Here is a 121,896-nt window from a genome sequence, read left to right on the forward strand (position 1 = left end):
GGTGTCCCTGGGCTCTGCCCTCTGCCCAAGGGCTGGGCTGAGCTCCTGCCCCGCTGCCAGGCTCGGCTCAGCGGGGGGAGGAATAATCGGATCAGGGAGCAGGAGAAGGGCTCTTTGTGTGCCCTGCCTGCCCCCCTCACCCCAGCACCGACCCCAGCCCAGCCCTGGCACAGGCACAGCTCCATTCCCTGCTGGCATCCTCGGGATCCAATTCCAGCCCTGAGCTGATCCCAATTCCCTGCCCCACCTTGGGGACACCCTCCCACCAAGGTGTCCCAGAAATCGGAGCTCAGAGCCCGGCAGTGCCTGAGCAGGGATGCTCAGAGGGATGCTCAGGGACATTCCTGCTGGGAACGGGGGCTCTGCACCCCCGGGCTGCTGGCACAGCCCCACCCGGGCAGAGGGAAGACAGGCAGACACTCACAGGCAATAAGCTGATTAAGCATCTGTCACCTCATCTGAGGCTGCCCCAACACTATAAAGCTCATTTTCTGCCTGAGGCATTTTTATCCCGGTTCCTGCTGCCCGGTCCTTGAGTCTGACAGCTGAAATTTCTGCACACACGAGTGCAGGGCTTGGGCAGAGCCTCCCTGGCTCCAGCCAGCCCCGTTGGGATCCCCTGGGCAGGACTCTGGGGCACCCATCAGAGGGGTGACACCAACCCAGTGCTGGCACTCGAGCAGAAATCTGTTAATCCTTGCAGCCTGAGGATGGCTGCAGGGTCCCCACAGCCTGTCCCCAGCAGCTCCCAGCCACAATGCAAGGGACAGGAGATGATTGACGAGGCTAATGAGGAGCTGCCCCGCTAATTAGGGCTGCAGGCCAGCGAGGCAGGGCCCCTGGAAGGTGTTTTGGGGCAGCTCAGAGCAGTCTGGTGGATGTGCTCAGCGTGCAAGGGGAAAATGAACCTGTAGCAACAAGCCAGGTGCTCTCCAACGTGCAGGAGACAATTGCACAGGAGTTAATTGCCAGCGGTGAGGATTGCTCCATCCTGCCCACACCACCTTGAACTCCAGCCCCAAATCTGCCTGAGAGCTGCTGGAGGTTGGGATCAGTGCCCAGGGCAGGGACAGGGGCACAGACACGTCCCCACGCCTGGCACAGCCCCTGGACCGCGCTCCAGCTCAGCCTGAGCGCTCTGAGGCTGAGCAGCTTTTCAGCAGCAGAAATGTTGGCAGGATTTCTGCAGGGAGGAGATTTTTTTCGGCGGTTTGCAGGTTCAGAGCAGTGTTTGTGTACGGGGATGTGCACAGGGATATGTAAATAGTGCGATTTTCTCAGCAGTGCCCGTGTAAACACATCGTCCTGAGCACGAAACCCAGGGAATTAATGATGGAACAGGATCCAAAATTCTGCACATCCTGCCCAAACCAGAGGGAATCAAAGCACAGCCCAGCCCTGGCACTGCTCAGGGCAGGTCCTGCTCCCCACTGATGCACAAGAGACGTTTTAAAGCAACAAATAAAGAGATAAAAGCCCCCAACGGGTCTCGTGGAGCGGCTGGAGGAGCGGGAAGGTGACTCTGTGCTGGCCAAATAAAATTCACCAACCCCCAGGAGGAAGTTTGCTGAAAGTGAATGTTTTTAAAACATTGTCTGGAGCCTCCAACAAAAACAGCCTGGCAGGATGAGAGCAGTGAAAAGGGCTCCTCACCCCAGAGATAAAAATAGCTTTTTCCAAGCCTTCCTCTCACTGCCAGGGTGGGAAGGGAAGGTGACTCCAGAGCCTTCACACCCCCCTCCAGGTGAGAGCCAAGGAGAGATCGTGGGAAATGAACGGATTTGTGCCATGGGATGGCTCAGCAGCATCACCCCTCAGAGGCAGGGAGGGGCTGGAGCTGCTCCAGGCAGCACAGGGAGAGGGGTGAGGGGTCTGGCAGGGCTGACCCCACAGCAGAGCCCAGCCCAGGTTTGCAGGAATATTCAGTAACATGGTGGCAGCGAAATCAAATCTCATTCTCCCCAAATTCTGCCCCCTCAGCAGCACCCACAAGTTGTTTGCCTTCCATGGGCTGCCTGGGCAGAGTTCAGAAAAACACAGACACAAAACCTGGCAGCCAAGGGTTGAAAGGGCTTTGCTTTGTTCCACTGCGCTGAATTCCCTGGGTAATACCACTCAGCTCCCCGGGATTGGCACGGCTTTATTCAGCTGCCAAAAATGAAACTAATGCAAAGCACAAGGTCTCCAGGACACGGCCCTGCTCCCTTTGGTGGGGGAAGAGGCAGCAGAAACAAGGTCCCTTTTCTCTGTCCACACTCCAGACACAGCCAGCCCATAAATCAGCCCATCAGGAAAAGTTTAGAATCACGGAAAAGAATAAAATACCCAGGGCTGGAAGGAGCCCACAAGTGGAAATCCAGCTCCTAAATCCTAAGTTTAAGTCCCACTGGAGCTGGAAGTGGACGTGGCTCAGGCAAAGCTCCCAACACATCCCTGGAAGGGCTCAAAAACCTCAGGATGTGGCACCTGGGACGTGGCTCGGTGGCCCTGGCAGTGCTGAGGGATGGGTTGGTCTCTGAGGGCTTTTCCAACCTTCTCCAGGATTTTGTGGCTCCCTGCAGGGCTGGCACTGCACGGGGACTGTCCATGGGTGACCAGGGGACTCTCCTGCCACTGCCACGCTGCAGGAACAGCTCAGCTCAAAGGAAGTTTTGTGTCTAAATGGGTCAGCCCTGCTCCAGGAGCACCTTCATCATTTTGCTATCAATATTTAATGCCCAGCAAAGCCCAGAGCTGCCTCCTCCATCACAGCTTGTCCTGCCCAGCACCATCAGGAGCAGCCCTGGGGATTTCAAGAGCCAAGTTTCTGTCAAGAAGGAGCCTGGCTGGTAAAATCAGGGAAAAAGCCAGTCCCCATCTAAAGGTTTTTAGTTTCTCCTGGCTGTCATGCCAGAGGATGAGGGGACCCAAGTGTCAGGACAAGAGCTCTGAACACCTTTGTATGGGGGTCTGGGTTTGAAGAGAACTGGGGTGAGGATGCACATGGGGCACAGAGCACCCAGAACACCCAGCAGTGCAGGGCAGGGCCATCCTGGGCTGGGATCCCCCCTGAGGGGCCAGCAGGGTCCCCACAACCCCCCCAGAGCCCTGGCACCGAGGGGCTCAGCCCCAGAGCAGCTGGGAGCTCTGCCTGCCCCGGGCCAAGCACTGAAACCTCAGCCAGGAGCAGGCTGAGCACAGGAGAGCTCAGAGCTCTGGGGAGCAGCACCCAGCCCAGCCGGGCTCTGGGACACCCCTGGCAAGGCAGGAGCTGCTTCCCAGCCCCTCAGCATCCACCTGGCTGCAGGTGCCCATCCCCAGGAGGCCAGGAATGCTCTCCCAGCCCCTCAGCATCCACCTGGCTGCAGGTGCCCATCCCAGGGAGCCCAGGAATGCTCTCCCAGCTCAGAGCCCTCGATGGCAGCGGTGCCACCGTCCCTGGCACGCTCAGAGCCCCAGGCTGGGCTGCAGGAAGGCTCAAGGCAGGGAGCAGAGACAGCAGGGAGCACAGATGGAATTTGGGGTGCCACAGGCTGGCTCCTTCCTCCTCTGCCACACACAGCAAAGCAGCCTCAGCTTCCCCCCTGAACCACCTGAGGAAGAATTGCTCCCATCCCTCTGGGCCTGGAGTGAGGAGCAGAGGCTGTGACACCACAAAAACATCGATTACAGCTGATGGGGAGCAGAGGAGCCCCGGGAATCCTGTCCACCTTTCTGCACCACAACCCAGCTTCAGCTCAGGGTGTTGTCAGGCAAACAGCTCCTCAAACACAGAGCTACTCACACACCACTGCAAACCCATCTTCCGCATGAAAAAACGGCTTTAAAATGAAATGGAGGTTGGGCTGCGAACGGCAATAATCTCATCTGGCAGGAGGAGACAGAGCTGTCTTCGGGGGAAGGAAGAATTGCCAGTCCCTGCTTTCTGCAAAAAGACAATCGGGAGCGAGGGACGGGCAGGAGGGAGCAGAGGAGGTGCCAGCCCGGTCCGGGCTCGGGGCAGAGCCCAGCTGTGCCCCACGCCGGCTCCTGCGGTGAATCAGCAGCACCAAAGGTGGGATCACGTTGGCGGAAGGTGCCAGCAGCCTCCGTCTCCCTCTGTAATTACTCCCCGTGTGTAGGCAGCTGCCTGTAGTGGCAGCATCGGCTCGGGGGCGGCTGACAGCTCCTCCACCAGCTCATTAGCACAGTCACTCCGAGGGTGAGCGCTGCTTCTGGAAAACCATGACAATGGGCTCCCCGAGCAGAACGCCTCGGGAGAGCCGGAGCGGTGCCTGGCACGGGAAATGCCGGGACGGGCACGGGAGGAGCAGAGCCAGGGTCACCGAGCCAGCCTGGCACCCGCGGGCTGGGGCATTGTCCCCTCCCTGGGCATTGTCCCCTCCCGGGGCATCGTCCCCTCCTTGGGCATCGTCCCCTCCTTGGGCACCGTCCCCTCCTGCCCATGGCAGCGTTCAGGCCAGAAAACCAACAGGGATTGAAGCACCGGGACTGGTTTTGGATTCTGAGCCTCCAAAGCTTAAGGAGATCCAGCAGAGCCCAGTCTCCAAGCCCCGGCTGTCCCGCTGGGCTCAGGGTGGCCAAAGTCCCCAAGGGAGCAGGGACACGCCAGGTTCCTGAGGCACCACACACCAAACATCTCCAGAGGCCAAGAACAGCAGTGTTGGCTTCAGGGAGCCTCTGCTCACCACAGGGAACACAACCAGAGCCAGGAGCATCCTCCTGCAGCTCCCAGACTGATTTTGGGAGAACCCACCAGATTGTCCCCAGTTCCATCTTCCCATCCCCTGCAGCTGCTGGCACTGGCAGCTCCCAAGGGACCGAGGTGCTCATGGACTGGGGGACACCTGTGGGCTCCCCCCAAGCCCTGGTGTGGCTGTTGGGGCCAGGGCACCCCCAGCCCCTCTGCCCCGGGGTCAGCAGGAGCTGATGGAGCTCGGGGCCGAGGGCTCTGCTCCGGCTCCAGCCAGGGAACAGCTGGACCAGTGCTCAGCCCTCAGCCCTCGTTTTTTGGGAGGATGGGCCCCACTCCAGAGCACGTGCAGGGACAGCACCGACTGCCCTGCACCCTGCAGGGCTGTGCCCGGGGAGGTGGTGACCTGCTCCCCAAACCCGTCATTAGCCCGTGCTTCCAGGGCTACGCACCTCAAACAACAACTGAGTCACGGCTGCTCCCTGCCCCTGTCCCCAGCAGGGCCAAGGCACAAACACCGGGAACACCCTCGGTGCCAGCTCTGCCTGGCAGGGTGGGAGGGAGCCCAGAGACCACAGCAAAATGTCACCAAGACTCCGAGTAGCCAAGATTTCGGGTGCCACAGCCCTGCCCGAGCAGCTGTTACACACCAGAACCTCCAAAACCAGGACTTGAGAACTTCACAGCCTCGGTACTTTTTGTACTACATTCCTTTTTTTTTTTTTTTTTTCCCTGCTCTGTGCTCCCAGGTAACTCAATCCAAGCCCTTAAATCACAGGAAATCGTGCAAGCTTCCCAGTTTAACAAACGACATCCTGCGTTACACGTTCGGCTACAGCAGTTTCATTAGTCTCGGTCTCAAGACCCAGCAGAGCAGAAACCGCTTCCTTCGGCTGGAAATCAAACCACACCAATTGTTGCATTTTCTCAGGACACCGGGAGCAAAGCAGAAAGGAAACACGGAGAGAGATTCCCGAACTCCGGGGGATGGGGGAGGCTCTGCTGGCTCTGCTGTGTGCAGAGCGGGGCTGCCCCGCTCCGGGGTGATGCGGGGACAGCGCTGCCCACGCCGGGACCGGGCATCCCCGGGGTGCCAGGCGGGGTTCGGGGGAGCCGGCCGAGCCTCGGGGGAGCCGGCCGAGCCTCGGGGGAGCCCCTCACCCCGTGCTGGCCCCGGTCCCGGCTCCAGGAACATCCCCGGAGCGGCCCCGGCCGCGCCCCGCGCCCGCTCTGCCCCCGCGCGTCCCGGGGAGGGGAAATCCAATAATGAAAATAACTCCGAGAGCAGGAAAAGGGCGAGACGCGGCCGCCGGGCACCTGTTGCGGACCCACCTTGTAGACATTCTCGGTGAGGCGGTGCACCTCCTCGGAGCGGGCCATGCCGGGCGGGCCGGGCAGCACCATGGGCGGCGGTGCGGGCGCGGGTGCGGGAGCGGGCGGAGCCGGGCGCGGGGACAGCGCGGAGCGGTGGCAGCGGAGCCTTTTATCAGCTCCCCGAGGCCGTGCCCGCCCCGATCCGCCCCGGCCAGCCCCGCACCGCCCCGGCCAGCCCCGCGAGGAGGAGCCGGCCCGGCCCGGGGCTGGCAGGAACGGGAGGGATGCTCCGCGCTGTGCCTGCCGTGCCACATCCCGTGCCCATTCCCCGTGTCCATTCCCCATATCCATTCTCCATTCCACGGCCCTTCACACTCCGTGCCCCTCCTCCACCCCATTCCTCATCCCACACCCCATAACTCACCCCACACTCCTGCCACACCTCCCCACACTATCCCCAAATTTACCCCATTCCATGTCCCACATCCCTGAGCTGCCCCACACCGCAGCCCCCGCTGTGCCCCCAGCCTGGGCTGTGCTCCATCCCCAGCCTGGGCTGTGCTCCGTCCCCAGCCTGGGCTGTGCTCCGTCCCCAGCCTGGGCTGTGCTCCGTCCCCAGCTGGGCAGTAGGGATGGGTGAGGAGCAGTCGGATAGGGAAGAGCAGCCTGTGGTTTATGGGGTGTTGGGAAAGGGGGTGCACATTGCCCAGGAGAGCAGAGGTGGGGTGAGCCATCACCAGCATGCACAGTTTGGGGTGCTCAGCCCAAGGGACACTGGCTGTGGCCAGCCAGGAGAGCCAGGATTCCCTCGGGGGCTCCTGCCAGAGCTCCCGGCTCTCAGGTCCCTGTGGGACATCCCTGTGCTTCCCTGTCCTTCCCATCCCTCGGGCAGTGACTGTCACCCTGTGCTGAGGGACACGAGGAGCAGGGCCCTGCCCTGGGGCCAGTGGCCCATCCCTGTCCCCTGCCTCGCTGTCCTCCAGAGCTGTGGTTCAATGGAGCCTCGTGGCCAGGCTGAGCCCTCCTCTCCCTCCTCTCTGCTGTGAGAAGCAGTGGAGCCGCTGAGGCTGTTATTTTCCATCACATCCATCAATTCCGAGAACGAGGAGCCCAGGTCAATACTCGGTCCCAAACCTCTCATGGCTGTTCCCTTCCCGCTCTCCCTCCCAGCCCTGGCACCGAGGCCACCCCCAGCAGCCGCTCCCTCCTCCTGCATTTGGGTCCCATTTTGGCTTCTCCCTCAGAGCTTCCACACTCCAAAGAATTTACAACCCCTGGGAAGGATTTTTCTCATGTGTCTGGAGTGACCAGTTAACCCTTTCCCTGCAGCAGCAGTGTGACCAGGGGAGCAGGGCTGTCCTGGAGATGTTCCCAGGGAAATGCTGGGACACCCCAGTGCCACTTTCCTTCTCCATCCCACGTGTCCAGACCACAGGGACACACTCCCCCAGCCAGACACCAGCACCTGGCTGCCTCTCCAGCGCTGGTGGAGGATTCAGGATCGAGCATCCAGGAGTAGAGTGCCTCTCTCTGCATCTCCATCTCCTTATTTTTAGTCACGTTATGTAAGTTCTTCGCTACGTCATGGATGTGGGGGGTTCTTGCATCTAATTCCAGTGTGACAGCCCAGCAATTCAAACAAGCTGTTCCTCTGGTGAGGAAGATAAAAGGATTTGTAATTTCTGATAATAAAAGAGGCCTTTTGGGACGGCCCTCAGAGAATCTCTTCCATCCAGGCCTGCTCGCAGACAGCCGCTCCACTTTCCTCCCGTGTTCTCCTTCTCCTCATCCCCGGAATCTGAGCGCTGAAATCCTTTCTCCCTCCCATCTCCCCGCTCCTGGAGCGGCTCCATGGCTGGAAGCAGCCAGGGGAGTTCATTTCCCCGCAGCCAGAGCCACATGGAGCGAATTATCCTGGTCCTGGCTCCTGCCGTGCCCCAGCTCGGAGCTGCCCGGGTTTGCACCGCGCCCGAGCCCCGCAGCCTCCCGCAGCTCCCTGGGAATTCTCAGCAGGAAAAACCTGCCTCTGCCGCGTGCCGTAGCGTTCGCTTTGATTGCCTTTTATTTATTTTTTTTTTCCTCCCCCCTCCCCGGTTGCTGCTCGCCGCCTTTTTGCCGGGGTGATTCACTCCCCGGGGCTCGGCGGCAGCTGGAGCGTGCCCAGGGTAACCATGGTGCCAGGGCTCCCTGGGGCACCTCAATCCTCCTCCTTGGGAAGGCAGGACCCTCCGGCAGCGTGGGGAGAGCCAGGCTGGAACAGCGGTGGGATGAGCAGGGACAGCCCCGGGGATGGCACAGCCCCGGCCCCGAGCGCGGCCACCCCGGGGTGACACCGCGGCCACCTCCAGCCCCGGGTGGAGCCGAGTTGCTGTGGCAACAATAATTTATGTAATCCACCCCGCTCGGCTGCAGGTGTGGGGAGGAAATTGTGCTATTTTCGAAGTTTCATTAGGTTCCTTCTTAATTAGCAGCGTGGCATCGCTCCAGCGCTCCCGGCCGGGTCACACGCCTGGCACAGGGACGGGACAGGGACAGGGACAGGGACAAGGGATGGCCGGGACAGGGACAGGGGATGGCCGGGACAGGGACAGGAGAGGACAGGGACAGGGACAGGGACAGGGACAGGGACAGGGACAGGGACAGGGGAGGGCAGGGACAGGGACAGGGACAGGAGAGGGCAGGGACAGGGACAGGGGAGGGCAGGGACAGGGGAGGGCAGGGACAGGGAGAGGGACAGGGGAGGGCAGGGACAGGGACAGGGGAGGGCAGGGACAGGAGAGGACAGGGACAGGGGAGGGCAGGGACAGGGACAGGGACAGGGACAGGGACAGGGACAGGGACAGGGACAGGGGAGGGATGGCCGGGAGAGGGACAGGGACAGGGGAGGGATGGCCGGGACAGAGACAGGGACAGGGACAGGGACAGGGACAGGGACAGGGACAGGGGAGGGATGGCCGGGACAGGGACAGGGACAGGGACAGGGACAGGGACAGGGACAGGGGAGGGATGGCCGGGACAGGGACAGGGACAGGGGAGGGATGGCCGGGACAGAGACAGAGACAGGGACAGGGACAGGGACAGGGACAGGGGAGGGATGGCCAGGACAGGGACAGGGACAACCCAGGGCAGCGGTGATGTCCGAGGGCAGTGACAGCAGCTGCTCCAAGGGACGGTTCGGGCCAGCAGCCCCTCCGTGCTCCCAGCTTGGGGACACTCCCTGGGGACACTCCCTGGGGACACCCCCTGGGGACACCCCCTGGGGACACTCCCTGGGGACACTCTCCCTGGGGACACCCCCTGGGGACACTCTCCCTGTCCCCAAAATGCCGCCCCAGTGGCAGCAGGGCCAGGGAGGGAGGTGCTGCCCAGGGAGGGGAACACGGCACTGCGGGGTCACCGGGAGCTGCCACGTGCTCAGGGACTCAGGAAGCCTCTGGTGACACGGAGAGAGGAGAAATCCAGGTGGGTTGGAATTCCTGGTGTGTTGGAGTGGGACGTGACACTGGACCAGGCCGAAGGAGTCGCCTCCATCTCCATCTCCATCTCCATCTCCATCTCCATCTCATCTCCATCTCCATCTCCATCTCCATCTCCATCTCCATCTCCATCTCCATCTCCATCTCCATCTCCATCTCCATCTCCATCTCCATCTCCATCTCCATCTCCCTCTCAGTCCTGCTGGCTCTCCGGCAGCCCTTGGCTCTCTGGCAGCCCTTGCTCTCTGCTCCTCCTGTCTGGGTGTGCTGAAGGGTCAGGCGTGTGTGCCCGAGTGTCACCGTGTTAATGAGATTCCCAGGAGCTGCCTGGCCTGGGCAGATGGATTCTCCATCGGAGCCCTGACATCACTGCGAGCCCTCCCTGGGCTGTGTCAGGAAGTTTTCATTTCTAAAACAATCTAAACGTGATTTTTCTGACATCTGGGGGTCACCGGGGAATTGGCCAGGTGGGTTTGAGCCAAACCAACCCCCCATGAGCACAGGATGTGTTTTCCCTGAACTCCTCACTCAGTTCTGTCCCTGCCCTCCTCGGGGGCCCCTCCTCGACCCCAGGCTGTCCCCCCACTTCCTTCTGAGCACCTCATTAAGGAGCTGGGCCAGCAAACCCCACACCAGCACCAGCCTTGGAGCATCCTCCCAAGCTCAGCCTCACTCACAGGATTCCAGCAGGTGCCTCGAACTGGCAGTGAGCAGGTTTAGGTTAAATATTGGGAATAAATCCCTCCCTGTGAGGGTGGGGAGGCCCTGGCACAGGTTTCCCAGAGAAGATGTGGCTGCCCCATCCCTGGAAATGTTCCAGGCCAGGCTGGACAGGGCTTGGAGCACCCTGCTCTAGCAGAATGTCCCGTGAGCTTTAAGGTCCCTTCCATGATTCTGTCACTGCTGGTGCTGGAGGGAGCTGGTCCCTGAATCATCAGGGGGTCAGGATTTAGCAGCTGTCCCTGCCTTGGAGATGTCCCCTGCGTGTGCCAGCAGCTCCCAGCAGTTAAATCCCACTGGAAAACCCAGCAAAGCCTTTTATTGGGGATTAGCCAAGGATGAACAATCCGGGCCCCCACTGTGCAGGGTGGGAGCTGCAGGGCTGGATCCAGCTCCTGCTCCAGCCATTCCCAGCTCCTGTTCCAGCCATTCCCAGCTCCTGTTCCAGCCATTCCCAGCTCCTGCTCCAGCCATTCCCAGCTCCTGCTCCAGCCATTCCCAGCTCCTGTTTCCAGCCATTCCCAGCTCCTGCTCCAGCCATTCCCAGCTCCTGCTCCAGCCATTCCCAGCTCCTGTTTCCAGCCATTCCCAGCTCCTGCTCCAGCCATTCCCAGCTCCTGCTCCAGCCATTCCCAGCTCCTGCTCCAGCCATTCCCAGCTCCTGTTCCAGCCATTCCCAGCTCCTGCCTCCAGCCATTCCCAGCTCCTGCTCCAGCCATTCCCAGCTCCTGGATCCAGCCATTCCCAGCTCCAGCCATTCCCAGCTCCTGCTCCAGCCATTCCCAGCTCCTGCTCCAGCCATTCCCAGCTCCTGTTTCCAGCCATTCCCAGCTCCTGCTCCAGCCATTCCCAGCTCCAGCCATTCCCAGCTCCTGTTTCCAGCCATTCCCAGCTCCTGTTCCGGCCATTCCCAGCTCCTGCTCCAGCCATTCCCAGCTCCTGCTCCAGCCATTCCCAGCTCCTGTTCCAGCCATTCCCAGCTCCTGTTTCCAGCCATTCCCAGCTCCTGCTCCAGCCATTCCCAGCTCCTGCCTCCAGCCATTCCCAGCTCCTGCTCCAGCCATTCCCAGCTCCTGGATCCAGCCATTCCCAGCTCCAGCCATTCCCAGCTCCAGCCATTCCCAGCTCCAGCCATTCCCAGCTCCTGCTCCAGCCATTCCCAGCTCCTGTTTCCAGCTATTCCCAGCTCCTGCTCCAGCCATTCCCAGCTCCTGCTCCAGCCATTCCCAGCTCCTGGATCCAGCCATTCCCAGCTCCAGCCATTCCCAGCTCCAGCCATTCCCAGCTCCAGCCATTCCCAGCTCCTGCTCCAGCCATTCCCAGCTCCTGTTTCCAGCTATTCCCAGCTCCTGCTCCAGCCATTCCCAGCTCCTGCTCCAGCCATTCCCAGCTCCTGCTCCAGCCATTCCCAGCTCCAGCCATTCCCAGCTCCTGCTCCAGCCATTCCTGCTCCAGCCTTTCCCAGCTCCTGCCTCACACTTGGGAGAGTGACCCTCACAAAGTGGGGAGGGATGATTTCACCGGGGGAAACTGAGGCACGACACAGTACCTGGCCTCTCATCATCCCAGGGTTTCCCTAATCCCATTGGAAGCAGCTCCTGGGCACGGCTCCAGCAGGACAAGCTGCTGTGTCCAGGGATCGGGGGACAGTTCTGCCCCTGATGTGACACACGTGTCACTCTCGGCTCGGAGCGCCTGGCCCTGCCCATGGCCAGGGCAGCAGAGCCTGGGGACGGTGTGTCCTCCCTGGGGACGGTGTGTCCTCCCTGGGGACGGAGTGTCCTCCCTGGGGACACTGCTGGCAGCCCCAGAGGGACCCCAGGACCCCTCAGCTCCCAGTCCTGCATCCTTGGCTGTGGGATCAGAGACGGGGACACTCCGGGTGCCAGCAGCGTCCTGGAGCTCTGGTGGGGGACAGCCCTGCCCCGTGTCCCCTGCTGTCCCCGAGCCCTGCCAGGGGCCCCGGGAGGCTCCCGGGGAGGAGCCGGAATGGCAGAGGAAACCAGGGGTGGGGGGAGAACAAAGCGCTGCGGATGCAGAGCTGCGGTGGGGCTGGGAGGATGGAGACACCGAGTGGGGATGAGGGGTGAGCGGTGACACTGCCCGGGCAGCGGGCTGGGGACAGCTGGGGACAGCTGGGGACATCCGTGCTGCCACCCCTGGGCACTGGGCAGGCTCGGGAGGGTGCACAGCCAACCCCAGCTCTGCCGGGGCTGGGGTCCCACAGAGCCCCTGACCCTCCCCTGCTGCCCCAGCGCCGCTTCACGAGTGAGTAATGCTGAATTACAGCGCTAAGGAGCTCTCTGGGGATCCTCGGGAATAACAGGAATAGTTTATGCGATTTGCATAATTGGTATGATGGGATTTTACATCACGTTGTTGCTGAGCTCGGGGAAGCGTCCGGGGCAGAGCCGAGGTGCTGCTGGGGGCTCCGGGCACTTTTGGGGGCTCCGGGCACTTTTGGGAGCTCCGGACACTTTTGGGGGCTCTGGGAATTTTTGGGGGCTCCGGGCACTTTTGGGGGTTCTGGGAATTTTTGGGGGCTCCCTCCCCGCTGCCAGCCCTGCCTGTCACAGAAAGGACAAGGTCAGGTCCTGCTGCCACCCCCTGCCCGTGTCCCCCCTCCTGTCCCCCAAGCTGGGCTGTGTCCCCACAGCCCCTCGGGCTCGTTTGCTGTCCCATGGCCACTTCTGCTGGGCCAGCCCAGCTCCCAGGAAGCAGCACAAGGCTGGATTTCAGGCCTGAAGGACGTGGTGCCAACTTCCCCCTGCTCCTGTCCCAGCCCCAAGGCCACCCAGCTCCTGCCCAGCATCCCCAGCCTCGCTGGACGCGGCTGCTCCCGGCTCCGAGCTCAGCTCAGCCCTGGCACTGGGCTCCGCTCGTTTCCTCTCTCGCTAATTAACCCCAGAGCCTTGGGCTGCGGCTCCCCCAGCCCCAGAGCAGCCTGGCACGGCTCTGCTGTGCTGCCTGAGTGGCAGGGGACAGGCTGGGGACACCCATCACAGGGCAGGCTGGCCCTGGGGACACCCACGACTGGAGGAGCCGCATTCCAGGGCAGGGCAGGGCAGGGCAGCAGAAGCGGTGACACGGGGACAAGTGCCACCTCCCCGTGCCCCTTGCAGCCATCCCCACGCAGCCTGTCCCCCAGAGGAGGAATTGTGAGGAATCTCTGGGTCAGGGCAGCCCTGCTGAGGCTCCCAGCCCTGCTGAGGCTCCCAGCCCTGCCAAGCGCCGCCGTCCCCCGGCAGCTCCCGTCTGGCACCAGGAGCCAGCAGAGGTCACATTCCCGGCCCTGCTCGGACAGACCCGCTTTGTTCCCGGCCCTGCTCTAATTAGGAAATTGCGCTGATTTTTTTTTTTTTTTCTCCCACAGTTGAACTATCAAAACTTGGGCTTGTTCCCTGCCAAAGCCTCTCCTGTGGCTCTGCTGGTGACTCAGCGTGACACCAGGGCACTGGGAACACGGAGCAGGGAAAGGAAGGAGCTGTGGTTGGCTCCCAGTGTGTCCCAGTGTGTCCCAGTGTGTCCCAGTGTGTCCCAGTGCGTCCCAGTGGGCAGCTGGGATGGGGGCTGGCACTGAGAGGTCGAGCACCACAAGTGTGGGAATGGCCCCTGGGACTCCCACACAGGGCAGGGCAAGCTCAGGGTGTGGATAATGAAGAGGAGGAAGATGAAAGATCCTCAACAAACTGTGCCTGGCCCTGAGCCTGGGTTTGCCAGGGAGGGTGGGGGACAAGGGACACTGAGTTCATTCCCCTGGGGTGGGACAGGGAGAGCCCCCAGGGCCTCTGAGCCCCTCGTGCCAAAAATCAGCAGGGCCCAGGTGAGAGGCACAGGGACCTGACACCTCCAGGGCTCCCAGCTCTGTTGTGTTTTCCATGGGTGTTCCAGGAAACACGGGAGGCAGCAGAGCATGACAGCATCAGGGGTGCAGCTGTGTTGGGGTGCAGCTCTTTGGGGCTGTGCAGCTCTTTGGGGTGTGCAGCTGTGTTGGGGTGCAGCTCTTTAGGGGTGTGCAGCTGTTTTGGGGCTGTGCAGCTGTTTTGGGGGTGTGCAGCTGTTTGGGGGTGTGCAGCTGTTTGGGGTGTGCAGCTGTTTGGGGCTGTGCAGCTGTTTTGGGGGTGTGCAGCTCTTTGGGGGTATGCAGCTCTTTGGGGTGTGCAGCTGTTTATGGGGTGTGCAGCTGTTTTGGGGCTGTGCAGCTGTTTGGGGGTGTGCAGCTCTTTGGGGCTGTGCAGCTGTTTGGGGCTGTGCAGCTGTTTTGGGGCTGTGCAGCTGTTTTGGGGGCTGTGCAGATGTTTTGGGGTGTGCAGCTGTTTTGGGGGTGTGCAGCTGTTTGGGGCTGTGCAGTTGTTTTTGGGGGTGTGCAGCTGTTTTGGGGGTGTGCAGATGTTTTCGGGCTGTGCAGCTGTTTTGGGGTGTGCAGCTGTTTTGGGGCTGTGCAGCTGTTTGGGGGTGTGCAGGTCTTTGAGGGGATGTGCAGCTGTTTTGGGGCTGTGCAGATGTTTTGGGGTGGGCTGGCAGCCCCTCCCTGGCAGCGCTGCCATCCAGCTGTGTTGGCATAGAAACTGCCAGGGCTCTGCCACCGCCTCCCGTTGTTACACAATTCCCTCAAAGCCCGGGGAACAGCACAGAGCTCCAGGAGGAGCCACAGAATTCCCTGTCACCGTCACACGTGCTGGGCCTGCCCCGGCAGGTTTGCCCTGGGCATTGTCCTGGCCAGAGCCTCTCCAGAGCCCCAGGAGAGGGGCCAGGGCCGTGCCAGGGCCGTGCCAGGGCCGTGCCAGAGCCGTGCCAGGGCCGTGCCAGGGGCTCCAGGGAGGGAGCAGGGGCAGCAGCCGAGGCAGCAGCCCGAGGGTTGTTGTTGCTCTCCAGGGTTTAATTAACAGCGAGCAGTGCTGCCTCCACACTCCTCTCACTCAACATCTGGCCAAGCCAAACACAGCTGGAAGAGCTCAGTGTGCAGCTCCCAGCTGGCTGCCACAGCTCAGGGCAGGGGCAGTGCTAATGGAACACCCCAAACCCAGCAGCAGGAGAGACGTAAACCCAGAGTAACAAACGAGCAGCTGCTGGCCAGGCACAGCCAGAGGCTCAGGAATGTCCCAGGTGGGGCCTCACCCCGAGTGTGGGGTGTCCCCAGTCCCTGTGCCCGTCCCAAGCGGGGACAGTCACACACAGGGGCTTGGACAAGTCCGTGGGGATGGAAGCACAAAGTCCTACAGGGGGAGGCAGAATGGGACAGGACAGCGAGGTCCCTCAGGAGGGACCTGGTTCAAGGCCATGCCAGGAGTGTCCCAGCACTGTCACCTCCCAGGGCCATCCAGGCAAACAGGACCAAACAGGATTGTGTCACACACGGAGCCTGCTCTGAAATCTGCCCACATCTGCCAGGAGCAGGGAGGAGGAGAAGGCAGCTCCTGCTGATCCACAACACTCCCTGTGCACACACCAGGCTGCAGAGGAGTCACTGGAGCCACAGGAGCCACTTTATTGTCACAGGGCAGCACAGAGCTCACAGCCCACCCCGGCCCAAGCTGCTGGGGCAGGGATTAGCAGAGGGAGCTGCAGCCAAGCCTGCTCCCGACTTCCCTGCTGGATCAGGAACTGGCCTCTCCACGCTGCATTAACCCCCACACCCACCCGAGCAGTGTCCCTGGGCAGGGCTGGCTCACCTCTCCTGCTGCCAGAAGGAAAAGGGGAGCAGAGGGAGTGCAGCACCCCCTCCTCACCCCTCTCCCGTGGGGATGGCAGCCCCAGGGAACTGGGTTTTCCCAAAGCACCTGCACTGGAAGCTGTGCTCCCAGGACAGATCCCTTCCTGCTGTGCCCTGCTCCCCCTCCCTGAGTGCAGATGGATCAGGGGCTCGTCCAGCATCGCCTGGCACCGGCTGAAGGAGCCCTGAAGGAACAGCAGGGCCCAGGAATGCTCCTGCCAGCGCTGCACTGCTGAATCCAAAGCTCTCTCTGCTGGGAACGGGCTGCGTTGCAGCACGGCCGGGACTGAGCAGAGAGAATAAAGCACCGGGAGCAGAGCAGAGCAGGGCAGAGCAGAGCAGAGCAGAGCAGGGCAGAGCAGGAGCCTGGCCCTGGGAGGGTTGGGAGGGCTGGGAGCAGGACCCTGCTGTCCCAACAGCAGCTGGGGTGACCCTGGGATCATCCAAGGGCCCGGGCAGCTCCAGGGGCAGCAGCTGCTTTGGCAGCACCGTGCTGGTGTCACAGGGCCAGGGACAGCAGGGCAGTGGAAATGGGGCAGCTCCAAGGCACTCCCTGCCTTGGGACACACGAGGAGGATGAGGATGCCCTGGCCAGGCTTTGGAACACAACACAGAGCACAACTGCACCCAGAGCTGCTGCTGGCCCAGCACCCAGTCCCTGGGATCACATTTATCTAGCACCAGATCCCACATCCCCAACAACAGCCCCACAAAGTCTCCAAGGACCCTCTGGTCCTTCTGCTGTCACAGAAATGAAGATTAGGAGTTGTGGCTTCAAGAACATAATAAATAAAGATCTGCAGTGTCCTGAAGAGCATCTGCAAGCTGGCAGGGGAGCTCGTTCCAGGAGCAGCCAGATCTGCCCCCACCCGGCTGCCCAGGCAGGGTTCCAGCCCCTCCAGTGTCCGAGTGAGTCCTCACAGGGGATGGGGCTCCCTCCAGTGCTCCCAGAGCCCTCTGGATGGTGATTGCTGAGCTTCAGGCCCCGTGCAGCACGAGCCCCAGGAAACGTCCGGCAGGAGCAGCTGGGGCAGAGTCCGTGTGAGCCATCCGTCCTTCCCAAAGGCCAAAGGTGAACTCTGAGGCTGCAGCAGAGCCACGAGGAGGAATCCTGGCTCCTAACCCGGGCAGGAGCTCCTTGCTGGCATTGCAGGGGATTTCAGCCAGCCTGGGGCTGAACTGTGTCTGGGGCTGAACTGTGTCTGGGGCTGAACTGTACCTGGGGCTGAACTGTACCTGGGGCTGAACTGTCCCCAGGGCTGGCTCCTGAGCTCACAGCAGCTCCTGAACTCACAGCAGCTCCTGAGCTCACAGCAGCTCCTGAGCTCACAGCAGCTCCTGAACTCACAGCAGCTCCTGAGCTCACAGCAGCTCCTGAACTCACAGCAGCTCCTGAACTCACAGCAGCTCCTGAACTCACAGCAGCTCCTGAACTCACAGCAGCTCCTGAACTCACAGCAGCTCCTGAACTCACAGCAGCTCCTGAACTCACAGCAGCTCCTGAGCTCACAGCAGCTCCCGAGCTCACAGCAGCTCCTCAGCTCACAGCAGCTCCTGAGCTCACAGCAGCTCCTCAGCTCACAGCAGCTCCTGAACTCACAGAAGATCCTGAACTCACAGCAGCTCCTGAGCTCACAGCAGTTCCTGAGCTCACAGGTCAGGCTTTGCCCAGCCACAGCCACTGCAGCAGGAGCAGGGCTGAGCACCCAGGCTGAGCCTGGCCCAACTCAAACCCCTGGGGCTGGTTCTGCTCGAGCCAGGGCAGAGCCCAGCCCAGAGCTCAGAGCTCCAGCAGGGCCCAGCAGGACAGGGACAGATGAGACCAGGAGAGAAGGGACAGAAGGACACGGACACCAGAGCACTACACAGAGCTCGTGCTCACCCAGCAGGCCCAGCACAAACACCTCACTCTGAGCCTGGCATTTCCTGGGATTTGGCCAGAGCAAAGGCAGACTGACCACCAGACTACAGAGAAAAATTTGGCTTTGGATGATTTAGAGTTGCTGTTTAATCCCGAGACAGCGCAGCTGAGTGAGTTTGGAATTTAAGTTACAAAAAAAGAAAGCACTAGAAAATAATCTTGATACAAGAGCTTGATAATCAGCTGAGGTTCCCCACCCTGTGCAGGGAATCCTGCTCCACAATCCACCCAGCACAGCTGGGATGCTGCCAAGGCATTGCCTGTCCCCAGCACACACTGGGAGGGCAAACTGTCCAGGGTGAAAGTTTCGTGGGGGAATCCCCAGCACTGGGAGTTAAGATGCTGCCACCAGCTCTGGCTTTGGCCTGTTCTTGATGGGTGACACTTCTGTGGAAGGAAAAGAAACTTGTTACAGCATCAGGGAATGCAAATATCCTGCAGCCATCTCCTGAGGGGGATCCAGGGCTCAGAGTCCACTCTGCAGGGCAGCAAATCCTTGCACAGCTGCTGAACTAAGAGAAATTGGTTATAAATAATCTCACATTCCCATGTGGAAATGCCCCTTTTTCACAGCACTTTCAGATCATGCAAAGCTACCAGCCCAGGGCAGGAGCAGCAGCAGGGCCAGCTCTGCCCTCACCCCTGGGACCTGACACCCCTGGCCGTGTTTTGTTTGGCCTTAGTGCTGTCACTTGAGCCCTGTTTAGCAGTAAACAAGCTCCAAGGAAACCAGCCCCACTGCCCACATCCCAGATTGCTCCTGGGCAGATTCCACACAGGGAAATGGCTTCTTCCAGCTCCTCTCTGCACAGGCAGGCAGGTCCAGCTCCAGTGAGCAACAGCTCAGGGCTCTGCTGTCCCACGAGAAGAGTCTTCACCAATCTGAGTGTTCAGCTCCTCAGCAGACATCTGATGAATCCCAGTGGGCTCCTTCCCTGCCAGGCAGGGCCACCAGGGCCTGTTTGGTCACCTTCTCAGTGAGCTCTCCCACATCCCAGCTTCTCTCCCACACAAATCCATCCACTGAGGCTTCGGATCGCTCAGGAGCACTCGGGGACCATCAGCTCTGAGTCCTGACAATCCTGGAACTGTGGGACTCCAGTGATCCTCATCCAGCTGCTTCCAAATCACTGGGAAGTGAGGTGGGAAGAGCTCCAAGTCATCCCAAGCTTAAGAGAAATCCAGAGCTGTGCAGGGTGGATCCAACATCCACAGAACACCCGTCCCTGTGCTGTGGGGACAGGACTGGCCCGGGGCTGTGGGAGGAAGCCCTGCCTGCCTCAGGCAAGGAAGGAATTCCCTGTGGAGCCTCCTATGGAATGAGGAGTCTCAGGGCAGGTACAGGATGGGACAGGAGCAGCAGGTGTCACACAGGGAGCTTCCCCGGGGAATGACCAGATGGAACAGCGAGCACAGCCTTGGGAGCTCCTGCAGCGAGGGCTCAGCTGGGCCTGTCCTCACTCCAGAGCTGCAGCTCCTGCCCAGCTGGGGCTGTCCCCACTGCAGAGCTGCAGCTCCTGCCCAGCTGGGGCTGTCCCCACTCCTGGAGCTGCTGGGCCTGTCCAGCTGGGCCTGTCCCCACTCCAGAGCTGCAGCTCCTGCCCAGCTGGGCCTGTCCCCACTCCAGAGCTGCTGCTCCTGCCCAGCTGGGCCTGTCCCCACTCCAGAGCTGCTGCTCCTGCCCAGCTGGGCCTGTCCCCACTCCAGAGCTGCTGGGCCTGTCCCCACTCCAGAGCTGCAGCTCCTGCCCAGCTGGGCCTGTCCCCACTCCAGAGCTGCTGCTCCTGCCCATTTGCCAGGACACTGGGACAGGGTCTCAGACCATTGCACAGGACAGGAGCACGAGGAGCCAAAGCTGTGCAAGGACAACATACCTGGGATCTTCTCTGGGAGTGGCTCTGAAGGAACTTCTGGAAGCTCCAACTGTTCCTGCAAGGACAGTAAAGACAATGTGTCACAAGTGTCACAGACCCCAGCTGTGGGCAAACACTGGGGCTGGCAAAGTCCCACATTTTCCCCCACACTGAGCTCTGAGAGGAGCAAAAAGGTACTCTAACTGCTTTAAAAACACCTTCCCAAAAATGTGGGTTTTAATCCCAAAAACATCAACCCCACCTGAGTAATAGCATTTAATTCTTCTAGAATGGCATCTTCATCCTCCTCAGTCAGGCTGCCAGCCAGGAGCTCGTCTATTTGCTGTGGGAGAGAGGGAAGCACATCACATCCCCAGCCTGGGGGTGCTGGGCACAGTGCCCATCCCAGCAGCTCTGTGCAGAGCAGAGCTGCTCCCAGCTCCTCAGGTACACACCCTCTGGTACTCCACAGCATCCTGGGTTTCTCCTATTATCCTTTCCACCTCTTCTATGGACATAACCTGAGGGAGAGCCACAGCTGTGGGAGGGGCTGCAGGGACGCAGCTCCAGGCAGGCCCCCCTGCACTGCCCCAGCCACAGTACCTGGTGCATTTTGTTCAGACACTCGTTGCCTATCTTCAGGCCCTCGATGACCTTCATTTCAATCTGGGTGAATTCAATGTCCTGGACCTGGAGTGGGGAGGAGAAAGGGAAGAGCCTTTGTCACACTTTGGCCAGGCATTGGCACAGTGGATCCTGGAGGGATTTTACAGACAGGGGTATGTGGCAGCTGGGGACAGCGGTGGCCCTGGCAGTGCTGGGGAGTGACAGGGCTCAGAGGGCTCTTCCCACCTAAATAATTCCATGGCTGGCATTATTGGGCAGACACAGGCTGCCAGGAGCCATCAGTGGAGCCTTTGTGCCCTGTCAGTGGCCCAGCAGCAGGAAACATCCACACAAAAAGCTCACACAGGCAGCTGCACCAGCAGGTCCAACAGCCCAGGAGTGATTTCACCGGATTTTCCAGCTGCCAGTCCCAGCTGAGACCTCCCCAAACCCAAACACATCCAGCTCTGAAATGACAGGCCTGAGACAAGCCCAGGAAGGCCCCAGTGCAGCCATCCCCCCTGTGAGTAACGTTGCAGCAATTCCCAAACCACACATTTAACAGGGAGCCTGCAGATTCCAAACACACCACTCTGTGTCTCCAGGGAAATCGTGGCACGTGTACAATTTGGGAAATGTGCCCTTGGACAGAGGGCTGAGCACCTGCCAGGACCTGCCAGCTGGGATGGAATTCCAGGGAATCCAGGCGGAGAAACCCCAGAACACCCCAAGGCCTCGCTCACCATCCGCTCCAGGTTGCTGATCTGGTTCTCTGTTTTGTCCAGAAGCTGCTCCTGGTACCGTTTCTTCTTCAGCAGGAGCATGGCTTTCCTGAGGGACACAGGGAGGGAAACACAGCAGGGATGAAGCAACTGAAGCCCAAAGGAGCCCCATCAAAGCCAAGCTTGTTCTGTGCTTCTGCTAAAAGGGGGCAACCCGTGTGCAGCTGAACTGGCAAAGCAACTCCTGCGAGGAGCAGGGACCAGCAAACTGGGTATTGGGAATAAATCCTTCCCTGGGTATTGGGAATAAATCCCTCCCTGGGTATTGGGAATAAATCCCTCCCTGGGTATTGGGAATAAATCCCTCCTTGGGTATTGGGAATAAATCCCTTCCTGGGTATAGGGAATAAATCCCTCCCTGGATATTGGGATCTGGGTATTGGGAATAAACCCTTCCCTGGATATTGGGAATAAATCCCTCCCTGGGTACTGGGAATAAATCCCTCCCTGGGTATTGGGAATAAATCCTTCCCTGGATATTGGGAACAAATCCTTCCCTGGATATTGGGAACAAATCCTTCCCTGGGTATTGGGAATAAATCCCTCCCTGGGTATAGGGAATAAATCCTTCCCTGGGTATTGGGAATAAATCCCTCCCTGGGTACTGGGAATAAATCCCTCCCTGGGTACTGGGAATAAACCCTTCCCTGGGTATAGGGAATAAATCCTTCCCTGGGTATAGGGAATAAATCCTTCCCTGGGTATAGGGAATAAATCCTTCCCTGGGTATTGGGAATAAATCCTTCCCTGGGTATTGGGAATAAATCCCTCCCTGGGTATTGGGAATAAACCCTTCCCTGGGTATAGGGAATGAATCCTTCCCTTGGTATTGGGATCTGGGTATTGGGAATAAATCCCTCCCTGGGTATTGGGAATAAACCCTTCCCTGGGTATTGGGAATAAATCCTTCCCTGGGTATTGGGAATAAATCCCTCCCTGGGTATAGGGAATAAATCCTTCCCTGGGTACTGGGAATAAATCCCTCCATGGGTATTGGGAATAAATCCTTCCCTGGGTATTGGGATCTGGATATTGGAATAAACCTTTCCTGGGTATTGGGAATAAATCCCTCCCTGGGTATTGGGAATAAATCCTTCCCTGGATATTGGGATCTGGGTATTGGGAATAAACCCTTCCCTGGGTATTGGGAATAAACCCTTCCCTGGATATTGGGAATAAATCCTTCCCTGGGTATTGGGAATAAACCCTTCCCTGGGTATTGGGATCTGGGTATTGGGAATAAATCCCTCCCCTGGGTATGGGGAATAAACCCTTCCCAGTGAGGGTGTCAGGCGCTGGCACAGGGTGCCCAGAGCAGCCTTGGCTGCCCCTGGATCCCTGACAGTGCCCAAAGCCAGGCTGGGACAGAGCAGTCTGGGACAGGGGGAGGTGTCCCTGCCATGGCAGGGGGTGGGATGGGATGGGATGGGCTTTAAGGTTCCTCCCACCCAAACCATTCCGGGACTCTGTTCCCCGGACCCAGCGGTGTTTCCTCGCCTTCCCTGCCGCCCCCTCCCCTTCTCCTCTCACTCTTTCTTGCCGTCCCGGAGCAGCTGCCGGGCCAGCGCCCGCTCCCGCTCCAGCCCCAGGTTCAGCCGCTTCTGGTACTGCCGGAGCTTGTCCCGCTGCTGCTTCAGTTGCTGCGGGACAGAGGGACAGAGGGACAGAGGGACGGACAGAGGGACAGGGGTCACAGCGCAGCCCTGGCAGCTCCAGCAGCGCCTGTCCCCGCTCTGTCCCCGCCGTGTCACCGGCAGCACCGGGAACCGCTCGGCCCCGGCCCCGCTCCTGCATCGCCGCGGGGACCCGGCCACCCCCAGGGGCAGCCCGGAGCGGGGCCAGGCCCGGTACAGCCCGGTACATCCCGGCACACCCCGGTACCCCCTCACCAGCACGGCCCGGTCCTGCTCCGTGACGCGGCTCCGCCGTTTCCGCCCGAACAGGTTCCCCATGGCCGCTCCTGCCCGGCCCGGCCCGGCCCGGCCCCGCCCCCGACGGCGGCCGCGAGGGGCCCGGCCCCGCACAGCGCGAGAGCGCGCAGAGACCGCGCAGCGCCGCCAGGGGGCGCGCTGGGGACGGGAATGAAAACGGAATGGGAATGAAATAGGGAATGGGGATAACTGGGAATGGGGATAATAAATCAGGGAATGGGGATAACTGGGAATGGGGATAACAAAATAGGGAATGGGGATAAAATAGGGAATGGGGATAAAAACGGAATGGGGATAACTGGGAATGGGGATAACAAAATAGGGAATGGGGATAACAAAATAGGGAATGGGAATAAAATAGGGGATGGGGATAATAAAATAGGGAATGGGGATAATAAAACAGGGAATGGGGATAAAAACGGAATGGGATAACTGGGAATGGGAATAATAAAATAGGGAATGGGGATAACAAAATAGGGGATGGGATAACTGGGAATGGGGATAATATAATAGGGAATAGGGATAACTGGGAATGGGAGTATTAAAATAGGGAATAGGACAACTGGGAATGGGAATAATAAAATAGGGAATGGGGATAACTGGGAATGGGGATAATAAAATAGGGAATGGGGATAATAATATGGGAAATGGGGATAATAATAGCGGGAATGGGAATACAACACAGAGGGTTGGAGGCTCAGGGACAAGATGGATTAATTCCTGGAGTCATGGGATTGCTCAGGGTGGAAAAGCTCCCTGACCCCATCGTGTCCAGCCGTTCCCCTGGCACTGCCAGGATCCATTTCTGTATTTCTGCATTCCTCCATTTTTCCATTTTTGCATTTCTCCATTCCTCCATTTCTCCCAGCAGCTCATCCCTTGGAGCAAACCAGGTTGCAGCCAGGTTCCAGAGTGGATTTGCACCTTGGGCTCAGCATTCCTGCTGCTCCAGGGGGGCTGGGACACAAATCTGTCACCAACACCTCAAATCCCATCCTCAAATCCCACCCAGCTCCTTCCTGGGCCACAGCTGCCCCCAGCCCCACACAAAGATCCTCACACCAGAAAGTGTTTCTGCATTTATTTTTTATTAACCATTTATTTGTCTGTAATCATTTTACTCTCACATTACAATCGTGTGGGGGGGGTTTTATATATTTTTTTTAAACTTTATTTTTGTAAAATAAATAGAGATAAGTGAACTTTTAAGGTAGGACACTCTCCAGATCCTTGGTTAAACTCTGTGATCCCATGATTGAATCTCTGCATCAGACCTGTGGAAGCACAGCCCACACACACTTGGGTAAAATCCCAACAGCCCCAATTCCTTAAAATCCCCCGTCCTGGGTGTGGGGCTGCACCGGAGCAGGGGCTCCCAGCACGCCAGGAATGTCCTGTTCCTTTCACAAACACACTGATACGAGTTAAAAATCTCTTGGTTTTGAAGCTGTGAATGTTAACGGGTTAGGTGAGGTCCCAAACTCTGGCTCCACTCCCATGGACAGCCCGGGAGGGGGTCGGGAAGAGGCACAGCTCTGTTAGACCATAATTCACTGGGGGGACTTAGAAGGGGTTTTTAGGTAGTTTTGAAGTTTAAAGCCTTTGATTAATTATCCTGGGGTGTGGCCCTCGGCCTCCCTGACAGGGGACGGGGCTTGGGGACACCTGACAGGGGTTGGGGACCTCTCCCAAGCCACAGCCCCTGGCAGCAGCAGCAGGGTGGGCACTCAGAGGTGCAGCCACAGGGACAGGGGGTCCTGAGCCCTTCCCTTGCTGCATTCCTGCAGCACAGCTCAGCTGCACTCTGCTGGGAGCCTGCACATCCCCTGGGATCCCACTGGGAATTCTGCACCTCTGGAAAGGAAACCAAACTTCAGCTGTGCTTTCCACACCCAGCTCCAGCCCCAGGACAGATCCCAAGGGACAAAACATTCATTATTCACACGTGCAGGGTGGGAATGTGCAGCAGCTGGGACGAGGGTGCTTGGCTCAGGGCAGTGACTGGCTGCCTTCCTCCTCCTCCTCCTCCTCCTCCTCAGTGATTCTCCATGCCCAGGTGCTTCCATGCCTGTTCCAAAGGGGCAGGAGAGCCACAGCCCTGGGGTGCAGCTCCAAACCCTGAGCTCAGCTCGGTGCACAGCAGCCATGGGGAGCACAGAGAGCCCAGGACGGGCCCCCCAGGCTGGGCCAGAGCTCCCTGTGGCACAGGGACAGTGGCAGCAGGAGGGACAGGGCCTGAGGTGCCCCCAGCTCCCCACCAGGGCTGGGCTGGGACGTGGTGACAGCAGTGACTCGCTCCAGGCTCGCTGGGATGTTGGAGATCTTCATTCCCTTTCTTCCCTCGTCATCCTTTGTGGTGTGGGACATCCTGCCCTGCTCTTGTCACGTCCCTGAGCCCCTTCCTGCCCCCAGGTGCCCACCTGGGCTGTCCTTGCCTGCAGTGGAGAGGCTGGGCAGGGAGGAGGGGGAGGTTCATGCAAGGAGACGCTGCCCTGCCTCCCTGGCAGGCACATCCCGCGCTGCCCTGGCCCAGGGAGGGTTTGGCACAGGGCTGGCAGCAGCTGGAGGGTCCCGTGGAGCTGCAGGTGAGTCCTCACAGTCCTCGAAGAACCCACACTCCAGCAAAAACAAGGAGCAAAGACTAAAACAAGACCCTTCTCAAGGGCGTTGCCTCATCCAAGTCCTTCCAAGCTCAGGAGCCGTGTTTCTGACAGAGAAGCCAACCACTGGAAACAAAAATAAACGTTCCTTTTCTGTAGCTTTTAGAGGATATAGCTGGAAAACAAAACGAAACAAAAACCAGGAGATTGTCTCTTCCCCTCGTCAAACCCATCAGTAGCTAAGTCAGAAGAACAAATGTTCAAGTTATGGGGTGCAGCAGCAGCCAACACGAAACATTCAAGTCGATGATTTCTCTATGTACAGGAGCCCCGCCCGGAGCCGCTCCGGCCGCGCCGTCATCTGATCCTCTTCTCCACCGAGTACACCGAGATGTAGAAATCATTGCTGCCCACGGCCAGGTGGGGCTGCGAGGGACAGAGGGACAGAGGGACACGGTCACAGCGACAGAGGGACACGGGCACAGCGACAGAGGGGATGGAACACCCCTCTGACATCAACCAGAGACCCATCCCCACCTTGGCAGCCCAGGGATGGCACCCCAACCCTCCCTGGGCAGTTCCAACCCCTGAGCACCCTTTCCATGGGGAAATTCCTGCTGCTGTCCACCCTGAGCCTGCCCTGGCCAGCCTGAGGCCATTTCCTCTTGTCCTGTCCCTGTCCCTGGGAGCAGATCCTGATTCCCACCTCCTGGCAGAGGGTTGTGCAGAGCCTGGAGGTCCCTCCTGAGCCTCCTTTTCTCCAGGCTGAGCCCCTTCCCAGCTCCCCCAGGAATCCTCCAGCCCCTTCCCAGCTCCCCCAGTCTCCCCTGCTGTCCCAGTCCCATTTCCAGCTCTTTAAATCTCCCCTGGTGTCCCAGTCCCATTCCCAGTTCCCTGAGCCTCCCCTGGTGTCCCAATCCCATTTCCAGCTCTTTAAATCTCCCCTGCTGTCCCAGCCCCATTCCCAGTTCTCCCACTGTCCCAGTCCCATTCCCAGCTCCCTGAGCTGCTCCTCCTGTGACCCACTCCAAGGTCCAGGTGTGGAGCAGTGACAGGCACAGGTGACAGTGACATTCAGCAGGGACACCCAGCTGCTCCACAGCTCTGCAGGAGTTATAGGCCCATTCCAGCCACAGGGAAAAATTATGGGCACTATTAGTTGCCAACTGCCAACATAATTTCTGTAAATGACTGCAAATCTGCTCGTTAGGGCAGATGCCTGGGCTGAAAATGAGAATTTCCTGCAGTGAGGGGACCTGGCCTGGCCGGACAGGGCTTTGCTTTGCTTGTTTAAAGAGCAAACTGCTCTTCCAATTCCATATTAAACATGTGTGAGTTGATCTGCAGGTTTCAAAAATAACTCTTGTACCTCCCTCCTGCTCTCCCATCCATTCATTGTTTTCTCAGCTTTTCCAGCTCCTCCATTTTTTCACTTTCCTGGGTGAGCAAAGTTCCCTACGTGGCTGGGACCTCACTCCTCCCTGAGCAGCCCCAGATTCTCTCTGGAATTACTGCAGAGCCCTCAGCTCAGACAGACTCCAAAATCTCCTTTTGTCTGCCCCACTCCAGCCTTTACCAGCCCATTCTTTCAATTTTTGCAGCTCTCCCGTTTTCCTGGGGTGCAGCTTTTCCTGCAGCAGGGAGTGAATAAACACCCTTTGGGGATTTGGGAGTGTGAGCTGAGCTGAGCCAGGCTGCAGAGCTGGGATGGGAAATGCTCCTGGAGCCCTGGGGGGGTCTCTGTGCCACCCCCTCTGTGCCAGCAGGACAGGCCACCCCCAGGAGCAGGGACACAGACCCAGTGAGGATGGAAGGCCAGGCAGCTGATGGCTCCCACTCTCTGCCCCATGAAGCCATCGTAGTATTTGATGTTGTTGATCAGCTCCCCGTTGCCGTTGTAGATGGCAGTGAACTGGTTCATGGAGCCACTGGAAGGGAAGGGACAGAGCACAGAGTCACTGGGAATGCTGGGGGGGCACAAAACTGCTGCTGCAGCCCCTGGCTGAGCTGTGTAAGGGCAGAGTGCAGCAGTTCCCTAAGGGGGAAGAGCCACAGTGACCTGGGAACCACAGAGGGATGGTGCACAAACACACCCAGGGCACCCCAAACAGGCTCCAGGCCATGGGGCTGTGGAGCTGCTGCTGCTCCCCACTCAGAGCCCAGAAACACAGACACTGAACAGGGACCCAGTGTCCAGGGCTCCACTGATGGATAAAAAAGGAACAAAGCTCCTGAGCAGCAAACACAGGACAGAAGCTGCACTGCTGTGGTGGGGTTAAAAACAGGAGAATGGACAGCACCCCATGAATGATGTCTGTGAAGAGAAATCACCCTCCCCAGGGATCAAGGATTTGTGGAATGGTTGGGGTTGAGAAAGACTTTAAAGCTCACCTTGTTCCACCCCTGTCATGTCACACCTTCCACTGTCCCAGGCTGCTCCAAGGATCCAGGGGCAGCCTGGATCTTCCTGGGACACTTCCAGGGATCCAGGGGCAGCCACAGCTTCTCTGGGCACCCAGGGCCTCCCCACCCTCCCAGGGGAGAATTTCCTCATGGATAATTCCCATTTTCTCTGTGTGGTGGCTCTCCAGGCCCTGCTCCATCCCTCTGACCACCCCAGTGCCTCCCTGGGCTCCCTGCAGAGCAGCAGGAACGGCAGCAGGGATGATTTCAGCACTTACCATGCAAACAGGTTGGCCTGGGGGTGGATGTCCAGGGCTGTGAGCCCCTTGACAATCTGCAGCACCTTCATGGACTCGGGCATGCGGGGGTCGAAGAAGCGAACGTCACCATTGACACTGTGAGACAGAGAGGCTGCCTCAGCCTCAGCACAGAGCCAGGATCAGCCCCAGCCCAGCCCAGAGCCAGGATCAGCCCCAGCCCAGAGCCAGGATCAGCCCCAGCCCAAAGCCCAGATTTGCAGCTGCAGAGCTGCCCATGAGCCAACCAGCTCCATGGGGCACTGGGACAGGGAACACACACGGCTGAGCTCCCACTGGTGCTGTGTTTGATTCCCACAGGATGCTCTGTGCTGAAGGAACAGCTTGGGAGAGATCCCAAATTGATCCCTCACTGCTGATCCCAAGTTTCTGATCCCTCCCTGTCTCTCTCACTCCCAGCCCCATTTCTGAGCGTGCCCTCCCTGTTCTGGCACACCCAGCACACCCAGCTCCATGGCAGCCCCGAATTCCTTTCCAAGGAAATTGCCTTGGAGAGCTGCAAGCAGAGATGTGCTGGTGCCATCCTTTACTCCAAGAGCCTGGACACCAGGATCTCTGGGTCCTGTCATTTGTTTTCCTTGGATTTTGCTGCCAGAGGGAAGTGGAAGGAACTGGAAGGGAGGTGGCTCAGCTGCACAACCTGGGAAGAGCCCAGAGCTGCCTTTTGAAGCCCACCATTCCCTCCCAGCTCTGCAGCCCCCAGGCTGGAAGGGCTCTGAGCAGAGGGGACAACCAGCCCTCAGCCCTGGGCACAGGGACCTGACCCCTGGAGCTGCTGCAGGAGCTTATGGAGAGGAAGATTAAAAACTCCAATATGGGAGCTCGACAAATCTGGCAGCTGCATCACATAATCCCCTGTCTGAAAATCTTAATACATTTTTGCTGGCCCATCCCCCGCCTCAGGAATGTTCTGAATCCCAGAAAATTATGTTTTGTTTCCATTTTCTAATCAAGAGAAAGAGGCTCTTTGTGTGCAAACGGTGGCTTTGTGACAATAAATTCTGTTCTGCTGCTCCTTAATGGCCAAATCAGTACCTGCTGCTCTGGCCACGGTGTTTAGCAGGCAGCAGGAATGGATTTAGGGAATTGCACAGGAATCCTGGCCAGGAACTGACAGATGAACCATCCACATCCTCCTCCTGTTCTCCCCCAGATGACCCCAGGGAGATGTTGGCAGTAAAGCCTCTCCAGAGAAGATATTCCACACCCTCCTGCTCCCCTCCCTTCCTCCTCACACCCCTCGTGGTGCCAGCACCTTGGTCACCCCCAAACCACCCCAAGGAAAGCTCCACATCCCTTTGGGCCTCCTCTCCAGCGAGTTTGGAGCAGCAGTTAATTACTGAAACAAATGTCAAACTGCAGAGCTTTACCCTCCCAAGTGCTGGAATACCAGGGACAGAATTCAAAGGGAAAAAACCAATTGTGAGTGAGGGCAAACAGCTCGGGGTGCAGCCCGTACCTGACGCTCATGATGTTGCCCTCGGGGTGTTTCTGCAGGTAAGCCTTCACCACCCAGGCCGTGTGCTCCCGGTACGTCATCACCCGGCTGGGGACAGGGGACAAGGGACAGTGTGAGGTCAGCAGGGCACAGGGAGGCCCCTGAGCCCAGGGGGACACGAGGACAGGGTTACCATTCACTGAGGGCCATCCTCCTGTCGAAGACGCGGATGGAGCCGTCCCCCAGCCCCGCCACGATCAGCGAGCGGTGCGAGTCACACGACAGGCTGGTGACACAGCTGTCAGCTCCCGTGGGAATGTCCTGCCAAGAGAGCACACACAGGGCATGGGGTGTCCTCAGGGACTGCACAGGGCCTGGACCACGCTCCTGCCCCATCCCCATCCCCATCCCCATCCCCATCCCCATCCCCATCCCCATCCCCATCCCCATCCCCATCCCCACACCAGCAGGGTGAGGCAGCCCCGGCTCCCTGAGCCCCACCAGGGACACTCTGGCCCCTGGCACAGCCCCAGAGGAACCCAGGCAGTGCTGTGCCTCCTCCTGTCCCACCCCTGCCATGGCACAAGGGACAGGGACAGCCCTCAGAGCCTCCCTAGAGGTGTGTTAGAAAAGGACATGGAGAAAGGCAGCTGGAGCTGCAGGGACAGCTGTGCTGGGAACTCGCCGGGCACCCACGCTGCCACCTCCCCCCTGTCACTTCTGGAGGAAAAAGAACTGCAAAGAATAATCCCTGTGCCTGTTGGGAGGAAAAGAACTTCCAGCACAAACCAGTAAAGAAAGCTGAGCAGCACTGCAGAAGCAGGAGTGACAATCATGGGGTGGTTTGGGTTGGGAGGGACATCACAGCCCATCTCAGCCATGGGGAAACCCTGGCACACCAACCTCATCCCACCTGCCCTGGGCACACCAACCTCATCCCACCTGCCATGGGCACTCCAACCTCATCCCACCTGCCATGGGCACACCCTGGGCACACCCTGGGCACACCAACCTCATCCCACCTGCCATGGGCACAACCCTGGGCACACCAACCTCATCCCACCTGCCATGGGCACACCCTGGGCACACCAACCTCATCCCACCTGCCATGGGCACACCCTGGGCACACCAACCTCATCCCACCTGCCATGGGCACACCCTGGGCACACCAACCTCATCCCACCTGCCATGGGCACACCCTGGGCACACCAACCTCATCCCACCTGCCATGGGCACACCAACCTCATCCCACCCTGCCATGGGCACACCCTGGGCACACCCTGGGCACACCAACCTCATCCCACCCTGCCATGGGCACACCTTGCACAGCCCAGGCTGCTGCAGGCCCCTGTGCAGGAGCTGCAGGAGTTCATTCCACACCCAGCCCTGTTCTTGCCTCTGTGCATTTTCACCCCTGCAGCTGCAGCCTGGGCTGAGCAGGGAGAGGCAGCAGGCCTGGGGCTGCTGCAGGCTCTGCCCACCCCCAGCTCCTCTTTGAAGCAGCAACACTCAGCAGAAGTGCAAATGAAGCACTTGTTCCTCCAGCTCCAGCCCCTGCTTCCAGAGCTGTGGTTTCTGTAGTTCAAAGAGGGAAGCACCTTTATCTGCTCTGTTATTGCTGCTCTTTGTGCTGATTCTCACTTTCCCAGTTACTGAGTCAGGAAGTTCCAATCACTTGAATTTCAACACCCAATCTTTGCAATTAAAAAAAGAAACAACATGTTTTTAGATACTTTCGGTGCAATCATTAATCATCATCGTTTAAAAGATTTTTGCCTCCTGAATTTTGCCGCTCCCTAATTTGCATAGAAAAAAATAATATGTGAAGGTAATTAAGATGAACAGAGGCTTAATTATCCTGCATCACAGGGTCAAAGTGTCGCAATTAATGTTCATCCAAGGGTAATTAATTTGGAGAAGCTTTGAAAACTCCACTTCCTTTTAATTCCAGCATGGTGCCTCCATTCTCAGCGACCACCTGCCTCTCCTTGGAATTTCTGAGAAATTTCTGAGAAACTTCCACGTGATTGTGGCTCAGTGAACTCTGCAGGGCCTTTCCCATGCCACAGCACAGGAGTTGTGTGTGCTTTCACAAACTTGGACTCTGTTCCAGTTACTGTGAAATCCAACTGCATCCCAGTGTCCATCTGTGCATCCCAGTGCCCATCACTGCATCCCAGTGCCCTCCTGTGCATCCCAGTGCCCATCTCTGCATCCCAGTGCTCATCACTGCATCCCAGTGCCCATCTCTGCATCCCAGTGCCCTCCTCTGCATCCCAGTGCCCATCTCTGCACCCCAGTGCCCTCCTGTGCATCCCAGTGTCCATCTCTGCATCCCAGTGCCCTCCTGTGCATCCCAGTGCTCATCTCTGCATCCCAGTGCCCTCCTGTGCATCCCAGTGCCCTCCTGTGCATCCCAGTGCCCATCACTGCATCCCAGTGCTCATCTCTGCATCCCAGTGCCCTCCTGTGCATCCCAGTGCCCATCACTACATCCCAGTGCCCGTCTCTGCATCCCAGTGCCCGTCTCTGCATCCCAGTGCCCGTCTGTGGATTCCACAGCCTCAGCTTCCCCAAACATTGCCACCCACCCACACAGAGCAGCTTCCAGGAGAGCCCTGACACTTCCCCTGAGCATCTGTGTGGTTTTATTGACCTTCCCTGGGCCAGGGCAGCAGGGAAGGAGGGAAGGGGAAGCAGGGAAGGAGGGAAGGGGAAGGAGGGAAGGAGGGAAGGGGAAGGAGGGAAGCAGCAGCTCCAGGAGCTGGCAGCCCTTCCAGAGCAGCCCCAGGAGCTCTGGGGCACTGTGCCATGGCATGGGCTGCAGCAGGGAGCAGCACACAGCTGGTACCTGCACTTTCATCTCCCGGTCCGTGTCCCAGATCCGGATTATCCTCACGTCTCCCGAGGTCATCAGGAGCCCGGTCTCTTGTTCCCAGTCCACCACCATCCCTGCTCCTGGGACACAAACAGGCAAGGCTGCACATCAGGGCTGGCAGGGACAGAGCTGCACTCCCTGGAGCCTCAGCTCTGCTGACCCGTGCTGCAGACACTGTCACAGCCAGAGGAAATGTAAAATGACACACACAGACACCCCACACATCCTCCAGATGGGACTGAATCAGCTGCTCCTGCATCTGAGAGCAAACCCTGCCTGCTCTGAGCCTGCTGGTCCCTGGGGAGGGGAGCACAACTTCCAGGAACTGCCGGGGGCAGCAGTGCCCAGCACTTCACAGAACATCAACATTAAATGCTGAGGGGAGAGACTGAGCCGGTGCCACCTCACAGCCAGACCTGAGAGCTCCTGGACTGAGTCCTGGCTCTGTCACAGGGATGTGGGAGATGCTCCTGGACAGGGAACAGCCAAGTCAGGGCAGCAGTGGAGTGAATTTAACAGCTGGAGGGAGCACAAACCAATTTGCTGCACGGACTGGAGAGGAGAGAACACCCTGCAGTGCCAGCAGCTCCAACACCCTCCCAGGAGCTCTGGCTCCTCATCCCCGAGGGCACAGATCAGTCTGCAGGGGAAGTTCAGCACAACCCAGCCACACTGTGTTAAAAACACAAACAAAACCCCGGGAGCACCACGGGAGGGACCAGAGAAGAATTTCGGGCTTGGTGTCTGTGCCAGCCCCTGGGGAGGGCAGGGACAGCAGCACAATTCCTGTCTCAGAGCAGAATTCCTGTATGAGCACAATTCCTGTGTGAGCACAATTCCTGTCTCAGAGCAGAATTCCTGTCTCACAGCAGCATCCCTGGCTCTCAGAGCAGGTGTCCACCCTCTCCTCCATGCCAGGCCGAGCCTCTGGTGCTGAGCAGTGTTTCATAACCACCCAGAGCTGGAGTCAGAAGCTCTGCAATGCATCAGGACTGCAGCTCCTGCCCCGAGCACTGCCAGTGCCTTCAGCACCACCCCTGTGTCTCCACTCCACAACCTGCCTGTCCACAAGGTAAAAACCGTGCATTTGTCTGGATTTTCTGCCAGGAATCATCCCCTGCAGGAAATCTAAGCCTGCCCCAATGTGTTCTTTTGTCACCAAAGGCCCACAAGTACCTTGTACCAGAACATCCAGAGTTAGAGAGCACAAAGGAAAAGCAGCCACGTCCTGTGCACACCGAGTTCTCCTCCAGCACGATGGGATGACCTTGTTCTGCACAGCTTCAGAGAAAACATTCTGCCCCTCTCCCCTTCCTGAGCATCACATCCTGATCCTGCCACAGCCATGGAGGAGGTCACTGATGTTTACTGGCAGCCCCTCACCTCCCTGCAGGAAATTCGGGACTCTGGGCTGACCTGGAGCCTGGATCTTTGTCTTTAGTCAGATGGATTGTTCCTTCACACTGCCTGGCAGCTCGAGGGGCTGGAGAGCTGAGGCAAACAAGCAGGCAGTGATGGAGATGATAAACACCACTGAAGTGTTTGCATTTGTCATCTGTTTACAGCCCATGTGACAGGATTAACCTGGCAGCTGAGAGGGATCTGGCTTTACCATCCCTGGTGCAGCTCAGCAGGCAAAGAGCTCCAGGCAGAAACAAAGCTCCCAGCTCCCCAGGAACATCCCCAGTTTGGGGAAACTCCCAGTTCCCCAGGCACATCCCCAGTTTGGGGAAACTCCCAGTTCCCCAGGAACATCCACAGTTTGGGGAAGCTCCCAATTCCCCAGGAACATCCCCAGTTTGGGGAAGCTCCCAGTTCCCCCCAGGTTTGGGGAAGCTCCCAATTCCCCAGGAACTCTCCCCAGTTTGGGGAAGCTCCCAGTTCCCCAGGAACTCTCCCTAATTTGGGGAAGCTCCCAGTTCCTCAGGCACATCCCCAATTTGGGGAAGCTCCCAGTTCCCTCCAGTTTGGGGAAGCTCCCCATTCCCCAGGAACTCTCCCCAATTTGGGGAAGCTCCCCATTCCCCAGGAACATCCCCAGTTTGGGGAAGCTCCCCAATTCCCCAGGAACATCCCCAGTTTAGGGAAGGTTCCTTTCTGCCCAGCACCAAGCCCTGCCCAGCTGCTGTTCTGGCTGCTCTGTGCAGGGACAGGCTGTTCTGAGTTTGGTGGTTTTGGTGCCTCTCCTGCTGTGCCTGTCAGGAGCTGTCACTGAGGACATTCAGCAGTGACAGAAGGGCAGGGGAAGTCTCACTGAGGGAACAAGCTCCAGAGGGATTGCACAAAGATCCCCACGAGAGACAAACAGATGGAAAGGACAAGGGTTCACTCCCAACCAGGCTGGAACAAAGAAGGAGGGAATGAACACAAAATCCTGGAATGGTTGAGGCTGGAAGGGACCTTAACAGCCACCCTGCCATGGCAGGGACACTTCCAGCACCCCAGGCTGCTCCAAGCCCTGCCCAAGCTGCCTTGGACACTCCCAGGGGTGATGCTGGCTATGGTGTGCCTCAACACCTTGCAGTTCCTGCCTTCCTTATTAAAACTTCAATAGTTGAGCTCAGGGAACTCCCTGGAAGAGGGAAGAGCAGGATTTGGGTCATCCCAAAGCCTGAGGTGGTGGGTCCTGGCTGCAGGGGTGCCTGTGCCGAGCCCTGGGCTGGGGCTCTGCTCCTGCTGCACCCTAAAAGGTCCCCAAAAAGGGGATGGACCTGGGAATGCTGAGCCAGAACTGCAACCTGTGTGAAGAGCAGAAAAGCCCTTGGACATAAATGTCAGTCACTTGGAAGTGTGTGAGGGGAAGGAAAGCTTCCTCTGACTGAGAAATGTTCCACCCAGAGCTGGCACTCACAGTATGGAATGAGACAGAAATAGCTGAACTATTTCTATGTACAAAGGTTTGCATGGCAGAGATGATCCAGGATTGGCTCCTGTTTCCATGCTCAATCCATGGTGTTTGGGGGGGGAGAGGACGTGGGATGAATACTAATGATCATTTCCTTTTTAATTAACAGAGGTCCTACTCCAGGATGTTACAACTGAGCCTGCAGCCCACCCACAGGGCTCTGGCTCCTGGGCCTGGCACCTGAGAGTTCCCCAGCCCCTCCTGCCCACAGGTGAGCACCTGAGCTGTTCTTTATCCCCTGTGCCCACAGGTGAACACCTGAGCTGGTTTTTTATCCCCTGTGCCCACAGGTGAGCACCTGAGCTGTTCTTTATCCCCTGTGCCCACAGGTGAGCACCTGAGCTGTTCTTTATCCCCTGTGCCCACCTGAGCTGTCCTTTATCCCCTGTGCCCACAGGTGAACACCTGAGCTGTCCTTTATCCCCTGTGCCCACTCTGAGCACCTGCACAGCCCCAGGGCTGCCTCTGCCTGCCCTGTCACCCTCCCAGGAGCAAACAGGGACAGTCCCAGCCCCTGGCACAGCCCTGTGGTGAACCCTGGTGCTCCCAGAGCTGCAGGAACCAGCCCTGCACTGCTGCAATGCATCAGGAGCTGAGAGCACAATTTTCCCCTAAGGGATATTATGTTCTCAGATAATGAGCAACAAATCTTCCCCAGCTCAGGGAAAGGAATTTTTAAATGTCTGTGGTGGAGGTGGTGTTATTTTTTGGTCGGGGTTTTTTGTTTGTTTGTTTGTTTTTGAGCCTTTTAAAGCCAGCACTGGCAGCTCTGTGTGGCTGAATTTACCCACACCAACAGCTGCTCCTGAAGGGAAAACTTCCCCAAGGCTGTTCCCTCAGGGTTGCCCAGAGCCAGAGATATTTGCCTGGAATGGACAATTCCATGGAAAAATTCCAGTGCTAATGTGAAAGCAGCTGCATTCCCAACATCTGTAACACCACAGGAGCATGGCCAGGCTGTCCTTGGCATCCCAGTGGAACCAGGAATGCTCATGGAACACACCACAAACCTTCCTGCACTCTCACTGATCGTTTTTAATCACGGGCCCTCCTGGCTGAGCACTGAAGCACATCCCTGCTTTAATTTCCAGGAAGCAGTGGGAGGGTTGGATGACCTCACTCATCATTAATTTCTACAACATCCTCTGAAAAAGTGTCACCCTCCTCCTGCCAAGGACTCTGCAGTGAGGGACAGCAGGAGCTGGGATGCTGGGAATTCAATTAAAGGAACACAAACCCCTGGAGCTGAGAATTCTCCAATGATTTAATTGCCACCAAACAACCTGAGCAGGACTGTGCTGCTTCTCCTGCAGTCCTCACTCCTGCTGTGGGCTCCTGGGGATTTGGGGAGCCTCCCTGCCCTCCCTCTGCCCCCTGGTCCCCTGGTGCAGGCTGAGCTGTCCCCCTGCCCCAGGGCTGGGGCAGTACCCAAACACTGCTGCTGTATTTGCTGCCAGGAGAGCACTGATCCCACACATTGTTTACAGCTCTCCAGAGGGCAGGGGGATCCTGTGCTGCCTTTGCCAGCAGCTGGAGGAGGTTTTCCTGAAGCTGTCCCTGAGCAGGGGCTGCCATGGGCTGGCAGCACAGCCCTGATCCAGCCCTGCAATTCCCTGCAACTGCTCGGTGCTCAGCTCCCTGAGCAGGGATTCCCTGAGCAGGGATTCCCTGCAGCCAAGCCCTGCTAATTTTAGCCTTTGCTGGGGGATTTCACAGCCAGCAGCAGCAGCAGCCACACATCAGCTCTGCTCACTCCTGCCCCAGCTCCCAGAGCCACAGAGATTTGCTGAACTCCACTAACGAGCTGTGAATCAGCCCCTGCCAGCAGCCTGGCTGATTAATCAGTGCAGACACAGCCAGCTCTGATCACTCAGCAAATATCAATAATTGATGAACATCCTGGGTGACGTCACCAGCAGCAGGGCTGACACATCAGCCATCTGCTCCCCTCCCTGCTGGGGCACCCAGGGCCACACAGACCTGCACAGCTCCTGAGGAGGAGCTGGGGGCTCCCTCCACCTTCCCTCCGTGGAATTTGTGATGTTTATCAGAGACCCAGAATGCCAGAAGGGTTTGGGTTGGGCACAGCCCAGCCAGAGCCACCCCTGCCATGGCAGGGACAGCTCCCACTGTCCCAGGCTGCTCCAAACCCATCCAGGCTGCTCCAAACCCACCCAGCCTGGCCTGGGACACTGCCAGGGCAGCCACAGCTGAGCCAGGGCCTCCCCACCCTCACAGGATCCAACCCAAATCTCCCCTCTTTGGCTTATCTCTGCCAAGGCTCCACGATTCTGAGACTCCCCAGCATCTCCTTTCCACAGGATCTTTACAGCCCAGGGGTTACAAAACAAACAAAGCCCAGGCAAACCCACACCAGCTTTATGCTGGCTCCACTTGGAACCTCCCACTCCAACCCTTCTGTCCAGGGATGCTTTGAAATCTCCCTGGGAAGGAGAGATTCCCAAATTCCCCCCAGCTGCTGAGGCTGAGGGAGCTCAGAGAGGATGCCAGGAAGATTCCCTCGTCCCAGCAGGGGCTGTGCCTGCCCAGGGAGCACAGATCCCTCCCTGCAGACACAGGGCAGGGCATGGCAAAGCTCCCAGGAGCCACAGGGACCCCAAACCCACCCAACCCAGCACCCTGAGGAGCTCCTGCCCAGCCCTGAGCCCAGGGGCAGCACTCACCTCCCTGCTTGCTCCTGTCCAGGTAGATGGACACCCTGCGGGCCAGACCTGTGAGGAGACAGCACCAGCAGGGTCAGGCTCAGCCAGAGCAAAGCCCAGCTCAAAGCAGGGGTTAGAAACACAACTCAGCCTGGGGAACAAGAAAAGCAGCAGCACCCAGAGCAGCACAGCTGAAGTAACACCCCTGTCACTGCAGAAGAGCATTTCTGGAGGGCAGCAGCCTGGCTGGCTGAGAGCTCTGCAGGGCCAGGAGCTCCCCTGCTCTCCAGAGATCCAAGGAACCCCTGGGATCTGCACAGTCCCTGCCCTGGATCAGGGTCCCTGTGCCCACCCAGGGCAGCAGCACCCCCTGAGCTCTGTGCCTGCTCCCCCTCCCAGGCAGCCCCTGAGTGTCCATCTGTCCATCTCCCATCCTCACACAACCCAGGGCTGCTTCTCAAACACCCAAAGGAGTGTTCAGGTGTGACACATCCCTCTCTCCTTTCCTAAGTGGGAAAATGGCCCTGGAAGTTCAGTTCTGGTCATGTTCTGGTCCTGGCTGTTCTCCAGAGCACTTCAGGGTGAGTGTGACATTGTGACACAGGTGAAAAGCTGGGAGAGGAGGGAAGGAAATCAAGAGTGGGAGCAAACAAACTCCAGTAAAACTCCTGAGCTCTGCAGCTTCAAAGGTGCATCCTCAGTTTTGTGAGGCAGAGCTGGACCACAGCTGTGGTCTTGGCAGCAGATGACTCTGAAGACTCTCATCTCCATGGGGACTTGCTCCACTTAGCTCTTTTCAAGTGGCTACATTTATTTCTCTGTCCACAAACAGATCTGTCCTTCTCTTCTGCCCAATCTGCTGGGAAGGTGGAAGGCAAAGAAAACAGCTCCAGACTGCTGCAGTCCACAAGGGAAAGAAAAAGCCAAGGGGAAAATGAAAAAAAAAAGCCCCAATCCTAAAGAGAACAGATTGAAAAGTTCCTCCAGTTCTGTTCTGGCAAATGGAACCAAGAACTCTGAGCCTGTTCTGCAGTGTCAGACACTGACAGTCCTTTCTGGGTGTTAAATCCTGTTCAGTGACACTGACAGTCCTTTCTGGGTGTTAAATCCTGTTTAGGGTGACACTGACAGTCCTTTCTGGGTGTCAGACCCTGTTCAGTGACACTGACAGTCCTTTCTGGGTGTCAGATCCTGTTCAGTGACACTGACAGTCCCTTCTGGGTGTTAAATCCCATTCAGTGACACTGACAGTCCTTTCTGGGTGTTAATCCTGTTCTGGTGACACTGACAGTCCTTTCTGGGTGTTAAATCCCATTCAGTGACACTGACAGTCCTTTCTGGGTGTTAATCCTGCCCAGTGACACTGACAGTCCTTTCTGGGTGTTAAATCCCATTCAGTGACACTGACAGTCCTTTCTGGGTGTTAATCCTGTTCAGTGACACTGACAGTCCTTTCTGGGTGTTAATCCTGTTCAGGGTAACACTGACAGTCCTTTCTGGGAGTTAAATTCTGTTCTGTGACACTGACAGTCCTTTTGGGTGTTAAATCCCATTCAGTAACACTGACAGTCCTTTCTGGGTGTTAAATCCTGTTCTGGTAACACTGACAGTCCTTTCTGGGTGTTAAATCCTGTTTAGGGTGACACTGACAGTCCTTTCTGGGTGTCAGACCCTGCCCAGGGGGAGGCACACCCCAGTGCAGGTGGAAGGGAAGGCAGGACAGTGGCACTGGGCTGAGGGAGCTCCAGCCCAGGTCAGTGCCATGGCCAGGGCAGCCTGGGGGCATTCCCAGCTCCCAGCTCCTGAATCCAGGGATGGGAAACACCAAGCAGCAGCCAGCAAAGCTGGAGTTTGTTGGCACAGAACAAAGGGCAATTTGTCACAACCCTGGGCCCTGCCTGCTCACAGCAGCCCCTCCTGCTCTGCTGCCACCTTGGAAAGGGCAGGCTCTGGACTGGCACAGCAGGCTCTGAACTTCCAGCAGCTCCTCATCAGCTCTGGGCACTGCCCTGAGCGAGGCAGAGCCTCAAACACAGCTCCTGCTCCCTGAGAGGTGTTCAGGAAAAACACACATGAGGCAGCCCCAGGAAAATCCAATGAATAGCTGAAAGGGCTGTGTCAGGCTCCTGGGATGCAGCACATCAGCTCAGAAATGAGAACTGTCAGCTTTTAAGGTCAGGATGAATGATGATGGTCATCTCATCTGCCCTCCTGCACAGCACAGGCCAGGCAGCCCCATCCAGCACTTCCCCCATCAATCCCACCAAGGGTGATTGGACTCACAAAAACCTGCAGCCCTGATTAGAAATATTCAAGTGACAGAGAATTGCCATTAGGGCATTAGCACCTGATGGGGTCTGGGAAGGAGGGAACATGAAGCTCCTGGAATGCTGTAAAACCTCCTTTAATGTCCTAAAACCTCCTGTAATGTCCTAAAACCTCCTTCAATATCCTAAAACCTCCTTCAATGTCCTAAAACCTCCTTCAATGTCCTAAAACCTCCTTCAATGTCCTAAAACCTCCCTCAATATCCTAAAACCTCCTTCAATATCCTAAAACCTCCCTCAATGTCCTAAAACCTTCCTCAATATCCTAAAACCTCCCTCAATATCCTAAAACCTCCTGTAATGTCCTAAAACCTCCTGTAATGCCCTAAAACAGGTTTCAGGGTTACACAAACTGGTTTTCTGGCTTCCTCCCATGTGTGGCTGGGTGCCAGGACTCCTTTTTACACCCTTTTCTGCCCAGCTCTTCCAACATTGCAAGCAGGCTGGTGTCTCACTGTGCTGCCCTTCTGCACGTGCCAGATTTAGAGCACGTGTCCCTCTGCCACCTCCTGACCCACAATAAACAGGGAAGGACAAGAGCCAAAACTGGAGCTGGGGCTAAAGGAGGTCACAGGCTCCTCCTGCCAGGCTGATTTTCAGGCTCCCCCCAGACCCACCCTGGGACCCACCTCGAGTGGTTGGCAGCATGTCTGACAGCCCCTGCCAGGCTGTCACCATCTCTGGGTTCTTCTCCAGGTCTGCAAAGTTCTTCCACACTCTGATGGCACCATCGTCTTGGGGAGCACAGGGAAAGAACACAAAGCAAAGTCACTGCTGGGGCAGCTCCTGCAGCTCCTTGGGCACGAGGGAGAAGAGGAGAAGCAGAACTGAAGTCACACAGACCCCAAATCTCAGAGTGTCACTTGAACGCTTTTTGTTGGGGTTGTTTTCCCTCTCTAATTCACATGCAAGAAACCCAAAGCTTTGTTCTACTGGAGCTCTTCTGGAAGAGCTTTTCTCCTCCCTTGAACAACACCTGACATTCAGTGTCTCTCCATTTCCTTGACATTCATTTTCTCCAGGATTCATCTCTGGATTGGTGCCGAGGGCCACACAAGTACCCACTCAACACAAAGCAGCCCCATGGAAGCAGCAGCAGCATCAAAGCCCAGCCCATCAGCAGCAAATCTCTCAACAACATCGTGTGCTTTTTTTTTTTTCAATTTGCTCCCCATCTGTGAAACTTTTGTGCTAAGAATCAATAAATTGAAAGAAATATGTCCTAAAGGCTCTCTGAGCTCCCCTTCCCCCTCCCTTCATTACAGCCAACCTGTGGAGTCGAGCAGGAAGCTGCAGGAGCTGTTGAAAACACTCTGAGTGCCAGGGCTGGAATGGTTCCTTGGGAGAGGAGCAGATCTGACTCACAGCCTTACAGAGCAGGGTCTGGGCAAGATCTCTGGGCAAGATCCCCTCCTGCAATGCCCTGGATGCAGCTGCAGAGCTGCTCAGGGGAGGAATGGTCTAGAGAGAACCTCTGACCCACCTGGGAGCTTTGGTGCTGAGGCTGAGCCCTGCCTGCTGCAAATAAACAGAGTTCAGAACAGAACTGCAGCTCCTGGGCTCTGCCTGCTGCACATGGGCACAGCTCAGAACAGAACTGCAGCTCCTGTGCCTGCTGCACATGGGCACAGCTCAGAACAGAACTGCAGCTCCTGGGCTCTGCCTGCTGCACAATTCCAGCTCAGAACAGAACTGCAGCTCCTGGACTCTGCCTGCTGCACATGGGCACAGCTCAGAACAGAACTGCAGCTCCTGTGCTCTGCCTGCTGCACATGGGCACAGCTCAGAACAGAACTGCAGCTCCTGTGCCTGCTGCACAATTCCAGCTCAGAACAGAACTGCAGCTCCTGGACTCTGCCTGCTGCACAATTCCAGCCCTGGACAGCAGCTTTGAACTGAAATCACCTTTCCCCAGGTGTGTCACAGGAGGGGGTGACCACACCCTTGCCATGACAAGCAGAGACTCAATGGGAGTGGTTTCAGCAGGTGCTGGACTGGTCAGTCCTTGCAAAGTCCCTCTGAGAGATTTCAGGGTGAGAAGAACTTGCTGGAAACGGTTCTGAGCTGGAGCAGGCAGGGAGTGCAGGGAGGGAAGGGTCAGGCTGGGAGCAGCCCATGGAGGGGAGAGAAGGAGCTCCCCTGCCCTGGGAGGTGCACAGCCCTGCTGATGTGCCCTACCTGTGGCAGTGAGCAGCAGGGAGCAGTCCTGCCCGTTCAGGTACTCCATGGCCGTGATCCGCGTGTACCGCGGGTTCCCGTTGTGGAAATAATCCAACTTCTCCCCCTTCTCCCAGTCCCAGAAACTGGGGGAGCAAGAAACAAAACCTGAGTTTTCAGCTGTAAAGAGATGCACTCCTTACCCAGGCTGGGAGTTTGGCATCATTGGATTCACAACACGTGGAGTAATGATCGATTAATAATTCAGTGGGATCATGGAATTGGGTTGGAACGACCTCAAATCCCATCCAGTGCCACCCCTGCCGTGACAGGGACACCTCCCACTGTCCCAGGTTATTCCAGCCTGGCCTGGGACACTGCCAGGGACAGCCACAGCTGCTCTGGGCACCTGTGCCAGCCCTGCCCACCGTGCCAGGGCAGGATCTCAACACCTGCACCTGCAGAGAGAGCAGGACAAGGGCCCAGCTGTGTCCCCATGTCCCCAGGTGATGCTGTCCCTGGTGTGTCCCCATGTCCCCAGCCCTCACCAGATGCTGTCCCTGCTGTGTCCCCACGTCCCCAGCCCCCAGCTGATGCTGTCCCTGCTGTGTCCCCAGCCCTCACCAGATGCTGTCCCTGCTGTGTCCCCATGTCCCCAGCCCTCACCAGATGCTGTCCCTGCTGTGTCCCCATGTCCCCAGCCCTCACCAGATGCTGTCCTGCTGTGTCCCCATGTCCCCAGCCCTCACCAGATGCTGTCCCTGCTGTGTCCCCATGTCCGCAGCCCTCACCAGATGCTGTCCCTGCAGTGTCCCCAGCCCTCACCAGATGCTGTCCCTGCTGTGTCCCCATGTCCCCAGCCCCAGCTGATGCTGTCCCTGGTGTGTCCCCACGTCCCCAGCCCTCACCAGATGCTGTCCCTGCTGTGTCCCCATGTCCCCAGCCCCAGCTGATGCTGTCCCTGGTGTGTCCCCACGTCCCCAGCCCTCACCAAATGCTGTCCCTGCAGTGTCCCCACGTCCCCAGCCCTCACCAGATGCTGTCCTTGTCAGCCACGGCGATGCAGGGGGTGAAGGGGTGGAATTTCACCACGGAGGGCACTCCTGGGTTCCTGTTGAGGAAGATCTGATCGTCCAGCCGGGAGATGCCTGCAGGGACAGCACCAGCTCAGCTCCTGGGATGTCCCCAAGGCCACAGCTGTCCCCTGCCCAGCTGTCACCAGCCCTTCCCTCCTTCCAGGGGTGTCTCAGACCCCCCAGCTGTCTCAGGTGTTGAGGTGCACACCAAGGTGACAAATCCTTCATCCTTCACACTGGCAAGCAAAGAGCACGAGCCCAACCAAAGCAGGGAAATGCCAGCTTGTGCTGAGGGAAAAACCAACACCATTTCTCCAAAATATAAAATATGAAAATGCCTTTTTTTTCGGTTTTTTTTCAATCTAAAATACAGCATTCTGCTGTAGCTTGTGGATTATTTATTTAACCTTCCATTTCAGTTCCCTTAAATTTTAGGTTAATTTGCAAATGAAAAATGTATTTTCCACAGAGACCTTAAAATGATGGGTAAAGACTTTTCCCATCTTGTTTTCAGAGCAGTTTGTTATTCACAAACAGTGTTGGGACCCCTGACACTGCTGGGTTTGGCACTCTCTGAATCCACCTCACAAACCCCTAAATCCAGGAGACATCCATCCACCCCCAGTTTGTTTTAGAATGCATCAAATGCACTGAATCTAATTTTCATTAAAAGCTTGTAAGTCTCTTTTAATTCTTTTTAATATTTCACATTTTCATTATTTTTTTAATGAATACTGGCATTTCAGTCACTCAGGTCAAGCAACCAAATATGAACACTGTCAGGAAAGAGATTTAACTTCTCCAAGTAAGCATGAAAAATCCCCTTCTTTGTATTCCATCAGATCTCCCAGGCCATCTCCTGGGCTCCAGGATCATTTCAGTATTTCTCTGCTTGATGACATTCTGCAGCACAAAGCTCCAAATGCACTCAGGAGCAGCCTCCCAACGACAGGGCTGAGCCCTGGGCACTGTTCCTTCAGCACATTGGCATTTCCAGCCCTGTGTGCCTCAAAAACCTCCTGGGAGGAGCAGCCCCCATCCCTGCTCCTGGAATGGCACAGGGAGGGCACCAGGAGCTGCTGGAATTGGGGCTCCCCAGCCTCTGCTGCTCAGGGCAAAACTGAGGAATGCAAATTCCTCAGGAAGCTTCATTAGGTTCTTCTTGATTCCAGTAAATTCCTGTGCTGAGAGAATTGCAGCCCAAAGCTGCCTGAGAGCCAGCACACAAACCACAACACAAATATCCCAAACCAAATGGGACACAAGGGGCAAACAACCCCTGAGAGAGCTCAGCAGGGCAGGGGGCTGAGAGACATCCCTGAGGTGTCTCCTGAGCTGGGGGCACAGGGCCAGCAGCTCCTTGGGCTGTCCCACACCACACCCTGAGCTTGCAGCTTCAGAATAAAGAGCTGGGGGAGCAGCAGGGACACACCTGCAACAGGGACACACCTGCAACAGGGACACACCTGCAACAGGGACACACCTGCAACAGGGACACACCTGCAGCAGCAGGGACACACCTGCAGCAGCAGGGACACACCTGCAACAGCAGGGACACACCTGCAACAGGGACACATCTGCAGCAGGGACACATCTGCAGCAGGGACACATCTGCAGCAGGGACACATCTGCAGCAGGGACACACCTGCAGCAGGGACATACCTGCAGCAGCAGCTGCCCTGGACAGGGAGGAACAGGCTGCAGTGGGAGGGGCTGCCTGGGGCCATCACTAATTTGGCTCGTGGCTAATTGGGGTTTTGCAGCACACCCTGAGCGACGCACTCACCCCTGTGGATGATCTCCTGCACTCACCCCTCTGGATGATTGTTCTGCACTCACCCCTCTGGATGATTTTCTGCACTCACCCCTGTGGCTGGTGTTCTGCACTCACCCCTGTGGATGATTTTTCTCCACTCACCCCTGTGGATGATTTTTCTCCACTCACCCCTCTGGATGATTTTTCTCCACTCACCCCTCTGGATGATTTTCTCCACTCACCCCTCTGGATGATTTTCTGCACTCACCCCTGTGGATGATTGTTCTGCACTCACCCCTCTGGATGATTTTTCTGCACTCACCCCTGTGGATGATTGTTCTGCACTCACCCCTGTGGATGATTTCCTGCACTCACCCCTCTGGATGATTTTCTGCGCCTGTTTCCTGACGCGGGCGTTGCGCAGGAAGCGCCACTCGCGCTCCTTGCGGATCTGGCTCTCCAGGTCGTGCTCCTCGGGGATCTGCAGGACAGCAGCACACACACACACACACAGAGCAGTGACCCTCAGGGCTGCAGAGTGATGCCACAGTGCTCCTGCCCCTCTGAGCCCTGCAGGCTGATCTCTGAGCACAGATCTCTCTCTTAACTCTCCTCAGCTGAGAAGCATCACGTAGCAACCCCCAGATGAAAGGGGGAGCACAGCCCTGCTACAGCCAGCTCAGAACACACTGCAATCTTTCTTTTCCTGCTAATCAAGGGCTGCTGGCTGGGCAGGGCATGGCTGCATTCCCAAATCCCTGGGATGTTCAGGTTTCCTCCACTGAGCAGGAGCAGCCCTGTTTTGGTTCCCTGCTCTGGAAACCCTGCCCCTGTGTCACCTGGCTTTGATGAAACACAAAACTCCCCCTGAAACTGGAGAGTGGCCCTGCAGCCACAGCCCCTCTGAGGCATTTGCTGATATTTATTCACACCCCACAGCTCCAGGTTTCAGCACTCCACAGCTCCCCTACAAAACCTGTGCTCCAGGCCAGGACTCACAGCCCCAGGGCTGCTCCCACCGTGGATATTCCCACCCTCATTCAGAACACAGGATCAAAAGGAATAAACTCTTAAGATCTCACCTCAAACCATGTCAGGAGCTATATATGAGGTGTTTTTCATACTTAAAAAATTATCCAAGACTCCCCTGCTCCAGAACCATCCCCAGATCAATTAAGGAGCTGAGCTGCAGGGTTCTGATCCAGCTGCCTTTGATGCTGGTTGTTCCAAAGGAGTAACTTTTGGAGAAGGAAGACAAATTCCCCACAAACAAACCTTGTTTTCCCTGCATAAGAAAGTCCTTAAGTCATCTGTCACTATTACAAACCCTGCCTTCAAACCACGCTATCCTTTGGAAAACAGCTGTTACTGAGCTGGACTTCTGCTTCTGTAAAATAAATAAAAAATAAGAAGCCCACTCTCCACCTTCCCTCCTGGCAAAGAAAAAAGCACTTTATTTCAGCACAACACCTATTAGACAGGCAATGACAAATGACCCCTAATGAAAAGCAATAAACAAACCTGAGCTAAAATACATCAAAGGAATCTGAGAGGGGAGAGATGACACCTACACCTTAATGAAAATCCAGCTTCTCTGGGAATAAATTAAAGAAAGCCCAGGAAGAGTCCTTGGACCAGCAGTGCAGGGTCAGAGCTTGCAGGTAAAGGCTGTCCTGGCCCCTCTGGGGATCATCCTGCCAGTGGGGAGGGAGATCTGTGCAAAGCCAGCTCTGCTCCCTGCCCTGGCCACGCTCCAGCTGCAGGATGGGGCCAGGCCAGGCCCTTCCCCAGGCTCCAGCTTCCCCAGACAGGGAGCACTGGCACTGAACCCTCCCAGCAGAGTTCTCCTTCCTGTCCCTGTGGTGCCAGGAGGGGACAGGGAGCACTGGCACAAGGCTCCAGAGGCAAACCCAGCTCTGCCTGCTGACCATCCCTGCAGCTCTCACTGCTCTCACTGCTCACCATCCCTGCAGCCCTCACTGCTCTCACTGCTGACCATCCCTGCAGCTCTCACTGCTCTCCCTGCTCACCATCCCTGCAGCTCTCACTGCTCTCCCTGCTCACCATCCCTGCAGCACTCACTGCTCTCCCTGCTCACCATCCCTGCAGCTCACTGCACTCACTGCTCACCATCCCTGCAGCTCTCACTGCTCTCAGATCTCCCTGCAGCTCTCACTGCTCTCCCTGCTCACCATCCCTGCAGCTCTCACTGCTCTCCCTGCTCACCATCCCTGCAGCTCTCACTGCTGACCATCCCTGCAGCACTCACTGCTCTCACTGCTCTCCCTGCTCACCATCCCTGCAGCTCTCACTGCTCTCCCTGCTCACCATCCCTGCAGCTCTCACTGCTCTCACTGCTCACCATCCCTGCAGCACTCACTGCTCTCCCTGCTCACCATCCCTGCAGCTCTCACTGCTCTCACTGCTCACCATCCCTGCAGCACTCACTGCTCTCCCTGCAGCACTCACTGCTCTCCCTGCTCACCATCCCTGCAGCTCTCACTGCTCTCACTGCTCACCATCCCTGCAGCACTCACTGCTCTCCCTGCAGCACTCACTGCTCTCCCTGCTCACCATCCCTGCAGCTCTCACTGCACTCACTGCTCACCATCACTGCAGCTCTCACTGCTCTCCCTGCTCACCATCCCTGCAGCTCTCACTGCTCTCCCTGCTCACCATCCCTGCAGCACTCACTGCTCTCCCTGCTCACCATCCCTGCAGCACTCACTGCTCTCCCTGCAGCTCTCACTGCTCTCAGCTCTCCCTGCTCCCCCAGGAGCTGGAGCCAGGGCTCAGGCAGCAGCTCCAGCAGGGATTTATCAGGAAGGGCTGCTTATGTAATTCTCACCTTCCAGGATCCTTCCCAGCTCCTGCCTGCATGTTCTGCCAGCCCTGGAAATAACAGATGCTGGCTCCCGCTCTCCTTGACTCAGGACTTCCTGACAGCTGGCACCGAGGTTTTCCTGTGCCCCGTGGCTCCCAGAACAGCCCTGAGCCACCAGGGACTGCAGGGAGAGGAAAAGCTTCTGCAGACACCAGAGCTGGGCCAGGGACCTGCTTTTCCTGGCACATGGACAATTTACAGTGCAGCCTTTTCCTTCTTCCTTTATTTGATTAGATAATCAATAAATCAAACCTGGAATGATGGCTTGAAACTCAGCTCCTGATTTACACTGGAAATTAATCCCTCAGTCTTTCCAGTGAAAGCATTCTCAGGGCAAGGTCCATGAAGCAAAACTAAATTCATAAATTAAATATGACTAAGATGCACTCAGAGTAATTTTATGTTTATTCATTACAGGAACAGTTGTCTTGTCTTTCCCTGCTTATGAAGGCAGGCAGCAGCTCCCAAAGAACGACTGGAATTAAGCAGCAATGTCATTTTTCCATCAGCACTTGGTACACTTCACTCTCTGCCTTTTTCACCAGGCTGAAGCTCCCAAAAGGCAGCAGGCAGGACTGTTCCCTGGTGCTGCAGGAACAGGGGCTCCATGGAAACTCAGGCAGCACCCGAGCTGCCAGCCCTGACTGCCAGCCAGGAAAGCTCAGAGAAAGTTCTCCCAGAGGGAATTGTGCCTGTGCCCTGCACACACAGCCAGCCCAGTCCCAGCTGGGCTGTAATTCCCTGTCAGGACAGAGCAACACCTGCAGAAACTCCTGCCTGGCCTTTCAGAGTGCCAGGGAAATCAATTCTCTCCCTTGTGTGATTGGAAAGCACAGATTTGGTTGTGTTCAAGCTTCACCCCTGGCTGGTGAGGACAGCTCCAGCCAGCAGCTCAGCCCCAGGCAGGGGAATTGGCTGTGCCCTGCTCCCTGGGACACACAGAGACTCTGGGTCTGCAGGAAAGCTCCCTCCCCATCCCTCCCTGGTTTCTGGGAATTAGGAATGCTCCACCTTTTTTACTGCCTCCCCTAAAGCCATTTAGTCTGTTTTATGTGCAGGAAGTTGTAGAAAAACCACTCCCCCCCAGAGCTCCATATGTCCCCACTGCCCCTGCCCTACTCTGATTTATTTTATTAATAAAGACCCCCTCTTCCCTGGGAAGAGGTTTTCTTAGGGAGCAGACAAATGATTTTAATAAGAACTGAGAGCTCAAACATCATCTTCCTCCTCTTGTGCTCTGGGCTTGAATCAAGACCTGAAGCTCCTGTGGAGGAGAACAGCCCAGGTGGGAGCCTGGCCAGGCAGCCCAGCCCCACAGCCCAGATGTGCCCCAGGGAATTACTGGGTGGCTCCAGCAGAAAGGGAACTTCACAGCAGCTGAGGCAGTGCCAGGCAATCACTGGTGATTCCCTCTGGAAATCAAGAGCCTGCCCTGCTCCGATTTCCTCAGATTTGGGCACTCCTGAGCATTCCAGGAGTGTGGTGGTGATGGCTCAGCCCCAGCTCCCCATGAGGCAGCACTAAACCCTCCCCATGCCCACCAACAGCTGCTGTGGAGGGGCACCAGTGCAGCCTGGGCAGCCCCTGCCACCCCTCCAGGAGAGGCAGCTCCGAGCCCTGGCACCTCTGGGCTCCCTGAGCCTCCCTTTAAAGGAAGCTGCCTTTAATGAGGGCATTTACTGCTGGTCCTGTTTCACACTTGAACCTGAAACCTGAGCTTTGGCTGAAACATTCTGGGAATTTAAAGCTAAAACATTCTGGGAATTTAACAGCTAAAACATTCTGGGAATTTAACAGCTTCTCTTTCCAGTCATTGATATCTTTGCCCATCTCTTAAGAGCTCTGGCTTGAGTTTCACCTGGAACAAGATTTCAGTTCCTCTCTCAGTTCACACAAAGACAACTCAGCTACTCACTTCTGAAGAGACCTGGATGTAAATTTGTCATTTCCACTCTTATTCTTCACTATAACACAACTTATTTTTTTTCTGGGGAAAAGGGCCTTCCTTATTCCATTATTTATTTTAAAAACCAATTCATGTGTAGCCACAATGCAATTCTCTACATGCAGAGCAGCACAATCCTTCAGATGGAACAACTCTGCAGTGCAACCAGGCAAAACTGGGGATCTGGATACAGAACCTCTCCTCATTCCTGCACTTTCTGTGGACTGTGCTCCATGGGGAGCTGAGCTTTTCCCCTGGCCCTGTCCCACCCTCACTGACCCTTCTGCTCCCTCTGCTCTGACAGGCAGTCCCACAGTCCCCAGAGCAGCAGGGTGGAAGGAACCCCCTTCATTCCTTGGCCTCCCCAGAGGGCAGGAAAGAGAAGGGAGAAGGGCAGGGCTGGCAGGGCAGTGCCCAGGACCAGCAGGGCCCTCCAGGGTTACCTTCATGACGGGCTGGGCGAAGTACTTGGCGCTCCAGTCGCAGAATCCCGTCTGCACCGCGGCCGAGATGAAGCTCTTGTGTCCCACGGCATCGTCGGCATCATCGGCTGTCTGTGGGGAGGGGACAGGGCTGAGCCACCTGCAGGGCCAGGGACAGCCAGGGACACCCCTGGGACAGCCAGGGACACCCCCATGGACAGCCCCAGGGACACCCCCAGGGACAGCCTGGGACACCCCCAGAGACACCCCAGGGACAGCCAGGGACACCCCCAGGGACAGCCCCAGGGACACCCTCGGGGACAAAAAACCTCCAACACATGGCCCAGGACAGGAAACACCACACACCCAGCTCTGGGGTCAGTGTCACAGTCACACCCAGCTGTGGGGTCAGGTGTTTGTCACACCCAGCTCTGGGGTCAGGTGCTTGTCACATCCAGCTCTGGGGTCGGTGTCACACCCAGCTCTGGGGTCAGGTGTTTGTCACACCCAGCTCTGGGGTCAGGTGTTTGTCACAGTCACACCCAGCTGTGGGGTCACTCCTTGGGAAGGAGCTCATGCCCTCGTTCTCTCTGCTGGAGCAGCCCCATGGCACCTCAGCTGTGTCCCGAGGTTGTGGCGTGGGGAGCAGCGAGGATGGCTCAGGATCCAGACACAAGCTGGATGTGGATGAGTGTCTGTCCCACAGGACACCCCGAGGGAAAAGGGAAAAGCTGCTCCATTCCCTTGCAGAAACATGATCCAGGCTGCTGCCAAAGCCCAGAGGAGGGAAGGTGCTCACTTTGTCCTTGTGACACAGCTGTGCCTTGTCCCTGCTCTGCCTGCAGCCCCAGGGTCAGGATCTGGTGTCACTCAGGCACACAAATGCTTACAGAAGAGGAAGCCATGGACTCTGATTGGACACATTGCTTAGTGGCAGAAGTGAATAATGCCCTATCAAAAGCTATAAACCACAATTTATCCTGAAGAAAATAAATTAATCAATTTTTATTTGGCTGGTTAGAGGCAGCCAATCTGGATTAGCAGCAGCTGGAAGCCAACGAGGGACGCACAGAAATAAACCACAACCAACAGAAAGTGGGACAAACCCCAGCGGGGAGAAGCTGTCAGGGAAGCCTCCTCACCTGCTCTGGGCCCTTGTCAAACATTTTCCTGGTCCTGGGGAACTGGTGGGAGTGGGGGGTGTACTGCACAGCCACGGCGCTGACGCTGGGGCGCGCGGCCAGCTCCCGGCTCACCGGCTGCTTGGGCACCTCGTTGGTCAGGCTGGAGCTGCTGGTGCTGGTGGTGGGAGGTGACCCCCTGGGGGACAGAACACAGGGACAGGCTTTGGGTGTGACTGGACACGAGGTTTGTGTGTGCATTGTCTCTTTTCACTCTGTGCTGACAGGATTTGTGTTTCACTGTGGTGCCTCCTCTGCAGAAATGTCACAATTCCCACATCCCCTCCAAGGGAACTCTGTGCCAGCTCCAGGCTGAGGGGATGAACCTTCAAGCTCTGGGAACCTGTGATGCCTGACCTAAGCCACCCTGACCTGCATTTCCATGGGGGGACTGAAGACTCAAACCACTGGAATTTAAATTGGGCCCTCTGCTCCCATTTGGACTCTTACTGGTGCACACTGGTTATCCAGCAGATCTAAGGTGTGGTGCTTTCTCTTGGAGAGGAGTTTTGGGAAATGATCCCATTTTCAGCCCCCAGCTTTGCCCCCAGCACTGTTTCCCTGCAGCTCAGGCAGGCTGTGCTGTCCATCAGTTAACCCTGGCTTTTATCAGCTCCCAGAGCAGCAGGCACAGCTCAGACGTCACTGGGAATTTGGGCAGCACAGCTCAGGAAAGGTAAAAGCAGCCCAGAGTCAGCTCTTCCCTCCAGTTCACCCTCACATACCCACTGGGGCTTGTTAGTCTTTGCCCTAAAGGAAAACAGGAACTCCCCACCTCTTCCCAGAACTTTTCCACTTTTCCAACCTCCCCACTGCTGACAGGAGCCACATTCCTGTTCCTGGGATGGGGCTGGGCAGGGAGCACCCAGCCCACCCCCAGAAGGTGCTGGAAGGCCAGGCTGGACTCACCCCACTTGGTGGATGTGCATGCCCTTGTTGGTGGGGCTGGCAGGCGCCGACTGGGTCAGCGAGGAGGTGTCCAGGATGCGCTGGGGCCGAGCGTTCACCGTGGCCTGGGGAGAGCACAGGGATCTGAGCAGGGCCCAGCACGGCCAGGCAGGGCTCTCTGGGTTCAAACACAGCCCCAACACCAAAGTTTCACTGCTGGCTTTGGCAGGAACACTTACCCAGCTCTGAGCTCTGAGCAAGCAGAGCCAGCTGCAGGCAGGAGCTGCCCCAGCACCCCAAACACAGGCAGGGCACAGCTGGGGTCCCCTCGGCTGTCCAGTGTCCCCACAGCCACCAGCCTTGCCCTCATACATCCTGCAGCTCCCCTAACCCACAGAATTTGTGACCATAAACCACAAAGCACATTCTGAGCCTGCAGGAAAGGAGGCTCAGGGGGAACTTCTGCCTCTGCACAAGCCCCTGAGAGGAGGGGGCAGCCAGGGGGGTCAGGCTCTGCTGCCAGGGGACAACAGGACAAGAGGAAATGGCCTCAAGTTGTCCAGGGGAGGTTTAGGTTGGGTGTTGGGAAAATTCCTTCCCTGAAAGGGCTGTGCAGCCCTGGCACAGCAGCCCAGGGCAGGGGTGGAGTCCCCGGGGGGATTTAATTTAACAGCCCTGTGGATGTGGCACTTGGGGACATGGTCAGTGGTGGCCTTGGCAGTGCTGGGGGATGGCTGGACAGGGCTTTTCCAGCCTCAGTGACTCTGTGATTCAGCCTCAAGCCTTCCATTAAACACCTGGACAAAGGCTGGGCTGAAGCAAACTGTTCTCTCAAGGCTTTTAGATTTACAGAAAGTCTCTGGAGGCCAGCACCAAACCCTGGGTCCTTGTTGTTTGTTTTGGTGCTCACAAAAAGCAGCTCTGGGCATTCTCCAAGGCTCAGGCCAGGAAGGAGAACTGCACCATTCCCACCTGCATCAGCCACAGGAAGGCCAAGGCAGCTGAGCCTGGGGGAGGCCAGCAGTGCCCAATGAACAGCACAGAGCAGCAGCAGATCCTGAGCAGATCGTGGGCTGCCCACACACCGGCTGCTCACACCCAGCACAGCCCCAGAGCCACCAGCCCTGCTGCACAAACAGCCCTGGCTCCAGGAAAAACCTCAGCAGGACACCCTGGACTTGTTTGCTAACACCAACCACAGAATCCCGAAGAGCGGGGCTGGAAGGGACCTCTGAGACCACCCAGGCCACCCCCCTGCCAGGCAGGGCCACCTGGAGCCAGTGACACAGAAATGTGGGCGGGATATTGAGAAGGAATTCTGCCCTGTGAGGGTGGCAGGCCCTGGCACAGAGAAGCTGTGGCTGTCCCTGGATCCCTGGAACTGTCCCAGGCCAGGCTGGATGGGGCTGGAGCAGCCTGGGATAGTGGAAGGTGCCCCTGCCATGGCAGGGCTGGGATGGGATGAGCTGTAAGGTCCCTTCCCACTTATCCCACTCCATGGTTCTGCAATGTTGAGTCCCCCAGCACTCTCCAGATGTTTGGATGTTTGCCCAGCTGTTCCCACTGAAGCCCCCAGACCACCCCACACCACAGAGCTCTGCTCAGCTGTGCCACTGGAAGAAAACCTCATCTGGCCCAGCTCCAAAATGAAGCCTCTCCTTCCCTGAATTTTACAGTAATTAAACCAAAATATGAAACCCCTGGAACATTCAAGTGTTCTACATCACCTGAGGCATTTTTGTTGATGCAAGACAAACAGTTTTTGTTGGCATTCACTGGTAAATCCAACCCCTGAGCTTGCCCACACTGGGGAGGAGCAGAGTCCAGTCCAGCACTCCCTTCCACACCCAGCAACCTCCACCAGCACGAAGGAAAGGTCTCAGGACACAATTAGCAAAGATTTCATTGTCACTGATTTGCATCAGCTCCTGCCTGAGCTCCTGGCAGAGCCTGGGGCTGGTCCTGCAGCACCAGGGAGCAGGAAAGGGCAGCCCAGGGTCTGAGCCCTTCACCCCCAGGGTGGGCAGCTCAGCCTGGGCTCTGTCTGGGGTCTGTTTGGGGTCTGTCTGCATCAGAAAGGAGCCACCCAGGGCAGGTGGTGCTGGCCACAGCAAAGCCCCACATGCACAGCAGGCAGCCAGGGCTGAGCACTGTCCCTGTGCACAGAACAAAGCAGCTCTGAGCACTGCAGCATCCCCAGACAAACCCTGCCAGTCGGGTTTGCTGTTTCCCAAGGCTGCTGCAAGAGCTGGGCCTCAGGAAGCAGGGGCAGAGCAGCTGCCCAGGGCCAGGGGGAGATGCAGGAGTCCCAGCACTTGAGCTTGGGACTGGGCTCAGAGCAGCACAGCCAGCCCCAAACCTGTCAGAGCCACCACAGAATTCCCCCACCAGCCCCAGCATGTCCTAGGATGTGACAGCAGAATGGCCACAGTTCCTGCTGGCACAGCTTATCAATATCAATACTGATACTGATCCACATCTCCACAGACCAGGGAGAACTCCTGAGAACACATTTCAGCCAGGAAAAGCACATCTGGTTCTCTTTGTGTCCCTTTGAATAGCAGGAGCAACATTTCATTTTGCAAAGAGCCTTCCAAACACAGAACTGAAATAGTTTCATGCACCTACAGCAGAGGAGAGGGGAATCTTCCACCTTTTCCTCTCCTTCCTCCCCTCATTTGGCATCTCCAGCCTGTGATTTGTTGCAGCCCTGTCCCACCAGGGAAGGGCTGAGCTTGCTGCCCCCACTGCCAAGAGAATTCTCTGTCCCAAACCCAGCCCCTGCCACTCACTGGCACGTGCACTTCAAACAAATCAGGGTTCAAGCCAGCAACTATCATCTCAAGAGAAAAAGTGATTTCCAAGCAGAGATCTCTGAGGCATTAGGATGGCAGTGCACGATGCTGGCATCTCTTACTGCAGCCCAGGCTGAGCTCTGGGGCTGTTCCCCAGGTAAGAGAGCTCCCATTGCAATGGCTCATGGATGCTGCAGTGGCCAGAAAGGCTCACCCAGAGCTTTCTGTGCCCAGCCAGGGGACACACGGCGTGACAAGATGCCCTGGGGTGGCCTGGCCCAGGCAGGGGGAGGTGCTGGCCCAGGGTGGCACCTCCAGGGACATCTTGTCACCCCCAGGATGAGATGGGATGAGGATGGAGGTTTAGGCACCCAGCCTGGGCTGGGGTGAGGAGTGGCAGGGTCTGCATGCTGACTCACATGTACTAGTTCACCTGGGTTGGAGAGCCGTTGTGGCTTCAGTCTGCAGGCCAGTCCCACTTGCATTATCTAAATCAGTTTGCAAACGGATAATTTAATGAAGGATACTTCAGGTTTATCCCAGGGACTGAGTTAGACAAGTAGACTTCTAAACCAGACCCATTGTCTGAGGTCTGCACCCAATTGACACCCTGAACAAGCCCAGGCCCTCCCCCATGTGTTCACTGTACCTGATGGAGGTTCAGAGCAGAGTTTATCACTGTGAGCACTAAAAGCTCCTTGTGCAAAAGGCAGAGCCCTCCAACAGACCCATCCAGGTCAGCCTGCCTAAGCCTTGCCTAAGCATGAACAGATCCACATCCAGGGAGCTGGCAGGCACAGGGGGCAGGGACAGGCACTCACCTTGTAGGCAATGCTGTTGAGAACCTTCATGGCCAGGTCGGACACGTCGGGATAGGGGTCGGCAGCCAGGTGAAGGAGCACCCTCCAGATTTGGGTATAAACACTGTTGAAACTCACACCTACAGTAATAAAAAACACAACAAACCCCAAAGCCCTGCAGCACATGACAATCCACCAACTCCAATTCTTTGATGTGATGTGAGAAAATTCATTAGAACTCCAAACAACCCGATGACATCTCAGGGAACATCAAGAGAGGAGCTCAGAACATCCCACGTGGGCATTCTGTCTCCCTTTTGCCTGTCTGTGAACTCTGCAAGGGCTTGTGAAATCCAAGTGGGAGAAGAAAAATAAATTAAAGACTCCCCAAATTATCTGCAGTCCAAGCCCTGCTTTTCCAGGCTCCTGAAGCAAATCACCTGGAAGGGCCAAGGGGACAATGCCTGGCTTTCCTCAGCTGGAATATTTCATGGTATAAACCACAGTCAGTGCCTAATACTGCTGTGATTATTTTCATTGAATTGTTCAGGGCTTTGTCCACTCTACAAGTTTACCAAATGTTGAAAGCAAAGCTTTGGGAGTGGAGCCCTCAGGAACTCAGCCTTTCCTATTGACATTTGTATCAATGCCTCCAATTTGTTATTTAATGAGCAGATCAGCTGTTCAGTATTTCAGCAGAAGGGACTGACAGATTCAAAGTACAAATCAAATTAATAAGCACTTGCAACAACTGACAGAATTGTGTGAACATTTTATTTTGCTGCTTTTGGTGAGAGTTTGTTCTGTGCCTGCGAGCCCCGTGCGATCGTGCAACGCCCCGGCTGGGAGTGCAGCCATTTGGACAATGCTGGAGTGGCTGCACTAACAACAAAAAAGAGCTAAAATAGAGATTTCAGATGAGTCACAATCAGTGCTAAGTGACAGATCAAGCTGTTACTGCTTTTCCTCCCGTGTTTCTGCAGGCACCTAAATATAAAGTTGGGAGGGAAGGGTTCTGTGGTCACCAGCAGCTCTCACCTGGCAGAGCTGAACCCAAAGCTGCACACCAGGCTGGGACACAGCTCTGAGCCTGCCTGAGGGCAGCACGAGGCTCCAGGAGCCTGCAGGGGAACCTTCCTGTGCCCCAGGTGCCCAGAACCGCCCCCAGCTCCTCCCTCTCTCCCCTGGCACCCAAAGGATGCTCCAAGTGACTCCTGCCTGAATTTGCCCCTGGAAATCTCTCAACAGTTCACCTGGACTGTTCTGTTCGTGTGCTGGGGTGACCCAGGAGATCCTGCAGCTGATCCCAACCCTCTAAAGCCAGGGACAGGGCCTGACAAAGCAGAGAATCCCACGTGGTTGGGCCTGGGGGCACTGAGAGCCCATCTGTGCCACCCCTGCCATGGCAGGGACACCTCCCACTGCCCCAGGTTATTCCAGCCTGGCCTGGGGCACTGCCAGGGATCCCTCTGGGCACCTGTGCCAGGGCTGCCCACCCCCAGGGAAGAATTTCTCCCATGGAACCCTCCCCTCTGGCTGTGGGAAACCATTCCCTGTGTAAATCCCCCCTCCAGTTCTCTTGGAGCCCCTTCAGGCACTGGCAAAGCTGTAAAACCTCTAATGATGTAAATTGTTCTAAGGCTGTAAATTGTAAAGGCTGTAAACACATATTTATGTAATATTGCCTAATATTTATATAATACTGTAAAATTGCAAGGGCTGTAAATATATAACAATGTTAAATCCTGGAAGCTTCTATTACCAAGGAAAGACAGACTGGAGGGGGAAGGATGAAGAACTAGAAGGGAGAGAGGCAAAGTGCTACAAGGTGTGGGAGGGAAAAAGGCTCAGCTCGTGAAGCAGCAGCCAGGTAATGTCTGAGGTGTGCCCAGAGCTCTGCCTCCCACACTCCAGCCTCTTACATAAGGGCCAGTGGGAAATCTGGATGCCTTCAATTCTTTAAAGCCCTTGAAAGAGAGTAAAAGGAAAGGGAGAGCAGCAGAGTGAGGGGGCACCCAGCTGATTTCCCAGGGGTGCTGAAAAGCACCTCAATCACTGAGGAAGAAACCCAACGGCATCTTTTATACATCTAAGCAGCAGGGAAAAACCAAACTTGAAGCAGAACTGTGGCAGTGCAATTCCCCCTTCCCCTGGCAGCCTTTGAGGAGAACACAGGGAGTTTCTACAAAGGCACCTGGGGCTCAGGGCTGCTGCTCCCAGGGCTGCTCTCCCTGTCAGTGCAGGAGTGGCACATCTGACACAGCTCCCTGAGAGCTCCCAGAGCTGATCCCTGAGCTCCAGCCCCTGGATAAGGAGCAGCAGAGGCAGCAGGAGGAACAGCAGCTCCATTTCACCTTTGGGACTCCCATGCCTGAGCTGTCCTGAGCTGCACAGCAGGAGCTGAGCAGGGGCTGGGCACTGATGGAAGCAGACAGCTCTGGAATTACTCACACCCACTCCCAGCCAGTCCAGTGCACCTTGCAGTGTGCACTCATGTTTACAAAATGATCCCTGCCTGCTAAGAATGTCCAAAATAAATTGCCTGCCTTCCCCCCAGTTTGATTTTCTCTGCACATCTGGGGCTCAGGCTCCTGCAGATCAGGGAGAGCCACAGTGGGTGCAAACCTGAGTGCTGGTGGCTTTATTTACTCCCTTTGATTTGCCAGGCTGGGACAGGGATCCTTTCCAAACCCCTGCAAAAATCACTGCAGTGATTTCAAGCTCTGACCTCCACAGATGGGGCAGCTCCACTTCCCACAGCAAAACCAGACCTGTGGCTGCTCCCTGCTCAGTCCTGGAACCTCAGATGGGCACAGGGACAGGGAATGGAAGCTCAGATGGGCACAGGGACTGGGACCTCAGATGGGCACAGGGACAGGGACTGGGACATTCAGATGGGCACAGGGACAGGGACTGGGACCTCAGATGGGCACAGGGACAGGGACTGGGACCTCAGATGGGCACAGGGACAGGGAATGGGACCTCAGATGGGCACAGGGACAGGGACTGGGACATTCAGTGCAGATCAGCTGAAATATTTCAGGCTGAAGAGCCCCAAGGACTCAGGGAGGTGCTTCCCTCAGTGCCAGCCTCAGCTGCTCCACCAATGTGAGTCCCACAAAGACCTCCTTGCCAGGAGGGACATGGAGGGACCCGGGTGGAGGAGACAAAGGAGCCCCCTCTGAGCAGCCCCTGCTGCAAGTTCCCATTTCCAAACCCACCCAAATCCCTGGATTGTGCTGCTGTGCCTGTTCCCAGGCACCAACACTGCTGGCTGACCAGCTCCCCATGATCTCAGTGCATGAACACAGAGCAGAGGCTCCCCTGCCCCAACCCTCCCTGTCCACCTCCAGCCCTGCTCTCCTCATCTTCACTGCAGCAACCTCCACCCTCACTGAGGCACATCCTGGGAAATGGCAAAGAGCTCTCCTCCCCCAGCCCCTCCTGCTGGAAAAGACAACAATTCCCCAGCATTTCATCACCCCAAGATTTATTTTCCTCCTTCTTTGATCACTCCTTAAGATAATCTTTGCAGGGCAGCTCTCTGTAGGACAAAGGCTTTCATGGTGCACTTTGGATATGAATAATCAGCCTCGAGCTGTGCAAACCCCCATCTTCATTCCATCCCTTTTCCTACCTTAAAACTGAACATTTCCAGGACACCAAGATTAATGAGTGGCTGTATGGAAAAGCAGCAAGGCTCAGCTTCCCTTCCAAAATGATGTCTTTGTTGACTAACCACAAACTGCCTCTTGCCAGCTGGAAAAGTGGGCCAGAAATAAATGTCTCTCCTGGTACTGGGCTGTCTGGCCAAGGAGCAGCTGCCAGGGAACAGAGTTGGGCTGAGAGCGTGTGCTGCTGCATTTGGGGAGCCACAGTGGGGACATTTGGCCACAGCTAGCTAAGGAACTGATTGGAAAATGGGCCAGGGAGGAATGGAGAGGTTCTCAAGTTTTAGAGAAGAAAAGATGTCTCAGTGCCAGTGCAGAGACTGATCCAGAACAATCCTCGCATGCCAAGTTCCTAAAGCTGCCAGAGAGGAACAAAGACCTGAGCACCAGCAGCTGTGGCTGTCCCTGCATCCCTGGCAGTGTCCAAGGCCAGCCTGGACAGGGCTTGGAGCAGCCTGGGACAACCCAAACCGTTCTGGAATTCTGTGATCAATCACTCAGCTCAGGGAATGCAGAGCACAGAACACAAACTGTGCCTGCAAATGTCTCCTCTCACTCTCACAGACCAGATTTCTGCTTCACTTGGAGCCTCTCACATGCCCCAAACATCTTTTTCATTGCTCTGGCTGTCTCAGATGCTTGGCAGAGGCGTTGCTGCAGAGCCAGAGCCCCATTTCCTCTTTCAGAAGAGCCAGAGCAGAGCACAGCATTCCCTCAATCCCAGCTCTGTGCCCCACTGCAGCAGCACTTAAGGCAGTGGGGACATCAAGGAGCAGGGTCAGCCTGGGCTGCAGAGCTCTGGGGGTGGCTGGGGCTTCTCTCCTGGGGAGCAGGAGCATGCTGGTGCTTCAGAAGGAATGAGACAAGCCTGGCTTGCAGCAGGCAAATGGGGAGGTAATGGGATTCTGTGCGAGTCATGAATTTTAAACACTTCTCTAAGCTCTGCCTTTCCAGCTGGGCCTGAGCTCTTTGATGGAACAGGAGTGAGGGAGGCCTTGGGGAGCTGCTCTCTCTTTCCAAGGCTCCCCTCAGCACCTCCAGCTCCTCTCCAGAGCCTTTTCCAGCTGTGCTGCACAGCTCCTGTGAGACACACACCAGGGGGAAAGGGAAAAGTCAAGTCCTAGCTGAAGATGGAGAGTTCCTAACAGCCCTACCATGCTTCACAAGATCCAACGTCATTACTGATAATCAAAAGCAAATTAACTGATCAAGTTCCTAATGAACTCATGATTTTAAACTGCCACAGGGGCTCAGTAATTACAATCCCTGAATCTTTCAACTGGGGAGAGTAAAATCACCATTAATTCTCCCAGAAAACAGAGCAGAGAAAACGTTTCTTTGGTCAAGGCAGTTCCATCACCCAGGTGATTTCTCCCTGAGTTACTCTTAGCAGTGATTTGTGAAAATATGGCTCCATTTACTGATTACAGAGGAAATGTAGAGACATCCCCAGCATTTCCCTGTGCATGCTGCTTTCCCTGGAAGGAGGCCATTCCAAAAGCCAGGTCCTTCTGCATGCTGCCTGTGGTGTTGTGCCAAGATGGCTCAGACTGTTTGGAAAGCTACAGGTAGCTTCAAGCAAAGCTGTTGTGGCCCCCACATTCCTGTGCCTGAATTCCTGAATTCCTACCAGGATTGAAGCTCAGACCTGGAGCCAGGAGCTCCCACTGCCACCCCTGCACTGACCCACACTCCACAGGGACTCTGCTGGAGCCAGCCCTGCAGGGGAAGGGCAGGAGGGGCTGTGTCACCCACCTATCAGGGAGTTGAGCGAGGAGTAGGAGCTGACTCTTCTCATCTTGTCGATGGTCTCGAAGGACAGGATGTACTCCTCGTTCTCAGGGCTGCCCAGAGTGCTGCTGGCACTGCTGCTGGTGCTCAGGTTCCCAGGGGAGAACGCCACGGAGCTGCCAGCTGCCAGGACAGAACGGCAGATGCTGCAAAAGGACTGGGCAGGGAACAGATCTCACCCAGACATCACAGCCCTCCTCGAAATCCTGCCAGGAAACCCCTCACCCAGGGGGCAAAGCCACAATTCCCCTTTTTAATACTGAGTGATTAAACACAGAACAAGCAAAAGATGGAGTTAAAAACCCACTTCTGCTCAGAAGCTGGAAGGCACATTTTGAGTCCCCAAACACCCAGAAAAATCAATGCTAACGACCACAAAATTGCTCCTAATTACGAGCGAGCTCCTCATCCCAGCCCTTGGAGCTGGACAGCTGGAGCTGCAGCGCTGCCTGGAGAGGGGAGGGTTCTGAAGGGTGCCTTACACTCCTCGTTGAGGCTGAGGTTCTGCAGGGACTTGTTGAGGTTCCTGGCGGTGGTGACGGCGCGGATGTTGCCGTAGGAGCTGACGGAGCGCAGGCGCGGCGTGCAGGGCGCGTCCCGCACCGGGGTCAGGCTGCCCTCTGCGAGGCAACACGGGGCACTGAGGGCTGGAACCAAACCAGCCACAGCACGGTTACTCCAGCCTGGCAGCACTGAGATACCTCTGGGGTGAGCACAGCGGGGCAGGCTCTGCCAGGGATGGACCCAGCACAGAGCCCGCGGCTCTGCTGCGACTGCGGGACATCCCAGCCTGGCCAGTGCCCCCAGAGTCCTGCTGGGCAGTGCCCCCTGAGCCCTGCTGGGCACAGCAGGGTGAGCAGTGCTGGTCAGTGTCCCCTGAGCCCTGTTGGCCATGGCAGGGTGAGCAGTGCTGGCCAGTGCCCCCTGAGCCCTGCTGGCCATGGCAGGGTGAGCCCTGCTGGCCAGTGTCCCCTGAGCCCTGCTGGCCAAGGCAGTGTGAGCATTGCTGGCCCTGCTCTGTCCTGGGCCACCACACTCTGAGCACTGCTGGCCAGCTCCTCTCAGCTGCTGCTCATCAAACCCACCCTGGATTTTCTCATCACCAGGAGCTATGAACATTCCGATTTCCTGACCAAATTTCAAGTCATGATTTCAAGTCATTTTTCACCCTGAGCACACACAGAAGAGCTGCTCTGTGGTGAGGGCCAATGCTTCCAGAGCATCCTACTTCAGGTTCTTTTGGATCAGGAAAAGCACTTTTATAAACTGCATGCAGTGTTTATATCCTGCAGCAAATGGGGAGGAGTTCATTTTCCAATATGATTCAATTATTCAGAGGACAGGGAGACAAAACCACTCTGAGCAGAGAGAACACACCAAGGCTCTCCTGTTGTCCTTCAAGATTTCCACTGCAGTTTACATCTAAAGAAAAGGTGAGGTTAGAGACAACTTCACCAGCACATTTCATTCCTCACACAAAGCCCCAGACACAACAAAAGGGATGGGCTCAGAGCACAGAGCTCCTGTTCTTCCCCTCCTGGTGTGGCCCTCACAGCAGCAGGGCTGGTCCATGGTGTGCTGGTCCCACCAGCTCAATGTGACACTGAATGTTCAGGTGGGATTCCAGGGGGGAAAAAGAAAATAACTCTGTGTGCTGCCTTGGCCAATACCTCTCTGAATGGGGCAGAGGTTCCTGAGCTGCAGCCAAGGCTTAGGTGGAGTCTCTGGAGGATGGATTTCTCCAGTGTAACATCTCACACCAGATCTCCCCTCCTTGCCACTCACATCTCACAACAGGGCTCTTCAATAAATCCCCACCAGCAAGGTTGTGCTGGTGTGTGCTGGGAAAACTCCTTAAACAATTCCCAATGCCCACCCAAAGCCAAGCCCCCACCTGGAGCAGCTGGAGAAGGGAGAGGATAATTCTTCTCCTCTTCTATGAACTGCAAGGCCACGGTGCAGAAGTTGCTCTCGTACTGAACCACCAGGTGACTCAGGGCCACCACCAGCTCCTGGGGAAGAGAAACATCTCATGGTGCCACAGCTCAGACACAGGGACTGAAACATCTCATGGTGCCACAGCTGGGACACAGGGACTGAAACATCTCATGGTGCCACAGCTCAGACACAGGGACTGAGACATCTCATGGTGCCACAGCTGGGACACAGGGACTGAGGCAAACACTGCCCAGTGCTGCTGGTACCAGTGGGTGCCCATCCAGGGTGGGAACTCTCCCTAATTCAGGGGTGAACTGCAGAAAGCCACAGGACTCTGTCTCACACTTAATTCCTCCCTTCTGAGCAGCCTGCCCCAGTGGGAGGTGTCCCTGCCCATGGGCAGCAGGGCTGAACAAGATGAGCTTTGGTCCCTTCCAACCCAGACATGCTGGGGCTCTGTGGCTGATTCTGCCCAAGTTTGTCACCTGAAGCAGTGCCACAGGAGCCCTGAGCTCACAGGATGTGTGTGGCTCCCTCAGAGTCAGGGGCTGTGCCAGGGCTGGACCCTCCTGGCACTGCCCAGCCCCTCCAGGAGCAGCTCCTGGGAGCAGCAGACAGGAGGCAGAGCTGCCTTTGGCTGCTGTCTCTGCTCAGGGACTGATCTCCCAAGGAGAGATTTATGGATCTCCCAGAGCATTCAGTGTGACACGCAGCTCCCTCTTGAATTAAACTGATTAAATGTTGGAACGAGACAACAGAAATGAATCTTTGCCACGCTGGTGACAACTGCCAGGGTGTTGATGTTCCAGTAAAGTAAACACAAACATTAGGACACTTCAGAACAGCCCTCACAAACAATCCAGAACGTCAGAAACCATTTAATGTACTACTGATGTACGATGGTGCAGCAGAAACTGGAACTCTCCCAAACCTGCAGCAGCCTGTGACCCATCCCTGGGCTCTAAGGGCAGGGAGACCCTTCCATCCCAAACCTGGAGCAGCCTGTGACCCATCCCTGGGCTCTAAGGACAGGGAGACCCTTCCATCCCACTGTGGACCCATCCCAGGGCTCTAAAGGCAGGGAGACCCTTCCATCCCAAACCTGGAGCAGCCTGTGACCCATCCCCAGGGCTCTAAGGGCAGGGAGACCCTTCCAGTGAACAGAGTTCAGGGTCAGAGCTCTCAGCTCTCATTGTCTGCACAAACTGTACAGCAGGCACAGCCAGAGCCTGAACCCCAGCCCAACCCAGCTCAGCTCATCCCAGCCCAGCCCATCCCCAAGCCCATCCTATCCCAGCTCCAAGCCCATCCTATCCCTGATCCCATCCCTGTCCTAAACCCAGCCCATCCCAGTCCTGATCCCATCCCAGCCCATCCCTGATCCCATCCCTAACCCCATCAATCCCATCCCATCAATCCCATTCCATCCCATCCCTGATCCCAATCCCATCAATCCATCCCATCCCTGATCCCAGCCCATCCCTGATCAATCCCAGCCCAGCAATCCCATCTCTGATCCCAGCCCTGATCCCATCCCCAAGCCCATCCCTGATCAATCCCAGCCCATCAATCCCATCCCCGATCCCATCCCATCAATCCCAGCCCATCCCTGATCCCAGCCCATCCCATCAATCGCATCCCTGATTCCATCAATCCCAGTCCTGATCCCATCCCATCCCTGATCCCATCCCAGATCCCATCCCTGACCCCAGCCCATCAATCCCATCCCATCCCAGATCCCATCCCATCCCAGATCCCATCCCATCCCATCAATCCCATCCCTGATCCCATCCCTGACCCCAGCCCATCAATCCCAGCAATCCCATCCCTGATCCCATCCCAGATCCCATCCCTGACCCCAGCCCATCCCAGATCCCATCCCATCAATCCCAGCCCACCTTGCGGACCATGGGGCTGCCGTCGTTGATGAGCTGTGCCAGCATCATGGCCACGTTGTGGTCGATGGTGGTCGAGTGGTCCGTGCGCTCAGCCGAGTTCCCCACGAAGGTGCCCAGGGCAAAGACAGCAGCACAGCGAACCTGGGGACACAAACAGCCCTGCCTGTCCCCTCTGCTGCCATCCATCCCCTGGCATTTACCCCCACGTTGTAAAGACACAGCACAAAATTGGCTTTTTGCAAATATTAAGATAAATGCTATGTGTAAAATGTTCAAATAACTTTGCTGTGATGATGTAGTTTTTATTTCTGCTATGAACAGAACTGAAATGTGGTGGTGGGATAGCTGATATATAATTATACTTGTAATTAAACTGCTATTAAAAATAAATAAATAATATATAATATAAATTAACTGTTTAGGTAAAATAATATCCAGTAAACATATAATGAAGACCCTGTTGCTAATAGGCCAACTATCAACACCTGAAGCCATCTGAAGCAAGTATGAACCAACTAAAGGTCATAATAAAAACATAAATAATAAATAAATATAAACAATAAAACCACAATAATAAATAACAAAACCTCAGGCAAAGCCCACACATACTCCAAACAGGCAGGCCCAAAAAGCAGCCATGCTAAACAGTTCCTGGAAAATGTAAACTAGGTTGTAGGAAAATTTAAATGTGCATAATAGTTTGTGAATATACACAGGTTGATGTACAGTAATTTCACCATTATAAGCCACATCTGATTATAAGCTGCACTTTGGGTTCGGACCAAAATTTCAGTCAAAATGGTGCAGCTTATAATGGTGAAATTACTGTAATAGAAAAGGTATTTTAAAAGTAACTCCAAAAACAGTAAGTGTGCTCCTGGCTGAATGTTGAACCCTTTGCTTTATTATCTTTATCTCCTGCTGGCTTTTAATAAACTTTTTAAGTTCTAGCAAGAAAAGAAACCTCGTTTTTCACCCCACCAAGGGGAGGGCTGGAAAGCTCAGTGCCCTCCCCAGGGGTGGCTCTTCCAGGTGGTGCTGCCTTGAACATGAATTCCCAGCAATGAGGAACAGAGCTCCTGTTGGGATCTGGGTTTTTACAGGAGAGCTCAGGTTGGGTTTGTGGGGAGGTAGATGGTGGGAAAAAAAAAAAAAAGAAAAATCAGGGAAAACTTTGGCAAGCCACCCCACCCCTGCAGGAACACTGCTCAGAATGTGGGGAGCACGGGGCCAGGGACTGGAGGAGGAGGATGCAGGACTGGGATGGATGTGGAGGGGAGTTCATCTCCACTCTGTGCACATTTTCAGAGCTGTTTGCCTCAGCTCCCTGTCCCCATGTGGGTGCTGGCTCTGATGCTCTGTCAGGCACTGCCAGCCCTGCACAATCCCTGCTCTCCTGGGAGGGCCACACAGGTAAAGCACAGCCAATTAAAGAGGCATTTGCACAGTGAGCAGGGGGAGAAGAGTTTTCATACTTGGACAAAAAGACTAGAGGGTTTTTTTGCAGAACACAGTGAGTTTTGGGAGCACATTTTGAACAGCTTCTGATATGCAAGGAAGCAAAACCCCTGGCATTTCCTGAGTGCAGTGCCCAGCTCCCAGGGGCTGGGGGCTCTGTGAGCTCCCCCTGCACTCCTTTGGCAGCTCCTCTTGTAGGGCTTGTTTGATTTGCATCACCTTGAAGAAACAGCAGCCAGATCTCTGAGGCAGACACAAACACAGAGCTCTGCCTCCTGCTCAGCAGGAACTCGGGTTTTACCTCAGGGATGGGATCTGAGAGGAGGCTGTAGAGCTTCTCATGGGCGCTGTCTCTCACTCCACACCACCTGGCTGAGTCGAAGTTCTGCCAGATCCTGCCCAGACAAATGGCCACCCACTGCCTGAGGAGCGGGTGGGGATCGTTCAGCTGCTCCAGGCAGATCGCGATCAGGTTCCCCTGCAGGCAGGCTTCCTGCAACACAGCGAGCTCGTGTTGGGGATGGCAGCTTCCCACCTCATCCCCACAGAGCCAGACTATTTCTGAAGGAGTCAGGAAGCCAAGGGAAAATCATCATTCCGTGCTTCCAGACTGGTTTTGTTACAGAATACCAGGCAGCCAGAGCTGAGGAAATAGTTGAGCATTAAAATGTTTTCTGTAATAAATAAAGTTTGGTTTTTCCTCTTTGGAAACATTCCTTGCACCTGTCAGAGCCCCAAGGTTTATGGCTCAATCCACAAACCATTCCCAGCTACCCCTGGACAGGACCAGGAACTCCTGAGGAGGGACTCTTGTCCTTGTCCCCACTCCAGGTGCTGGGTACAGAATTTCTGTCACATCTCCAGGCCAATTCTTCTCTTAATCCACATTGAAACAACAAAAAACAACATCCTAGTTCTGGTTCCAAGTTGAGCTTTGGGCTTTAATGCAAGCCAGGACACTTGTATCAAAGCAAAGGCACGAGGCAGAGAGGTGGGAGAGGATGAAGGGACAGGCTGGGACTCACCTGCCCAGTGTTGTAGTTGTTGACAATCACAGCCAGGATGAAGGCTGTCATGGTCCTGTGCTCAGCCTGCAAACAGCACAGACACCACAGGGTTACCTGGAGAACAGGCAGGGAACAGCTCCAGCCCACCCTGGAACATGGCATGGTCCCCAGAGCAGCATGTGCCAGGTTAAAACAAGGAGAAAATTCCAGCTTGTTTCCCTTTTCTTGGCATCTGTTACACCCCAGACACTTCCCTGCTCTGGGGGGACCCAAACAGCCCTTGTGGAACCCAGCAGCTGCAGAGGAATTGCCAAAGCCATGGGGCAATTCCCTGCTCCTGCAGCCACCCTGCAGCCCCAGCTCCCCCCTCACAGACTCTGCCTCCAGAACTCCACCAGAGTCTGTAAAGCCTTGGTTGGTGTGGCTGCCACAGGTGGCACCAGAACAGCAAAAACAAGGCAAGTAAACACTAAAGAGTCTGAATAAATGAGACTTGTCCTTACTGGCATGTAAGGATCTGCCAGGACTGAGAGGAAATATTTGTGTCCATTGTCCTTCACCAGGTCAGCCTGGCACGACTGAAAGAGAGAAAAGCACAATGAGAACCACAGCACACACCTGCTCCTCCAGTGAGGAACACACAAACCTTTCATTCCCTAACCACTCTGCCCCAACCTTGTTTCCATTTGAGAAGCCAAATAAAGCCCAAGCCCTTCCAGGGCCCCACAGGGACAGGGCAGGGAAGCCTCTGCCAGTGCCACAGACAGCAGCAAATGTGAGTTCCTGTGCTGGGGAAGAGCCAAAGGAGCCACTGTGTGCACCCTGAACCTCCCCTCACATTTCTGCCTCCTGCTACAGGCAGCCCAGACTGCAGAGCAGCCCTGGGAGCACGGGGCAGGCTCCTGGGCTGGGCTCAAGGGGGCTCAGGGCTTTGCTGACACTCCAGGCTGATGCTCTGGGGTCACCCCAAGAGGATCCACACAGAGAAAGTGAAAATGGAAGGGAGGAAACCCTGACTTGGCACCAGCTCTGCCAGAGACAGCATCATGCATTTTTCATTGGGAGGAGAAGGTGAAGCAGGGAACTAATTGCTGGAAGGGGAGGGGATGGCAAGGCAGAGATGCAAGAGAATATTTTAGTGCTGAAGAGAGGGAAGCTGCTGCTTTTGGCAGAGCCAGGAGCAGAGGGCCTGGATTGCTGCCAGGCTGCAGCTCTGAGAGGATTCCCTGACCCCTGCCCTGCCCTGTCAGCACTTTCTGCTTCTCACCCAGATAAAATGATACAGGAACATCACACACTGGCTGTTCACAGGGACAGCAGCACAGGGGAGGCTGCCCAGGCCACTGTCCTGTGCTGCCTCTGCTGCCCTGGGGCTCACAGCAGGGAGGGGTGGCCACAAAGCCAGACCTGAGCCCTCCCTGCTGGGCTCCTGGGGGTGGCAGGGAAGCCAGCAGCACTGACACCTCCTGCTGCTCCCAAACAAACAGCTGCTCTGTGAATCACAGCACAGCAGGCTCAGAGCTGACAGAATATTCTGTTTGCAGGAGCTGCTGTGTCCCCTCCCTCAGCAGTGTCCCACCCCAAGTGCTGGGGGAACAGTGAGGGACACAGCACAGAGAAACCCAAACCCACAATTTGGAGCATTGTTTTGTGGTTTTCTGTAAAGCTCAGCCTGCAAACAAGTGAGGCAATGGCAGAGCAAGGGAGGGAATGGTGAGGAGCAGGAACCACATGGGAATCACAGCTGAGCCCTGGCACACCTGGGCTGAGGCACAGCCACACCACAAATGAGTTCTCCAGAAGAGCTCCAGGATGAATAGTTTTCATTTTCTTTGCTTTCCCAAATCCTCTTAGGATGTTAATGAAAACATTGTTATAGAACTAAACTGACAATGCTGGATCAACAGCAGGAAAAGCTTCACAAATTCAGTGCTATGCCCCATGAAATGGAGGAGAGATACAAAAATAACCCCCAAAGAGGAAAATCCAACATCCACAGCACTTCAGACATTCCACATGGACTTGCAATTGTGCCTGAATTAATGTGTGCACCTCTCCTAATAATTTCATAGTGCTCACTGATGGCACCCACAAACCACTGAGTCACAGATACAACTCTACAAATTCATCTGCAATTACTTACCAGCTTCATTATTCATTTGCCAGCCCATCAAGCAGAGCCCTGGCTGAGGCAGTGCACTGCTGGGAAGCACAAGCAGGGGCAGGAATACTCACACTGTCCACTGCCAGGATCTTGGCCCAGATGAACACAAGGAGAGGTCTGAGCTCACGGGCTGAGCTCTGCAGGAGCTTCAGCACATAGGGGAAAATGCCAACAGAGAGGGCCTGGGAGGGAGAGAGCAAATCCCTGTCAGTAAAACCTGGCAGCAAACCCCCCTGGGCAGCTCAGCCCCCAGCAGCATCCTTACAGACACAGCTGGGAAATCTGGTATAAAGGATTTCCCACATTCCCAGTGAAGAGGGGATCCCTGGGTGTTTGTCCTTTGCTCATTTTAACCCTGAATGTCCCCAGGTCCTGCCAGACTCGTTTGGCCCATGGAGACTCTGAGTTAACCCAGCAGCAGCTTTCTCTCCTCACAGCCTGGGCTGTTTTGTGCTCCTTATTCTCACTTCCCTCAGCTCTCCCAACTAAACACATCCCAGAGTTCAGGAATTCCAGCTTCCCACTGGAAATCACCAGCTCTCTCCAGGAGGGGGTAAAGCAAATCACTGAAAAGTCCAACCCTGAGCCAGCTGCTGCTTCACCCTCATCACTTTTACCATCAAACAGCTCCATTTACAGGAGGGCTTTAAACAGCTCCTCTGTTTAATTCTTATTTATGCTCCACACTGTGCTGCCACTTTCCAAACTGCAGAATGCAGCTGCAGCCTGCTCAGAGGAGCTTGTAAAACCCAGACACCAAACACATAAAGGAGGAGAAGAAAATGATGCAGCCAGTAAGCTGAAAGAACACATCATAAATGCATATGCTTTTTTGGCTATTTATTTTATATGACAAACCCTCTTATGTGCCCCAGATCTTTCCTCCTGCTTTGTCCCTTACATTATTTTACACTTCACGATTCCCAGGGAGCTCCCTTTGTGCTGGAAATGAACAGAGCAGTGAATGTGATGAGCACAGAGCTCTGTTCTGGGAGCCTCCATTTCCCACCCCAAACCTGCTCATCTCTCAGCTGTGGTTGTTCTCCTCCCCTCTCCCTCCCCAGAAGCACCAGCTGCATTTTTCCCCCTGCAGGGCTGCAGCTCCACTCACCAGGCTCACAGCCCAGGGCCCCAGGTCCAGGAACCTCCCCAGCAGATCCAGAGCTCGCAGCCGGTGCACCTGGCTCAGCAGCACCTGCAGGCAGAGGGGAGGGGTTAGTGGCCAGGGAAAAACATTCCTGGGGTACTGTGCAGGGAAAAAATGCTCCTGGGGTTACTGGCCAGGGAAAAACATTCCTTGGGGTTATTGTCCAGGGAAAACACTCCTGGGGTTATTGTACAGGGAAAAAACATTCCTGGGGTTATTGTCCAGGGGAAAAACACTCCTTGGGGTTATTGTCCAGGGGAAAAACACTCCTTGGGGTTATTGTCCAGCGAAAAAAACACTCCTGGGGTTATTGTCCAGGGAAAAAACATTCCTGGGGTTATTGTCCAGGGAAAAAACATTCCTGGGGTTACTGTCCAGGGAAAAAACACTCCTGGGGTTACTGGCCAGGGAAAAAACACTCCTGGGGTTATTGTCCAGGGGAAAAAACACTCCTGGGGTTACTGTCCAGGGAAAAAATGCTCCTGAGGTTACTGGCCAGGGAAAAAACGCTCCTGGGGTTACTGGCCAGGGAAAAAACATTCCTGGGGTTATTGTCCAGGGAAAAAACACTCCTGGGGTTACTGGCTAGGGAAAAAAAATTCCTGGGGTTATTGTCCAGGGAAAAAATGCTCCTGGGGTTACTGGCCAGGGAAAAAACACTTCTTGAGGTCATTGTCCAGGGAAAAAAACACTCCCTGGGGTTATTGTCCAGGGAAAAAAACACTCCCTGGGGTTATTGTCCAGGGAAAAAAACACTCCTGGGGTGATTGTCCAGGGGAAAAACACCCTGGGTTTATTGTCCAGGGAAAAAACACTCCCTGGGCCTGCAGGGCACAAACCCTGGCACCCAGGAATGCTCCTCTGTGGGGCTGCTCCAGAGAGCAGGAAGCAATCCCTAGGGATCCCTAAGGATTTCCCTAAGGATCCCCAATGATCCCCTAGGATCCCCAAGGATCCCAGCCCAGCCCCTGGGCAGTGCCAGCCCAGCTCCCAGCTCAGGAGCACAGGAAGAGGCTTTGCTTTCCTTGGCAAATCAATATCAGAGACTTACTTAAGAGGGAGCAAAAGGTCATGTTGGTCATTAATAAAAATCTCATTAAAATGGAGTCTGACAACACTAATGAGGTGGTGCTTTAGTGGCTTATACCTACCCTGGTGTGAAATATTAACAGATAGACTTGCAGTTCTTAATCTCCTTAACAGATGTAAGATATTGGAATGCAACATTTAATCCTCAGTTTAAATTGAGGAACATCCTTCAGCATGGAGCTCAGGCAAGGAGACTCCTTGATTTACCTCCCCAATTCCATCCCCTTCTCAGTGTGTTTGCATGCTGCACATTGAAATTAGATTATTTTTCATGTTTAATATTGAAGAATAACTAAATTGCTTGGCTGACATCTCCCACCCTGGATGAGTGGTGCAGGAAGCAGGGGGTGTGATAACTGCTGTGGTTTCACTCTGAACAGCAGAGCTCAGATCTCAGGACAGGTCACAAGAGAAAGGATTTTGGTCATCCTGCCCTAGTTGGCACCAGCCTGTTCCATCAGCACAGGAACATCAGGGCAGCTGTTTGGGGTGAGAGCAGGAGCAGAGGGCAGGGCAGGTGAGGCTGAGCAGGGCTGGGACAGCAGCAGGAGCTGGCAGGGCATGAGGCACAGACACGGCACAGACACGGCACAGACAGGGGCACAGACAGGGGCACAGACAGGGGCACAGACAGGGGCACAGACAGGGGCACAGACAGGGGCACAGACAGGGGCACAGACAGGGGCACAGCTGCTCCAGCCTGCACAGAAAGCCAGGAGCCCCAAACTGTGGCAGGAAAGGGAACTGACTGAACAGGCTGGGTGACAATACAGCCATGGAATCATGGAAGTGCTGGTGTGGCACAGCCCTGAGTCACAGCCCTGCCCAGCTGCAGCCCCAGCTGGGACACAGGGACCTGGTGACATCCACACACAGAAATTGGGGATGAACAGGACACAGGGGACCCTTCAATGTCACTGCTGCATCTCAGCAGGCAGCTCTCACAAAGGCAGGGCCTGTAGCTCCTCCAGGAGCTCTCTGTGCACAGGAGATCCACAGAGGGTGAATCCCCCCAGGCTCAGGGACCAGGCTGTGTGTGCTGCCTGCTCTCTGTGCCTCCTCTCTGAGCACAACCCAAACCAGGCTGCAGCTCCTGCCCTGGATCAGCTGCCTTGGGCTCTCAGTGTGTCACACCTGTTAGCAGCCAATCTCACTGCACTGCACAATTAATGTGCTATAATTATAACAACAATGAGCATGTCCCAGCTGGGTTTTGCTCCAGGCAGGTTCCTGTGCCTGTGACCCCTGGGTCCTGCTGCAGTCACGCTCCTGCTGCTGCCAAACAATCCATTGGAGAGCTGGAGCAAACCCTGCCTGCTGCCATGGCTGTGACAGAGACAAACCACACATCTGCTTATCCACCTCATCTCTCAAGGCTTGGGAGACTCAGGAAATTAAAATCTGGTCCTGCAGAGATGGATGGTGCTGTCAGGCACAGACTGACAGGGAAGGGGAGTCTCTCACAGATCCCTGCACAGGGAGCACATTCCTTTGGAAGGAAGGTTTGCAGTGGTGCTGCTGCTAGAGCAGAGCCCCTGGCACCTGGGCAGGGCTGGCATTTGTGCCACACTAACTGCAGGGAGGGCAGCCAGGGCAGGGACAGATGGCAGGGACAGTCCTGGCCCCGTGCTGAACTGCTCCCCTCAGTTCCTCTCCTGCAGACACAGAGCTGCCTGCTCTGAGCAGGGCCCACAGAGCCCTCCAGCCCTGCAGGGACCTGTCTGTGTCTCCTGCCCCACAGGGAGGGAACACTGTCCAGGTGTACCAGGTGGATAAAGGACATTTCCAAATGATTCCACTCTCTGAGAAGGGAGAAGATAAAAGTCTCTGCCTGGCAGAGCAGGGACAGAGGACATGTCAGAGCAGGGACAGAGAAGATTTGCTGCTCTGAGAGGGGCAGCAGAGCCACACATGGACCAGAGCAGGGGCTTGGCTCAACCAGAGCCATGGGATGAGGCAGGAAAAACACTCTGGGGTCACCCATGTGGGTCTGCTGGACACACAACCAGCTCTCATTTACCCTGGAGATGCCCCTGGTATTGCTGCTCCCTAAGGCCAGAGGGTCCAGGCTGAGGGGCCAGGAGAGACATGGACAGGCAGGGACAGGGAGGGACAGGGACACCTCTGGTATGGGCAGGGAGGGACAGGGACACCTCTGGCATGGCAAGGACACCCCTGGCATGGGCAGGAACAGCCGTGGCAGGGACAGGGAGGGACAGGGACAGCCCTGGCATGGGCAGGGACAGCCCTGGCATGGGCAGGGAGGGACAGGGACACCCCTGGCAGGGACAGGGACACCCCTGGCAGGGACAGGGACACCCCAGCCCCACCCCAGCCTCAGCACTGACCTGCAGCACGATGGGCAGCTGCTCTGGGGGGTTCCTGTTCTCCACTCCCATGGTCAGCCACACCTGGAAGGCCGTGAGCTGCTCGGCGAAGAAGGGGCTGTGCTGGGGGAGCAAAGGGGGAGGCAGGCATGGGTTAAACACCAGGGGAGAGCTCTGACACCTGTGCACCTCACTGCTTCCTGGAGCTGGGGTTTGTAACTGATTCATGTCTGCTTTGGGTTTTCTAAATGTACAAAACTTCCCCAAGACTGAGCAGACACACATCCCTTTAAATGTGGTGGGGAAACAAGAAGGAAAGAGTGGAGAGAAACAGGAGAAGTGACCCAAAGGTCATAGGGAAGCGTGGATCTCTCTCCCCAGGGCAGGTTACCCCAGTGGGGGCTGGATCATGCAGCAGGGAAGAGCTTAAAGCTGATTTTGTCTGTTCCCCTAAGGGAAAACCCCAGAATCCCCCAAGGGTTTGGGTTGGAAGGGACCATAAAACCCACCCAGGCACCTCCCCCAGCTTCCCTGGGCACCCTGTGCCAGACATCTCCAATTCCTGCCCAAATAAACCTTTAAAGTGCCCCAGCAGCAGTGAGGAGCTGAACTGAGGGGTGAGAATGGCTGAGACTGGGTTCAGGACAGTCCCAACTTACCCTGAAGGCAGTTCCCTCCTCGATGATGGTGGGAAGCTGGGAAAGGCAAATGTCAACAGCAAGGTCCCAGGCTTGCCTGGAGGAAGGGGAGAGAGGGAAGAGAAGGAATTGCAAGTTATCCATAAGGAACAGCAAGGGAAATTGAAATTCTGAGCACCCAAGGATGTGCACAGTGTTGTCTGACTGCCTTAGAGCATTCCCTGTTTTCAGGGAGAAATGGGAAAACACCTAAAGCCATTTTCTGCAGCCCTGGAGAATGTCAGCCCACAGGGCCTGTGAGATGTGCTTTACTGTGCAGGAGAACCAGAGATCAGAGACAGCTGCTCTGATTTTGGCTGCCCACAAAAGGACTCTGTGGGTCTCTCACTGCAGCAGCACACAGGGAAGATGCTGAGCTCCTCACAGTAATTTTAGGTAAGCAGCACTAATACTGCTACAAAAATGCCCAAAGCAGCCCTGTGAGGTCAGACCTCAAAGGGTTTAAGTGTTATCAGAAAGAACAAACAAAAAATTTAAAAAGAGATTTGAGCAGATTAAAATGAAATCTCTCTTTAAAACAGGCTGTGGGAAAGCACTGGAGCCACAGAGCCAACGGTACCCAGCCCCTGGCAGCCCCCTCAGGCTTCCAAAACAAAATCCACCAACGAGAAACCTTCACCTTCCTGCTCTCCACGTGCAGGGGCAGCTGTGGAACAGACTCTGCTCAAGTCAAACACTTCCAATGTTTCTCCAACCATCCCAAACCAGCCCTGAAATGATCCCCACCTCAGTCCAATACCCTTTCACTACTCTAGGACTGTTTAAATGTTTAATAATTTAATGTGAACTCATCAGCTGCCTCTGCTCCCCAGAGGTGCTGTAGAGTTTGGACTCCAAGCAAAGAACAGAAGGCAGAGTCCCAGCCCTGCTCAGGGACTGGGTTACTGCCCACACCACGAGCTGCCAGGCAATGGAAAGGCCCAGAAACACCAGAGAGCAGAGACTGAGCCCAGGCTGAGGCTGTGTCTGCCTGCACCCACAGGTACCCATTAGCTGGCAGCTCATGGGGGCTGATTTCTGATTTTTCTTACACTCAAATTTCCAGGGCTGACTCAATGTCTAATGCTTTTAACTCCATCCTTTTGTTAAATAATGTATTCTTGACGTCCTTTAACATTCTGTGTTCCCCTGGGAGTGTGGGCATCACCTGGCAGCACACAGAGCCAGGAACAGGAGTGTTCCTCAGTCCTGGGGCAGCTCCTCCTTCCCAAGCCCATTTCTGGAGCCATGAACTATCCCTGAGCCCATGGAGAGTGTGGGACCAGCCAGTCCAGCTGTGCAGTGCCCTGTGTGAGCCCAGCCCAGTCCAGCTCACCTGTGTGCCAGTGACCCCATCACCTCCCTGAGCTGTTTTTATAGAAGTTATTGCTGTGAGTATCTGGCACAAGTCTGAAATCCTTCTCTTCTCCCAGCACATCCCCCTGCTCCAGCCACAACTCAGGGCCTAGGTTCTGCTCTTTCTGTCCCACACCAAAGTCTCCACAGGCTGGTAATGGGACTTGGAGATGCTAAGACTAACACAGACACAGAAAATATCTGCTTGCAGTGTAATCTGAACTAATCTAATCCTTCAAACGTCACACAGCCCCAAATACCTCCTCAAACCATCCCTTTCCTGGTGCAGAGGCACTGCTTGGGTGCAGGACTCTCATTTCCCTGGGGATGGCTGAGCAGCCCTGATCCATCCTGCACCCTCCACCTGAGTTTCCTGGCTGTGCTCTGGGTTTGTCTGCAGCCCCAATCTCAGCTCACTGCATTTGCAGCACATCATGACTCCTTCCAGCCCCAATTTCATGGCCTGCAAACACACCACGGTGTTTCTATTAGGGATGGGTTGTAGCTCTTCCAAAGCATAATTAAGGCACTTGGGGTTTAATATATGACCTGTGTTAGGAAATATTTCCAAACACATTATTAGGCCTTTTCAAAGGCCGTGAATAAAAGCAGCTGGCAGCAGCAGTAATGCACAAAGCCCAATCCATCACAGAGATCAAGGTGCTGACAGAGCTCTGTGCTCGTGCACAATAGACAGAGCCACTCACAGCACAGCCAATCAATGCATATTAATATTAATGTTCATATGAATCCTGCATTAGAGCAGCCAGGACCCTGCAGGGAGAGGCAGCACACAAACACTGGCAGCCCCTGCCCCACGGCAAGAAAATAAAAGCCAATAAAAGTAGAAGCAGAAGCAAAGTGTCAGGTTGTGTCCAGGGTGCACAGCCACAGAGATCAGCTCTCCTGACTCCAGAGCACACTGCTCTTCTTGCTCAAGGGAGGAGACTGGCAGCTCCTGGGTCAAATATCCCCTCAAAAAATGGAAATTCTCCCTTTTCCTCAAGTTCCAGCTAAAAGGGACACAGTGATCTCCCAGGTGAATGGGCCAGAACAGCCACCTGAAAGGTGAACTTTTCAAAAAGGCAAAAAGGCAAAAAGGCAGAGCAGCTGCTGCCTGCACAGCCCCGGCCCCGTGTCACAGCTGTGCCAGCCCAGAGTGACCTGGGGACCCTCCCCAGGCAGAGATGGGGTGGGCACAGCAGACACAGCTCAGGGTGATTCAGGAATCATTCAGGAGCTAAAAATTGATGCTCAAGTGCAAGGGGCTGGGTGCTGCTCCCACCACAGGCACATTTTACCACAGCAGCCTGGGCACCAAACCCTGGGCACCAAACCCTGATAAAACACCCATCAGAAAACTCTGGTTCCACAGGAGCCCACAGCCCCCTCTGGGGTTCCATCCTTTCCTGTGGCCACTGCCCTGCCCTCATCTCATCAGCTCACCCAAACTGGAAATGGGGCTGCAGCCTTCACATCAGGGATCCATCAGACATTCCTGAGACAAGTAATTATTTTTAGAAAATATTTAAACGAGCCCTAAATTAGTTTCTAAATCTGTCCTGACTAAAAGCTCCCAATAAAGCCCTGAGGCACCTCGGACAAAAGTGGAATTTTCCCCTCTGCTGGATTGCTGCTAACTGCACGTTTTTTGGAGGGCACTGAATAAAGTGTGTCAGTTCCCTGCTCCCTTGCTCTCTACCTCACCAGTGTTTAGGATCCACATGGAAAGAGCTCTTGGTGTGCCTGTTCTTAGGGAATTTCTTCTGGTAAATCCTAAAAAGAGGCAGCAATGGTGCTGTGTCCTGAGGGACTTCACACAGGGGTCTCCAGCACCCTCCTGCAGCTTCCCAAAGGAATTCTCAGCACCACAATATGAGCACAGAAAATGTTTCTAGACCCCACTGTGCCATGTGAGTCTGAGAGAGAGAAAAAATGGGATCCAGGAGTTCCCAGCTTCATTCCTGTGGTTCAACCCAGGATGGCAACACCAGCTCCAAGTCAAGGCACATCCCCATAGGAAACCAGAAACAGGCTTTTAATAGGCTGGCAATAAGAATGAATGATGTCCCTATAAGGAACAGAAAATATAGATTTTTAATACGCTGGCAAAAAAGCAAGCTATAAATAACTGCAGAAATTTAGTGGTTTAATTTTGAAACTCCTGCAACAGCATGTCCTCCCCTCCTGCACTTGCAAAGTGCAGCTGGTGGCTGGAGCTGCTGGAGCTCTGCTGGCCCAGAGCACTCAGGGTCCTGCTTTGTCCCAGAACTCAGTGTTCAGCTGCCCAACTCCAGCCAAAGGCTCCCCAGGATTTTCAATAATTAAAGCAGCTTTGTGGTACCAGCACTGGCTCCTCAGTGTTTGCTGCACCTGCACAGGCTCCATCCCCTGCAGAAACCACCCCATGCACTCATGGAATGTTTGGGCTGGGAGGGACCCCAAAGCTCAGCTCAGCCCAGGCCAGCTCCCACAGCCCCAGTGCTGCACTCACTCATCACCCCCCTCTACCTTCACCTTCCTCCACATTTTTATGGAGGAAACCTATGGAAAAGCTGCTGGAAGTGCAGGCAGGTTGGGTCCCCCCAGCTGCCTTTAGCAAGGCTCTGTCCTGTCCCCTCAGTGTCACTGCCCCACTCTGTACTTGGGGCTGCTCTATTGAACACAGTGAGTAAGAAAATAAAAGCCAGAATTTTTATTACTGTTATTATTATTATTTTTACTATAATTGTTTGTGGGACATTGGTTTGATAGGCAGGACTACATTTCAGAGCTTTCTGATAACTGTGCCACCTCCATTTCCATTAATCATCCTAAAAGCAACAGTAAAAGCAGAGGAACTCTAGAGCAGGAATTTTTTTCTACTTCAGCAACACAAGCTCAGGATCCTCCCCTCAGGCCCTGGGCTCTTCCCACCCCCAGAACCCCTGGGGACCATTTTCACCCTGGGAGAACAAAGGCAGCAGCTGCCCCATTTATTTCTGAGGTGTTTGGAGATGGCAGGACTGGAGTGAAGCTCCTGCAGCACAGCCTGACAGGAGGATGCTGAATGACAGAGCAGAAGCAGCTTTGGGGATGGGTGTCAGGCTGTCCCACTCCTGATCCACACTGAGCCAGGGGAGCACTGCAGAGCTTCCAGCAGGAGCATGGAATGGTTTGGGGTGAGGGGGACCCTGCCACGAGCCCAGGGGGCTCCCAGCCCTGGCCTGGGACAGCTGCAGGGACAGGGACAAGGACAGCTGCAGGGACAGGGGACAAGGACAGCTGCAGGGACAAGGACAGCTGCAGGGACAGGGACAAGGATAGGGCCAGCTGCAGGGCCAGGGACAAGGACAGTGACAGGGCCAGTTGCAGGGACAAGGACAGTGACAGGGCCAGTTGCAGGGACAAGGACAGGGACAGGGCCAGCTGCAGGGACAGGGACAAGGACAGCTGCAGGGACAGCTGCAGGGCGAGCTGCAGGGACAAGGACAGGGCCAGTTGCAGGGACAGGGACAAGGACAGCTGCAGGGACAGCTGCAGGGCCAGCTGCAGGGACAAGGACAGGGCCAGCTGCAGGGACAAGGACAGGGCCAGCTGCAGGGACAAGGACAGGGCCAGCTGCAGGGCGAGCTGCAGGGACAGGGCCAGGGCCAGGGTCCCTCCCCTGACTCACCACATGGCGTGCATGTAGGTGGGTGGCAGCCGGGGGCTGCTGACGGGGGTGCAGTTGTAGGACCTCATGATCCTCTCTGCCAGCAGAAAGTTCCGGAACAAACTGGCCACCAGCAGGTCCTGCCTGAAGAGCTTCTGGAAGAGATCTGAAAGAGAGAGCAGGAGTCACCTCACACCCCTCAGCAGCTCAGGTAAAGGTTCAAGGCACAGAACCATGGCAACGCTGTGTTTGTGAGGAGGAATCTCCTGCAGCTCTGGGATGTGGTGACAACCAGGAAAGGGAAATTCTGCCTGCAGAGCTCCCTCAGAGCTCTGTGTCAACACAATTCAGCACTTTCTACCTTTTTTGCCTTTTCTGGATCAATTCCCCCCCTTGGTGCCTCATTTCAGATCATCCTAAATTTTTGGAAAATTACTGGGGGAGAACAGGACCTCTGTGTACTGTTTAATCAAGAACTATCCATCTGTTAACTGGCAGTTTGATGTGCTTCTGAGAAGCCAAAATGAATCCTAAAAGATAGCAAATGTGCTCTCTTCTACAGGGCAGAGAAGAGCTGATGCCATGTGAGCATCAGGAAGAGCAGGCTTGGAGAACTGTTTACAAATTTGGCTGCTCCAGAAGCACCAATTCAGAGCACAACAGGGGCAGAGAAATGAGGGATGAAGTTACTCATGGGAAACAAAACTGCCTCAGCAGCAAAGAGGGGAAAAAAGCCTTTATTCATGCTACTAAGCAAGGCTGGAAGAAAACAGATTGCTCTGTACAAATACAGTAAGAAAGAGAATTATTCAAGCCATGACAATTGTGTTAGCACAGAAAAACCCTTTCTGGGTTCTAATAACCAGGTCTCTGCAATGCTCTGCTAAAAAGAACAAATAAAAAACAAACCAGCTTTCAGCTCCATCCCCATCTGTCCCTCCAGTTTCAGGGTTTAATTTTCTCCTCCTTTCAGTGCCTCATGGGTGGGACCCCTGACTCACCTCTGGGCAGCACGTTCCAGGCAATGGTGTCAGTGATGGCTGTGAAGATCCAGTTCAGCTCTCCCAGGGGAGTTCTCCTGTCATTCAGCCTCCCAGGAATCCTACAAGTGGGGGAAATGAGACCCTTAATAAGACCCCTGCTGTTCTGCCTTTCTCCTCATGAGAAAGCATCAGCAATAGGAGGAGGAAGTTTCAGAAACATGCAGCAACCTGCTAAGATATCCTGTGGATTTAATCCTCATTTAACCCAATTTCCTTTCTGTGACAAGTTTTTAAATATCAGAAACATCAGGACCGAGGCAGGAAGCCTTTCTGTGGCCACTCACTCCTGTGACACATGCAGCAGCACCATTCCTGTGTGTAAACACAGCTCTAAACCAGGCAGAAATTACCATCTGATGAAAAATTCCTGTCTGTCTGCTATCAGAGGAGCAGCACAAATCTCTGAAGCAGCATTTGCTAACAGATCCCCCGGAGCCAGCAGGGAACACGAGGCCACAGAGGCTCTGCTGAGGATTCCCCATCAATATTTGCATTGCAGAACACCCTGTGCAGCAGAGCACAGCTCCCCAGGCCAGAGGGGAACTGAGGGGATCCCTGGCAGCTCCCCCAGCACTGGCTGGCACTGATGGCAGCTCCCCCAGCAGGAATCTCCCCATGGAAGGGGGGTCAGGCACTGGGGGGGTGCCCAGGCAGGTTTGGGGTGCCCAGGGAGGTTTGGGGTGCCCATCCCTGGAGGGCACAAGCTGGATCAGGCACAGCTTGGACTCTGTGATTTTGGAGATCTCTTCCAAACCTCCTGGCCTGGCAAAGCTGCTCAGAGCCCCCCAGAGCTCCTGTGCTCAGATGTGGCCACCACAAGCCCAGGGCTGGGCCATGCCTGGGCTCTGGAACTTGGCAAGGTGAGAACACGAAGGGTGGAGGCTGTGCTGGAGCTGAGGAGGATGTGAGCACAGCGTTGCCTTGAAAACCATCCCTGGGAGCAGGATCCTCACTCTGCATTCACAGCAGGCTGTGCTCACTGCCTGAGCCCCAGCAGAGGGGACAAAGGAGCCACCCCAGCACAGCTCAGCTGAGGGGGGCACAGGGGAACCTCTGCAGGTCACAGAGCTCAGTGCTGGGCAGCTCCAGGGCTCTGAGGCACAGCAGCCCCCAGGGACACAGAAATCCCCTCTGACATCTCCTGCAAGGAACTCAAGGGGCTGAAAGCTGCCAAAGCCAGGTGCAAAGGCAAACCATGAATTACCATCTTCCACTATAAATAATAAACAGGCATTAAAACATGAGCAATTTCCAGCCCCTGACATTTGATAATGCTTCAAGTGGAAACAAACATTAATTTTAGTCTCACATCTGTTATTTCTGGTGACTTTTATGGATGTGGTGCTGGTGCAGAACAGCCTGGAGCAGGCTCTGCTCTGGACCAGGACCTTCCCCCACGCTGTGACAGCCAGAGGGGCCCTTTGTCACCTTTGTCACACGAGGGACAGAGGGACCAGGCTCCTCTCAGGGACAGGACACTGAGCTGGGGTTTCCCACACAGCCATTTCCTCAGACTCTTCTGAGAGCCCCACCAGAGGCAGGAACAGCTCTCAAGGCTTTTTTTGCTTTCCCCTTCTCAGGGGATTTTGTTCAGGATTCCTTCCTCCTGCACAAGGGACCCAAGGTGAAAATCCCAGGAATGCCAGGTACCATGAGATGGGGATTTGGGAGAGGGAGCTCAGAGCAGCAGCAGAGATTAAAACATTCTTGGACATCCCCAGTCCCTGGCACCCAGTTCTGGATTCCCATCACCATGGATTTATTCCCATTAACCATTCCTTAGGTTTTTACCCAAACTTTTTGAAAAGCAGAACAAAGCCCAGTCCATGCCACACCTCCAGCACAGATGATCTGAAGTCCTGGGATCAAACAGGAGGAACATGGACAGAAACACTGCCAGCAAAAGATCTCACAAGGTGGCAGCCAGAAGTTCCCAAATTCCCAACACTCCACCAAAATTCCTTTATCTGCTGCTGTCTGGCTCCAGCAAAGATCTTTATTTCTAAGCTGAGGGATTGTTTTGGCTTCATCTCCGATGTGTGATGCAAATGCCATCAGGACCCAGCACACGTTCCCTGGCAGGACATGGGCTGAGCCTGGGTAATTGGAAATTGGAGCCCTTCAGAGAGGGTGCAGCTTCATTTAGCCTCAAAGCCTGCAGCTTAATTGCAATATAAACTCCTTCCCCAATTTTACAGACAACTGAATTATAAATTACAATATACACACAGGCAATCCAGGAATTATTCCAGGTCTGTCTCGAGACTGTAATAAAAACCTGTGTTTTCCAGAACTGATAAAAGGAGCAGATGAAGATGAGGAGTTGAAATATTTGATCTGCACAGGGAGCTGCTGCTGGACCCTTCCCCTGGAGAAGCCTGGAACACAAACACGTGTGCTGTGGCACAGCACGACCAGAGCCTGAACAAAAACCCATTTCTGCCAGGAAACCTTCACTCAGAGAGGATTTAACATCCAAGGGCTGTGTGAGGCTGAGTCAGAGCTGCCTGGCTCACACCTCCAGTGACCTCAGCTCTCTTTGATCAGAGACACTTTTGTAGCAATTGTTAATTAATTAACATACCACAGCCATTGTCTATGCAGGGGGCTCAGTCTCCTGCTCATCCCCAAACCTGTGCACACCTCAGGCACAGCCCAGCAGAGTTTCCTTCCTGTTTCCCATCTCAGGACCACAAGGAACCCAAAGCCCAGCACATTTTCCCCAGAGGAAGCAACACCCAGGGGTGAATCCTCTCCCTGAACACCACTCTGACACCTCTGACAGACAGGGCTTGTCTCTGCTCTGTCAGTTGTGAACTGTATTTTTATTTTGGTCCAGTGAGTATTTCTGAAATACAGCTTCATACAAATTATCACTCACTCCCCCCAGCTGAGAAAGACAATCAATTTTCCCCCTATAAAATTAGCACAATTAAAAACCTTAACAGTGCTGGTGAACCTGGCTAGCCCAACAGACCTGTGTGGAAGGGCTGGCAGCACTGAGAGGCTTCCTGAGCCTCAGCTGACTGAAAACAGGCAAAAATGGCACAGGAAATTGGAGCTGATGTGATCTCACCCCATTTCTGATAAGGTGCCCCTGGCAGCTCCATTTCCCCTCACTGGGAACTCTCCAACACTTTCCTGGTAAGAATTTCCACTTCTTACATGCAGACTTGTGCTCTCCTCACCCCTCTCAGGACACTCCAGCCCATATAAAATTTGACTTACTTCTCTATTAAATCCAGCGTGACTCCTGGCACCAGCCTGACGCTCTTCTGCATGCAGAACCTGGGGAGAGGCAGTAAAACAGAACAGGCTAATGAGTGTTTGATGAGAGGCTCTGAGAGGCTGCACAAGGAGGGCTCTTTATGGCACTGCTGCTGCTGCTTTTAACGTGGTGCTTGGGCAGGGAACTCCAGCCCAGCAGGAGCAGAGCCAAAGCAGCCCTGAGCATTCATCTGTCACCCCGGTGCTCCTGGGGCCATTGCCACGCTCAGGTGTCACAGCTGGGCCATTGCAGCTGTCAGGGTGACAAGTGTTCCAGCACACCCAGGGGGAACAGGGCTCCCAGCATCCAGCACAGCCCCTGGGGAGCAGCACAGAGAGCAGGGAGGGGGATGCTGCTGGAATAATGATCAGCCTGGCCTGGGCTTCCCTGCCAGATCTGGGAGGCAGAAAGGAGCAATGTCAGGTTCAGACACCTCTGGTATTTCATTAAAAAAACTGCTGACTCCATTTCCTCAGCCTTACAAACCCCACTACTCCAGGAACAGCAGCCCTGGAGTCCTGTCAGCAGTGCTGGAAAATCCCCAAAGCTGCTGAAGCTTTGTGTGTGGGAAGGGGGGATGCTGCCTCCCTCCTGCAGCCTCCCTGAGCCCAGGGCAGGGGATCAGCTCTGGGATGGAAACCCAGCAACTCCAGCTTGGAATGAGCTCCTCTACCAGCACCACACTCCCAGCTCACTGCCCCAGCCCTCAGGAATCCACTCTGCTGTCTGAGGAGGGATTTACTCCTCAGACACCTGCCCCAACACTGCAGAGCTCTGGGGACACCAAGGGCCAGCAATCCCCTCTCCCACACCTCTCCCATACAGCCACACTGTCCATGTCCATCTTCCCCAGATAAAGGGAGAACAATCATTTATTAAAGACAAGACACACAGGGCTCATTTCTGAGATCTTGAGGAGCACTCCAGTTTTCCTGAGGCTCAGGGCTGGGACAGGCTGAGGACAGCTCATGGTCCCCAGGCTGCTTTCCTGAGAGGCCATAAAGGAGCCAGGAGCTGCAGTGGGATCCCTGTGCAATCTGCTGGAATATAAAATCCTAATGACACTGCATTACAGAACCAGGCAGGGAATTCCCTCCTGAGCAGCCCAGGCAGACTGAGCCTGGCAGAGCTGGGATCAGGCTGGACAGTTTAACCCTTGGGATGTGCCTGCAAGGACAGGAGAGCAGCACAGCTCTGCACAGGGACATCTGTTCCTCTACAGAGGGGTCCCTGGGAGTGCCCAGAGCTGGGAGGCACCTGGGAGAGTGGAAGGTGCTGATACTCCCAGATTGGAGGAGATAAAGGGTTTACTTTTGGTTAACAGCTTTGGGACATCATCACAGTTTGTATCAAACTCTTAGAATGCAGCAGAAAATCTGGTTTTGCATTGGTTGTGTTTAACATCAGTAAAAACCAATGACCCACAGCAGCACTTATCATTTACAGGATTGCATGGATAAAACCACACCTGCAACAATGCCAATGGGCTGGGAACACAAAGGGAGCACAACCCTCAGCAGTGAATGGAACTCCTGAGGGTGCAGGGAGCACCACAGTCACTGCATTGAGTGGGAGGAAATCCTTCACCACCCAGGAGTTCCCAGGGCACCTCCCATGTGCTTCCAGCTGAGGCTGAGGTGTTTAAAGCCTTCCCCCAGCACTTTTACAAACACCTTTCCTGTCAAACACCCTGAGAACACCTCAGAGAATCCCTCATGCTCGTGCAGGTGTAGCCTGTGCAGAGCTGCCCTGCTCACCCCCTCAGCCACGTTCCCATGGAGATGAGGAACAGAAAATTCCTGAATGGATCACAGCATCCAAAAAAACCTTTCTTAGCATATCTAACAAACAAAACCCACCAAGAAACCTCTCCTGCAGAATTCACACACCCAGACCAGAGCCTGGCCACAGGAGCTCAGTTTGCTGCTAACATGGAACAGGAGGAGTTAAAAGAATTGTAATAGATCACAAATATCTCCAAAGGGCAGAGAGTGATTCCTGGAGCTGTGGTGACAATTCCTCACCACCCCCTGCAGTGTCCCTGGGCTTCTGCCTGCTCAGACCCTGACCAGAAAGTGCCCTGAAGCTTCTCCATTCTGGACCAGGCACAAACTTCACCCAGCTGAGAGGAGCAGCTGGAAGAGCCTCTGGGATGGAGCCCTGAGCTCTGGGGGCTCCAGACTCAGGTTGGGTAAAACACTGGTTTTGGGAAACTCCTGCTCTCTGGAGCAGCCCTTTCCCACCTTCTGTCCAATTAAAACCTGGGCTGTCATTCCACAACACCTTTCCCTGGTTTGTCACTCCCCTCCTCTCCCTCCAGCACTGTTTAAAGCATTATTCACAGCAACTGCAATGTTTGGAAGGTGATTGGTGCAAAGGACAGTTTACAGAAAGTTGTGCTGCACTGTGTCCCACTGCTGCCCTCTGAGGAAGCAGACACCCAATTCCCAGAACAGCAAATCCCTTAATCTGAGCAAACCCAGACACTGGGCTGGAAAATGAAACACAACAAGCAGAACACAACAACATTTTCACCTTTCCAGCTGTCATTAACACACTGCTGTCCCAGTGCCCAGCTCAAACCCTGCTGGCTGGGGCAGCTCAGGGTTTGCAGAGCCCAGGCAGGCTCAGGGGCCTCACTCACCAGCGCAGAGCGATCTTGATGGGGGTGGTGAGGCAGGAGGTGAACAGGTCTGCAGGCAGGTCTGGGATCATGGGCAGCAGCTCGTTGGCCTCACAGGCTGCCAGCTGGATGCAGTTCTTCATGGAGGGGGGCAGAGGCATCTGGGCAAGGGGGTGGTTGGGGTTGATGGCAGCCACCTGTGGAGAGCAAGGGAATGACCAGAGAGCTGCCAGTGCTCCCTGAGCTCTGGGGGACTGTGGCAGCAGCAGCCACAGCTCTAACTCACACCTCTAAAACACTCAGCTAAGTCCAGAGACACCCTGTAGTCCAAACCTCAGTCTATAAAGTAAAAATGCCCTAGAGACCAACATTTCCATCTCCCAAAAGCACAGGGATTCTCCTATTTAAGATTTTGAGCAGGAATATGAACTTTGATACTAATTATTCAGGGAGTGAAAATATAAATAATCTTCCCAGCACCTTTCTGAACCAGGTAAACAAAGTAAACGTCAGCCACCAAAGTTTCTTTTCAACATTTTGCATTTTTTTTTCATTAGAGGAAGATACAGAATCAGAAGGTGAGAATCCCCCTGGCACATTAAGGGAAGAGCAAATTCCTCTGATCTTCCTGCAGGGAAATGGGGAACAATTATCCTGATCACTCTGGCAGCCCCTCTGGAGCAGCAGTTGCAGCTTTGCTTCACTTTTCATGAATTTGAACAATTGGATAATTTATAATTTTCCAAATGAATTCCCCTCCACGCTCTCCTGACTGTGAGCACTCTGGCAGCAAGGCTCTGCCTCCCATTCCCCACCAGCAGGATCCTGTCAGGCACCAGGAGTTAATGAAAGCCAAGGACAGAATGAAAAGCTGACACACAACCCTGGAAGTGTTTTCATAACCAAATAAACTGGCAGTGTTAACCTGTGCTGCCAGGACTGTCCCAAGTCACCTCACACACTCCACCAGTGAAGAATCCCACAGGAGATGGGATGGAATGGTTGTAGAAATAAAGACTTGATCACTTGTGCTCATCCTTCTCTGCAGAGGTTTTCCTGCACAAGCTCCACCTGAGCACAGGTGTCCTGGGGCTATGCTATGCTATTTCTATTCCTATTTCTATTCTATTCTATTCCTATTCCATTTCTATTCTATTCCTATTCCATTCCTATTTCTATTCTATTCCATTCCTATTTCTATTCTATTCCATTCCTATTTCTATTCTATTCCATTCCTATTTCTATTCTATTCCATTCCTATTTCTATTCCTATTTCTATTCTATTCCATTCCTATTCTATTTCTATTCTATTCCATTCCTATTTCTATTCCTATTCATCCCTGTCTGGCAGTTTCATGTTCTTCCCAAGCCACAGACTATGGGAAGTTTCTTCTTGTTACAAAATATGGAATGATTTCATGGAATAGAAGGAGTAATGAAATGATCTGCATGTCCCAGGCTATCAGACTGCTTCAGCACAATGGAATTGCACCTGCCACAGAGCCCTCACCAAAGCACCCCCAAACCTTTCCTTTTCCAGATTTCCTTTGGAATTCCCAAGGGAAGGACTGACAAGCAGGGACACAACATCTTTTGGAGGTTGTATTTGTGACACTCAGTTCCCTGACTCATTAATATTCCTTCCTTGGGGTTTGGGGTTTCTGATCCAGTGTCCTACAAGTGCAAGGAGGAACCTTCAGGGATTTCCCTTCCCTGGGAGCAGCAGGGGAGGCTGCACAGAACATTCCAGCTCCTTCCCTTCCACTTTGCATTGCAGATCTGCTTCAATAAATTTATTACTAATTCCACTTGCAACCAAGGACAGCTTTTCATTGGGAACACATTCCACACTCTGCAGAGCTGGAACCACCAGGACAATCCCTGTGTGGATCAGGTTTTTGTTGCTCCACATTTTAGCATTCACTTCAACAGCACAAAACCACAACTGCATCAAAAACCAGAGTTTTGCAACCAAAATAATGATGTCTTGCTCACCTCAGCATTCATCTCAGCAGAAAAGACCATTAGGGCCCAAATTGATTCTATTAACATTAACATTTAATTACTGCTTGTGTTAAAAATCATTCCAAGTTTAATGGGAGAGCAAACTGAACCAGAAAGATCAGAGCGGCGAAGTTATTTGCAAATTAATTTGCTTTCCAACACAGTTTTAAACCCATTTTTCTGTGTATACAGCAAAGCAAGCTAAAAGCTGATCTGTGCTCAGCAGAGCCCTGCAGGCTGAGCTCTCACCTCCAGCTCCTGCTCCCTCTGTAGTGCAAACTGCTTGAAGGACTTGACGATGAGGCCGGCGTTGGAGCAGTCGTAGACGAAGATGGACGGGCTCCCCATCCAGGTCTGCAGGTCGTAGATGGACAGGGGGATGTACTGGGTGTAGTTCTGAGGAGAAAACACCACTCCAGTCACCAGCAACAGCACTGGGGAGCCATGAAACACACCCACAGACCCAACTCTGAGAGCCCAAAATAAAACCTGGACTGGACAGATTAGTGAACACAAATCTCAGTCTCTACCAGCAATGAGGATTTAACCCAAGTCAACACCAGCAACAAGCAGATTTTGTTGTGGCATTATTTGAAACACCCAACTCTAAAAAAAAAAAAGCCCAAAACTTTGCCAAGAGTTTTCAGTATCAGATATTTAGAGCTCTGATATGTGCTAACAACTCCAAACAGCATTTAATAGTCCAATTTTATCCCAAATTTCTGCAACACTGATAAAGGATGCAAACCAGCTGTCTCTAATTTAACATCAAACATCTTAAACTGAAAACCCCATCAATAAATCAGGATGGATAATTAAGCCCCTGCAGCCCATCAGCACTACCCAGCCTGAGCCTAACGAGATGCTTCATAATTTTATTACAGCTTTAGCTTCTGTGCAACTTTTCAAATTATCCATTAAAATTAAAACCAACAAAGCTGCCTCCAACAGAGGGAAGTGCCCACAGTTCCCTTTCTGTAAATATGAAGGATCTTGTTCCTTGTCTTCCATCTTAACAAACACCCCCAAATAACCGGAGGCAAGAGGAGCAAAACCAGCTCTGAGGAGCCAGTCCTGAACCAAGTGAGCTGGAAATATAAACCCCAGATTCCTGGAAATATAAACCCCAGATTCCTGGAAATATAAACCCCAGATTCCTGCCTGCAAAGAGTCACCACAAACAGCCAGGGGCTGCCAGCAGGATCCTGCTCAGCTGCAGGCAGAGGGCAACCTGGTGTTCCTGCAACCCTGAGCTCAGCCCAAAATCCTCAGGAAAAGCTGTGATGTTCCTATTAGCATCAGCAGGATGATGGATGGGATCATAACTCTCATTTAAATTCAAGAGACTCAAAATAGCTGTAATAAAACCAGTAAACTTTTTACAAAAATCAAATTTTCAAGGACACGTATCAGCGTCGATAAAGACAGGGGATCATAAACCATGTGTTACACAAGGCAGGGAGGGGAAAGGCATTTCCAACCCCAGCTCTGCCCACAGCTAACAGCTTGGCATGTTTCATTCAAATTAACAGGGAAAACTGTTGGTAAAAGCCAAAGTTTTAGGGAGTTGGAGCTCTGCAAATCCCTGCAGGGTGAATGAGGCACTGAGAGCCCGGGCTCAGCACAGCTTTTAAGGTCAGCACTCAGGTGAGGCACATCCAACCCCAAACAAACCCTGCTGTGACACAGCACTCAGGTGAGGCATCCAACCCCAAACAAACCCTGCTGTGACACAGCACTCAGGTGAGGCACATCCAACCCCAAACAAACCCTGCTGTGACACAGCACTCAGGTGAGGCACATCCAACCCCAAACAAACCCTGACACCTCTCACCAAGGACACTTTATTGTTTTACCTTTCTATTCCCAGTGCACCTTGCTCTGGAATGGATTATAGCTCTGATTAATACTGTGGTATTTCCAACCAGAAGAATTTTATGTTCCAGCTCTACTGTGGGGGTCACATAAAACATCCAGCTTGCTAATGACATGTAAATGAGGTGGTTTGGAGCAAGAAGGGGTGTTGGAGCTCAGCTCTGCAGAGCAGCTGCTCAGGGGGATGCTCTGATGCTGGTGCTGGACACAGGGTTTGCTCACACATCCCTCCATCTCCATCCCTCTGTCCTCCTCCTGGGAATGACACAGCTACAGCTCAACTGGAAACTGCTCCTCAACAGATTTCATCCCCAATTGTCTGGTAACAACTCAGAGATATTTATAATTTGCAGAGAAGCTCCTCAAAATGTCAGAATAAACATGTCTGAAGTTGGGGCAGGTTGGTTTTTCTCCTTTGCTCAGGAAACAGCAGCTAAACTAGAACATTAGTCCTTACTAACACAACAGCACTCCCAATAAATACATGAAAAATGTTCTTGCAGCCTCAATGTGTGGCAAAAGGCCAGAAAATGGCAAATTCATCAGCTCCCAGGGACTGCCTTGATGCTCTCTTGGTGTGTGCACACTGGGCAGTGACTCGGGGCAGGAACAGTTCTGAGTTTCCATGCTCCCCTTCCATTCTGGGCTGATAATTTCTTGTTTCAGTGCTCTGGAGAGGAGCCCCTCGTGCCCCACAGGGCAGGGACAGCCTCAAGAACACAAAGGAAGCAAACAGGGAACCAAACACCTGTGAACATATCCTAAACTTAAATCAGGGTACAAATTGGCAAGAAATTCCTCCCAGTGAGTGTTGCATACAGGCAGGGATATTATAAAATAAAAGCTTTATAAAATATGGGTTAGGCCCTGCTCCTCCAGCTAAGCACAGAACTAACTTGTAAGTTCCCATGTGAAAAAATCATAAAAAAGTCAGCACAGTAATCTGTTCTGGGAATACCTGCAAAAACAAAAAATCTGTCCCATAAGAACCAGTGAAGAAAACATGTAAACACATCTAGAAAGAGAAAATTTGACAGAGACATCCAGTAACCCTTCCCAAAAAATAATCTGAGTTTCACTGCATTGCTGACCAGTTAAGTTAAACAGGGTACCTTGTAAAATTTCCTGTAAATGTGAACTATGTAAATGAAGAATGGGCTTTTCAGGAGGAAACTGAGTCCCATCTGCTGATTGCTGCAGGTGAGGGTGGGGGGCCCTGGCACAGGTGCCAAGAGAAGCTGTGGCTGCCCTGGCAGTGCCCAGGCCAGGCTGGCACAGTGCAAGGTGTCCCTGCCATGGCACTGCAGGGGATTGAGGGTCCCTGCAGCCCAGAGCAGTGTGTGAGTGCAGGCTGAGGGGCTGCAGGGCAGAGCAGAGCCCAGCAGGGCAGTGCTGAGCCCAGCAGGGCAGTGTTGATCCCAGCAGGGCAGAGCTGAGCCCAGCAGGGCAGTGCTGAGCCCAACAGGGCAGTGCTGAGCCCAGGAGGGCAGAGCTGAGCCCAGCAGGGCATTGCTGAGCCCAGCAGGGTAGTGTTGATCCCAGCAGGGCAGAGCTGAGCCCAGCAGGGCAGTGCTGAGCCCAGCAGGGCAGAGCTGAGCCCAGCAGGGCAGAGCTGAGCCCAGCAGGGTAGTGTTGATCCCAGCAGGGCAGAGCTGAGCCCAGCAGGGCAGTGTCGATCCCAGCAGGGCAGTGCTGAGCCCAGCAGGGCTGTGCTGAGCCCTGCAGGGCAGAGCTGAGCCCAACAGGGCAGTGCTGAGCCCAGCAGGGCAGAGCTGAGCCCAGCAGGGCAGAGCTGAGCCCTGTAGAGCTGTGCTGAGCCCAGCAGGGCAGTGCTGAGCCCAGCAGGGCAGAGCTGAGCCCAGCAGGGCAGAGCTGAGCCCAGCAGGGCAGTGTTGATCCCAGCAGGGCAGAGCTGAGCCCAGCAGGGCAGAGCTGAGCCCAGCAGGGCAGTGCTGAGCCCAGCAGGGCAGAGCTGAGCCCAGTAGGGCAGAGCTGAGCCCAGCAGGGCAGTGCTGAGCCCAGTGCTGAGCCCAGCAGGGAGAGCTGAGCCCAGCAGGGCAGTGCTGAGCCCAGTGCTGAGCCCAGCAGGGCACAGCTGGCACACACCCACCTTGTTGAAGACCCAGATCTCTCCGTTGACCGTGGGCCGGGGCACGCCGTGCCCGTTGTAGTGGAACAGCACGCGCTCCTCCTTGGCGTTGCGGCGCAGAGACGTGCACAGCTTCTTCACCTCGTCCACTGTGGGGTCCAGGCTCTGCTTGTACCTGGCCTGGACACACAGGGCACACTCACTGCACAGCTCTGCTGCTCACACCTTCAGTTTGAGCTTTTGTATTTCCCACATTCTGCATTGGGACATAACTCTGAGCTCAGCTCAGGCACACACAACAATCCTTCCCCAGCCCCAGAACCAAGGACAAGCTGCACCCAAAAAGTGCCATCAGTTGATTTTCTGCTACAAGGTGATGCTGGAGGATTGGGCAGGGTTTGGAGATGTGGATCCAAGGGGGGTGAACGAGAGTGTGGAGCCTCAGATGTCAAATGGAAGAGGCTGAGGATGGATGAAGGCTTGGAATAAACGTGGAGGAGATGGCAGAACCAAGGGGACTCATCCAGATCAAGATTTTGTGGGATCATGGAATGGTTTGGGTTGGAAAGGATCTTAAAATCCATCCCCTTCCACCCCTGCATGGGCAGGTGATGCCTTCAGTTTTATCTTTTACATTTCCCCCATTCTGCACTGGGATATAACTCTGAGCTCACACAAAGTGCTCCAGGCTCTCTCCCAGCTCAGGCACACACAACAATCCTTCCCCAGCCCCAGAACCAAGGACAGGCTGCAGCTCCAGCCCCAAAAAGTGCAACCAGGGAATGGAGGAGAGAATCTGGGAGGGTGGGACTGCAGAGCTGGGGCTGGGATTGGACAATGAACCCCAAGGTGGGGATGGAACAGAACTGATCAAAGTGTGAAACTCCTGACTCTGAGCCCATCCTTGCACTGCCCAAGGTGAATCCTGTGAAGGGTTTAATAAATCCCTGATTTATTCCTTTAGCTCTGCCCAGCCTCTGCTCCAGGCAGCCTCCCAAGACATCAATCCCAGTGTGGGCAGGAACTTTGGGAAGAGCAAACACAAAACATTGCCAGTGGGGCTGGACAAGCAAAGTCTGTGGTGCTCTCACACACCAAGAGCACAGGTTGGAGGGAGCTTAGCACAGCTCACTCACCTTTGAATTATTAATATTCAAAAAGCCTCAGGAAGGTGAAATCTGTTTCAACATTAGTAACCCCTCACTTAACCCTCCAGTTCAGACCCTCTACACCTCCAGCTGAGCAAATCCCCTCTTTTGAAGAAAGAAAACTGTCTAGGTCACGAGACAAAAGGACACCAAAGGCCCAGGGATGTGACATTCACACAGCTGGGAAAAGAGGGGGAAGTGATGGAGAGCCCTTGGGAAGTGCCCTCTGCCTTGGGACAAGCTGCTGCATTCCCCAGCTGTGCTGTGGACACCCAGTTCTGTCCCCACCAGCACTGAACTCAGAGCACGCTGGAGGATGGAGGAAAAATCAAACTGGCAAAAGCCCCAAAGCTTCAAACCCCTCCAAACTTGGCTGAGTCCAAGGCACCCAGGTAGGAGCTGGTTTGTCACGCTCAAAAGTGCATTTTTTTGAAGTAAGGCCAAATAATAACAGAAAGTCTTTCAGGTGTCCTTTGGAAGACAAAAGCCTGGTTCTTTCTCTCTTCTCCAGAGCTGCAGAGACTGAAACTCCAGGATCACAATAAAAACCTTCAGTGCAGTGAAACAAAGAGCCAAGTTTAAGAGCAGCACAAACACACCTCTCCAAGAGCTGCCATTGGGAGCCTGTTTATAAACCAAACCAAGGCCAAAGTTTGGGTTTTTAGGTTTTTCTTTGTGACAGCCAAAGATGGGAAAGTCTTAAAAATGTCACAGTAAAAGAGGATGAAGGATTTAAATTGTTTATCTGAGAAGCCTGAAGAGCAGACACAGTGCTGCTCAATTAACAGTCAGTCTCCAGCCAGCAGGGGAGAGGGAACAATGAATGGAAGCATTTAATGATGGCAACACCCAAGAACAGCAAGCAAAAGGAGGAAAAATATGAAGCAAGAAGCAGTGATGTGACACCCTCATCCTTTCTGGGAACCTCAGCGCTCAGGAAAGCCAAGAGGCTGCATTCATCTTCCCCCAGAGCCCCCACCTCCTCCTCTCTGCACTCAGAGCAGTGATGAAGACACTGATTTGCAAAAATGTGCCCCTTAAATCCCAGCCTGGCTGCTGGCAGCTTCAGCAGCCACCCAAACCCAGTGCTGGGGAATTTCAGCTTTTTTTTCCCAGGAGAACAGGCTCATTCCATCCCCCCTCACGTCCCTGGAGCATCAATATTAAACACAGCTTGCAGTTAATGGAGCTGCATTCAGACTCCAACACTCCAGTCTGTAGATCTCCATTTCCAAACTGCAAACAGATCATTTGGGCCTGGAGAAACACGAGGATGAGGGGCTGGGAGGGAGGGAGGGAGCTGTGAGTAAGCACAGTCTGAGTCCTCTGCCAGCTCAGGACTCAGGTGGGAGGTTCAGCTATGACAGAATAGGTGAGTAACACAGGTGGTGCCTTTTTTGTCTTTTTTCTTTCCTCCATCCTTATTCCTTGCCCTCCAGCTCCCAGCAGGAGCTTCCCAGCACTAATGAGTGCCAAAGGTGGCAGAGCCCAACCCCAGCAGCTCCTGCAGGTGCCACAGACACAGCCCAGGCTTTGGGCTGCTCTCCCCTGGTTTTATGAGCTTTGAACACCACTCTGCCCTCCTGCCTTCCATCAGGTGCCTCTGACAGGCGTTTCCTGGGCTTGGCAAGGAGCCTGTGCTCCCTGTGCACTCACAGACAGGACAGGACACCCAGCCTGGCCACTGTCACAGCCCTGCTGGGGATGGCAGGGGCTCCTCATCCCCTCCTGCCTCACTGAAAAGCTCCTGTCACAAACAATAACCTGCTGGCCTGATCCAGGAGATGCTCATTATTCTGCTCACACAGGCAAAGGTAAAAGTTGTGCTTGTTTATTGGCACAGCTCTGTGAAACGCTCACTGGTTCATCCAACCTCGTCCCTGGTAATTTGTGACACTTAGGATGTCAATTTTTAAGACATTTCACCTCTCAGTGTTGAAACCTCAGGACTGATAAAACACAAATCTGCAGGTAACAGGAGTTTCAATAGAAAGGAGTTCTGGAAAACAAAGCAGTTTGGGGGTAGCAGAAGTGGTTTCCCTGGGACATCACCCACGTTTAATGCTGAAAGGGGAAGTGAGATGGTGCCAGCCATCCCTGACATCCCCACAGAATCCCCTCCCAGGTTATCAGAAGGGATTTACTTCTTTCAGAGGGAAAACAAAGCAGCCAGGTGCTCAGTGCCAGGCAGGGCACAGCAGTGACCTCTCCCACACGAGCCTGTCCAGAGGGGAAATGCCCTGCAGTGCATTCATCACCTGCCAGCCACTGCAGGGTCAGCATGCACTGCCTGCAGAACCCCCACACTCTGGAGTCTGAGCTTCAATTAACGGCTCTGCTTTGCAAACTTCACCTCATCCCAGTTTCTCCTTTAATTTCAGTGGGGACACAGGTGTGACACTGGAGGAGCCCAGGCACAGACCCCTCTCCTGAGGAGCTGGGGCTGCAGCAGCTCCCAGGCTGTGCCCAAGGGCTGTGCTGTCACCTGAGACACCAGCACTGGCTCAGCATCACCTCCCAGCCCAGCTCTGCTCACCCTGCCAGCTGCTGAGCCCAGGGAACTCAGCTCAGCATCAGCTCCTGTGGAAAGGAAGGAATGCAGAGTGCCAGAGGTGACAGAACAGGGGACTGAAGCTGCTGATGCTGCTCAAATCCCAGTGGCAATGGAAAGTTCTGGAATCCAGGCCAGGTTCCCATCACCACTGGCACTGCTGGAGCACCACAGCTCCTTCAGCACAGAGCTGGATCTTTTCCCTTTAAGGAAATATGAGGATAAACCGATTTTCTCATCAAAGCCATAAAATTCAAGTCTTCCCCTTTGATTCCCCTGCAGCCCCAGACCTGTCTTTGTTGCAGGAAGGCTCAGGCCACAGTGTGTGTGTGATTCCAGGCCAAAACCCCAGCACAGAGGACACAAAGTCCATGAAAAATGTATGACAAATGTCTCTGCTGGCACCCAGAGCTCTGCTCTTCACAAGGCACAGCATCATCCTCTTCTCATTCAGCAGAACAAACCCTGAAGTCACTCCCCTTTTATCCCTAAGATACCTTACTGAATGTGTTCCAAATTTACCACAGAAGAAACTACTCCAACATTCAGAATTTTATACTGAAACTGCCTTTTACACCTCCCTGCAGAAGAAGGATGCTCCTACCCAGAATCTATAATGAGATATAAAAGCTTTATTTGGCTGGAGATTGGGTTTTTTTAAACAGCTTCTGGGTGACAAAGAATCCCAAATGCAAATGGCACACACAAGGCACTGCATGTGGTGAGCTACTGTGGTGGGTAAAATAAATAAAATAGAGGCAGTAGAGCTGCAGTGGTTGAGGTTTCAGTGTTGGATAAAATAAATAAAATAGAGGCAATGGAGCTGCAGTGGTTGAGGTTTCAATGGTGGATAAAATAAATAAAATAGAGGCAGTAGAGCTGCAGTGGTTGAGGCTTCAATGCTGGATAAAATAAATAAAATAGAGGCAATGGAGCTGCAGTGGTTGAGCTCCCCCTGAGCTGCCCAGAGCAGCTGTGGCTGCCCCATCCCTGAAGGATCCAGGGCCAGGCTGGACACCCTGGTTCAATGGCACTGGGGGCTGTAAGGTCCCCTCCAGCCCAATTCCACCATTCCCTGCCTGCAGGATGGACAAGCCCCAGGGCTGGAAGGTTTCCTGCCCTCTGGAACCTCAGCCAGCAGGGCTGGGTGGGATTTCCTGGAGGAGCCAGTCCCAGCCCAGTTATCCCAGTGCAGAATCCATCACCTCCCCATGCTGGATCCCAGATCTGATCTGCAGCTTTCCCTTCTCCTCAGCAATGCTTTTTCCTAATCCAAATTCCAAGGAGCAGCCCAGGGTGCAGCTGCCACTTGGAGCAGATCTGCATCCCAGTTTCCAAAAGCCAAGCCATGAAACCTGTGACTCTGCCATGCACACAGCCAGCCCACTTCACATGATTTAATTAACAGGAATCAAAGCTAGCTAATTATTCCAAGAGAGGGGGTTTTGGAATGGTGCCCAAATTGGGAAAACTCAAGGAAAAGAAGCCTTAGAAAGGAGTGACAGAAACCCAAGAGGAATGACACCAGCCCAGCCTGGATCAACAGCCAGTTCAGCCACACTCACAAATATCTCACAGGCAAAGGATAAAACCAGCCCAGAGATGCTTCTCAGATGCTTAAAGACCTATTAAAGAGGAACACTAAAAATCCTGGATAAAGTTTTCTTTTAAGTGAAGAACATAAAATTGAATTAATTCATATTCCACTTTCTATGAGGCAGCTGCCAGTTTGATGCAGTGTGTTCCTGAGAGTGTCTGGAACAAAGTGGGGCTCAGCCACATAGAACAGGCACATGTATGTCAAAAACTCCCAGCCAGGATGAACATGTGGTGCACACAGCAACACCCTTATATTTTACTTTTTAAACCTCCTGAACACATTGGAACATCTAAGCAACCAACAGGAACATGGAAAAAAAAAAACGAAAGAAAGAAAAAAGGAAAATCCAAGATGGGATCAGAGAATTTCAGCAGGTTGGGAAGCCCAGAGCTGGGGCAGTCTCCCCAAGCTGTGGGGGACACAGTGAGACCCCCCCAGCTCCCACACCCCATCCCATCTCCAGGAACCAAACAGTAAAAACTGAATTATCTCAGGTATTGATCACTGAGCATCACTGCAGATGGGAGAATCCCTCTGAAACCACCTGGGTACCAGGGGAGGGGAAAGCAGCAGCATGACACAGTTCCTACAGGAATCCAAGGAAACCCAGGCTGAGCTCTGTGCTGGGCACGTTGGTGAAATAACAATAAAGAAACAGAACCATGAACAAACTTTGGGAAGAGCCCACTGAGCATCCCTAATGAGAAGGCAGACTTCTCAAATCAAACCCTTATCTTGTAGAGCTTTCTAAAGAAATCAAAGAGCACAGAGATGAGAGGAAGTATCTTTTTGATATAAACCCATTTGGATTCCCAGAGGCTCTTCAGCAAGATCTCAACACAGATTTGGAGGAAAGTCCATCTATAAAGGCTTGCTGATAAAACAGGCAGGTGGGGCAGAATCCCTAATTCCAGCCATGGAGGGGAGGCTCTGGGAAGCTCCAAGAGGATGTGCTGAGCAGCCTGAGGCACCCAGCACATCCCCAAGCACGGCAGGGAGGGGGCAGGAGCAGTGCCAGGCTGACCTGGGGCACTGCAGGCAGGGCAGGGCTCACACAGCCCAGGGATGGATTTTCACTGCCCCTTGTTCTGCACTCACCATTTCCTTCCCCAACTCCATCACTCCAGACTGCTCCCAGCTCTGCCTCCACGTGGTGCCAGGCTGGCCTGACTCCAGGCCTGCTGAGGGGGAAGCTGTTCTAGTGAAAAACTACAGACTTCACTCACAAACAAAAATACTTTGTTCTTTGGTTCGTCCAAAACGGTGATTAATAACCCAAGCCTGCACTTCACCCTGATTTCATTTTAATACTGACTGAACCACAGCTCTTTCCTTGCATCAAAGGAGGATTCAGGATCCTGCATTTACCCTGGCTTCAGAGACACATCAAAGGACAGACACATTCAGAGCTGCACACTTTTGGGTTTGCACAATTCCACAATAAATATCCCAGCCCAGGACACAGCAGTGCCAGGACAGGACAGGATCCCAGCCCAGGACAGGATCCCAGCCCAGGACAGGATCCCAGCCCAGGATACAGCAGTGCCAGGGTTATCCCAGCCCAGGGTTATCCCAGCCCAGCAGTGCCAGGATTATCCCAGGCTAGGACAGGGTTATCCCAGCCCAGCAGTGCCAGGGTTATCCCAGCCCAGGTGAGCTGCAGAACTCACCTGTGGGGAGCAGCCACAGCCAGCCTGGGGTGTGATAAGCTCAGAGATAACTCAGCACTGTAAGAAGTGGCTGCACCTCATCCCCATCAATCACAGACCCAATCACCTCAAGCCCAGGCTGATATGGCCACAATAACTCTGGGGTTGGACACATCATGCAAATACAAATTATTCTGAACCATATCCACACACCCCAAGTTTCTTAATTTTATATTAAAAAAGTCCCACCACCTCCTTTTAGGTGTTTTAATTTTAAGCTGTAGGCACATGAAATTACCCTGATGCAAATTCATGAGGATTAGGCCAAGATAATAAAAACTGCATATTTAAGTAGAAGGGAGTGTGCTGGAAATCCCAAATTGACGTTACAGGCAGCAGCTTAACCTGGTTAACACAGGCCAGGAGAAAACATTCCTGATAAAATTATTAGTCACTGCTAACTTGAAAAATATTAATTACAGTGAAGACAAGCTATAACTTAGAGGTGCTTTAATTTAAATACTGAAGGAAGCCAAAGGGACTCTGAGGGATCCTGTGCAGTGTTTGGGTGCATTTCAAACCCCTCCATCTCCATCTCCCCCTGCCCATTCCCTCTGGAGCAGCTCTGAGTGTGGCACATCCCTCTGTGCCTGCAGCCAGCAGAGTGGGGACTTTACCTTCCCTCTGCAGAGACTCTGACCTTGCTTTCAAGTCCAATGTGAAATGAATTCCAAAGTACCTAATCCTCACTGTGCAGGCTCGGGATCCAATAACACTTCCAAAAAAAAAACGCCTCGGAGCGGTTTGTTCATGAGAACTGATGCTGACAGGCAAGACAAAAATCAGGACAACCAACCTTGAGTTGCTGCTACAATACATCCACCAGACAGGTGTGTTCCTCAGCAGTTACAAGCTGCTTCACACTGCAGGTTTGTGCCAAAGTTCACAGCAATGCCACCCACCAGCCTCCCGTGCTTGGTACAAATCCTTCCCTCTCTGCTCACACAGCCCTTCTGACAGGGCTGGGGAAATAACTGCTGACTCTTAAACAAAGGGAATGGCAAAGGAACTCAAATCTGCTTCTCATGTGCCAGATCTGCCCCTCAGCCCGGTGACAGCTCCATGGGTCACACCACAGGTGCCCTAACAGGACTTTAGAGCACCCCAGGCCACCTCTCTCAAACCTGCTCAGTCAAACAACACAACTGCCAAGCATCAGCGTCAGCTCAGCCCCATCCCTCCTCCAGAACCTCAGTTCAAGAGCTCTCTAAACTTCATGGATCTTCTTGTTTCTTAAACAGGAACTGGGATGGTACTGGGAGCCCAGTTTAGCTGCAGGAGTTCAAACTGGGAAATTCTCCAGCTGGGTGTTGCACAGCCTGGCCTGAGAACTCCAGGGAGGAGCTGCAAGGCTGGGACCCTGCAGGGCAAGAACTTCATCTTCTCAATACTGAATAATTGTTTAGTAATTTCAGTTCTCCTCTGATTGCAAAGTAATTACTTAATGAAGCAATTTTCTGATTAAAAACACCTTAAGGAGTCAAGAGAAGGAAAGCAAATCATTCCAAGGTTTATGCTTTGCTAATCTCCACAGGAAAGGAGTTTAATCCAAAGCATCTCAGGATTCTCTCACTCCTTAGAAAAGAGCAGGAATATAAATAAAAATGTCAATAATTTCCTCTGTTCATCTCTAAGTTTTGGTGTCTGTCAGCAATGTTCCTGTGCATGTCCCAGGCTCCAAGCCCTGCTCCAGTGGATCCAGAGCTATTCACTGGGCACAGAGCACCAGGAGGGATCTGCAGGAGGCTCCTCCCTGTCCCCCACCCCAGGGATTCACCACTCCAAGGTGTTTTTTTAACTAGGTCACCCAGAGCTGGCTGGTAATTACAGAAATGTGTTAATCAGCTTTGCCAGGCAGAGCTGCTTTTCTGTCCAACAGCCTTTTCCTATCAGCCCTTTCTTCCCATCCCTGACCAGGAACATCAATGGCCACAGGAAAATCCCTGAAAACCACAAATCCTGCTCCCTGCCAGCTCTGGCCCCGCTCTGATGGCAGAGCACAAACCAGACATGAAGAACAGAACATATGAAATGAATTCCTTGTCAGCAGAGTGGAGGGAAGGGCTTGGAGCAGAGTCCAGCTCCTTCCTCCAGCACATCCTGCCCTGAGCTCCAGCCCTGCAGGTGCCAGCACCCACAGCACCCACAGCATCTCAGCACTTCAGCATCTCAGGATTGTCCCACCAAACTGCCTTTGCAGGTTTGCTGGCAGCCCCTGGTGTGTGCAGTGCAGGACCAGCTCAGATCCCAGAACAGCTCCCTGCAGCTTCCCCACAGCAGCTCATGCCTGCAACCTTTTTATTTTTTTTCCTTTTTGTGACTCATTTTTCCAGGAGAATCTCTGAGAGACCAGCATTGAGTCCGCTACTGCTGCAATTTCACACTTTCCACTTGCACTGGTGTGTTAAAGATTTATCAGGGTTTTTTCTCACTATCCACAGCACTAAAATGTGAGTTGTACCCAGAGCTGAGCAGGGAGCTCCCCCCTGTACAGCCAACCCCCAAACCCTCAGTTCTGAGCTCCAGGAGCCCCTCCATGTCCAGCAGCTCCCAGGGCAGGCAGGAGGTGCCCAGGTCAGGGTTTCCAGCACAGAGGAGAAGGTGCCCAGCCCTGGAGCCTTTGGGGCAGCTCTGCCCTGCCCTGGAGCCTCTGGGGCAGCTCTGCCCAGCCCTGGAGCCTTTGGGGCAGCTCTGCCCAGCCCTGGAGCCTTTGGGGCAGCTCTGCCCAGCCCTGGAGCCTTTGGGGCAGCTCTGCCCTGCCCTGGAGCCTTTGGGGCAGCTCTGCCCTGCCCTGGCCATGCTGGGGCAGGGCTGCTCACCTGGAGAGCCTCCAAAGGCAAAACTACAACCCCTGACTCATTTCTCCTCATTTTCTCCACATTCCCAAGGCATTACAGAGTGGGTTTATCCTTTACCATACTGCAATCTGTGCTTTCCAAGGGCCAGTGCTTCCAGAGGGGTATTTCAGACAGAACAGCAATAACTGGGTTTCACATTTAGATTTGTTGACTCCACTTCTATGGCAGAGTTCTTTTATTCCCCCCCTGAAAAAAGCCCAGCTGGTTTATGCTGAAGACAGTTGATCTTTAACAAGACAGCAAAGGATTGATACAGCAGAATTTTGCAGAGCCTGAAATAGTTGCCAAATTCAAGAGGCAGTTGGGAAATGAAAACCAACAAACACAGTCCTCTAAGGAAAACCTGGTTTTGTTAAACAAGGTCACACTGTCTTCTTGTTGTTGCTGTTGTTGGTTTTTTTTCTTATTATTAATTTTTTTGTTACATCTGCAGACATCTCCTGCTGGTGACCAAGTACCAGTTTTTCCATGCTCCCCCTTGGAATTCTACAGTATTTCTTCTGCAGGAGCAATTAGTATTTGCTGTTGTTTTAAAAGAAAAACCCTACAGAAATAAAGGAAAAGTATGACTCACTGAGAGACCAATAATTAGGTCATGTGTTCAATTAGTTTTCATGCTTAAGTAGTTACTCTTTAGGAAATGCTCCCCCTTTGATGTGCAGCAGCAACTTCCCAATTAATTAGGCAGAAAAAAGCAATGAAGGAATGAAACCTCAGACACCGAATCAAAGCCCAGAGATCTCTAATGAGGGAACAACAGCATCAACAACAGACAACAGGCACTGAAAGGGAGAGGCTTTCAGCGATCCATTTCAAGTACTTGGCTGTACTTCCTTTGAAATTAGGAGAGAACTGTTGGGAAGCAGACTGGGAGACAGGGAGAAGCAGCCTGTTTGATCAGAAAATCACTGTTTCCTTGAAGGCCTGCCACAAAAGAGGTAATTTATCCTTATTGTGGGAGATGTGTCCTCAGAGACCATCACACCACAGGTGAGATGGGGAAGCCCAAGAACAGCAGCAGAGCAGCCCTGCTCCAGCTGCAGCCGTTCCCAAACACCACTACCTGCCTTCAAGCCTTCCCAAAGGCTTCCTAAAAGTTTATTTAATCTTGTCTTCTGGATTTCCCCATCCAGGATTTTCACCCCCCTTCATGGCTCACACTTCTCCTTCACCCCAGGGAAGCCTGTTCAGGTATAATCCATTCAGCTCTAATGAAATCAGCTCATTCCAGGAGAGAATTAAAACAGCCCAAATGACTCTCTTAGCAAAAAAAGGAGGAAATTGAGAGAAGAAAAAGGGAGGCAAAAGTGTGGCACTTGAATTAAAGAATCAATAGTGTAATTGAGTTAGTTTTATGCAGGCAAGTGGGTGTGAGGGGGAGGATTCTCTGGGATGTGAGGGCTCAGTCCCTTGGCCTGGCTGCTGCAGGAAGGGCAGGAGGGGAGAGGAGCTGGCAAATCCCTGCAGGATGGCAAAGCTTCACATCCCACAGAACTGCCCCTCAGCTGGGAGGTCTCCAAAAACATCCCAGGGAAGCAGTTCAGCTGGAGCTGTGTCTGCATCCTTCTCACCTCCCCTAGGATGGTTCTGAGCTGTGGATTTTGGCCTTCCTGGCAGGGCTGGGGAGGCTCAGCAGAGAATAAAGGACAGCACTGCAAAAAGCAGCTGCTGCAGGAGAGCCACTGGGATCTGTGCAGTAAAACCCCAACAGAAGCATCAAAATGATTGAGTGAAGGAGGAAAAACTCCTGGGAGTGTTCTGGTCAGTCTGGAGTTACAGGGAGAACCTGGTCAAAAGCCAGAGATAACAAAGAGGAGAAAAAAATTCAATAATTTCATGCAAATTTAATAGGCATATGCTCCAGACTACTTCACACCAGGTCCTGAATTATGTAAACTGTGGCTCAGCCAAGCCAGCCTTCGGCTGCACACCCCTCCTGCTCTGCACACCCCAGGGAGGGGGCACAGGGCACTGGGCAGGGCTGGCAGCAGGGAAGGACAGCTCCAGCAGAACAGGGGGAGCCAAGCCTGGCACCTCCAGAGAGGCAGGCAGCAATTCCAGAGTGAGCTCATCCCACAGGGACCAGTGCACACCCAGCCCTGACAATTCCAGCCTGGAGGGGCACAGAACTCCCTCCCTCCCTCCCTGGAGGCTGAGCCCAGCAGCAGAGCCCCCATCTCCCCAGGCAGGGCTGCAGCACAGGGCCCAGCTCCATGGACTGCCTGGCACTTGCAGAGCAGTAACTCCTGCTCATAAAACTCCCCAGAGCTCCTGCAGCTCCATAAAGCATCCCCTGCAGCAGCACTCCCAGCTCCCAGCCCACCAGCCCTGTTTCCAAAGGCTCCTGACTCTTCAGCTAAGGCAAGTCCCTGCCTTTGCAGTGGCACAACGTGCAGTGCTGCCAAGAAATCTGAATTTACACCCCAGCAGCAGGGAAATGTTTGCTGTGGCTGCACCTCACACAGGCAGGTTCTGCAGGGGGGGCTCAGTGGGGTCAGCAGCACAGAAATCCCAGCTCAGCACCATCACTTCCTTATCCAAGTACTCCAAATACCGAGAAACCTCCCACAGAAACTCCAGGGATTCATTATTTATTTATTTATGGGCAGTTCTGTCTCAGCCAAAGGCTCCCCCTGGGATCCTGATCCATCCTGGGGGATCCCAGCCCTGCCACCAGTGAGCCCCAGTTCCACCCAGCTCCTCCAGCCACGGCCTCCCAGTGCTGCACATCCCAGGGCAGAGCAGCAGTCCCAGGAAGGTTTTCCCCTCCCAGGAAGGTTTTCCCATCCCAGGAAGGTTTTCCCATCCCAAGGTTTTCCCCTCCCAGGGAGGTTTTCCCATCCCAGGGAGGTTTTCCCCTCCCAGGAAGGTTTTCCCCTCCCAGGAAGGATTTTCCCCTCCAGTCAGGCATTGCCAGGTCTTGGCTCTTCCCTTTCCCTCCCTTTTCCCATTCTCAGCCTCTCAAGCAGCCCCTCTGATCCTGTGACTGAGCCTCTTTCCAGGTTACCCCACATTTAACCCCTTCCCCACCCAGCAAAACTCAAGCCCCAAACCCAAGGCAGTGTTGGTGTAGAGCTGGTTTGGTTTTCCTTCCACTTTTTCACCAGCCTCTCCATTATATCTGCACTGAATAGCAAGAATTCTTTACTTGTTCAGAGAAATCTTTACCAAGACAGATCGAGCCCACAGCTCTCTCATCTCCTACCCTCTCTCCCAGCACAATCTTCATTTGAGAGCTGCATGAAATGACTGAATGTTGCTTAACGGCAGGGTTTTGCAGAGGAAACAACAGCTGAAGTGCTTTTTGCTCCCCCAGCACACAAATTTATGTAGCTACACAACAATAAAGCAAAGTCTTAAATTTAATCAGAACAAATACTTCAAGCAACGGCGAGCTGATAAATTATTTAGAAAGGGGCTCGATAAGACCTGGAAGGAAATATCCATCAGCTGTGCAGCCTGGGAGCTTCCAGAAACATGGAATTTTCATGCTTTACCCCTTTTAGGGTTTTCTTTCAGAAAAGTTGTTTGTACTGAGCAAAAAGGGGATGTTTGAACAGCAGGATGGCACAGGACAGGTGACACAATGGTCACCACAGCCACCAGCAATTAGCACCACTTCATTCCCACAAGGTGCTGAGGACAGCAGCTCCTGCTGGAAGGCACTGACAGCCTGGGAATATTGGCTATTTCAGAAGATTGTCATGATTTGCTCTTTTTGCCAGACTGGTTTTCCCCAAACTGCCTTCCTTCCATCCACTCCTCAACCATTCCAAGCCCCCAAGAAACAGACAAAAGTGGATGTATTAGTATTTATATGAAAGCTGTAGGAAATTCAATAATGTTCCTATTGTTTTATTGCAGATGGCACACCAACTTCTCTTTATTACTGCAGAAAGCTCCAGAGCCCTGTGGAGTGCAATAAAGCAGGACGTGTTTGGCTTTGCAATGTGTCAGGGGCTGTGATTTCCTGCAGAAACCAGGGAACCAGCCCAGCTCTGGGATTGCCTCCACCAGGCCCACGCAGGGCACCTGCAGCTCTGAGCTGTGCCTCCCCCAGAGCCAGGGCTCTGCCACAGAGCACAGCAAAGGCTTTCTTTCCACCTCTGCTCCAAGATGCTTTTTGTCCTGTGTGATTCCAGCCACTTTTTGAATTTTCTGCTAAACTCCTGGGCTGTTGAGATTTAAAGATTGTCAGTGTGCCACGAGGAAAAACGCAGAAGGAGATTCTCTTAACTGTACACAAATATCTGCCATGAATGCTGTAAGACATGAATACCGCCAGGAACACCCTGGGAAAAAGCCAGGCAGGGGAGCCCCAGGTTCAGGGAAGGATTGGTGCAGCCCTGGGGCAAGGACTGGCCAGGCAGGAGCCCCAGGCTCAGGGCAGCAGCAGCCCCAGGCTCAGGGCAGGACTGGTACAGCCCTGGAGCAGGGAAAAGCTCAACAGCAGCCCCAGGCTCAGGGCAGCAGCCCCAGGCTCAGGGAAGGATTGGTGCAGCCCTGGGGCAAGGACTGGCCAGGCAGGACCCCCAGGCTCAGGGCAGGACCCCCAGGCTCAGGGCAGGTTTGTGCAGCCCTGGACTGGCCAGCAGCAGCCCCAGGCTCAGGGCAGCAGCCCCAGGCTCAGGGCAGGTTTGTGCAGCCCTGGAGGGAGCAGGGACTGGCCAGCAGGAGCCCCAGGCTCAGGGCAGCAGCCCCAGGCTCAGGGCAGGTTTGTGCAGCCCTGGAGGGAGCAGGGACTGGCCAGCAGGAGCCCCAGGCTCAGGGCAGCAGCCCCAGGCTCAGGGCAGGTTTGTGCAGCCCTGGAGCAGGGAAAAGCCCAGCAGGATCCCCAGGCTCAGGGCAGGTTTGGTGCAGCCCTGGAGCAGCAGCCCCAGGCTCAGGGCAGGTTTGGTGCAGCCCTGGAGCAGCAGCCCCAGGCTCAGGGCAGCAGCCCCAGGCTCAGGGCAGCAGCCCCAGGCTCAGGGCAGGTTTGGCCCCAGGCTCAGGGCAGCAGCAGCAGCCCCAGGCTCAGGGCAGGTTTGTGCAGCCCTGGAGGGAGCAGGGACTGGCCAGCAGCAGCCCCAGGCTCAGGGCAGGACCCCCAGGCTCAGGGCAGCAGCAGCCCCAGGCTCAGGGCAGGTTTGTGCAGCCCTGGACTGGCCAGCAGCAGCCCCAGAACACCCCAGACTCACCCTGGGCTGCCAGTTCTCATACTGCTTCTGCAGGTTGGCCCCGATGGTCTCCAGAGCTTTCTGAGGCCCCATGGACAGAGGATCTGGGGACAGAACACACAGCAGCACTGCTCAGCTCACTGAGGGCTGCTCTCAGCTCCTCTCATTAGCAGCCCCAAACTCATTAACACCTTGGCACTTGGGGGGGCAGCACCCAAAGATTATCCCCAAATTCTTCAGTCCAACAAGGATCCAGTTCCATTAATGACAAAAGGGGAAGATTTCTCTCCCCGGGGTGCTGAACACAATTTTGTTTCCAAAGACAGGAGAGGCATTGCACTTGTTTCTTTTAATAATGAAATAAGGTTTCTATTGTAAATAATGACAAGAACTCAAATTGGTTAAATATTTGATGACAAACATTTTCTGTTGATGAATGCAAAATCCTGCTTCATTTACTTTCTTTGCTTCCTGCTGCAGAGATTGTGTGCCATTTGTAATATTTAAAAAGTTAATTTTATTGCTAGATAATTACCACAATCCATACATAGCAATACAATTCCAGGCCATGTGCTTTATTCAAACACCATGGACATATAATTAAACAATTAACAAGTTTTCTTTAAAAAAACCCTACAAGCTAATATTTTCCTATTTAATATCAATTATTTTAAAAGCACTAAACCAGATCAATGATGGTTTTTTTTTTTTTTTCAGTTTTTTGCAAATATCCTTTTGTTAGAAACAAAATGTAATACAGCAGGATGAAAGCAGGATTGTTCAGAAATTTCAAGTTGGCTGGAAGTGGAAGGATCACTTGTGCACATAAACAGAGTGAAAATTTAATTACAAACCTGCATTCAGCATTCTCTGTGCTAATGACAGGCACTAATGACTTTATTTAAATGACTCTGCAATGCTCCTGTGCTGTGGATCAATGAGACACCTGGGCTGCTCCCAGGTACCTGCCCAGGGCTCTCCCCAGCCCTTCCAGGTTAAAAACCTGAGGTGCTGTGATTCACAGAGCAGGCGAGGCAAGGTTACAAAGTCTGCTGAAAGTTTTTAAAGAAACTCTGTTTGTGCAGTGATTAATTTGCTCCTGGGGCCTGTCAGAGCCCTGAGCTGAGGATTACAGTGCCCAGCGTGGGATGTGCTGCAGGCTGAGCATTCCCAATTCCTAGATAAAAACCAAATCTCTCTGAGAAAGCTTCTGTACACAAGATATTTCCTTCTAATATTACTTCAGAATTGTCTCATCTTGATAATTAGACTTATTTTTGCTCCACAACCAAGGGAACTTTTAATTTCTTCACAAAAAAAACCTAAGAATTTAGTGCAATGCTGCATGAAAGTAGCAATCCCAGGTGTTGGAACTGCTGGCAAGACATCCTTGGGAATAATTCCAGATCTTCTGACTGATTCCAATTAAAACAGCCCTGGAGCAGCCACCTCCAAACACAGCAAGGTGTTTGACAAACCTCCCTGCTCTGCTGGCTGAGGCAGACAAGGGGCACTGGAACCTTTGCAGATCCCAGCACTATGGAGGTGTCTCTGCTCAGAGATTTCCTTTAGATATTTCTACATCTAAAATAATTACAGGACAGCAAAGCAGCTCATTAGCAGCTGGTTTTTCTCCATGGGATCTCGTTTCAGAGCCCAGCAGGAGATGACCCAGGCAGCAGCTGGAGCTGGGCTCTATCAGCACAGGGAAAAGCAGGTGCCAGGTCCCTGCTGGAGCCAGCTCTGGGCTCTGGGATGGAGCCTGGCTGGCCCAGGGGAGCTGGAGCTCTGGCACTCACCAATCCAGCACTCCAGGCGGGCACAGGGAGTTGTTTTCACCACGTCTGGGGGGTCCACGCCGACGTTGAGGCACAGAACTAAGGCAACACTCACAGTCTTCATCTGCAGAGAGCAAGAGCACAGCTTAGTGCAGGGCTCAGCCTTAGTGCAGGGCTCAGACCTCACCCCAGAACTCCTGCAGGCTCCAACCAACCTCTCCCACCTGCACTATTTTAAGCAGGGCCTGACTGATGAAATTTTTCATGTTTTTTATTAGAACAGTACTTAGGCTCCACGTTACTATTTTTGTTATTATTTCCAGAGCCCATTCTTCTCTTTCTGAGCATGGAAATGGGTGCCAGTGAACTTCTGCTACTCAAATTAGCCATTGTCCAACTGAAACACATTATTAAAACATGAGGCAATGCTATTCAGGGGCCCTGACCAAAATTATAATGCAGTGTGTGATCTCTAATACTGAAACTAAAAGAATTACAATGGAAAAACCCCCAAGTGACAAACAGAGCCATGAAAAAAATCAAACCAACAAACACACACTAAAACAAATCTATTTAGTGCATTTTTTATTTGGTTTTCTTCACGTGTTGGGTTTTCCTGGAGAGCCCTGCAAGGAGAAATCCTGGCTCAGCTGGGACCCAAAACTGCCTCAAACCAAAGACAAACACCTTGGCCAGCTAAAATTACTGCTTGAAAATTATCACTTCACAACTTCATGTTTTTTTTCCAGACTCCCTGATGCCAACACTAAACCAGAGCAGGAAGCAGAAGCAGTGAGAAGCTCTCAGTGACTGCAGCATTCAGGGCTTGCCTGCAGCAAGGCCACCCACATCCCCACCTCCCCAGGGTGCTCCCTGCAATCCACAACAGCACAGGAAAAAAACCCCCAAATTTCACACTTAGGGAAAACCCTAGAGCCACATAAATGTGTAATTTATCCAGAAAGTGGAGCAGCCAGCCAGCACTGACAGGCTGAGCAGCAGGACAGAAATCCTGCAGTGTTCCTCATGGCCATGGTGGAGAACATGGAATAAAATCCAGCCAGGACTGTGGTTTGTGGCTTCATCCCAGCCTGTGTTCCTGCTAACAAACCCTGCAATCCTGCACATTCCTCATGGCAGGAACTACCCAGCACAGACAGGAGAACAGCAGCCTGAACAGGAATTCCCTGGCCAGGATTTCCCAGCTGTGGGATTGCCAGGAGTGCCCAGGAGTGGGTGTAGAGCCCAGAGCTGCATTCAGCACTGGGGATTTGTGCCTTAGAGCACTTTGTCACAGTTAGGGACATGCACAGAAAAGCAGCCACTGGCACAACCAGGGCCAGCTGCAAGGTGCAGCCCAGTCCTGCAGCCCCTGCAGTGCCCTGAGCAGCTCAGAGTGCTCTGGACCACCCAAACCCACCCAAACCACCCCAAAATCAGCAGCCCCAAGCACTGCACAAGCCCTGCCCTGCCCACAGGGACCCCCAGCCCCTCAGGAGCCAGGGATGGGGGAGCTGCAGGGTGTGCAAGGGCACAGACCCTGCCAGAACCATCCCACACTGCCACACACACTGAGCACCCCAGGGAAACACAGAAAACCACACTAAATGACTTATTAGACATGGAAACACATTAATCATCCTTCCAAGAGAAAGTATCCTGCCAAGCAATCTTCTCCATCTCATTTATTTATTGTTTCCCATTTGCAGTCTAATACTGACTTATTTTTCAGTGTTTTGCTGGTAACATCTGATTGGTGGCTTATGCTGAACAGGCTGATATTTATTTTCCATTCCCAGGTTTGGGGTTTTAAATAAGTGTTTCTCCTGGAAAGCTGACAGCAAACCCACGAGAGGAAGAGGAATTGATCCCAGAGATAAATGGGGTGATTTCCCCTCTGCCACCTCCCCCGAGGATGGAAAGCCCTGCACTGCACACCATCAGTTCTGCTGACAGAAAAAACGTCTGAGAGTCCTGAGAGCTGCAGCTCATCCCTCTCCCCTCTGACCCTCCTCACAGGGAGGGTTTTTTCTCAATATCCCACCCAGCCCTGTCCCCTGGCACTGCAGCTCAACCCAGCTCAGGGGGGTTTGGGGACAATGGATGTGACTGATCAAAAAGGAAAAAAAAAAATCCAAGCCCAAAAAACCCAATAATTTCCCATTTCTAAACTCTTTTGGAACACACCAGAAACCTCACTGCATATTTAAAGGTCCTTAATAGAAGCAGCACGAGGACATTCTCATCTGTCATTAGGACAGTGGAAATTTTCTTTTCCTCATTTCAGGAGGAATCCATCAGAATACATTTCCATGGATTTTTGTTAGAATTAAAAAATGGAGCAGAAGAACATTTGGCAAGTCTGTAAGAAAACCCAATATCCAAAGTGCTCTGTCAGCAAAGGCTCAAGATCAAAGCACAGCAGCTCTTAGTGTGGGCTCTGCACTTTGGAGTGTCATTTGTATGTTAAAAAATGGGATACAACTCCCAAGCTTGTACTGCACCCGATTTCAAGTGATTTAATAACTCTGGGTCAGAACCTGCAACACTGAAATGGCAAAACCCACTCAGACAAAATGCTCTTCCTGAGAAGTGATGGCAGAGAACTCATCCCAAAGCCACTGAAATGGGACTCAGGAGCAGAGGGAGCTCTGCCTCTGCTATTAAAGCATTTGACACTAAAATTTACATCTTATGCTAAAGACCTTTTGAAATATTCCTAATTCACCTCTTATGTCATTTAGAGGCCAAACAGATCTGCAGGTGAGGACAGTGCAATATCTGCAGGTATTTTCAGCTAGGAGAAAAACCATTATGTTCTGGGTTTGATTGAAAAAGTGAAGTTTTCTCATCCCAGGGAGCTGCCCTGATCCCACTGGAGCATCCCTGAAAGGACTCCAGGCCAGGCTGAAACCAAAACCCCCATTTATGTCAGCCTGAGTGAGAACAGGTTTGTAACCCAGAGAGCTGCTTTATATTCCAGTTCAAGTAACACCAAGAACAAGTCAGTGCATTTATGGGAAATTCTGCATTTTGTGGTACATTCAGACTGGACGTTTCAGACCCCATTAATATTTGATTTTTGCACTGCAATTTGCAAGCTGAAAACTTTCACTTAAACATCACCCAGATGAACACTCAAGTGTTAGAAACCTGCCTGGGTTTATGCCAGAGAGTTCAAATTGCTTCTGGGAGTTAATACAAACACAAGATTAAGTCAGCATTAAACATGAAATATATGCAGTTACATTATTTTACAGAGTTGAGGATGAAGTTATCAGCATTAAACACAGATACAGGGACAAATTTCCAAATTCCAAATCCTCAAATGAGTCTCCTTTGCAAACCCTCCCTGGCCAGGAGGCTCAGTTTCCTCCTTGTGCAGGAAATTCATTCAAGCCCTTTTTCCAAATTTTTCTCTACACACATTCCAGATTGAACACAAATTTCAGCCCCAGCCAGGAGCTCCCCAGGTAACCAGGAGAGATCAGAACAGCCCCAGTGGACAGGAGGAAACTGTTCTGCAGCTCAGCTCACTCTGCAGCACCACAGGCTCCCCTCTGCTCCTGCCAAGCTTCCCCTTGGGCTCCCAGCCCAGAGAGGTGACAAGTGGTGACATCTGTCCTGCAGCATCCCCAGGGCTCTGGCTCCACCTCCCCGAGGAATGCAGGTCTGGGAGTAGCCAGGGAAAAGGCTCAAGGTGTTGAACAGGCAAACAAAGCCCCGAGGTTCTGCTGCACCACACAACTGCACACAAAGGAGTGATTCCCAACACAAGGGATGATTCCCAAATATCCCACCTGGGACCTCCCCACCCAGGGGAACAGAGCTCCCTTCAGCTCCTGCACCACCTGCAAGGCAAAGCATCTTAAAAAAAAAATCATTCGTTTCAATGATTTTTTTTTTTTTAATGTAAAGTTTAAGATAAATAAATTGTTATGGGAAAAAAATCTCCATGTGCTTCTCCACAGCAAGAAAAGCAGAATGCAAAGAACTCCTTCAAGTTAAAATTAATAATTCAACAGCCCTGCAGGTTGTCTCCAGCCATCTGCAGCCCACAGTGAGTTCCTGGTGTGCCCAGCCTGCTCTGGATTCCTCGATCACCTCCTCCTGAGGGCTTGGCTCCCTTCTCCAACCCCTGAATTCTGCACTAATATTGGAATTTCCTCACAGCTTCCTCCTGCCCAGCACAGGCAGCTCCTACACACGGCTCCAGTGCTCACACAGCCCACCCTGAGCTGAGCTGCTCCTCAAACACTTCAAACCCTCCTGGGCTGGAGGCTGAGCTGCCCCAGGTGCCCACAGCCACCCCCATCCCTGCCCTGGGACCAGTGCCATCCCTCTGGGTGACAGCAGTGACACCCAGAGATCATCAGAGCTCCAGGGTGACCCAAGGTGCCACCCCCTGTGCTCCAGGTGACAAACTCCAGGCTGCAGCAGGCTGATCCTCACTGCCACAGCACAGACTGCTTCCCAACACTGGGATACTCAGAGCCAAAATGGGGTTTCCTTCCCTGGCAATCACTTCTTAAAAACAATGAAAATAAAAGAAAGCAAACATTTTACTCCTATGATCTTTGCTTTCTTTATCCAACCTGCAAAAGAGCTGACAAGAGGCGTGTTGCAGATGTCATTCCCCATTTCTCCTGACAAGAGTTTTCCTCCTGGCCTCTGCTTTGCATTCCTGCAGGCTCCTCAGCATTCCCACTCCTGCCTGGCACTGCCTTTAAAAGGTGTCTGTCTGCCCAGCACTGACTGACAGCTTCACATCTTCCTCACAAACTGTTCCTGCAGCCCCTGAGCTCCTGCAGGAGCCACAGGCTGGGGATGCACTCGGAGTCCCTGAGCCACAGCCAAGAGCTCCTCATGCAAAGAGCTCCTGCACCAGGAGCCTTCCCCAGCTTCTCAGGGCAGCAGAAACCACCAGCACAAGCCCATGGGCTCAGCTGGGGTGCCAGGCTGTGCTGAAGGCACACAGGGCTGGCCCTGCCCCAGCAGGCTCACCCCCATCCCTGCCAGGGCAGGGCACAGAGGGGCTGAGCTCTGCCAGCCACAGCAAAGCCAGCAGGACACAGCACAGGGCTCCAGGCACCCTGTCCCACACCTCCTCCCTCCTCTGGGACTGCCCTGCTCTGCACAGCACTGATCACACTAATTACAACAATCACCCTGAGCTCCAGCCCTACCCAACCAGAGCTGGAGGTCACCCAGCCCAGCTCAGCAAGGATCCATCAATAAATACAAAATCAGAAATAAAAATTCTGGTGAGGGAGCTGCTGGCAGAGCCTGTGGGACAAGGAGAGGCAAAGGAACCCTTGAGCCCCTGAGCCTGGCACTGGGGTGGCACTGCCACAAACCTGGGCTCCAGCTCACTGATAATGCACTGCAACACCTACAGAGCTCTCCAGAGAAGAACAGGGGAAAAGACAAACATCCAACGGGTTTATCAGACCTGGCAGTGCCACTGAAAGCTCCAGAGGGATCAATAACCCCTCAGTCACCTCTGGACTGGCCAGGGGAAAGGTCAGCACAGCACTGAGCCAGTGAACAACAGCTCTGAGAAAAATCCACAGCCCAGCTCTGAGAAAAACCCACACAGCTCTGAGAAAAACCTACACAGCTCTGAGAAAAACCCACACAGCTCTGAGAAAAACCCACACCAACTGAGAGAAACCCACACCAACTGAGAGAAACCCACACCAACTGAGAGAAACCCACACCAACTGAGAGAAACCCACACCAACTGAGAGAAACCCACACCAGCTCTGAGAAAAACCTACACAGCTCTGAGAGAAACCCACACCAACTGAGAGAAACCCACACCAGCTCTGAGAAAAACCCACACCAGCTCTGAGAAAAACCCACACCAGCTCTGATAAACCCACACCAGCTCTGAGAAACCCACACCAGCTCTGAGAGAAACCCAGAGCCCAGCTCCCCAAAAAAGCCACCCAGCCCTGCACACTCCCATGGGTTCCTGTGCAGGCAGGTAAACTCTGCCCACCTGAATTAAGCACATTTGTATGCAGTCCTGCTTTAATCTGCATTTCCAGAGAAACCTAATTGTGGATTCTTCTTCTCATAAAAACAGGATTTAATTCTCACTCAGCAAGTTATGAGGCAGCAGGAAAAAAAAATGTTGAGGTAAAACTATTACAATCAGCTTTGTTGCTTTCTGCTTATCTTAGAAATCAATATAAATACAGCAAATCTTAATTTAAATATTCAGAATTTAATAGCAACTTGTCAGTAAAACCTGGTGTACTTGGAGTCTTTTTCTTTAAATCAAGTTATATGCTTTGGTTGTTACCGAGGCTGGGAGATTTAATTCAATACACAAAGCATAATTCCAACCCTCTTGTGTTAAAAATATTCTTTAAATAAATAATAGATCAAAGCAGTGTCACTTTGATGGCATATGCAGTCCATGGAAGGGGGAGAGGAAGGATTAAATGTTTTCAGAGCAGCCCTCATGGAGGAAGGGGTGGGGGACACCAGTGAATTCTCACTTCTTTTCTCTACATTTATGTTCATTACTCTGATTTGATTCTCCCCTTATCAGAGCTCTGCCTTCTAAAGAACCTTCAACTTCACATAAACTCTGGGGTTTTCAGAGCAACTGAGCAAGATGAAAAGAAGAGTCAGTGCACTCCCAAATCTGTGAATCACTTCCTCTGGCTGTAGCAGAGCTGGGATCACTCCCCATGACTCCTCCACGAACAAGGCAAAATCTGCCCCTGCTTGGGGCTGCCGTGAGTCACAGGGAAATGCCCCAGCCCCACCTGCCCTGGGGCTGCCACAGCCTGCTCTGGGCTGACCTTTGAGCACTCAGAGACAGGCTGGGGAGTTTGGGGACAGGGAATGGCCCCCATGCTGGGCTGTGACAGTTCATTTATCAGACTGCAGGTACAGGATGCTCTCCACACCCAGCTCACAGCCAGAGGCTCATCCCCTGCAGCAGCAGCCCCCAGACAAGAGCACAGCCCAAACCATCAGCCCTGTGTGGGAAAGGAGACAAAAGAAGCTGCAGAGAATTGGGGAGGGGGCCAGAGCCTGGCAGTGGGGCTGCAGGGAAGGAAGGACTGGGCTGAAGGAGCAGAGGGACCCCAGGGGCTGTGGGCACTGCCAGGGCTGCAGCAGCTCTGGGGGAGTGCTGGGAGGCAAGGAAAGAGGAAGAGAAGGAACTTCCTGAAAACAGCAGTAATTACAAAACAAGCAGTAATTGATTTATGATGCCAGGCAGCAAAACAAAGCAGTTCAGGAGCGAAAAGGGGAAAAACCAAGAGCCCGTGAGTTTTCACCCTGGTGGCTGCCAGGGCACTGCCCTCACACCCCCAGTGCCCCACAGAAAACCCCACAAAGTCCCTGGGGTGCTCTCCAGTGCTCCATTCCCTGGACAAAGCTGTGACAGCCCAGCTGCCACCTCCAGCAGGGCCATGGGAAAGCAGCAGAGCTGCCCTCCCCTTCTGCTCACGGACACGAGGTCAAACCAGATTAGATTCCATGAACTGTTTTGCAGGATTAGCTGAACTCGAGCTCACTGGGTGGAAATATTTACCAGCCATCACCCCTGCAGCATTCCAAAGCCCATCCTCATCCCCTTCCCTCCTCAGCTGAGCTCCTGCCTTTGCTACCTCACATTAAGCACTCAGGAGACAGCCAGTGACAGCTAAAAAGGGGAATAAAACACAAGACACAAAAAATAGCTGCTGAGATTCAAAAGTAATGAGGTTGAGCACTCTCAAATGAGCTGCTCTTCCTCCCTCAGCTGTCTTTACCTGCTTTTGGTATCTTCCTATGCACCTGTCCTTACACAAAAAGTAATTATACACAACAGCAAGTTTTCCAAACGATCCCTGGTCCAGCTGCCCAGACACAAACGACACCTGAGCTGCACCACTGGCCCTGCTATGAAGTTATCTGGCTCCAGCTCACAGAGGAAGCAGAAAATTCGAGATTTGCTTCTGTTTTCTTCTTTCTCAAGAGTCAGATTCACTGAGCTCATGCAGCAGCAACACCACGACATTTCTGGCAGGGGAGAGTCCCAGAGGAGGAGGCTGCAGCTCCTGGGAGTCAGGCAGTGGGAGCTGGGCTGGGATGTCCCTGATGGTGTGAAACATTTCACAGCAGCCACAGAGAGCCCTGACCACCCCCTGTGCTGCTGCTGCACAACCTATTGATCAGCCCAGCCAAGCAAAGTCATTCCCGAATTAGAAACAGGCAACTCTGCAGATCAGGAAATGAGGGAGCAGGAAGCGTCCCAGGGAGGCAGAGACACCTAAAATAGAGCAGCAAGCTCATCACACCTCCACAGCCTCCTGGAGAGCCTCCTCTGTGCCAGAACCCTTGGGAGCAGAGCACCCAACGTGGTGTCTGTGCTGCCTTTAAATCACATCCAAAACGTTCCCTTCAGCCCAGCACTGATCTGCCAAGTCCCATTTTCAGTACGTGCTTTCCTCATGGTTCAGAACTTCTGAGAAGTGCAGTCACAGTCTGGGAACACTGAGACCCAGGGACAGCCTGGGCATATGGCCCCTGCAAAGAAATCACAGCCTGCAGTTTCCATAAGTTATTCCACCCTATTAGAAGAGAATCATAAATGTAATGGAAAGCTGGCCAGAAAAACCCAAAAATATCTATAAACACAAAGTTATGGGTACAAGAACTGTGAGAGCCAGGGAAGGCTGGAACCCAAAGCAGGTTCCAAGGACAGAAGTGGAGAGGATGGTCCAGGACATTTCTCAGTGCTTTGTTTGCTGTTTACTGAGACATTTAAGGTGGCAACAGAGGCAGCAGAGGATCCCAGCTGGGACTCTCCTCTGTCACTCTCAGTTTAACACACAACACCTCCTCAAACACACCAGGAGCTCCTGTAACACAACCAGAGTTTCACCAGAAACGGATTTCCTGCCTCCAAAATCCCCCAATCTGTTTCTCCAGGTGCAAGGCCACCCTCACTCTGCATTCCACACACTCCAAACCCTGTGCAGCTGCACCTGCAGCCTGCTGCAACTCCTGCACCCGCTGCCCTGGAGCTGCCCGTGTGCCTGCTGGGCTCCAGGGCTGCTCCTCACCTCTGCACTGCCCTGCCCAGAACACGCCAGGAGCCCAAGTTGCACTTAAAGAGCCGAAATGAGGGAGCTGCTCCCAAAGCCCGGTGCTGTGAGCATGGGATCAGTGCTTCTGACCCATCTGCAGCTCTGCTTCCCTGATTCCACATCCCTGGCACACGAACTGTCAGATGCACACCCAGCGTTTCATCTGGCAGCAGCTCGGCACCCTCCGAGCTCTGACTCCTTTTCCACCTGCTCCTCCTCCAAACCAATCCTGCCCTGGAGCATTACCCGGTCCTTCATCCTCCAGCTCTGAGCCAAAGACTTGGAGCCTTCGATCTTCTCGCAGTGCCTTTTCTTCATAAAGGCCAGGGGCAAGTTCCAGTCCGTCAGGTCGGACTCATCCTCCTCCCCGAGCCCCAGGAGAGGCGACTGCAGCATCTCAGACTCCATGGGCGGGGAAGCGCCGGGCAACACGTGGGCAGCGATGTCCAGCCCGGCACCCAGCGGGGCCGGGGGTCCCTCCGGCCGGAGGGCGGAGCAGGGGGGCAAGGGCAGCGGGGGCTGCGTTGGCCGGTGCGCGGGGAAGGACGGACCCGGGGCACGCAGCGCCTTCACCCGGCGCAGGCAGCAGCCCCGGCCGGGCTCGGTGGCGCGGCCCGGGGAGGACCGAGGGGCCGGCGGGGACCGGGCCCGGGGCCTCCCTCGCACCTCTACCCCCGCGGGCCCCGCGCTCCCTGCGGCGGGCAGCGCGCCCGGCCCATCGCGGCTCCCTCGCACACCGTGGGGCCGAGGTCGGCTCGGCGAGCTGCGCTCCGGGGACGGGCAGGGGCGGACGGGACGCGCGTCCCGGGGCGCCGGCGAGCGCGGCTGGGCTCAGCACCGCGGCACGGGGGCGGCCATCTTGCCCGGCCCACAATGCCCCGCGGTACGGGCCGGCGTGAGGGACACACCGCGCCGCGCGCTCCGCCGCGGGGACGGCGCGCTGCCGTGGGGACCGCGCGTTTATTGATTCTGGGGCAAAGGAGAGGGGATGTGAGCGTGGGCCCAGCCCCAGCAGATGTGCACGGGGCCGGGGCGTGCCTGTGTAGGGGCGGTTCCGCCTGCACGGGGCCGGGCGCTGCCCATCCCCTTCCAGCCCCGAGCGGGTCGGTGCAGCCTCTGTGGGACCTGCTCTGGGGTTTCCATTCTAAGGGGGACTGTAAGACAACACGTGTTTATCTGCTCGTGGTTCTCGTCGTGGGTCTGCAGCAGCGACTGGGACACACGGGGGGGGGGTCAGCGCGGTGTCCCGCAGGCTGCCCCGCGACCGCCACGCGACCGCCACGCGACCGGCACGCGACTGCCACGCGACCGGCACGCGACCGGCACGCGACCGCCACGCGACCGGCACGCGACTGCCACGCGACCCGCACGCGACCGGCACGTGACCCGCACGTGACCGGCACGCGACTGCCACGCGACCCGCACGTGACCGGCACGTGACCGGCACGCGACCGCCACGCGACCGGCACGCGACCGCCACGCGACCGGCACGCGACCGGCACGCGACTGCCACGCGACCGGCACGCGACCGCCACGCGACCGGCACGCGACCGCCACGCGACCGCCACGCGACCGCCACGCGACCGGCACGCGACTGCCACGCGACCGGCACGCGACTGCCACGTGACCGGCACGCGACCGACACGCGACTGCCACGCGACTGGCACGTGACCGCCACGCGACCGGCACGCGACCGGCACGCGACCCGCACGCGACCCGCACGCGACCGGCACGCGACTGGCACGTGACCGCCACGCGACTGCCACGCGACCGCCACGCGACCGGCACGTGACCGGCACGCGACTGGCACGTGACCCCCCCCCGCCCCCCACGCGAGTTTTTCCACGCGAGTTTTTCCACGCGAGTTTTTCCACGCGAGTTTTTTTCCACGCGTGTTTTTTCCACGCGTGTTTTTTCCACGCGTGTTTTTTCCACGCGAGATTTTTTCCACGCGTGTTTTTCCACGCGAGTTTTTCCACGCGAGTTTTTTTTCCACGCGTGTTTTTTCCACGCGTGTTTTTTCCACGCGTGTGTTTTTTCCACGCGAGTTTTTTCCACGCGTGTTTTTCCACGCGAGTTTTTTTCACGCGTGTTTTTTTCACGCGTGTTTTTTCAACGCGAGTTTTTTCCACGCGAGTTTTTTCCACGCGTGTTTTTTCCACGCGAGTTTTTTTCACGCGTGTTTTTTCCACGCGAGTTTTTTTCACGCGTGTTTTTTTCACGCGTGTTTTTTCCACGCGAGATTTTGCCACGCGAGATTTTGCCACGCGAGATTTTTCCACACGAGATTTTTCCACATGTTTTTTCCACACGTGTTTTTTTCCACACAAGAATATTCCACGCCTGTTTTTTCCACACAAGAATATTCCACGCCTGTTTTTTCCACACGAGAATATTCCACGCTTGTTTTTCCACGCTTGTTTTTTCCGCATGAGATTTTTCCACGCGAGATTTTTCCATGCGTGTTTTTTCCACAGCAGCCACACAGAAGCAGAGAATTACAGAATTCTGGAGGG

At 54.3% G+C, this 121,896-nt stretch overlaps 3 protein-coding genes across 14 annotated transcripts in view; all 3 read right to left on the minus strand.

Annotated features, from left to right (window-relative positions):
• BAIAP2 (BAR/IMD domain containing adaptor protein 2) overlaps window positions 1–6,111 on the minus strand; it is a 40,904-nt gene extending 34,793 nt beyond the window's left edge. For all 9 annotated transcript variants that reach the window (XM_033076566.1, XM_033076565.1, XM_033076569.1 and 6 more), the window contains exon 1: window positions 6,005–6,111. In XM_033076566.1, coding sequence (XP_032932457.1) covers window positions 6,005–6,076 — 72 coding nt within the window. In that variant the 5' untranslated portion in view covers window positions 6,077–6,111. The remainder of the gene's footprint in view (window positions 1–6,004) is intronic.
• Window positions 6,112–17,885: 11,774 nt separating this feature from the next.
• On the minus strand, window positions 17,886–23,040 carry CHMP6 (charged multivesicular body protein 6). The gene is made up of 8 exons (XM_033077122.2): window positions 22,947–23,040; window positions 22,588–22,697; window positions 21,019–21,106; window positions 20,273–20,359; window positions 20,125–20,190; window positions 19,932–20,012; window positions 19,691–19,745; window positions 17,886–18,203 (listed from the first exon to the last, which is right to left on the minus strand). Exons 1-8 carry the CDS (start codon window positions 23,007–23,009, stop codon window positions 18,151–18,153), a joined length of 603 nt encoding a protein of 200 aa, XP_032933013.1. The 5' UTR covers window positions 23,010–23,040; the 3' UTR covers window positions 17,886–18,150.
• A 1,016-nt stretch (window positions 23,041–24,056) lies between these two features.
• Window positions 24,057–119,928, minus strand: RPTOR (regulatory associated protein of MTOR complex 1). 4 transcript variants are annotated; one of them, XM_033076737.2, is made up of 36 exons: window positions 119,627–119,928; window positions 110,304–110,406; window positions 108,526–108,608; window positions 93,504–93,662; window positions 89,768–89,914; window positions 87,536–87,711; window positions 84,852–84,911; window positions 81,582–81,682; window positions 80,602–80,746; window positions 75,573–75,648; window positions 74,935–75,036; window positions 71,462–71,545; window positions 70,422–70,532; window positions 68,690–68,764; window positions 68,205–68,270; window positions 67,481–67,672; window positions 65,722–65,862; window positions 63,780–63,897; window positions 62,368–62,505; window positions 61,850–62,008; window positions 56,445–56,563; window positions 56,043–56,111; window positions 52,850–52,953; window positions 51,902–52,079; window positions 50,781–50,891; window positions 45,884–45,989; window positions 43,710–43,824; window positions 42,698–42,822; window positions 41,149–41,253; window positions 38,214–38,261; window positions 32,598–32,704; window positions 29,940–30,067; window positions 29,768–29,854; window positions 28,270–28,386; window positions 27,387–27,516; window positions 24,057–26,014 (listed from the first exon to the last, which is right to left on the minus strand). In XM_033076737.2, exons 1-36 carry the CDS (start codon window positions 119,786–119,788, stop codon window positions 25,946–25,948), a joined length of 4,116 nt encoding a protein of 1,371 aa, XP_032932628.1. In that variant the 5' UTR covers window positions 119,789–119,928; the 3' UTR covers window positions 24,057–25,945. The 4 variants fall into 4 exon arrangements, with proteins under 4 accessions (XP_032932628.1, XP_032932627.1, XP_032932630.1 ...); XM_033076736.2 differs by having other exon boundaries at window positions 62,368–62,532; XM_033076739.2 differs by lacking the exon at window positions 56,043–56,111 and having other exon boundaries at window positions 119,627–119,927.
• Window positions 119,929–121,896: the final 1,968 nt, after the last annotated feature.

This window comes from Catharus ustulatus, chromosome 20, assembly GCF_009819885.2.
Source record: "Catharus ustulatus isolate bCatUst1 chromosome 20, bCatUst1.pri.v2, whole genome shotgun sequence".
NCBI lineage: Eukaryota > Metazoa > Chordata > Aves > Passeriformes > Turdidae > Catharus > Catharus ustulatus.

Bases quoted from the DNA above. Each gene is read 5' to 3' on its own strand.
- CHMP6 (XM_033077122.2), bottom strand. From the start codon at position 23,009: ATGGGGAACCTGTTCGGGCGGAAACGGCGGAGCCGCGTCACGGAGCAG. The intron at 20,013-20,124 runs GTGTGTACCTGA...TCTCTCCCACAG, and splicing joins ATGCTGTGGAGTACCAGAGG to CAAATAGACGAGCTCCTGGC. The intron at 19,746-19,931 runs GTGGGGTTGATG...CTGTCCTTGCAG, and splicing joins AATTAAATGCTATTACTCAG to GAACAGTTGGAGCTTCCAGA.
- RPTOR (XM_033076736.2), bottom strand. From the start codon at position 119,788: ATGGAGTCTGAGATGCTGCAGTCGCCTCTCCTGGGGCTCGGGGAGGAG. The intron at 63,898-65,721 runs GTGGGCTGGGAT...TCTCTTCCCCAG, and splicing joins GCAGCCCCATGGTCCGCAAG to GAGCTGGTGGTGGCCCTGAG. The intron at 62,009-62,367 runs GTAAGGCACCCT...CTGTCCTGGCAG, and splicing joins CCTCAGCCTCAACGAGGAGT to CTGGCAGCTCCGTGGCGTTC.